Genomic DNA, 144179 nt, shown 5'->3' on the forward strand with positions numbered 1-144179 from the left:
CCCCTCCTCCTTCCCTAGCTCCATCTCTCATGTGTTCACAACTCTGTACTTGTCACTGCTGCATCTGTTCTGCATCTACCCTTCTCGGTGGGTTTTGCTGCTGCCCTCCCTGCCTTATCCATGCATGCTTGCATGGATGGGCAGGAGGGCTTCCGGAACAGTGATATACCACCAAACATAACTGTATTGCCTTTTAAGATTGATCATAAACATTATAACGTGACAACAGTGGTCCTGACTGAATTAGCTTTGGGTGAATCTTGAAGGGCACATGAAATAGGTTTTTTCAATAGTAACGTGGTGTAAGTAGTCACCCACCAATGCCCATGAAATGAAATAATTTCAAATTGTGCATTCTGAATAAATTGTGTATTAATCCCTATATGGTATGTGAATCTGTGTATAGCAGTCTCAGTACCTAGCTGATGGCAAACTTCCTATCCTACCTTGTAAACACTGCTAAACTACCTGTCACTGGCTGTACACACAATCAGCTTCTGTAAGGTCACATATCCAATGGCTGAAAAACTTGAAAAGCTAGAAAACTTGAAGTAGGTTGTTTGCCAATGGTTCCACTCATTTTGTCTCAACCTTTAAAGGGATAATCTAGGCATATTCATGTTTTACTGAGTAAGGTCATTGAACCAATAATAATAATAATAATAATAATAATAATAATAATAATAATAATAATTATTATTATTATTATTCAGTAATTCAATAATAATTTATGTCACAAGTAAATACAATTGAAATGAATCTGTTGTGATGTAAATTCATTATATATATATGCTCTGCACGCACTAATATTCAACATTAATATTAAATGGCATGACAATTTCTGGTCAGGTCAAAGTTATAAGAATAATTAAACCAAGAGGTTTATAAAAGGGCAGGATGTCTCTTCCCACAGATATTTACAGCTCCCAATTATTGTACATGGTAATAATGGCTCTCTCACAGACACCACTGGCTAATTCCCACCTTAAATGGGTGCTAATATCTGGGTTTGGTTATAGCAGATGTGCATTACCTGTTTGAGTTTTTTGATTTTAGGTCTGCTTTAATGAGACTTATGAATTAAAATTTTTTACAAACCTGAGCAGGAACTTTTAGCAGCCTTAAGAACATGTTTTCTCCACAGGGTTCTCATTCCTTTGTGAGTCCAATGCAATGTGTGCTTCATATGCTTTTTAATCCAGGCAGCCATTAGTGTTCAGGCAGATTTTTTAAGAACTAGTTCAGTTTCTAAGAATGGATGTAGAGTCACTGCCCCATATCCTTTTTATGTTACCAAAAACCCTGACACTCTTTTCCATGCCAAGCATAAAATGGGGTATTGCATTTTGTTATACAGCCTAGTGGTTGTATAACATTAGTGAAAACTTTGCTAACAATAAATCAAAATAGTTCTATGCACTACCCTTCACGTTACATCTATTACTGACATTCAGGCCTGTCTACAAGATTATACGTGACTCACAATGCCTCATGCCTAGTAACCTAAGCCTATAATAAAGTAAGCCTAAAACATCTGGCATATCTTGTAAACAACAAGTTTGTAACATGAAGATGGCATAAATGGCAAGCATCTGAGGTGAATAAGAAGAAATCTTCCCAATCTTCCCAAACTTCCCAAAAGTCACAGTGCATAGCCATTTATGATCAATCAAATAACCAGAGTTCCCTGAAGTAGATCATTGCCTGTACAACAAGTAACATGTGTATATGGAAATGCTACATTTTTTCATCTAACTTTGGACATACTGTTTTTTTTTTCTCAGTCATTTATATTTCAAGGTGGTTGCATTTCTTTGTCTGAAAATTGCTCTTTTAGGTACTGTGTAGGAAGACAGCATTCCACAGTTGAAAGGCTACTCTTGAATACCAGCGTTCCAATAAAATGACATTCTTTCTCTTTTTTTCTGACAAAAATCTTCAGAACCTTGCTTATCAGCACATTTTTGTGCAATTATCTGCAAATCCTGGCATGAACCAAATTTGAGAACTCACTGGAGATGGCACCACAGTTCTGTACCAGAACAGTACAATAGCATCTATAGCCGCGTTTCCACCGCAGGAACTATACCCCGGAACTAGGAACCTTTTGAGGAACTCAGTGCGTTTCCACCGCAGGAACTAGGGTCTAAATTTAGTTGTTTTACCCCTCAAAACGTTCCTGCTCGGGGGGTAGTACTTTCCGAAAGTACAGGAACCTTTTGGGTGGAGCTTGCAGCGCTGAACATTTCTGATTGGTCGAGTACTCGTAGCATTTGTGTTGTATTTATTTTCCGCCATTACCCGCCATGTTTGAAAATATGCAGCGGCAAACCAATTTATTTTCATAATAACAAATCAAACTTGTATGTTATGCGGCGCAGTAGCCTACTTTTGGTTATAGCCTGTCAACGTCTTGGAATTATAATGTGTGCTCTTCTGTTCTTTTCTTGCTTTAGTATTCATTTTATAAAATACTAAGCATTTGTGCTGGGACAGCATATTACGTAGGCTACCAAAACATTCAAACGGATTAATTCGGTTGCTGAATATTTTCTTCCGGATTTTCTTTGTTAGCCCGTTGTAATTGACTCAAAACGTTTGATACAGTTATGTGAGGTATGCGGTAGTTCTGCATAATTAACATTGGTGATACAGTACAAGCAAACTGGAAATCACCTTCCGCACTTTTTATCCGGGTAAAATAACAGGTTAATTCTAGTAATCTTCCCTTTAGCTTTTTCAGACTGCCGTAATTTTACTCAATTTTACTGCCATTTTCAATTCCACGAAAAGACCAGGAAGACTATGGACTCATTTATGGTGCATGGTTCGCATCTGGAGGGCACACTTCGCTGCTCGGCTAGCAGTAACTTCGAAGGAAAGCAAACGGTGGCTGTACCACTACTAATTTACATTTTCACGCAAGTCCGAGTTTTCGTTCTATTCTTGTCATTTTGCGATTAGCCTATATGGAACTGACGACGAGAAAGTAATAAAACAGCAAATTGTTTACAACGTGTGCATGTTTTCTGCTGTTAATGAATGTGTTTGAGAGGATATATGAAAATCAATAAATACAAAAGTAACCATATATAGTCATTGTTGGTAACCCGTTGTATATAAGTGGAATAAACCCCTCCGGGCTGTCCCGGTTATTAGAAAATAATGTAGGCTACTTCGGTGGTAGTATGGGGTTACAGAAGAAATCATATGACAGATGGACCGACGACAACGGGCTAATTTGCCTAATCTTCGCGGTACTTTAGACCCCGGTGGAAACGCAGACAACCATTGGCTGAAGGAACCTTTTAGTTCCTGGTAAAGTAGTTCCTGGGACTGAAAGTTCCGGGTAATTTTGGTGGAAACGCGGCTTATGTAACACCCTTACTGTGAACCTTCAGTTGCTCTGCTCTGAGCAGAATTAATCAAACAATTAGAGATCAGAGGAGAATGCTTTGCTGCCTGCTGATGCTTTTCTGTAAGCAAGCAACCATCAGAAACACTATTCTCTAAAATCTAAAATGCAAGGAGGAAAGAAATGTGGTGTTTTATTGCCAATGTTATTTTTTGATTAGTTTCTTTAAAGCATGCTCCTCATTATCTATCCAGGAGCTCTACTCACTCCATTTTCCGATTTATGATACCAACTGTAGGTGATATATGTAGATAAAATGCGTATGCATATTGTGGTGGACTTGAATGTATAAATGAATACATAATAAATCGGAATAAGGGATTTTTCAAAATACAGTACATACATTAATTATTGCACAATAATAATAATAATAATAATAATAATAATAATACTAACAACAACAACAACAACTATTATATATATAATAATAAAATAATTATTATTGTATATATTATTTATTATATAATATATTATTATTATTATTATTATTATTGCAACCATCTGGGCCTTTAGAAACTTTAGTTTTTTGTGATGAACATACAAAATATTGAACAATATGAAGTGGAAAACAATTCAAGTCCATATTCTTGATAACACTCATGTCAGTTGCTGCAGACACACTAGTAAGGCTTATCAGTATAACTGATGTCAATGTGGATGTCATCACATTTTAAACACCCAGCACCCAGTGATTTAAAAATCTCTAAAGCAACTCTAGTGATCTACAGAGAGGAATTTGGTGCACTGATCATTCAAATTGTGGCAAAAAGAAAAGAAAAACACTTAATGCATTTGTAATTTCTTTAGTACTTACATACAAGGGGGAAATACAAGGGGACTTTTTTTAGGAGAATACAGGAAAATTCAACAGTGTTCTGTACATGTATGTGTTCTAATTTCAGTGGCATGTGACCACCCGAACCATGCTTCCACAGGTCTCCACAGGATGTATTTCAGAGTATAACAGTATAACATCACATGATGTGTAAAGGGTAAAGTCTCTAATAGCAGCTTGCAAAATACACAGAATGCACATCATGGACATCTTCACCAGTCTAACAATACAAAAAGTAGTTTGCATATACATATATACATGAAAAAATAAAAGTAAAAAGATTAGGAACATAAATGTTTAAACAACTAATTAATAAAATTCATTTGATAGTACATGAAACCCTCTCTGAGAAAATAAAAAAGTGGTCGTACAAAGAATTGAAAAGCTGCTAATAGAAACTTTCCTAGAAGAATTGTTAAACTCTGTCAAATCTGTTAAGGTGGACCACTAAAGTACAATTGACAAAATACTCTTTCTGGGATCAAGGGACAAATGAGAATCATACATTCATCCTGAGACGCCATAATTTAAAATGTGTTTGATGCACTTTTGTGTGTAAAACAAAAGCCTTCTTGGCAACTATCAATACTCCAATCTGATCGCACTACTGTTCCTGTTGTTTTGTTACAGCTAGGGCTTGTATTTCCATGTATTTTGATAATCAACATCACTTACTTTGAGACGCTAAAGTGATTTCATTAGGACATAATAAAATTTTAATAACAAGAGTGTTATTCAATTAAATGACTGAAGATGCACACCAGGAATGTAGAAAATTTAATTTAGAAGAGGGCAAGGCATGAAGAAAATGGCAGGAGAAATAGGATCAAAATGGCAGTGATCAGTGTCACTGGTAAGCAATGGCACAGACTCCTAATTGATGTGATAGCTCAATCAAGCTATTAAAGTAATGGAAGAAATGCAATTTGATTAGAAACATTTTCTTCCAAAATTAGACAGAGAAAATGATTGGGCTCAACAGGTGGCAATGGGGCGTGTACTAAGATAAGACATAAACATGGAGAAAAGCAAGCGATAGTTATACCAAGATAAAACATAAACTTGGAGAAAAGTAAGCAATAGTTATACCAACATGTCAGAGGAATGTATTTCTATTTAATTAGCATTTTTACTTATTGACAAGATTGAGGCCTGGCCAAATTTAGATCCCCCTAACAAACACAGCTTTCCCAGCCCTGTGATCGACCCCCTGCTCCCCTCACACTTCTCTCTAAACCAAGGGTGTCCTTACCCAAAAAGGTTCAGTGTGGGTGCAGCGATTACTAATCATGAAGACCATGATTAGTTAATAATAATGGATTAAGACAAAAACCTTCTCCTGCACTGGCCCTTTTAAAATAAGATTAGACACCACTGCTCTAAACAATTGGAAAATATCCACAAATACACAGCTGTCTAGATTTTTTTTTTTTTCCTAAAACTTGTCTTATGCTTAGCTTCACTACTGGTTTAGCATTTTGGCACCAAATGTAATTGAAGACAAGTCAACACTGTTGTTGGTAAATTCCTACCGCTATTAACTTAACTTTTACCCTCGGAATTTAAGGGGGTTTTTAGAAAAATATGTGGGAATTGGGTAACTATAGTAGTTATTCCCAGTTTATAGAACTCTCCATTGCCATTTATGAAAAAACTGTGTAAATCAAGTTGTATCTTCCTCTCATTTGCAGCTAGAAAAAATCCCCATGACGTAAAAACTAATACTGGAGGTCACGTGTGTGATCAAACAATCTGAACTCAGATCAATCATTGTGTCTTACCCTTAATGCTATAGTGTCGTCTCTGTATGATAATATTAAGTAGTTAAGATAATGTCACCTTGTTATAGGTGTGTGAATCTGTGATGTGAATGCTTGGATGCTGTTCAAAAGACTAAAAGCAATCTTGGACTCATTTTCTCACAAGATGAGGATTCTTTCATATCAAGTCAGTCCTTGACATAACTAAATGAACCACTGGTCTGTGCTATACAAAGGTTTTGACCAGGCACATCAAAGTTACATGGATCTTTAGAATATAATATTTATGTGTGAAACAAATACAATGAATATAATAACAATGACAGGTGTATTAATGAATGCATGACAACACAAAGTGTGAATGGATTACATCAGTCAGGGACAATATATTCTGCTGGGGGTGCCTACTGCAGTTTGGGGGGGGGGAATTCCTTTCCTGTATCAGAAAATCTGAAATTATGTACTCTTGTAGTTCCTACAGTTCTAAGCAGAAAGTTATAGCAAAAGCGGACGCTGATCAGCAAATTTAAAATTGCAGAGATGGGCTAACTACCATCTCCTTGCCCACCTGTCTGCATGTTAGTGTGTGCATGGTTTGCATGTTTCTGCTGAAGAGGAAATCAGCGGGTCATAGTATGTACATGCACAAGTGGTTGTACAACAGGTCTGACATAGCATGCATGATAATGCATGATAATACATCCTTTACTATTGTCTATGTATGATTAGATAATTATTACAATACAAACATTTACAAATTTGGAAAATTGTTGCAAACAATGTTGGGAAAGATGTCCAAGTGACAATATTCAAGCTCCCATCATTCCATCAGTAGCCTTTCTAATCAGTGTCCTGGATAATAGACCCCTTCATATTTCCTAATAACCATAGTGTTCACATTAACTTTTCAAAGTCAAGTCTGTAAGACCATTTCAGATTTAAGATTCAGGCATAAAAGTCACATTAAGGGTGTGAATTAAACCATTTAAGGGGTCTTTGTTAATTTGTGACTGGTCAAGTATGAAACTGTGAGGGGGGGGGGGGGGGGTATTGAGTGTCAAAGCATGAGTTTGAGCCCAAAGAAGAATGAGAGAAGGAAAGAGGAAAAAGCCATTAAAAGTGTTTCACTATGTTGGCAAATTGAATCCATTAAGTGATTTCATGAGTGTCCTGGACAATGAATTTAAGTTAAAGTTGTCCTTGTTTGCAGAAACCAGCCTTGCCAACATTCAGGGTTTCTGACCTGTATATCGAAGGCATTGTTAGTGAAGGTACTTGGATTATTGATAAACTAGTGAACACGGAGCCAAGATGCTACCCCTTCCTCAAATAACAGTCCAACCCGTAGCAAGTTCATGCACACATTCCCAATGGGAAAGGTGCAGTGCTTCAGAAAATTCCATCTCCACACGAGCACTGTACATAAAGAAAGAAGTCTCTATGGTACTGTGAGAGTTTACTCCCCTTTCTTCGGAGGAGTGTTAGCCACAGAAAGCCATTTTGCCCAGTGATCAAATTACTCTGGTTCGGTCTTTGGCGTTCCATTTGTTTCCATTTTTTATTTTTTCAATTATGCTACAACTGTCCAATAAGTGAGTGAGTACACAGGAAACAGCACTGTGCAAATAAAAAAGAAACCCCCCGAAACAAAAAACTCAATCAAAAATAAAACCCCAGAAGAAGAATTGGCCTTGGTTGTTTGTGAAAAGATACCTCCACTAAAGTGAAAAAAGAGAAAGATAGAGAAGAAAAGTTCTGAGAAAGCTCAGCAGCAGACTGTCCCTCTAGGCCAGATCCACTAGGCTATTTCTTTTATCCTGCGCATGTAGTCATGCAGTTCCTCTGGGTCCTGAAAGCCCATATCCTGACAGACCCACTGAATGTCCTCCTCATCTGCAATAGGGATGGAATTGTAGGGCATGTCCTCATTGGGGAGGGTGGTAAAAGTGGTGAACTTGACCCGTTTGCGCTTGGAGGTAGGGGAGTTGGGTTCTTCACTGTGCTCCTTAGTGGAGCCCCCTGAGCTCCCATCCCCCCGCCCGTGCACCTGACTCTGAACGCTGGTCTGGGAGCTGCCGCTGCTGTGGTGGTCTCCGTGGCAGCAAGTCTGTACCCCTTCCAAGGGGTTGCTGGGACTCTCCACCTGCTGGGGAGAGAGGTCACCCTGGGTCCGCAGAGGCTGCCCGTTTCCTAGGAACACCCAGTGGTGGGAGTGGTCCATGTTTGCCTGTCCCTCTGGAGGGATGCGCTTGTGGCGGTACTTGAGGACAAAGACAATGCAGTTGATCAGGAAGACCAGGATGGCCAGGCAAAAGACCCCCAACAGGGCATACATGCCAATCTCCAGGTCTGTCATGCTGCGGGGCCGGCTTATATCCCCCTCGTCATCTCCTTCTGTGGGTGATTCTGGGTTGCCGATGGTCGGGAAATTGGTGTAGTCAATGGGGACACTGGCGGGCTGCTCATTGGCTGCTTCATAGCTTCCCCCATCATTGTTAGGATCAACGATTGGTTTCCTGGTGTTGGGTGACTCTTCGCCCTCGCCGTGGCCAGGTATGCCATGGCTCCCACGGCCTCCTGGATAGTCCTCACCTTCTTCCTCTGAGTCATCCTCTGGGCCAAAGTGAACCTTGACATACACAGGTGCTGAGGCGATGATGCTTTTGCGCTTTGTCTTCTGGCAGGCCTCACAGATAGTCATCTCCAGACGGATTATCTCTCCAGAGCCCTCACCCTCTGCCACGATGACTGGCCATTGCAGCTGAGGGTCCTGGGTAATGGTCACCACTTTGTCATCCAGAGTTGAAGCATTCAGGTTGTAGTCTTTTGGGTCAAACAGGTTCAGAGGGGCCGCAGTGTTATCACTATAGTAAACCCAGATGGAGAGGCTCGCCTCCTGTGGAAACATATGCATAATACCCATTACAGAAAGTAATTGGTTTCACAACCAACAGACTATCAAAAGGCTGTTCTTCATGTAAAAAAAAAAAAGCCTAAGATTTTTTTGATTACAATTTGTTTAATAAAGAAGCTCAGTAAACAATTATTATTAATCATGACTCCAACTAATGTATGGTCCCAACTGTCTGATAGTTAAATGATATTTGTGTTTTAACACGTAGTCTCACAAAGAATTTATTTGCAGCACTTTACTCATGCAAGATACAAGAGATTTGTGTTAGCCAATAATAGTTGACATTTATAGGTACATCCACATTAAAGCAACAGTTCTTCATCTCATAGATAATGTTTGGATAGAAATATTCTTTAAACAAACCAGTACTTTGAAGTAAGATTCCTTGACATTGAAATCTAAAGGAAAAAAAAGCTATAACTGAAAGGTTTTAGTTTTCATATGTAAATGGGGCTTCTTAGTTATGTTGAATAATGTCTTTAAACAACTGCTCAGTGGAACAAAAACAGCCCACACGGAATGTTCTTGAAATTAGTTGCTTTTCAGTTGGGTAATTTAACACCATTTACTGAATGTTTTAGCAAATGGAAGCTAATGACAAAAAAGAGTGGAACCCTGCAATACAAATGCATTCAGCATTTGGTCATTCAGCCTTTTTTATATTTAGATCACATTAGAAACATTATGGTAGCTCTATTTTTTTTAACACAATACTCTGATTCTCAGGTGGGGTGAGGTAGCTGTGGGGGTGATCAGGGACAGGATGGGAGTAATTATGGCAGCTTGACCTTGGTTCAAGTTCATCCCAAAGCCTAATGCCTCATCATTGACACAATTGTGATTCAGCTGGAAAAATGTCCTTCCTAATAAATTGTGTCATGTCTTTACATGGGAAAGCAATTTCATGGTCAAGATAATATTCAACAATATTACTCTAATAACAAGAGTATTAGAGTATTTTGTTGTGCTTTTCCCTGTTTTTGCCTTTTATTTTTTATCTTTGAGCTGCAGTCTATATGAAAGGTGCTATACAAATAAAGTTATTAAGAATGGAGTCCAGCAACCAAGTAACTACCTCTTTTTGGACTTGCATCACCACTTGCATGTATTCCTACTGAAAATGCACATACAACTTTTTTCTCAGACTACTTCAATCTCCAGAGTTTCACTACATTACAGAAGGGCAGATAATTTGGGAAGTTCCACCGCAGCTGTCCTTCTCTTATCAAGAGGTTAGATTGGCACCATGCCTGTGCCCTGCAACCCCTAATTCAGGGAGGAACAGAGCCCTGCAAGAGAGCGAGTTGCCCTCCCATGGGCACACAACAGACAGTATTGCACAGCTGCACCTTATTTGTCTGATTGTATGAGTCTGCACCATGGAGAAATGGCAATGAGTTTACACTTATGTATCTTGTCACTACAGAATGAACCCTGATTTGACACTGCCAATCTATGCTCCCTCTAAAAACACACTTTCAGCTCCCACCTGCCATGTGTCTGATGGCACAAGGACTTGCCATTCGGGTTTATTTTCTTTTTTTGACCAAATGCCTTTTAGTAATCTGATACAAAATTGTTTTCATGCAGTATTTATCCAACATTTTCTCCAATATTCCATGTGTGCTTAAATAAACAGGTCCTCTAATATTATTGGGATTTGCGCTACCCTTTTTAAGATAAATATGGCTTTTAATATGCATGATTGAGTAATGCGGTGAATAATGAGATTTACACTGATAAACCCAGTAAGACACATACATGAGGCATAGAATACAGACAGAAGAAAAACAAAGCAAATTAAGGAATAAAGCTGTCAACCATTATAGTAATATGACTGCAGCTGATACCATTCAAAATATGGTCTTACACAAACTTACACAGACTGTTTGTGTATCATAGTCTGAAAATGTTTGAGGCTTTGAATAGCAGACATTCAGTGCAGGTGAAACTGTATGCTTTAGTGTTTGACACTGAAGAAACAGATTATATAATACTAGCTTTTCAGAATTCACAGATGAAAAAAAACTATAAGCATTAAGTTCCTCAAATAAAGAGGTGAACAGCTGAATACATAAACACTATTAAAACCTGAAAATGTAGTAAGATAATACATCTTATTTCTATTTGTTTTGTTGCAGTCAAATTCTAGCTCAGAGACAAAGAAACTAAGAAACAGAAAACAGACAAGGATGAGATTTCATGAGTGATAGAAAATAATTGTTTGAAAAAGCTTCAGTACTCCTCTGAGAATATCAGCTGCAGCAGGAATCGCTCACTTTTATGACCCATACTGAGAAAGCTCTTAGAACAATACATTACGTTAATTAAATCTAAAGGTGGCCGAGCCGTAGAAGATGGGACAAATTCGGCATTAATGTGGGGGACAAGTGGAAATGGGCTTGTCTCCTGTTGAGTTTGGCTATTGCTAAAAGAAAGCAGCTCCACTTCCTTAACTGTGCACTAGCCTGAGCCGCTTTAGGCTGAAGCCCGGTCTCAATTCACCTCCTAATCACTCCGCCTACACACTAACACTTTTGTGCATTCACGAGAGTCGCCATCTTGTGAAAGGGTTATCCCAGAACTGAGTGAACCTAATTACAGCAAGGGATAGTGGCCGTTCGGCCCCTCAACACTCCATCAATTATGATTCTTTGAAGCAGACCAAAATTGTGTCCCACACACCTACTGCTTTTTATGCTCCCTTTCGCCTCGATGCCTACCCTCACTTTGGAATGGCCCTCACCTTAGTGACACTTAAAATTAAGCATAACTCGAAACAGAGGTGGAGAGCTTAGGAGGTGAATTGGGACCAGGAGAAAGCTTAGGCTGCAAGCACTCCCACTGAATACTCTGAGAAGATTATGAAGGAAAGTTCGGATTGTTTCTCCTCACTTGACAATACAGTTCACAGATAGAGACATAGCCCCATGCATTTTTCTCATTAAAATTGGACTCCATCTCTCGGGTGCAATGTTTCGTGGGAGTCTTTATTAAATTAAAATTTCACAGACCTAGAGCAAAAATCACTGCTTTTGGCACTCAAACACTCAAGAAAATGGGTTGCTTCAAACAGAGAGCTAAAACTACCTTATATGAGAAACAATGCACACATTATTAAAATTTCTCATTTGGAAGAATAAAAATTGTCCTTTATGTTCATAATTTGTGACTTTCCATCAGTTGTGTAAATGCTTGATGTATTTATACAATATAAAACAACAGCATAGCATATATATCATTACTACATATAAGCTTATTCTGTATCACAAAAACAACAAAATAAACCACATAATAAACAAATTGTGAAAACATCAGCAGACAAACCCTTTATGTTTGTCAACATGGCAAACCATAATCTGGATTACCAGATGACGTGGGTTTCTGTAATCTAATACCCTCCATGATTCTGGGGTTTGTTTCACGAAAGTTCCAGCGTGCAAGCAGAGATCTGTGAGATGTGATAGATTTCTCCTGCTCTTTTTGTAGCATTTCACACAGAAATTGCAATTGCAAGCCACAAACGCATGTTGCAATCAAATTAATTTTGGTGAAAATGTAAATCGACTATTGTCCTCTTCCGCCTGCCTCATTTTGGTTTTTTATCGCTCCTTTGCTCTACATGGGCTGGCCACAGGTGTCAGAAGGCAAGCTTCCAAGGGGTATCTGAAGGGTGGAAAAATTCAACTGGCAGTAAAATTAAATTATTACGTAAAAAGACTACGTTGTAATATAGAAATGCCATTTTAATGATATATTTTATTTAATTATTTATTTTATTTGAACTAGTACATCTCTCCAGTAGCCTACAATTTATAGTAACATTAGGCACTTTGCAATTTGTAATATTCACATTAAACCTACTCATTCTTACCTAAAAGCCAGACATCAGTAATGTCACCTGTGACAAAGCAGTGACGCAAATCACAGTTGCTCTAAATTTTGCTGTTGTGTGTGCTCCCAGGGTGTCTACCCACAGCATCTAACAGCCTACTCTATAACTGTCATCACATACAACTTGTATGTTTACAGAGCGGTCTGCCCTTTTCTACACACAAAAGTGTGTTTGTTCTGAGTCGCTGCCCTGAAGGGAATTTGCAAACTATCAATTGCACAGAGGACTCTTGGGAAACCAAATAGTGCATAGAAGTTTCACTTGGCGCCTGTGTTGGGACTCAGGAGAACGAATGAAATCAGTATTTACAATACACCATTGCTTTTACAGATGCATCTGGACTGAGGCATTGCTTATTCCATTACAATGTCCAACAACCAAGATAAATTTGTCGGTTGAAAGGAAGCTGTTGGTTGTGCAGAGCTGTCAACCCTTACAAAAGAGAAGTTCAAAAATATGCCTACAGTACACTTTTACTGAACCAAATCCCAGAGAGTGTAAGCTACTCAAAGTGCACTTTCTATTTTACTTTCCAGAAGTAAACAATTTTAAAATTAAAGTATACCACTTTAGCATGCAGATGTTAGAATAAATGGTATACGTATTCCAGGAAATACTTTTGGTATAGGCTACTGAAAATAGGCTGAATTATTTTTATAATGTACTTAAAATATATGAAAAAGTACACTTTTAAAATAAACTTTATGAACAGTACTTAAGTAGCCTATACTTTAAAAAAATAAACATTTATGTGCTACTTTTTGAAAAGGGGACAGCTGAAGTGAGACTGATGTAAGGCCATGCTCCTGTTAATGACTGACCTGTCAAGGTTTTTGTCAGGGTCACGTAAATGTAATATTTCATGCTTTCAAAATCTATATCATTTAATCATCTCATTAGCTCTGTAGTTATCTAAAGACTAGTGTTACCAGGGGACCTCTAGTAACTTGTAATAAGTGCGGAGGTCGTCTGTGATGTTAATCCCGTGCGAATCTGCCATGTCCGTAATTTGTAAAGTAAAAATTCCACCGCAAATTACCTACCATATTTTGCCAAACACAGAGGTCATGTGATAATATTAGCCCCGTGCGAATCGGCATCTCGGTGATTTGGGGTCGTATTTTACTGTTACACAGAGCAGTGCCTTGACATTTTCAATCATACACATGTTAAATTGGATTCAGATCATATGACTGATTTAGCCAGTCAAGAATTTTCCAGATTTTGGCTTTGCAAATCTGCTTTGTTGCTTCAGCATTGTGATTGGGATCATTGTCTTGCTGTAGGATGAACTTTTGTCCAATGAGTTTGGAGGCATTTGCTTGAACTTCAGCAGAGAAGATGCTTCTGTACACTTCAGAATTCATTCTGCTGTTCCTATCAGCAATTAAATCATTAATTAAGACAAGCGAGAATGTAACTGTGGCAGACATACATACCCAAACTCTAACACCCCCACCATCACATTTCACAGATTGGGGGGGTGCTTTTTGCAGTTCCTCTTGGTCTCCACACTTTGCCATCACTCTATCTAGCCCCTTTCCCATTGCATTCCATTCAGGAACCATCCATACCTAGAAATATCTGTTACCTCGCTAGGTCCGGGAATGCGTTCCGGTTTTTGTTTCCATAGAATTTCAAGAATCATGAAAATGAGAATTTGGGAGAAAGCGACAAAAATACTTATTTTACATAGTCATTCGATACATGGAGCATGGAGGGAGTGAAATTCGGCTCTGATGACAGCAGTGTTTTTGGAATGGCTATGCGGTAACATCAAATTGCAAACACTAATACCACAGATGTTACATTTTATTCCATGCAATTCTACAGCTGTGGTTTTAGTGACATATCTAATGCACAACTTAAACTAATGTGACAAATGAGTTAACATGTTCATTCTTTTATTAATCTACCAAAAACAGTATCCAACTCACAGAATGATTACAAACAATATGTTTTTTTTCTCTTTTTATCTCTCCACATTTACAACTGTAATTTAGTAAAATTGGGTAGGCCTATTGGTAACAAAACGTAACAAAAACACGGTTATGCTCATACTATAAAAACATGTTTTTATGTCACCATAGCCAGAGGTGGGTAACCCGGCTTCAAAGAGTAAAAAGACTGACCATGTATTTGCTCCACCACCATGCACTAAACCAGCTGATTCTAATTAGCATAACCCTTCACCATGGTAGGAGAACTAATTATTGTAATCAGCTGGTTTAGTGCATGTTGGTGGCGCAAATACATGGTCAGTCTTTTTACTCTTTGAAGCTGGGTTACCCACCTCTGACCATAGCATAATGTCTGAATAAATTATTTCTGCGATTCTTGACTCATAAAACAAATTCTCTTGAACATCCTTAAAGCAAAACATTAACACTATGATTTTTAAGCACAAGACCTGTCCACAAGACATTTTTCCACAACTTTGCAGGCTCTTTTAAATACTTTTTGCAAACTATAACCTGGCCATTCTGTTTTAACTAGTGGTTTGCATCCTGCTCTGTAGCCTCTATAGTTCTGTTTGTCATATCCCTCTCGTTTTCGTGTTTTTTGTTAGCCTCATGTATCTTGTCTTTTCCTTTCACAATCTTTGTTTTCCCTTGCAATGTAGGCGGGTCTTGTTGCCAGCTGATTTCCTTCACCTGCCTCGTCAGCATTCCGCATGCTTCTGCCCCTATTTACTCCAGCACATATTCTCGGTTTGCCCACCACTCTCCGCCAGATCGTTGCCTCAGTTCGGCTGTCCGGGGTGTCAATGCCTTCTCCCTTGCTACCCAGCTGGATCGCCAGTTATTAAAATAAACGCGTCTAATTTTTCCCAGAGAATCTGTGTCCAAGTCCTGCATTTGGGTCCACCTGCATTACGTCACGTAACACTGTTCTGTTCTGCAGGCTGTGACACATCATGCCTGCCTCCTAATGAGTGTCTCTGTTTTTTGGACAGGTGTTTTGGGGTTTTTCTTCATTATGGTGAGAATTCTTTGGTCATCAACTTTAGATGTCTTCCTTAGCCTCCCAGGCCCTTTGTGATTACTGAGCTCACCAGTGCTCGCTCTTCTTAATGACAAACGGTTGATTTCGGTAAGCTTGTGGTTCGGCCTAGGTCTTTTTCATGTCTGATCCTCATGTTGATAAATGCCAATAACAGATTCCAAAAGCAATCGGAATCAAAAGGGTGGTTGAGCATCAAGCATGTAAGACGTGTCTCCTCAGTGCTCTGAGTTTGTGATCATTTTAACTCATTAACAGTCTTTCCACAACTTTTTTGACGGTGCTCGATTATACGTCATGTTTGGACTCCTTCAGGATACTTTTTATACATTTTGACCAACAATGTCGTCCTCACGTGCAAGAACGGACTTGGCACTTCTGGAGCTACAGTCTAAAGAGGATTTGGCTGGCTGTCCCAGTAGGCTAACTGGCTAGTTCATTAGCATCTGTTTGGTAAGCTTCTTTACCTCCAAGTCTTATAATTTTAATTAAGTTAATTTGCGAATGCTCATACTGTGTTTGTTTACATATGCTTTTTTTCTGAATATCACAAAGTCTAGGAGGTACTATTCCTTTGGTGGTACTACGGAGTGTGTTAAGATGTTTTTGGTAACCTTTTGGGTTTTTCATGCGTCTCGTTTGGGGTGACGCTTCAGCTAGGGAGGGGGTGGAGGAGAGTTCTTTTTCTTGTTTTGAGTGCCTTTTGTGTTTGGTTTTGTATATTGTCTGGTCACCCATCTTCTTTAGTTGTATTCTTGCAATTGCTACTCATTCCACACTACACTATTTGTACATACATTTATTTACTTGTTTATTTAAAACATGGTCCAGTCTAGAATATCACAACAATCAGTTAGTGGACTTCGAATTTATTAGCTGTAACTGTAATGGCTTAAATCAACCTATTAAATGTAGTAAAGTACTTCACCATCTCCAATAATTAGGAGCCCATATTGTTTTTCTTCAGGAGACTCAATTAAAATCATCCAGTCATATTAAACTGCAGAGAAGATGGGTTAGCCAGGTATTTCATTTGACATTCCAGGGAAAATCTAGAATTTCAGCAATTCTGATTCACAAATCTATTCCCTTTGTATCTATGGAGGAATATTTCAGACAAAATTAAATACATCATGAAATGTGAGCATAAATAAATGTGGCACGAAATGTATGTATTTAATTTATTTCAATGACACTACATGTGCGACATGAAATAGGGTTTGAAATTAAAACCGTCACTTTCACCCATCAAAGTTGGGAGGGCGGCCTCTAGTGAGTACTGTTTTTTTTTTTTTTTTTTTTTTTTTTTTATTGGTGCATCGACTTGATTCGATTGTTCATGCCTAATTCAACATGGCTGCGCTGGAGGTGTGTTGTTGGAGCCATAGACATATATACGTATATATGTCTATGGTTGGAGCCCCCATATGGTGCTAATAACTGTGCTACCTGTGCTGTTGAATAAAAGAAGCAACACATTTGAATTTCTGACATGCAGCAAGGAAGGAAGGAACATAGGGCATGGGAACATCAGGCTGAGCTAGCATAAAGATGATGCCTGAAAAAGCTAGCTCGGCACACTGAAATTACCTTGGCCAGAGGTGTGTTCAAATTCAGCGAACACAGGCGAACGTTCGTAGCGAACACAAACATAAAACTAACTGAAAAAAGTTTGAAATAGTTTGCAAACGTCCGCCTTGTTCGCTGAATTTGACCGCACCTCAGGAGTAGTGGAGTGAATCGATGGTACATTTACTCTTGAATCAAATTAGTCGCGTCGCGGAGTAATTGTGGGCAACTTTTTCTGCTTGGCCTGATCGCCTGCTGGCACAACATAGTGTGCTACTGCACTTTGCTTGCCTTGGGAATCCTATCGCTCATCACTGGATTGCTGTAGACTGTAGCCACTAGAGGCAGGTCTCTCAGAAATACTCCACCTATCACTAAGCCTCCTGTGTTTTGTGTACTCGCTAGAGCCCACCCTCCCTCAACCCTGGTTTTGATTGAGATGTTTAATGAATCATTTAACTCTTAAACTACCCCCAACTCTTAATCAAGCTTCAATTTCATTGATTTAAAAAAAGAATAAGGACCCTTTATCTTGCTGGAGTTATCGTCCTATAAGTCTAGTACCTATGGATGTAAAGTTCTTATCTAAGCTATTAGCCATTTATCTGGAGACTGTTCTGCCCTCCCCCGATCTCCCCCTATCAAATGAGGTTTATCCGGAACAGACATTCTTTTTTTTAACCTCAGACGACTCTAACGTGGTGTATAATCCCTCCACCTCGTCTGCACCAGAGGCTCTGATCTCGTTAGATGCAGGGAAGGCCTTTGATCGTGTAGAGTGGAATTATCTTTTTTACACTTTGGAGAAATTTGGTTTTGGTCAGAGGTTTATTACCTGGGTTAAACTGCTTGTCCCCTATGGCTTCAGTCAGAACTGATAATACCCACTCAGAACACTTTCCCTTGTATCGCTCCACCCGGCAGGGCTGTCCTTTGAGTCCCCTCTTATTTGCTATTGCTATTGAACCACTCGCCACTGCGCTCTGGTCAAACCCCTGTATAACTGGAATAAAAAGAAATGGTTTTGAGCAGAAGGTCTCCCTTTATGTGGATGACTTGCTTTTATACATCTCTAATCTCTCCGTATCTGCTCTTGACATCCTTACTTCATTTGACCGCATTTCAGGATATAAACTTAATTTAGACAAAAGTGAGTTGTTTCCTTTAAATATTGCTTGTAATTATTTTTTGCAGGATTTCACATTAAAAATTGTCCCACATGGTTTTACATACCTTGGTATTCAGGTTAGAAATAAATTTTAAGACCTGTTTAAATTCAATGTTGCCCCCTTTGGTGGCTCAGATACAGGAAGACTTCCAGAGGTGGTCATTGTTGCTTCTATCCCTTGTAGCCCTGGTTAACTCTGTAAAAAATGAACATCCTCCCCAAACTGTCTTACCTTTTTCAATGCATAGCCTTTTTTCTCCCCAGTCTTTTTTTGTAAATTAGATAGTTTAGTCACTGAGTTTATTTCGGAATAAGAAAGTCCCTCGACTTCGTAGGGAGCTGTTGCAGAAGCTGAGGTCTCTTGTAGGTTTGGCCTTGCCTAATTTTAGGTTTTATTATTGGGCTGCCAACCTTGGAGTAATTCAGCTTTGGATCTGTCTGGAGAGATCACCTGCTCCTCGTTCATGGCTGCATATGGAGGCATTCTCCACTAAACCTGCCTCGCTGACAGCCCTTATTCACTCCCCCCTTAACTTTTCTTCCTCTCCTTATTCTAAAAATTCCTTGTCTACGTTGAGGATCTGGAAGCAATTTGGTCTACAGACCTTTTCTTTCTTAGCTCCAATATCAGCTAATCTGGTTTTTCATCCTCCTTTGATTGATAGAGCGTTTTCCCTATGGTCCAACTCTGGCAATTGAGACATTTGGCGACCTATATATTGACAATACCTTTGCATCTTTTAAACAGCTTTCTGAGAAGTTCCCTTTACCTAGACATCTTTTTTTTTTAGGTATCTACAGATCCACAGTTTTGTTCGTAATTTTAGCTCCCATTTTCCCAATCTCCCGGAGACCTCACCTATTGATTCTTTCTTAACCCCATTCCCTTTCTTAAAGGGTATGATCTCTCATCTATATGATCTTATCCACACATTGTGCCCAGCCTCTTTACATAACATAAAGACTCAATAGGAGGAGGATCTGGGGTAGGAGATTTCAGAGGAGTTGTGGGATGTCATTCTGCGTCGGGTTCACTCCTCATGTATTTGTGCTAGATATGGTCTGACCCAATGCAAAATCCTTCACCGTACACACACACTAAAGCCAGACTAAGATTTATAATTATGTCGACCCTATGTGTGATAGATGTTGCCAAGCCCCTGCTACCGACATCCATATGTTTTGGTCATGCCCTTCCTTACATGCCTATTGGCTAGAAATCTTTAACTCGATTTCAGATTGTATTGGGATTCAATTTGAGCCAACAGCAATCACAGCATTGTTTGGGGTTCCGCCTCCCACTTTGCTGCTTCCAAAATATAAGGTAGATTTTATAGCGTTTGTTACCTTATTAGCCAGATGGCTGATTTTACTGAGGTGGAAATCACCTGCACCCCCCTCTCACTGCTCATGGATCAAAGACATTTTTTACTTTGTTAAAGTGGAAATAATTAGGTGTACTATAAATGGTCCTCTTGCCAAATTTAATAGAACATGGAGACCTTTTTGCACATGCTGAGGGGTTGGTGTTTGCTGCTATTCCGGAGTAACAGCTTTAATTGAATGTGTCTAATCACTTTAGTGTACCTTTAGTGGGGTTGGAATGTTATTTATTTTTTCTTTTCTCTATCAGCTGAATTTTTTTATTTATCTTTGATTATTACTGGGTGACTAACGTGTACGTTTTGTGTCTTTTTTTAATTAGTTAGTTTTGTATTGTATGTTATACTTGATTCAATATTGGAACTTGAAAAGTAACTGTGTTGACATTTGTGTGTTGTTGAAAATCTAATAAACAAATTTTGAGAAAAAAAAAAGAATCAAGACTAGATACTGGAAGCTCTATTATACCTGCACTAACCAGAAACACCCAAGAAGCCATTTCCCCCAAACATTATGGTGTCCTGAAATGGGGGAATATGTATAACAAGTGCTATAAAATTTCTACAAGGTGAAACCAAAATGTATAAAAAATACCATTCAATAAAAGCTGAGAATCTGCACTTTAACTACATCTGAAATGTCTAATTACAAATATAAAATTGTAGAGTATAGAGCCAAATCAAGAAAAAAAATATGTCTTTGTCCTAGACATCATGGAGCTCACTGTATCACATGAACAACCTGCTAGACCCTCACCAGTCTGGCTTCCAATCCGGGCACTCAACAGTGACTGCCCTCCTGGCTGTGACGGAGGCACTCACCACTGCAAGAGCTTCACGCCTCTCCTCTGTCCTGATCCTCCATGACCTGTCTGCAGCATTTGACACGGTCAACCACAAAATACTCCTCTCCACCTTGGCTGAGATGGGCATTGCTGGGACCGCCCTGTCTTGGTTCGCTTCTTATCTTGCAGATTGGTCCTACCAGGTCACCTGGATGAGGTCTGCCTCTGCTTCTCATCCCCTTGTTACAGGAGTGCCACAGGGATCTGTACTGGGTCCTCTGCTGTTCTTCTTATACACCAAATCTCTTGGTTTAGTTATTTATTCACACGGCCTCTCCTATCATTGTTATGCAGACGACACGCAACTCTTCCCCCCCCCCCCCTCTGCCTCACAGGTTGATGATAAAATATCTTCCTGCCTGGCTGACATCTCTACCTGGATGGCCAGCCACCACCTGAAGCTCAACCTCAACAAAACTGAGCTGCTGTTCTTCTCATACAAGACCTCCCTACTACATGAGCTTTCAATCACGGTTGATGGCACCACAGTGACTGCCTCTCACTCTGCAAAGAGCCTGGGGGTGGTCCTGGATGACCAGCTGGACCTCAAGGAGCACATCAAGGCAACATCACGGTCCTGCAGATTCCTTCCGTATAACATCAGAAGGATTTGACCATACCTGACTACGCACTCCACCCAGCTACTTGTCCAGGCTATGGTGACCTCCTGCCTTGATTACTGCAACCATCTCCTTACAAGCCTGGCAGCTTGTGCCATACAGCCACTATAGATGATTCAAAATGCCGCTGCCCGACTCATCTACAACCTTCCCCCATGTCACTCCACTGGCTACCGGTCGCTGCCAGGGTCAGGTTCAAAGTCCTGACCCTCGCCTACACTGCAGCCAACAGGATGGCCCCTATCTATTTGCAGGACATGATTCCATTCTATAAGCCTGCTCAACCACTCCACTCTGCAGCAGCAGGGCACCTTGTACCCCCTCCTACCCGAGTAAAGGGATCGCAGAGCTTCTCCACCCTAACTTCCCAGTGGTGGAACAAACTCTCTGTCCCTCTTTGAACCTCTCCCTCACTACCCATCTTCCGCCGTGGTCTGAAGACACATCTCTTCAGACTATACCTGGACTAACTACCACCACTCTGTGTATCATTTCACTTTGAATCCCCCCCTTTCATGACACTCATGTTACATGTACCCCCATTCCAGCACTTTTTGCTAATTTGTATTTGTCCTAATATTGTAGCTTGTTCTTCTCCGTAGTTTGTCTTGGCATAAGTTAGGTCAGAATAGTGTTCACTGTGTGAACTAAACTGTGTTCTTCGCTAGAAATAGCTGTACAAAATAAGTATCGTGTCTTATTGAACCTGTGTTTTGTAGTTGTCCATGACCATGAAATACACTTTTGTACGTCGCTTTGGATAAAAGCGTCTGCTAAATAAATGTAATGTAATGCAATGTAATGTATCATGGCAATGCATTCTGTGCTATAATTTAGACTTAACTGGCAAGACTTTTACATTTCAGTCTGGCAGATTTCTCTTTCCTTTAATCAAATAACATAAAAGTCAAAGAGACAAAAAGCACATTTTGACCTGAGCTCAAAACCACTACTGTCTAAACTGTATTTGTAGATTTAAAAGCTCACACCCTTATGCAAGAGATTCTTCAGGTTGAGTTCTGTTAGTAGAACAAGGGGACATAAATGGAAATTAACAAAAGGTAGATTCCATACAGACATTAGGAGGAATTTTTCACACAGAGAGTAGTCAATGTGTGGAATAGCCTGCCAGGTCACGTAGTAGAGGCAGAAACTTTGGGGATTTTCAAGACTAGGCTTGATACAGTGTTAGATACTATCTAGTCTGTAGGTAATCAGAGCACTAATTTAGTTAGGAAAACGACAAGCATTGTTGGGCTGAATGGCCTGTTCTCGTCATTATATTATGTTATGTTATATCTGAAGCTTAACACTAGAAAGGCCACATTTTTTTACTAACTTAAACTACCAAGGCTTTCAATATTTTCATTTCTAATTTATATTAGTTTTGTTATATAGGTGAGGGAAAATGTGCCAAGGCATATTCCAGGCGCATTTGAGAAAAGCACTAAAATGTGAAAAATAAGCAAAACACAAAATTGAGAAATTAGTATAAAGTGCGATATTTTTAAAAAATTTCTTTAGTCATAATGAATTCTGCGTGCTTCTCCCAGTCCCTTCCCTTGCTCCCACTATTTGATTGAGGTTTTATATATGTACTGTCTCTCTCCTTTTACTCACCAGTTCCACAGGGAACACACAGCTTTAATTGTTTGTATGAGCAGGGTTTGCACACAAATCGATTGCATTTCACCCTGTTGTCTTTAGTCAACCCTTTCACTGTGTTTTCTTCCCAGGAATGATAGATGTGCGAGGTGATGCTGCGACCATGGCTGTTTTGGCGGCTGCTGCTTCTGTCTTTGACTTCATGTAATTTCCACGCAGCTCACATTCCAGGTCAATGCTTTAGTCATTCAACAGTATTTCCAGTACAGTAGATTTTGCCATCCTATAGTCTATTCAGATTTTGTCCAAAGTGCCGTTTCAGTGAAAAACTGAAAGTAATTTATAGTAATTTATATCAAAGCATCGCTCATTCAGTCGCTGAAAAGCATGCTGAAGGAGACGGCAACCCATTCACACCTGGGCATCAGCACCTGTTACCTATTGTCTGGCAGGACGTTTTTGTGTCTGTATACAAAATGTCTATTTCTTTAATGAGTCAGTTTTTTTTTTATTCTAACAACACAGTTATTTTTTAAGCCCAGCTATTTAGGAAAAGTCAAGGAAGGAGGAGGGTACTGCATTTGGAGTAAATTTCATTTTAAAGTCCAAACACCCAATAGTGTTGGCTCTGGCCTTTCTAAAAAAAGCACTTGTTAAAAGCCTACATGCATGCACCTTGATGTAATGCGTTGTTTCTAAAGTACAATGTACAATCTTAGTTATGCTGTCTTTCATATTCTGGTTTGAACCTGGTAATTTACAGCCAGGGCAAAAGTGCATCATCATGGTCACAGCTCCCAACATCCTTAAAATAGGAGGATTGGCTGTAAGCAGGAACAGAGTATGGGCCGAATAAAGTATGAACAACTATGAGTAAAAATGTATGCTCAGAAGGTTAGCATGTGAAATATGGACGTTTCCAAAGGCCTTTGGTCCTTGAAAGGAAAGATGCATGCACAGATCCACCTACAATTTTGGGTTAGTTAAGTACCTGTTTTGGAGTGGAGAGTGTCTGTAGGCCAGTTGCCTTGGCGACCATGGTGTGGCTGTTGCCGGGGCTGGGTTGTAGCATCAGAGATAGGCCTGAAACAGCGTGCACTCGAAGTTCCAGAATGGACACTTTATCATCGATGACGGAGAACATGGTATCACCAAGCACAGCCTCCACAGCCAGCGGGGACTCCACCTGTAACAGGGGGAGGGGGAGGGGGGGAGCTGCTGTTATTTTGGATGACAGCAGGCATTCACTGGGATTGAAATTGATACTTTTAAAGGAAACATCAATTTATAGACATGATGCCAAATTGGTAATAGCAATGGATTTTGTGGCTATATAGGTGTGTAATTAAAAATAAATGCGATAAATTGGAACCAACCCACTTTTCTACCAGGTTTTAAATGAAGAATAAGATTAAAAAACAGTGATACTCTTTCTGGTAACATGGCTAAAATCTTGCTCTTCCCTTCGGACATAGCTTAAGGTCGGGCAAAAAAATTTAATCTGATGGCTTTCAAAGCATTAGAAACCTATATGAACGTAGCTGGTTTCTACATTAAGTCAAATGAAACATTAAAATGAAAACCTGGGCCATTTTTTCCCTTTTACGGGCCCAAAATAAACTATAAATGTTCTGAACGTGTGCTTTATTAGGTGGGTGACAGAACCTGTTAGATTCCATTACATGGCCAAGGGATGCTGAAGGTTGTGGAAAGCTACCACTTGTAGCTCATTTTTCACTTTTTGGTTACCTCTGATTACCTTTAAACATAACATGAGACACAAAGCAGAAGCCTCAACATGCTCCAAGTCTCTGCCTACCAACCCCTTTGCAAACACAAGCATGCCGTCCGCAACAGTCAAACATACTTCTCAAACAAGGTGCTTTCATGACGAGTTTCATAATACTCCAACACTGCACATGGTATTGTGTGTAAAGCACAGTAAAGAAACAACTGATAACCCAGCCAAGGATACCGGTTTTAATCTTTTTATTATTCTCAGGTAAGAAATGTTTCACAAGCACTGATAAATGTTCATGTTCTATTAGTACTGTAATCCAGCTAAATGTTGAAATTTCAAAAATATGTCTTTTCATATTTTATTAATAGTTCAACTAGCATCCTGGCAGTAACAGGGGTGGGCAGGCATTATGAGCATAATATTGGACTGTTTGTTTGTTTGCCTGTGGAATGAAACCTAACCACATAATTTAGGAATTCACAAAATCCCACCTGGACAAATATTTTCAGTCCCAAAAACAAGAAATGTCCAGGAAAAAGATTTTAAGCTTTTGTTTCATATGTAATTATTTGGAGTCATCATTAACTTCACTTTTATGGTACTTGGGAATACAGGTACATAGGCCTGAATATATACAGCATGTATGTGATGCTTATATTTTGTATTCGTTTCAGCCTGGTTAATTTAAAGCTTGCTAACTAGTGACAGGTTAACCACCCAGGTTCATACTTTTTTATGAATAAAATGGAGTACCAAAAACCTCCCATTCCCTATTTTTTCATAAATTGCGCCCTGTACATCAGCAATACAAACATTTTTAAAAGCACTTTTCCGGAGTGCTGCAATAATTGTCCTTTTTTGCCACCCTGTTTTGAAAGACCCGGAAGAGCAGTTGGGTAGCTCACACAGAACAAATGACCTGGTGCAGTGTTTCAGATTTTGAGAGGCACAGGAAGAGTCCATTCAGATGGTCTTTTCATCTACAATAATTGCCCCCTTTCCCACCACAGGAACCTTTTCCAGAACTCAGGAACTTTTTGGAAACTAAAACCCTTTATCTACTGGAGGAACCAGAGCTGACTTTGGTTTCTGGGGCATGCTTCCATGCATGCATGCTTGCCCCTGCTTGTATAGTATGAAGGTAGGTATGAGGTAGTATGAAGTAGTACGGTCCACAAACTATTGGGATGGACCTGAACATTAATAATTGGTCAAATGTAATATTTGTGAAAATTGCCTAGCAGACCACAAGCACCGTTTTTAAATACAGGCAACAGAAAAACATTTAGCAGCTGCTAGAGAACAAGTGAATTTTGAAATGGAAAAAGAAAATCTAAAAATTTGTGAACCAACGACAAGGTGCAAGCTTTGATCGGTATATGTTGTGACGATGACGTTCATAAGAAATTTGAGTCGGCAACTTGTAATGAAAAGGGGTACTCAAAGATTTCTGTGTTTAGCTGAACTGGGCATAGACCACTCAGCTAAACAGTGCTGGGAAAAATAATAAAAAATAAGCAGGATTACAAAAAATAAAGACCCCAATTACCAGAGTGGTTGAAATAGATGGACCAGTAAATGTTTCTATGCAATGGATGCATTGGCCACTCTCACAAACAAAAACACGCTCCAGGAACCATTTTATTCTCCATTGTAGATAGTTCCTGCCCACTTTTAGTTCCTACAACCCGGTAGAGTTTATGTTATTGTGGAGGCAGGAGCTTGTGCGCACTGGTGCACGTCAACTTCCACAAGAAGCATAAAAAGGCCTTTAGACAGAGAAAGCATTTCAATTGTTCTCTGTAATAGAATGCTTGGTATTGCAGATCTTATACAAGTTACAGTCTACATTTTTAAAACAGTCCGTTGAAAAATAAAGTCCATTGGGGGTGCTAGGGATTTGGGGGGATTGGAGAGGTGTTTTATACAGTGACAGTAAAGAAACTTTTCAGCATACAAACAATTGGTATCAAAATTGCTTCTATGAATACAAAACAAGTTCAATTCCAGGACATCAGAAAACTTATTTGATTAGTTGTTTAGTTAGAGTGACAAGGATTGAAATTATCTGTATAATTTATACATTATTGATTGAATTATTGATACTGATTGATGTTGGTGTTTGCATCACAGTGTTCGTATCTTATGTACAGTATTAATGTGATGGTATAAAGAGTGCTCTTTTTGAAGCTAATGCTTTGAGCTCAGCCAAGAACTAATGTTTCCTCATGAAATATTTTTTTCTCATTAAGCTCCTCTGTATATCAAGGAATATTAGTAAGCACAATTATGTTGCCTAAATTGGTACCAGTCAGGCTTTTACTTCAGTATTCTGATAATTCACAGAAGCCAACCTTTTAAAACGTTTGAGATCTAAAACCTTCACACCATATTTCTTACATCTTGTAAATGTGGCATACAATTTCAGGATTACAGCGAAGCGCATGAACGCAAAATGCTCTTTTCCCTCATGTCGATACCTTACTTTTTTACCTTACAGTCCACAATATGCTGTGCAGTAGTGACTGTGTATGCTATCTGAAACAAAAGTATTGTTGCCTCTTGTTGCATGGTGTTGCATCATTTTATCTTATTCGGATTTACTAATGTACTGGAAAGGACAGTTCCAGGTCACTACACATCAATCTATATACATCTTTTCTCCATCTGAATGTATTTAATCCCAGACTTAAACATAAGAGTAGGCAAAGGAGAATTACACAAAAGAGTGATCTGTCCCACTGAAGACAACACTGCAATCATTTACACACAGAGGGATCTAAATGATCTTGAGGCATTTGTTTTGCTGAGATCCGGCTACATCTGATTTTCTGGCTTTCTCATCAATTGCATAACAAATGTATAAAAACAACAGCTTTTAATGGCAGTGGCTAATGAGGCTGTATCACAGACACTAGAATACAATATTAAGAATGTGAAAAACAACCAACAGAGAGAGAGAGAGAGTTTAATGAAAAAAAAAAAAAAAAAAAAAAATTTATTCATTGAAGCTCCCCCTTCAAAACTTTCCAAATGATACTTTCTTCTTGCCTAATTGATTCACAAGGGGAAGCTAAACTTACCATAGTGCTGATATCCAGGGGACTGGGGAACATTCTAGATTTCAGAAAAAAGTAAAAAAATATTCCAGGCCCAGGGGAAAGAAGCACAAAGCATGCACAAAGTCACATGGGGAAAAAAGTATATATTTTTTCTGTTCGCTTCACTGAAACAACAGTCATTAACATTGCTATTTTAAGGAAGGGGGTTAACTGTAGAGTCTGCTATGCACGCACCTGAATATCATTGCTGTCTCTAATAAGAGCAGTGCAGAGCAGTGGGGAGAAAAAAATATTCATATAGAAAACTTACTGAATCAGAAAGCTGCAAAACAAAAAGCTTCACCCACTCCATAGCCTTTCTTTTTTTACAGATTTAATGTCAACCAAACCTAGCAATTGACATCGCTCTATTCTACAGCAAGGAACTGAGGAAAAAAGGGAGGGAAGGTAGAGACAAAAAGTGTTTTCCCCCAAGGCCATTTATTATTTATTACCTTGGTTTGTTCAAACATGTCAATTTTAACATTTCTATTGTGCTAGTGTGTGTGCATAAAAGATTCTAACCCACAATTTATACTCTTTGATCAGAGATGTTAACTGGTCACCATTTATGAAAGGTTCCAGAACATTGTGGGCCAATTAACGTCTCTGACAGTGGGGTATCTGTATTCCCTGTAAAACAATAAAAAAACTGCTTCCACTTGTGAATCATCTGAATCACAAGACTTCCCATTTTAAGAGAAGACATGTGTTCAGGCTTATATTTTCCAAGAACATGCATCAGTAGGCAGCTGCAAATGTTCTTATCATTCTGATAAAGTCAACTTCTTTGAAAAATATAGGCCAATTCCCATGGCTTACATTTTTCATATTGGTTATTTGTGTGGCTGGAGCAACCCATGCAACTCTGAACAGCAGAACAGAAGTATACCAATGGATAAATCATACTCTGATTCTCATATTTGTATTTTATTTTGTGCATTGTATTTCTTGGTGATAGCACCTGTGTGGTGTTAGGCTGTCTGTACCACCCACCTTCAATGTGGTGGTTCCAACCTCTAAGCCCACCAGGACTGTGCGGTCAACCAGCTCTGCCACTCTGGGGTCAGACACCTTCAGGGAATCCTGCACCAGGTCTGTGACGTCCACCTGCCAATCCGGCCCCAGCATGGTTATGACCTGGTCAGTGCCTTCGGTCGAGGTGGTGTGAAACTGGGTCAGCACCTTGACCACGGCATGCTGGTACTGGAGGGTGCAGCCCCGGCTCACCTTCCGGTCATCTTCTTCCTCATCGTCGCTGTCCCTTGTGATCCTGCGGAAGGGTTGGTTAAAGAAATTTTAACCAAGACAAGAAATTTTATTTTTATTCAGAATGATATTGCAGTTGCCATACAGGAGGATGTAACCCATGCCTTTGGCGATGAGAACCAACTACAGCTGTAGTACTGCATATAGAGGGCTTTCAACTTTCAGCTAAATATCATTGAAATTATATTTGAGTGAGTTGAGTTGAACTCTATCAGTCTCAGAAGTACTCTGTAAGCCCTGATAACTCTTTGTTTTCACCTTTTGGTTACCACGATGACCTTTAAAGATCACATGGGGTAAAAACCATACAATGTTTACAAGGGAAGCATTTGAATTGTTTCCTGAAATAGCATGATGCGTTTCTGTAAGTTACCCTTTGGATGTTATGACTGGACATTAAACTGGAAAAAAGTGTTATATTTATTTAATTTATTGCATTTTCTCCCACAAAATGGTCATGTTATTTGTACATGCCCTGGGTAGCTACTTTCCCCTTCAGTCATTTACAAAGACTTTTAAAACAACATTAACTCGCCATTTGCACACATTGTATTAAATGTGCATTACTGCAGCTTTTCTTGCAGTTTGTTATGCCAAATTGCAAGTGCAGACTTATCTCATTACTGCAACACCTTTCAAATTCATTATGTTAAGACTAGAATGTGCAATTTCCAAAGTGTGAGCAACCAGCTGATGATTTCTCAACTGTAGACTATCTCTTAACTCTGCCATATCAGCTACTGCAATAAAACACAGCTCAACTGATACAAGCAGAATGCTGTTGAGTGTTGAGGCAGGGGTTAAACTATGCCTCCCTGCGGAGGCCAGCAATGCATCAATCATGAATAGCCCCAGCTACAGCCTGCACTGGCACAGTCTGTGTTTGATCTGGGTTGGTACCATGGACTACAGAAAGACACTCCAGTGTTGAGTATCCCATGATACTCAACATCAAGTAAGACTGTAACATCTGGGTACAGATCACTTTTTATGTAGTTATGAACTGTATGAATTGACGCTTTTCCACCGCATGGTACCGGCTCAACTCGCCTCTACTCGCTTTTTTGATTTGCCATTGGGCAAAAGTTGTGGATAGTACCCGATACCCACTCGGTACTTTTTTTGGTATCACCTCCATTGAGGTTCCAAGCAAGCTGAGGCGATACCAAAAGGTGACGTGAAAACACTGCAGACCACTGATTGGTCAGAGAGTATCGTCACTAAGTTAGCTTACCCTCTTGTGTCGTTTTTTTCGGCAGTCTTTTGTCTTGCTGCCTTCAGCCTCTTCTGAAACAAAATTTGTCGCCTTGCTGTGACAAACAGCAACATACCGAGAATCAAGAACACCATCCCTTTGATATCCTCCATTTTTCCTGTGTGTGTTGCGTTGAAGATGACGTCATGGCTGTTTCATGCGGCATCGCTATGATGACCAGCTACATTGATGGGGTACTATCTGCAGTGGAAAACAAAGTACCTGGTACCAAAGCAAGTAGAGTAGAGTCGAGCCGAGCCGGTACCTTGCGGTGGAAAAGCGGCTAATGTAACTTTCGTTTGTAACTGTGATTTGATAAGTAATTATAGTGAACTCAGAGCTCTTAATAGAGGCTACGCACAAGTGCTGTCCCCTCTTTCTATCTTAGCCTCTTTCCTGCAAGCTATGTTTGCCCTGCTTAACATTTCCGCCACACACGTAGCTGATTTGACTAACTAAGTAGTGTCTCCGTGGTGCCTGAACCCAGGTTAGAATTGCTTGCTTGGCTTCTAGATGCTCCAGTATAGAAGCCCGGCACCATTTTCCTTCAACTCAGACGAACACTCCACACAAGTTGCTTGTTGATATCCCCATTCCAATCTTCACCACCTTTGTTCCTTCTCCCCACGTGAGTGTACACCCGAGTGTACTCAGGCGCACCCTCACATTCTTTCCTCATTCAACTCAGATCCCTCATTTGAAGATTTTGCTTTTCCTATTAGGTGTAGAAAATAGTTTTAGATATGTTATTATAATGATGTTTAACTGATTCTGATAACTGCTTAATAAATGTTGTTTATTTGCACCTAGTTGTCTGCTTCATGTTCCTTGAATGTTGATTATATTCACTATGTTTTATTTCAAGTACCACTGCCTTCAGGAATTTGATTGATATTATTAGTATTATTTGATAATATTAGTATTATTTGATTAAATTGGCTATATTTCATAATCTAATTAAGTTAACCATTAATATTTGAAACTACTTTAAATTCCAAAATATATGGTAATCATTTTATGAGACTAATTATTACTAAAATTCTACCTACAGCACTTACAAAAACATCAGCAATGTATTATATGAGTTACCATAAGTTCATTCAGTGGTCTGACAACCTGACCTAAAAGGCTAAAACCTCATTCTCCTTTCCTTCCCCAGGATAATTATTCTATTATTAGCATGATCCTCAGATAATTTGGGATGCATAAACCAAAGCAGTCTGTCAGAGGCTGACAAGGCATACCCCATCCATTGATTTTTAAAGCTTTTAAATAATCTTAAAGAGACAGTCTTTCTCCTTGCAGAAACAGTTTCAAATATTTCATGTAGAGGTTGTAGTGAGAGGAATGTACCTCAAAATGTTTTTCCTTCAGAAGGTCAGAAATATGTTTTTCTTTTTCAGGATGCAAAATTCTTAATTAAAATTCTTCAAATTCATTAAAACATGTTGAGGGCAATGCCACCTAGTTTTGGTTACTTACTGACACAATGAAGCCAGTGAGGTTGACCATTATGTTCCAGAGAGCATGATGTGCAGTTAGCCTGTTTGCTGCGGTGCTTCCTGACAATGTTTAAGGCTTGTAATGTGAGTAGAGTGTTTTCACAGGTAGCCTCTGCTCTCAGCGCAAATGGAATGGAAGGAGATTTGCAAAATCAATTATGTAAGCAATATTCATTTTCCCACAACAAGTGGAAAAACTGCATATCTAAGTGTTCAATTTACTGTGATATTTCATAATGATGTTTGTAAAATTACCATTTTTCTGGACTGAGATTTGAGTGACAGATTACTGAAAGACCTGAATACCCTCATTAATTTATTAGGGGTCCAAGCAGCGAAGCTGGTGGAACCCTATTGTATCTGTTCGGATTATTAGGGGTCCAAGCAGCGAAGCTGGTGGAACCCTATTGTATCTGTTAGGATTATTATTATTATTATTATTATTATTATTATTATTATTATTATTATTATTTTTCTCCGCTAAAAGTGTCTGAGGCTCAGCAACCATAAGTCCTAGAGCAACCAAATTTGGCAGGTGGGTTCCTATGGCCCCCCACTACTCAGGCACTAAAAATCACCTATGTCAGCCAGATGGTGGCGCTATAACAAAGGGTCATGCATAAAAGGCCATAACTCCCACACCATAAGTTAGATCAACACAAAACTTCATTGACCTATGCACCTGAACATGCTCTACAACTTTGCCATTCTACTCTACAGCTATGTCCGCCATATTGTTTGCCTACCATTTTGACTTTTTCGTTGGGGCGTGGAAGCTTTCTCCACTAAAATGTCTGAGGCTCAGCAACCATAATGTCATGGTTCTGTGTTTTGTCTCTGTCTTTCCTTGTTGGGCCGCCAGATGGCGGCATTTCTGTTTTGTGTCCTGCTTGTACCCTGTGTAATTGTATTATTGTTTTCAATTGTTCAATTATTGCTTTTTGGTTGTCTCGTTTTCCCTTCCCTCTCTGTGGCCTGATTGTTCATGGTGCCCTCCTGTGTCTCGTCAGAGTCTGTTCTATTTAAGTTTCCTTCTTCCTTGACTCAGGTGCTGGATCCTTGGTTGTTTGTTAGTGTGTGCCTCTGATCATGTTCCTGCCCATGTTCTGTTTTCCACGTGCTTTTGGACTTTTGGATTTTCTTGTTTCCTGTGTTTTTGAAGTTTTCCTTTGTTTTTGAGAGTTGCCCTGCGAGGCTTTTTGTTCCCTGCTTTTGTTCCTGTTTTCTAAGTAAAGTCCTTGTTTCCTATTCCGTTTGGAGTTTTGAGTTTTTCCCCTCACTCTGCGTTTGGGTCCGAACCCCCCACGCACCTGACACATAAGTTGTTCCTATGGCCCCCCACTACTCAGGCACTACAAATCACCTATGTTGGCCAGATGGTGGCGCTATAACAAAGGGTCATGTTTAAAAGGTCATAACTCCCACACCGTAAGCCAGATCAACACAAAACATAATCGACCGATGCATCTGAATATGCTCTACAACTTTGCCATTGGGAGCACCTATGTCCGCCATATTGTTTGCCCACCATTTGGACTTTTTTATTAGTAGGGGTGCGGAAGAGCTGGAGCTCCAAATCTAAGTGTTACGACATCTAGTAAACTTCTTTACGGCAAGCGACATCCATGGCGACGCAAGTAATCCGACACCGTAGGGTCTAGTTTTTATCAGTGAGGGGACGGTCTGAACGTCGGGGAAGCAATGGAAGACAGTGCCAGCCAGAGTGCATGCTAGGCTACCAAAAGTTTGTTAGTAAAAGCTTTTTGAGAGGATGAGTAATTACTTTTCTTGAGCATGGATCCATTTGAAGACAGTATCGGGTGAGTTCGTTTAGTCTTTGAATCTGTCATTATGCTGAGAAATAGCTAAACCATTTTTATTGGTTTTGAGTTTCTGTGCAAACGCGCGAAAACACGCTCGTACAATAAAACAATGACGGTAATACATATATAGTCCGCTTCGTTCCGTTGCTACCATAACATAACACACTATCTTGTGTCTACAGCTGCAGTTTCTCACTGCAATTACTAATATTGAATATAAACAAAAGACGCAATTTATGCTGTACTCTGCCAATGTCTAAATAAATAATACGGTACGGTAAAGCTTTGAGAGGATGAATCATTACTTTTCTTTGGCATGGATCCATTTGAAGACAATATCGGGTGAGTTTGTTTAGTCTTTAAATCCGTCATTATGCTGAGAGAAATCGTATTCTCAATTTAATCTCTAAATTGACTGTAAGCTTAGGGTTGTAACTAGGTAGCTGTTTCGTGGGTGACTTAGTTAATGCACTCGTCTTAACTATTGCTTGTATTTTTGCATAGACTGCATTGTTGCTGTTCTTGTTTGTGTTAGTGTTAATCAGTTTAACCTACAGGGTCCAAGTTGAACTATGCGGTTGTTCCCTGCACTTGGAACGGTACTTCTCTCTAGGGTTTTCGACACACTTGTTCCTGGTTATGGTTATACACTTTGTTGTACGTCGCTCTGGATAAGAGCGTCTGCCAAATGCCTGTAATGTAATGTAATATTCCGTAGCAACAAGATAAATCCGACGTTAGCCCTAAAATATGCCAATACAGCAGTGAAAACACTGCTCACTGAATAACGACATAAACAAGACAAAGTTTTTTTAAATTATGCCATGTCATTCTACATTCAATATCTGGGACTAAACATTGAATAAATATACAATCTTACCACTGGTTTTACGCGTAGAGATGTCCTTTTGCGAATGAGTGGTCATATATTCTCTTGGACAATCCGTTTGTGAAATATAGGCTACGCGCATTTGTGACGCCTGGGCTATCTTCAAAAATAGCTGTGCGTAATACCACACCTGTTGCTTACGGCGTTGTCGCCCTTTTTAGTACAATTTGGCTTGATTGACAATTCATTTATTCAGTAGGTGAGAGTATAAGCTTTCTAACGATGTATAACATGTCTGATTTTGCTTTTGGAATAACGTTTCATAGGTCAGCGTAACCAAAATTTTTCTTATCTTCCAATGTCTAAATAAATAAAACGGTAGGCTACTTTGCGCGCAGCACGCAGATCGCGAGTTGATATCACGTCTTTATTTTCGTTTTTTCTCAATGTCGTATTTATTATTTGAAATGTGTATTTATGTGTTATTATTCTATATGTCTCTGTGGCGCGCTGAAATGTGCATTCTCTGCTAAGCTGAGCAATGGATTGGAATATGTGTCTGACGTAGTGTTGCACGGTATACCAAAAAAAAAAAGAAAAAAAAAAAAAGAAACGGTTCGGTATTAGAATATTCCGACGTTCGGTAGTTTTGAGTCAAATGTAAAAGCCAGGGAAAATTGTCTCCCGCATTACTGACTGAGAGGATGAAAAGTGTAATTTGTCAGAATCTTCGCTAGAAGGCAGTAGCAACTAAGGTTGCCAAGTGAGGTGACTTGCGCTTGTGCACTCAGCTCCTTCATACAGCGCAAGCTTTGACTCAGTTCACTTCAGTAGCAATAGGTGTTCCAATTTGGAAATATTTTATTATAGATAGATGCTGTATTGTTATTAAAATATGCTATTTTTAAATCTATTTAAAGGTGAAAGACCTGTTTTACAGATTATTTAGTTTACAACTGTTTAATTTTTGAAATATATTTAACATATTTTTCTATTGTTCAGTGTTGTAACACTATAGGCCTATGCATATTAATATGTTGAAGAGGCTTCAACTTAAAGGTTGTTAATGAACCAGGGCTGCGTTTCCGAGTTTCAATGTACCTTAACGTTTTACGAAGGTTCTTAAGGTATACCTTTCAAAGGGAAACCGATTTTTTACGAGTGTTTCTTGGACTATACCTTAAGACAACTGTAAAGGGACACCTCAAAGGTACATCGTAAGTTGGAGCTGGCCTTCACTGTGGTGCTGAAAAGTTTATCAATCGATGCCAAGCGAATCGATTGTCTCACTTGTAAAGGCTTGTGAATGACGTTTTAATATAACAAGTGTTGTCATAATCATTTTACATCAATCTAATATTGCAGAAGAGGGAGCTATGCCTACTAGAGATCATCTGCTAATCTCTTTAAGAGTCCGTTAAGACGAGACCTTGTGATAGTTTCAATAAATACGTACATATAGGCTACAAAGGATAAAATAAAAAGCATCAATCGGGACATATAAGCCATAGTCTGGGACTTCGTGGAAGCCCAGGGAAAAGGATATAGGCTACATATGGCTGAATTATTTTGTTCTTATTGAAACAAAGGTCTAACGTTAATTTGTTTTTGTCACACAATATATAGGCAACTGTAGCAGCATATCACTGCACTGCACTGATTCCCGCGAACTTTTCTCTGCAATGCAAAAATGATCATAGATGAAAGGCAAAAGCGCGTCTGTGGAAATTGATCATGATGAATTCTATACCGGGTGCCTTATGAATAGGTCTACCTGTTAAAGTGATTTGTTCATCCACCTTAATTTGCTGTTGGATAATCTTAAATTTAACCAAGAATATCATTATTGGGTTGTTTACCAAAAATCGTAAAACAACATGGTAAGAAAAATGTTCTGTAATGTTGATATTTACCCAGTGCTATTTTGTTTTATATAGGAGGTGTGAGCTAAAGGAAGGGGATGTAGATCATTTGGCTATGTTTGTCCATTATGAGCCACTGTACCTGTATGTTTGTTTATGGCTTGGCCAATCAACGTGTTCTAGTTAGGTCATGCAAGTAGACTCACTCAACGTTGGTTTTGCACACACAGGTTTTATATTCTTAATAAACCGGCGGTTTGTTCCAAGTCAGTGTGATCATTGCCTCACACACAAACAAACTAATTTCTACAGGGTATGCAGTCAGAAAAGCCATATCCTAAGCTAGCGCCACTACGTATAAATAAAAAAAACTTTTTTTTTCTTTTCACAAATTGGATTAGTATCATGGATAGGCCCTATACTTAATTACCATCATGATGGGGATAGACAGGTAAAACGACAACATTCTCACGACGTGCTATGCACAGACACGTTGATTGGATAATTACTTTTCGTAAAGTTTTTTTTTAAAGTTTTTCGTAAAATATTAAACTCATTTCCGCATGCCGATGTGCTACTAGATGCACACTGTAGTACAACTGTCGATTTGAAAAGCAAAATGTTGGCATAATAAGGCAAAACTGTGACAGGATTACCGGAGCGCAGCGCTAAGGGACAGCTTACGAGTGCCTCAGACCACCCTTTTAAAGGTATACCTTAATTAAGGTATACCTTAGCTAAGGAGATGCTGGGAAACAGCTCGAGACCTAAAGGAAGACCTTAAGCCCTTAACCTTACGACGCACGTAGCGCTAAGGAGACTCTGGGAAACGCAGCCCAGGTTGTTAATAAACCATGAATTCGAAAATGAGGTCAACCCTTGTGGACATTACGTTTCTGATCTATTAAGGTAATTTCAGTATCGTTAAGGACCGAGTATCGAATTAGCATCATTTAAGTTTCAAGTATCATTTCAGTATTGAGTATCATAATACTAAACCTGGTATCAGTATCAAAGTCAAAATTTTGGTATCGTGACAACACTAGTGTGACGCCTTTTTTAGTTGCGGCGCAGAAACACTGCAGCTGTGCATACACGCCGGACCATCTAAGTGTTACGACATAGTAAAGGCCTTTACGGGAAGCGGCCAGGACATATCCATGGCAACGTAACTAAGTCATCCGACAGAGTCTCTTAGCACAAAATTGGCCATAAGTCATCAATATTTTATACGATCATCATGATATTCATTAGATATGTTGGGTGAAGGCATATGATCATGAGGACAAAGCCATTTTAAAATCACTCCATAGGGGGCGCGATGGTGCCAATGCTTGGACCCCTCCCAACGCCACTTGCGGCTTTAATCTATCTTGGATTTGTAGAAATCTGTAGCATGTCATGTACTTAGATATTTGAAGAAATTACAGTTTAGGCCTAATGTATCACTGTCAAAATGACATTACATTTCATTTTGAAATGGCTGTGATGGAATTAGTTAAATTAATAAGCGTGGACTTTTTTCATTTATGAGTCTGGCATGTTATTATAAGAAGAAATGTATAAGTGTGCATTTACTTTAAAATTAGTAAATGAATGCAAGCCAAGCAACTGCTAAACTCGAACAAGCAATGAATGAAAACAAGCAATTTAAGGAAAAAAGGCAAAAAAGGAAAAAAAAACATTATGCACATACATGCCACGGTGGGGTATGCATACAGACATTTGGACAGGCAAGTATGCGGCAGTCAAGCAAAATTAAATCAATTCCAATTCTGCAGAGCTGCATATAAACATCTTATCTTCATTCAAGGGATGTCATTCAGAACCTGAAGTCTTCTTACCCTCCACTCTCAGCACCAGTAAGTGGAAAAGTTGCAGAGAGGTATTACGAGGAATTCAGCTGTTTTGCTTCTCACCTGCGATCTGGCAGGATGGGGACCCTCCACCCCTTGATGAAACTGAGCCTGCTGTCGGAGAGCTCGACCTGCAGAGGTAGCTTGGGCACCCACACAGTCAGCTCCAGGGGCGCGCTCAGATGCTCGTAGCTGAAGATCACTCTGGCGTTCATGGAGCCTCGTGTCTCCTTTCCATTCACAAACACATAGTCACAGTTCATGGACACCTATAGCAAATGGGAGGGAGGGTGGGGGGAGAAACACAATTTCTGTTGTTAACAGCACCGAGCAAACAGTACATCCAAATAGAAAAGCTGGTTGAGTAGCAGTTCCTCTTAAACCCATTATTTTGCACGATTTTGTGCTCTGTTTTTTCCAAACGTATACATATGCACACACATACTTTCATACATACAGTTGAAGTCGAAAGTTTACATACACCTTAGCCAAATCCATTTAAACATTTAAAGTTTTTCACAATTCCTGACATTTAATCCGAGTAAACATTCCCTGTTTTAGGCTTTATTTTAAGAATGTGAAATGTCAGAATAATAGTAGAGAGAATGGTTTATTTCATTTTTATTTCTTTCATCACATTCCCAGTGGGTCAGAAGTTTACATGCACTCTGTTAGTATTTGATAGCATTGCCTTTAAATTGTTTAACTTGGGTCGAATGTTTCGGGTAGCCTTCCACAAGCTTTTCACAATAAGTTTCTGGAATTTTGGCCCATTCCTCCTGACAGAACTGGTGTAACTGAGTTAGGTTTGTAGGCCTCCTTGCTCACACGCTTTTGCAGTTCTGCCCACAAATTTTGGATTGAATTGAGGTCAGGAGTTTGTGATGGCCACTCTAATACCTTGACTTTGTTGTCCTTAAGTCATTTTGCCACAAATTTGGAAGTATGCTGTGGGTCATTGTCCATTTGGAAGAGCCATTTCCAAGTTTTAACTTCCTGGCTGATGTCTTGAGATGTTGCTTCAATATACCCACATAATTTTCCTTCCGCATGATGCCATCTATTTTATGAAGTGCACCAGTCCCTCCTGCAGCAAAGCACCCCCACAACATGATGCTGCCACCCCCGTGCTTCACGGTTGAGATGGTGTTCTTCGGCTTAGAAGCCTCACCCTTTTTTCTCCAAACATAATGATGGTCATTATGGCCAAACAGTTCAATTTTTATTTCATCAGACCAGAGGACATTTCTCCAAAAAGTAAGATCTTTGTCCCCATGTGCAGTTGCAAACTGTAGTCTGGCTTTCTTATGGCGGTTTTGGAGTAGTGGCTTCTTCCTTGCTGAGCAGCCTTTCAAGTCATGTCCATATAGGACTCGTTTTACTGTGGATATAGATACTTTTGTACCTGCTCCCTCCAGCATCTTCACAAGGTCCTTTGCTGTTGTTCTGGGATTGATTTGCACTTTTCACACCAAAGCAAGTTCATCTCTAGGAGACAGAACGCGTCTCGTCCTAGGTGGTACAACAGCTGCATGGTCCCATGGTGTTTATACTTGCGTACTATTGTTTGTACAGAGGAACGTGGTACCTTTAGGCATTTGGAAATTGCTCCCGAGGATGAACCAGACTTGTGGAGGTCCACAATTTTCTTTCTGAGGTTGATTTATTTTGATTTTCTCATGATGTCAAGCAAACAGGCACTGAGTTTGAAGGTAGGCCTTAAAATACATCCACAGGTACACCTCCAATTGACTCAAATAATGTCAATTAGCCTATCAGAAGTTTCTAAAGCAATGACATCATTTTCTGGAATTTTCCAAGCTGTTTAAAGGCACAGTCAACTTAGTGTATATAAACTTCTGACCCACTGGAATTGTGATATAGTGAATTAAAAGTGAAATAATCTGTCTGTAAACAATTGTTGGAAAAATTACTTGTGGTATGCACAAAGTAGATGTCCTAACTGACTTGCCAACACTATAGTTTGCAAACATGACATCTGTGGAGTGATTAAAAATGAGTTTTAATGACTTAAACCTTAATGACCTTAAGTGACCTTAATGACCTTAAAACAAGTGTATGTAAACTTCCGACTTCAACTGTACATGCTTGCATACATACATACATACATACATACATGCGTACACACTAGGCATGGTCACGAGTACTCCAGGACTCAAGTCCTCAAAATGCTAGGCCTGATATAGCGCTATAGAGTACTCTGAAAAAAATTATTTGAAAATAAATTCACGTGATTTAATGTTTTTATGGGCAATGATGTTAGAAATCCATGTTCTGCAAGCTGTAGCTATTTCAGCAGCAATTGTGACTTGAGTGGTTGAGTTTTAAACATTGTTGGCCTCATGAAGGATACAAACCTGAATAACACTGATGCTTTTTCACTGCAGTCAATGATTCTAAGCAATCTTGAGTCAAAATGAAAATTATGTCAAAATGTGAGTTTTAAAGTCAAGTCAAAATTGTTTATCACATTAAAACTGCACATAAGAATGTTTTAGTCAATATGTTCATTTTAAGTTTAATTAATATTTTAATGACTATATATATATATATATATATATATATATGGAAATTTTCAGTTGCGCTGTCTATTGCTATGTTTTTCCATTATTCTTGCCTACTATAATAGCCTATACAACAAATACATCCCTTAACACGATGCGATATATATCATGTATAATATATGCCTAATAATGCCTTAAAAAGTAATAGTGTTTTAAAGAACATTAATTTATTAAATTAATAATCTCATGTGTGAAACAACTGAAATAACAAGCGCAACTACAGCCGCGTGTAATGAAAAAAAATCAATGAGCAGTTGTCACGACAGGAACAAATACGGGTAAAATACATTGATAGATTGGTGCAGATTTCATCACTTTGATCCATCACAGAAAGAAAGCATATTTTTTTGCCTTCAACAGAACCTGAAACACATTATGTTGAAATTGCATAAGGCCCACTAAAATAATAAAACAGGGTTGGGCTACCATGTTTGGTACAACATGGTACACATTGCGAGGTTTGAGTCTTTGATGACGCATATAGTTACTGACACATCACTGTAACGGGAGGAGAGCTGGGCAACAACTGACAGGGGCTGTCAAACATTTTGTTACAATAACATCCCTAATACGAACATACATAAATTGGGATGGCAGGTATGCCATCCCGCCAAGTTACGCCTTGGCGGGGGCATGCCCCCATACCTATACAGCACCGAGAGTTTGGCACTTTTCAGGGTTCCCCACAGAAATAACCACAACAGCCACAGACACTCAGCCCTTAAAAACATTAAATTCTGTACATTCTGACCCCATTTCAACAGACAGAATTCGTAAACAACTTCACATGTCCACACAATAAAGCCCCAAACTAAGGGGATTTTGCGTTTTCTCCTTCTTCTTCTTCTCTTTCTTCTTCTTCTTCTTCTCATTCTTATTTTTCCTGCCGCCTATCCCACTAACAACATGTCTCCCCATTGGACATTTCACTAACACCAGCCAAATCTGCCCTACACGACCCAATCAAAAACGCGCATACACACGCAAAATACCCATACATTTTTATTCTGAAACATTTCCCGTTCAAACAGCTAGTCCGCCTGTGGCCTAGTGGGTAAGGTTACAGTCTTGGGAACATGGGATCGTAGGTTCAAGCCCAGCTTAGAACACGTTTCTTTAACCTGCTTCAACCCTCACTAATAATTGTCTAGTAGCCTACTTATCAATTATTGCTTTTGCACCATATTTACCCGCCGTTCACCGTTCAGTTATTAACCGGCTACAATATTGCTAAGCCACATGGATTCAACGGGAGCTCTTCTGTGCTTACTGGCCTGTGTTCTTTAAAACCACCGGCAGGTTTGCTAATGATATTTCACGCATTGCATAGCTATGGCATTAGCTAACGAAGTCACGGCAAATGTATTCCTTTCATTAAAAAGTTACACCAGTTCACCACTGTGCCATTTCTATTAACTATATTTCTTCACTTGGCTACCGTAATAAACTTTCATATCAGCAAACGCCACGTTTCTATTTCTACATTCATGTTACCTCGCTCTGTTCTCTATCTAGCCACATACGCTACGAACAATTACTACTTATGTACATTCTGCAACTCCGCAATTTGAACAGCTAATCCATCCGTGGCCTAGTGGGTAAGGTTACAGGCTTGGGAACACTGGGTCGCATGTTCAAGCCCAGCTTGAAACACGTTTCTTTAACCTGCTTCGATCCTCACTAATAATTGTCTACTACTTCTTAATTATTGCTTTTGCACCATTTCTACCCGCCGTTGACCGTTCAGTTATTAACCGGCTACAATATTGCTAAGATATATGCATTATGACTTATCGTCTGTACGTTCAGTTATTGACCGGCTACAATATTGCTAAGCCATATGGATTCAACGGAAGCTCTTCTGTGCTTACTGGCTTGTGTTCTTCTTTAAAACCACCGGCAGGTTCGCTAATGATATTTCACGCATTGCATAGCTATGGCATTAGCTAACGAAGTCACACACTGGTAAACCTCACTCACTCACGGCCACCCATATGCATTTCATGACGCAAATGTATTCCTTTTATTTAAAAGTTACACCAGTTCACCACTGTGCCATTTCTACTAACTATATTTCTTCACTTGGCTACCGTACAAAACCTTAATATCAGCAAACGCCACGTTTCTACATTCCTGTTACCTCGCCCTGTTCTCTATCTACCCACATACGCTACAAACAATTAGTACTTATGTACATTCCGCAACTCCGCAGGTTGAACAGCTAATCCGTCTGTGGCCTAGTGGGTAAGGTTACAGGCTTGGGAACACTGGGTCGCATGTTAAAGCCCAGCTTGGAACCCGTTTCTTTAACTTGCTTCGACCCTCACTAATAATTTTCTACTACTTCTTAATTATTGCTTTCGCACCATATCTACCCGCCGTTCACCGTTCAGTTATTAACCGGCTACAATATTGCTAAGATATATGCATTATGACTTACCGTCTGTACGTTCAGTTATTGACCGGCTACAATATTGCTAAGCCATATGGATTCAACGGAAGCTCTTCTGTGCTTACTGGCTTGTGTTCTTCTTTAAAACTACCGGCAGGTTCGCTAATGATATTTCACGCATTGCATAGCTATGGCATTAGCTAACGAAGTCACAGACTGGTAAACCTCACTCACTCACGGCCACCCATATGCATTTCATGACGCAAATGTATTCCTTTTATTTAAAAGTTACACCGGTTCACCACTGTGCCATTTCTACTAACTATATTTCTTCACTTGGCTACCGTACAAAACCTTAATATCAGCAAACGCCACGTTTCTACATTCATGTTACCTCGCCCTGTTCTCTATCTAGCCACATAGGCTACACACAATTACTACGTATGTACGTTCTGCAACTCCGCATTAAAACATTACATTTAAAATCATGATTCACTCATAAGTATAACTACTAGCACTGAACATGAGAAAAACACATTCGTGCAATAGATTACATTACAGGTAAATAATGTGTGCAGTGTTATTTGACCCTCCACTTCAACAACCAATGTTCAATACCGACTGTTATGTAAACCATTTGATAAGGAATATAAGCTCGCTCATGGTCACTCCATTTACTTCGCACTATACTCCGTGATCATGTCAACCTTCACCTACATGCCCATTCTGCTAAAAACATATTGTTTCAACTACGGAATTTCGTAATTTCATTTTAATTTCTCTCACACTGTTGTTATTCTCTCATATGCAAAGCTTGCTCGGACATATGCGTCTGCTCCTATTCTCCACTATCATGTTTTCCGGTTCTAGTTTAGCAAAACGGCGAAGAGGATTCCTACCTGCAGATTAGCCTATCAAAATGCCTTATAAACCTTACAAACACTAAAAGTGCATCTCCACGAAATAACAGACAATGGAGCAGGACAGAAGGATAAACCTTACAAACACTAATAGTGCATCTCCACGAAATAACAGACAACGGAGCAGGACAGAAGGCTACACAAGTTGCGACCTAGGGAGTTATAATTCTACGGGCGTGTTGATTATTTTGTCAGTCAAGGCTCGTTGGATGGACGTCAAATCCGTGAGTACATACCATATTCCATCTGCGTTTCTGATGCGTTTACGCTTACGCCATTGCATCCTTTCTCACAGCCACTGTTTTACATATATAGCAAACCGAAACTGCTGAACGGTACACGCTCATCAGACTGTACAGATTCACACAACGATAGCCATAATCCACAACCGTTTCTTGCAGGGTCGCATTTCTCACTCTCATAATAAAACGCTTTGCAAAAAGAACTGATATCTCATAAAAACACGTTTTCAACGTACAAAAATGCCAAGTTACTAAAAAGTATTGATATCAAAATGACGCCAAGTTACGATACTACAAACAATATAGGCTATCTTGCCTCACCGAAATGACATAAGATGTATCTCAAAGCAATGCTACCCAATATTTCCTCAGTTCTTTCAAGTCACTTGGCCCTGTGTTTTCTAATCTTACCATTTCACAATGTCATCCAAACTTTCTGTCAGATCAAAGAGACAAATATTTCGAATTGCCTCATGGAACACATTGAACATTGTACATTGAAATTAATGTATAAATTAATTAATGTACAGAACTGCTGCTGAGCAACGACAGGAAGCACATTTCTCCAGAAAACATGTTTATACTTGCTTCTGAACTGAATTTGAGTACATGTGCAAGTTATTGTATATTTGCTACGTACAATAAATACTGCATGTAAAACACATATTGTACATACATACATAGAGAACTTCTTTATCCGCATGGGGACATTTCCCTGGCAGCATCTTACATTCACATTCACGAACACACTTGTACCAAGAAACATACTATCATTCACGCAACAGAAAGCCTGGGCAGCGAAATACATAGGCCTACATACCAATACAAATTGGACATACACACACCTATTCAATCAATCTTGACTGTGAGAGAGCCATCCACACATATATTTGGCCTGTTCATGTAGTGCATGCTTATACACAGGGCCAAGTGACTTGAAAGAACTGAGGAAATATTGGGTAGCATTGCTTTGAGATACATCTTATGTCATTTCGGTGAGGCAAGATAGCCTATATTGTTTGTAGTATCGTAACTTGGCGTCATTTTGATATCAATACTTTTTAGTAACTTGGCATTTTTGTACGTTGAAAACGTGTTTTTTATGAGATACATACATACATACACACACACACACATACAGATTCTGTCAGATTTGAGAAAACCCTCACAAAGCTAGCGAACGAGAAGCGTCAAATATATATCATCAGCTGGACCTAGGGCTGTATATATCCTAGGTCCATATCTTCCTTGATACCATACAATTATGTCCACACTTTGCATACTGAATTGGAGTAAACAGTGCAACAAGATGTACACAAACACGACTATAAAAGACTATATATTTCTAAGGGAGGAAAATACACAGAAAGGGGGTGAGGTTTTCACCCAGCAGGAACAGTACAGTGCATGTGGTAAGGGTCAGGGAAAAAAATGGTATAGGGTGGGGAGTGGGCACTGCTGGAAAAAAACTTGACTCAAAGGTATTTTCTACAATAGCTTCATTTATGTACAGTTTGAGAAACCCAGACCATAGAAGCACCCTTGATTGCATCTCAGCTGCGGGGGAACCCCCACTGTCGGGCAAGCTCCTCTTTGTTCCTTTAACAAGTAACCACATGCAGGTGCTCTTGATAGTTTCCTATTTGCAGGTGAGAGAGGGCTGGGACTCTCAAAGGTGCTTCTGCTGAAGAGAGATTAATGTTATCCATGGTGCTGGAAGACGAAGTGAAAATACACAGAGGAATGACTCCATCCTGTACAGTCATGAAAAAGTAATTATTTTACAGTAATGCCATGCACAAATATGACACTGGTGGCTGCATATACAGAATACAGTATCCTGTCGCTTTTCAGGACATTGTGAAATTTGCAATGTGTGGCCTTCAGCTGTACTAAACAGAATAGCACTTCAAACACCAACACAATTACATTATGGAGACTTGGTATGGTAATCATTCAACATGTAATTTGTGTAAGATCTTTCTTCCCCCTCCCCTCATGCACTGTATGGACAATTTACTGTAATATTTCAGGTGTTCATCATTTTAAAAAAAAAACAAAAAAACAAAAAACAACAACAACAACAGAACAATCACACAACAAACTAGCCAAGTTGCTTACTCCATACACAACCACCATTTTATTTTTCACTTAATTTTAAAATGATTTTTTTTTTTTTTTTTGATGAGTATCATCAAGGCATAACTTCTACTAACCCCAAAGACCTTTTAGTGTGTGCTCTGATCAAGTACTGCTTTTCTACATTATAAATGTCTATCTAAGTAAACAACATAAAGGTCAAAATACTCAAAAGATACTCAATACTCAAAAGAACTATGTAATTATAATATGCACATTCCAAACTGGTTAAAGCACTGTCCTGCAGCGGTATGTTATGGTGATTTATTTTTATGGCAGCATACATAAGGTCTATTGATACCATATCAAACCCAATCGCAATGCAGCTTTACACTGTTCATGCACTGTCCCAGTGCATGGAATTCCTTGATGGGAAAAACAAAAAAAGCACAAATTGAACAGCGTATGAGATCAGTGCCATTGTCAAAATGTACTGTGAGCAACAGCACCGAGAGTCTAAAAATTAACAAGAAAACACTGTTTAAATACAGTGACATTTGTTGAACCAAATGGGAATCTGATATCTCTGACAGCAAGTCAAACATTCCATGAATTACTAATACTCTAGCAAGCACAATGTTGACAGTTGACGGGGCTCCATTTCTAGTGCTAACAAATACTGAAGTCAGCATTGCACATTCAGACTGTTCAAGCCAAGTGGAATTAAATTTGCATGGGTGAAAATCAGAATTTGTGACAAAGCTTATATTATATGATGAAAACATATGCTAGGAGCTCTTAGATGAGGATTTGATTAATGGGAGAGAATGCTTAATCTAGCAGAGAAACAAAAATTTTTCAAAAGTCACCTGGTGAGGAAAATCTCATAAATCCCCAGCCCTTTAATGGTGAATTATGCACTGCGATAGATAGTAAGGTTCGTGGAGGATAATATTGGTGATTTATCAGGGGGTCTAAGGCAGCTGACACAGTAATCAGAGAAGCTAATCTCCTGCAAATGGAGGTCAGGATCTGGAGCCAGACCACTGAAGGGAATTCATCACGAAGTGGGATATCTATGTAATAAAATACTCGGTCCTCCTAGACGCTCCGCGCCGTTATCGATACTTTCAGGAGAAATTGATCAGCGATGTTTCTCAGTTTTAATGCATCCCAAAACGATCTGCCTCGAAAATTTGCCCATACCCTTTTGTGCAGGCACTCAAGGCAAGAGCGCATTTCCAACCGGCGACCTGTAACCATCTATTCCAGGTGAAACCATCGATCACTCAAATGCGATTTATTATTATTGCATTATTTATGCACTTACGTTTCAGGGTGCTTACACCACTTACTGCCCACATACCATCCATTTGCAGTTGAATATTTACCAAAAACAACATTAAATACAGACACATCTACTGGAGCAAACCAGAGAGTCCTGTTTACCCAATAAAGTACATTTACTTACCTCATAAGAAAAATAAGTATAATTTCCAAACAAGGTTTAAAAAGATATATCAATTTCCAGACAAATTATGATGTCAATTCTCTGGCCATTTTTCTGATAGGTCTGAATGATTAACAGCTTACAGATAATAAAATGCGGGTGGCTAATTGTGAGTCGAAAGCTGTAAACAACTATGGGTGTCAATGCTTCGAAGGGGGCAATGGAAGAGCTCTGAAAGGCAGAAAGAGATCTGCCACAATGTCTTTAGCCTGCAGATTGCCTGGGTGGGGTCAGAGGAAAAGGACAGGAAGACATTATGAGCATCTAAACACATTTCACACCTGCAAGTGCGGTCCACAGATAAAGGCAACCAAGTCCAACAAACACACAAAAAAATGTTTACACTATTTTCAGCTTCTGCCAATTAGCGCTGCGCTGGAATGTTTTCAGTTGTTGTCAACACGTGCGCAATCAGATGGAAGGCCAGCTGGTTTATTCAGATTTTTGATCACTTTAGTGACTTCATCACTTAAGTACTGCTTGCCTTGCAAACAGCTGTAACATCTGTGCAAAGATCTATTCAAGCAGAAACATTAAAAATTTCTGCACATGTGCTAAATCAGCAATAACCTTATATGCCTTGTTTAAAAAATAATGAAGATCAGAATACAGAGCATTTGTGCAATTCTTTTTCAAAAAGTAAAACACAAAAGAGTGCAGCAAGAGATCTACTCAGGAACCAGGTTCTCAGGTCCCCTTCCATTCATTTGAAGGCAGATTGTAAATAACAGGTACATTAGTTGTTTTCAGGTACATTTTCCCAGGTAAATGTGAGATTAAAAGGACAGTAAAAGGAGTGTACTGCACTGATCTCTAAAGTGGAACTTCCTACTCTGGAAAGCATTCTCACGTGGCTGGTATGATTAACATTGTCTTGGGTGGAAGGATCAGCTTGAGAGTCATGCTTCCTGCACACTAGCAAAGTCCCAAGGGGCCCTTCACTGTGCCGTCCCGTACTGTCACCGCTCCCCAGCACCTGTCCCCATCCCCTCTGCCCCATTCCCCATGTCTGACTGGGACCCAGATGTGTTGTTTAATGACCGTGATTTCATACTAACACTGACAAACACACCGACCCTCTGGAGTCAGATGGGACTGGGTCATCTGGCAGCTGAAAAACATGCGCCAATCCTATTTGCTGCAAATCAAAAATATATAATTCTGATAATACATGGGGAAAAGAAATAACATGATGAACTGCCAGACATTTTCCAAGCTGGTAATAAATAAAATACGTAGCGTGCACCTATTTTATTCCGAGTTTAATCCTCTTAGTACTGATTAAGATCACTTCAAAGAACTTAATATCAAAAATAACATGAATGTCACTGTCACACACCAGGTGATATCTCTGGGAGGGACAGAATAGCTGAACAGAGAAAGATGCAGTAATTCCGTTTTCACTAACGTCTTATTGTTGGAGCGAGAGAGAGAGAGAGAAAGAGAGAGAGAGCTTCTTCATTTAGCAAACAAACAAATGAACAAATGAAAATCTTTTCCTTTCACCCTCATGGAATCTGGGTTAAATATAACAAACTAAAACCATAACATAAACCAAAACAGCACAACAGCTCTTCAGCCAGGTTTCTTGCACGTCATTTGTTTCTCTCGGACTTGCTCTCTGTCAGCGTGTGGATTCCTGGCCTCAGCCCCCACCATGGCTAATCACCTGGGCTGATTAGCCAACCCAACCCAAGTGTGTGTGCCACTCAACCTGCAGGTATGGCTCGAGACTGCTCCAAATCTTCCTGTTGGACTGAGCCCCGCCGCAGTCATTTAAATTCATCCTCATTGTGCTTTCATAAATCACATTAATACATATGGCGAAGCACTGATGAGTAGGAGTCTTGAATTATCAGAAACATATTTGTTTCTAAATATCTGTATATATAGTCTCTACATGAAATGCATAATGTTGACTTCCAAAGACTGAGCAAGCAAGTAGCATGTCTTTCTGCTATGTTAATATAACTGTGTATGAATGCAGCATGGACAGTGGGCCATATATTGAAACCAGCATCTTTGTCTTTCTCATGCACATCTCTTTGGTATTCTGGAGTGCTTTATTGAAGTGTCAGAGCTGTGCACATTTCTGCTGGAAGGGCTCATCTTGCATTAGCTTCTAAAGTTCAATAGCTGATGCAGTCAAGCAAAACCCTCTCAATAACAGTAAGGGCCTCTGTTATTGAGAGGGAGAGATAGTTATAATCCTAAACCAGACTGCAGCAGGATTAAAGATGAATGCTACACTTTTACTCAGTTATTTATACACATGTATGCATGCACGCACACACACGTGCACGACTGCATGCAGATACATACACAAACACACGCAAACACACACACACACACACACACACGCACACACACATGGCTATATATCTGTGCATCAAGCAAATTATTTTCTTTTCCAGTTATTTCTCCATAGCATGCTTGCCATGCTATTTTGCATTGAAATTGTACCAAAATGACCTTGCCAAAGCGACAAAGTTCAATTTCCACATCAGCACGTGAAAAATTGTTCCTTGATATCTGTTTCACTCCAAGGCACAATAGAGGAACTATTCTGTCAGCTGTTGTCAAGCCACTATCAAACTCTCCTTAAAAGAGATCAGCAGAAAAGTGACAGCGGTCCGTAGAATCACATTTCTGCACAGGAAATGGATGAAGATTTATCCTGGTGCAGTGCAGGTTTGTTAGCCAACCTGTATTTGCAAGTTGATCATGGACTTATTTTCAAAGTCTTAGCACATTTTCCAAGGGACTCCAGGTATTTATGATATTTTCAATATTTTCCTATTTAAGGCATAATGAAAACAGTATGGCGAACAAGTGCAAGTGTTTTGAGGAAATACCAATGTGCATTTTAAGCCCAATTTAAATGCAATTCCTGGAGCAATACCTGTGTTCTGAGGGTCTAAATAATATTAATTCTGAATACTAGGGCACTTTGATTTTCAAGCTTACATTTAATCAGCATTGTTGGTGCGCACAGATGTAAGTAAATTGTAATATCAGATGATGGACTTCTGTCTGATCGCAAAATGACATACAGCTCTGGAAAGCTGTGCCTCCTCACCTACTGTACCAGTTAAGCTATAAAAGCACATCCTAAAAGGTTATTATAGTGTTTTGCAGGGAATTTATTTTAACATATACAGGAGCATGGACATTCATTGATTTTTATAGTTGAAAGGATATGAAGTAAAGAGCAGGGAAGACACATACTGCGGTTTAGAATATAACAGCTTGATACAACCACAACATATGTTGAAAAGGCTCTTGCATAATCCAATACTGTACCTTGACAATGTCTTCGTTGGAGGACTTGCACTCAACAAAGGAGGAGACATCAGTGACAACCCCGCTTATCTCTATGGAGACAACCTTCACTGGGATGGCAACTGTTCGGCCAGTCAGAACAGCCGTGTTGATGATTTCAGTATCCTGAAGGTCATATGAAAACAAAATGTATAAAGATGGCTTCATACAATGTATTGGGTTCTTCCCTGAATGTTTTCATCATATATATCACTCATTGGTATAATACAAAAGCATGTTATTATGTTCTACATGTTGATTTCATTGATTTTAATATTTACTTATTTTTCTTATGGGGAAGAATAATTTATATTTGACATAATAAAGTTTTGATTTCCAATGGCTCTTGTGCAAAGGTTAACTGAAGCCTCAATCAAAACTAGCCGTTTTTTTCATCACAAAAAAAAAACATAACATCTGGTCCCAATCTAAACAACTGAAAATCTATCAAACCTTGAGCTGAGTACTGATTGAAAATACAAAACAAGAAACAAACATGATCAAGTATGTCATATTAGAGTATTATGAATATGCATTCCTATGAGAAATTATTTTTGACTAATGTTCCTCTTATGTTGGTAATTTTGGTAAATTGCCATTTGTCACCCATACAGTAAATAACTTCCTAAGCTTTAATGAAACTCTAATGGCTGTTTAAACTGAAAGTGACTTTAGTTATATCACTAATGAGCAGTGTTGATTGCTTAGATCTGCAAATCTGCTCTTTTCTACAAGCAATTTAGCAATATAGTAGTTTTACATTTAGCACTTAGTAGTTGACGGAGGGCTTAACAACATTTTTGACAGAAAACAATTAAATGCCGAAGATACCTAAAAATCTGATAGATTGTCTGTAAATAACAACCTGAACCACAGTACTGTAATGAGAAGAACAAGGGCCAAGGCCAAGAGGCAGATTTACACGCTTAATTATGACTCCACAAAGACGGATTAATCCAATTAGGGGACCCATAGAATGCTCATTTGGAGAGCTGTGTTATATCAATTTAACATTTTTGGTTGCAACTAAAACCCAAGGATATCGAGTAATTTTTAATTGTGGATTTTAATTTTTAATTGTGGTCTTGGTGTCTCCATCTCCACAGTAACATACTTTATCTAGACTTAGGGAGAGACCGGGGGTGAAAATGTGGCCAAAGCTGTGTGAGGGTTGTAGGATGATTGCACTTCTGGAAAGCGTTTTCCATGGTGAGTTTGAATGCCACCATTGCCAGCTCATTGAGCATCAAGGATCTCAGTCTTGCCAGCTCGCTGGACTTCACAGTTCACAATTGGTAAAGTTCCAGGAATTAAGTAGTATGTCCTTTAAAGAACTGGTGTGTATGCCACAACTGGGAATGAGGGAGACTCCAAAGCAGGCAGGGGAAGAGAGTTGACATTAGGGAGCAAGCACGGAAAACGGAATGCATGCAGAAGTTGTGGTGTCCAACCAATTCCAGTCCTTGCAGGACCTGGATTGGACCTGGGTCTTGATCCTGAGAGTGGGAGGACTGATGAGTCACAGGGCATGCAGATGGCCACATCCTCAAGGAAGAGGGTGTCTGTGATAGTGGGTGCTCATTTATTAGAGGGGTTGACAGCATAGTCTGCTCGCACAACAAGGAGTCTCGTACAGTGTGTGGCCTGCCGAGTGGCCAGGTAGGAGACCTCCTGGAGTAGGCGGACAAGCTCCTGGCCAGAGCAGGAAGGGATCCAGTAGCCATGGTTCATATAGGGGCTAATGACAAAGGTAAGGGTAGGTCTGAGGTTCTGCAGGACAACTTTGTGGAGTTAGCAGAAAAGATTATGAACAAAATACTCAATGGTACTGTTTTCTACCAGTACCACACGCAAGCAGAGGGAAGCAAAACTTTATTTGGTGATTTAACAAACCTGGTAAAATCGTTACAGGCTTATGGGGCACTGGGACTCTTTTTGGGACAGGAATGACCTGTACAAGCATGACAGGCTACCCCTGAACTGGATGGGTACTACTGCTCAATTGACCTCTACACCAATATCCCCACATGGAAATTGTGTTTAGCAGTGTTCTGCTGGCTGACTGGGATGTAATGTTGTGTGAATGTGTGCTGGGGACCTTTAGCGAGGCAACACAATGTTTTATTTATTATCCATCACTGTGCTGGGTAGCAACGCCGCACTCAGCCTTTCCCTGACTCCCTGCTCGTTAATAAGCTGCCTCCGAGACATGCTGATGCAGGGTGCTAATTGTGCCCAGACTGTTGCTGCCGGGGGACCTGGCCAGGCCTGACAGACAGGAGTGATGGCCCATGCTGATTTAACTGTGTTCCCCGGCAACTGGCTCCACACACAGTAAATTCCCTTTGAGTTGTCTGGCCTCAACCACTCTTCAAGGGAAAGCTGGCAGCGAATCTGCTTATCACAGCTTTTAAACCCTGGGATTCCCTTTTTTCCTTTCCTTACGCCTTGCTAAGGCTAAACCAGAGGAGAACACATTCTGCATCTTTGGCATGTCAGGTTTTTTGTAGTCTTTCTTTTTATCATAAAGCAGAACATTCAGTGCACTGTGCTGCCTGCTAGTCTCTTACAAATTTAGAGATGCAGAAATAATTGTTTGAGCCTTTTAAATTGTAACAAGCTGCCAGGTCGTAGATGTTAGCCATGGTCAAGTGCTGAGCATTTCATATGTGCTGGGTTATTGCTCGTGATGCAGCATTGTACTCTATATAAATATATTGGTGCTTTTGCATCCACATCTGCAGATTCAGAAATATTGGGAGTTTATCTTCAGTTTGTCCAGGAACATTTTCCCCCACATATTATGCTACTTTGCTCTTGCTTTAACTATAACAATTGCAGTTAGTTTAGCTCCAGTCTGCCTGGCTTCCCTGGCAGACCATTGAAACACACTATGCATATAGAAGAACCAAATTGTCTTTTCTTATTAATCTCCAGGTTATCTCTACCTGGCTGCTACTGGACTGACCAATACCATTTCTTAATATGTGGGTCTACTTTGCATGCAGGGCTAGGAGCTAATCTACGTTTGACAAAAAATAACTGCTCAGCTTATAAAGGCCATACTATGGAGTTTAAGCCTCCCCATTTTGGATATTCTCATTACTAGCAACCTTCTTCAAACTGCCAGACTGCCAAAGTTTATCTCCACAGAGATGATTGGGTATTGAACTAAAGTCTGCTGACCTGCTGATGCTCAATCGCTATGCCCCCAATGTTTGATTTATGCAGCTAATTCTCACAAACTGTGTTTAAATGCCATTTTTAGGAGATAAGAAAAGTGGCCCAGTTAAAAAAAAAATGAATAGATTCTATTGAGGTGAGCCAAACTGAGAGACCTGGAGGTACCTCTGTTAGGATGGCCAATAAATTAATCCAGAGAACAAAAGTGTAAATTTTCAAACCCTGATCGGAGTTTGTTAATCTAGACATGAAGAATTTTTCTTCCTCAGAGGAGTGTGACATTCCCAGTCAGGCTGTTGAAACGTACTCAAGAAAAACTGGCAGCTTGGCACACAGAATAAGTTATGTGATAAAGATAAAGTTGTGACCAGGTCCATATTGTATTGCCCAAGGACTTCAACAAAAAGGAGCCCACTTTCACAGAATCCTTCCATGGTAATAACAAGCTGTTCAAATGTTTGCATATTGCATTAAAAAGAATGGGTTCTCCTGTTAATTCAGTGGCATGTGTGTGGGGGGCATTTCCTTACTGAAGAAGTTAGTAGATCATACGATGAAGCACCTGGGTGATTACCCACACTGCAAACTTTAAGACTGAAGAGTAGGTCCATACCATCCCTATTTGATACGTCAAATAGTAAAATCATGATGACATGACTACCTAGGTGTGAATATCTAAATGCAGCACCTGCAAGCACTTATGCCATAATTACAACAACCAGCATAAATTGGCTTAAGGAGTGAAACACATTCAGAATGCTGGGAAGCAATATCTTCTCTGTGATAGTAAAGCCTATATTGAAGTAAACCAAATATTGCTATGGTCTCCATGTGCCGATCTTCAGAAACATATTCCTTTTAAAGAATAGATCAATCAAATGAAAAGACTATTAAATCTGCGATTTTTTGCATTTTCTAAGACTGCTGGATGAATATGTTGTGCATTAACATTTATACTCTATGTACTCAGGGTTTTTCCTGCATCGAAATGTCTTAGGCAGGCTGCATAATTGTTTTTTCAATCTGCGAAAGCCACCTACAAGAGAAATTGCGCAAAAACCACACTTAAAACAATTATAAATGGTTGGTGCATTTATTGGTATAATTTTTGTCATTAATGATACTGCATTTCAAGTTTTTTTGTTTTGTTTCAAGTTTACATGCAACCTTAGACATGCTAAATGAACCTCAGTAGAGTCAGCGTAATGGCATGAAAGAATGAGACAGTAGACGGAGAGCACACTGCTGATGCCACTCAGTTGTCCGCTACAGACGAGATTTTCAGCAGAAACCGTCAACCTTTGGAAACTTTGGCGATTTTGTGTCTTTATAGGACAATTGTCAGTTTATTTATGAGGCATCTTCCGACTTATAACATGTATGTATGATCATTATGCAATGTAATTGGACATTCATGTTTTCAATTCAGTAAAATAACTGAGATGTGCGATAATGGTTTATGCAAATATGTGACCTCTTTACAATGGAATGAATGGAAAATTGTTAAAGATTTGGCAATTCTATGCAAATACCCAAATTATGCAATTAAGTGGATTCTACTGTATTATCATTAACCTACATGGATTTTGCCTATATTTGCAGATTTAGTGGAGAAATAAAATTCTAAAAAACCTTTTATGTTGTTACAAGGTACAAGTAACAGAAATGCCCAAGGGAATAATTTATCGGGGGATAGAGGGATTACAACCTCCCAATATTACTAAACAGGCCAAATAACCCCCCAGCAATATTGTTTATTTTAGGTCTCGTGGACTTTTCCCATTTTTTGTGATTTTCTTCCATATTTCGGGGTTTCCATGATTTTTTTTTTTTTTTTCAGTTTTAATGGTAACGGTCAACCTTCACGCAGCCTATGGTGGTACTACACATAACAATATCATATTGCCCAATGCTTTAAGAAACAAAGTGCAACAATGTATACAGATTTTGTAATGTGCTGGGATCAAGATTTCTGTCCTTGTAAGTTGTTGCTATCAGCCCCCTTTCAGTTGAAGTCCCCTGTCAACAGTGTCGATACCTAGTGATCCTTCCTCCTTTATGGTAAAATCAGTAACGCTCATAAAAGACTCAAACCATGCAATGTACAATATATTGTACCAAAACAAACTTTTTTTGCTACGCATTTTATTTTTTATAGTCTACTGTACATCTTAATCCATTGTGGTGGTCTCTTGAAGACTTTACAGAACTTTAAATTCTAAATGTATGTAACTACAGGGAAACAACGCATTGAGTTGACGGTGGCAGTAAACTGAATCAGTTAGTTGAGCACCTGGTCAGAACACTGTAGCTGTCCATGACTAAAGTAAAAGGACCAGAATAATGATCCATAGTGATCTAAGTGGATGTTGGTTTTTGTCATAGCCAATCTCTTAATCAATTAAGGTTGTTGAAAATGTGTTCTTCCATAATTATGTGGTAAACTTATTTTACACAATGGAGCTTTAGTTTATTGCCATTTGCTGTCAGTAAACTCCATTCATTTTACACAAATGGTTTCACATTTCCACACCCAGAGCAAATGGAGCCAACTGATCTCATCTGTCAGTTAGTAATTGTATAAATAAAAATTTGAACCTCCTTCAATTGGAATTATTTGTCATATAGTGCATACTTCACATTAAAAAAAAATTAGTTTGATTGATTTAAATTCCTGGGATGTGAATATGGGATATTTATTTTTAAGGGCATACATAGCTATTTCTGGCATAATGTGGCTTTACGAGGGTAATCGTCCTTCAATAGATGGAAAAAAAAAAAAAAACTAAGAACAATTACTGTCTAATTAAGAACAATTAGCAACAAAAACTAGAGAAACACTGTGATACTAATTTATTTCTTGGAGTGCTCATTTTAAACAGAAGGGCTCTAAGCAAGTGGCTGCTGACAGGCAATAACCAGACAAGGTCGCTTAACATGCACACTTAGTACTGTAAATTCCTTTATCCAGGAAACCTTATATGTTTTACTTTTACATTATTCATTGCTGTCATCACAATATGTATTTATGAAGCAGACAATTGTAAGAGATACGGGAGCTACAAAGATCATGTTTTGCATATTATTCATGTATACTGTATTCTCAAAAGTGTAATTCAGGTTAATTACCTTTCTCAAGGGTGCTTCATCAAGGATATGAACCTGCAACCTTCTGGCAACAGTCCAGATATTATACCTCTCGTGACATAAAATGACTCATCACACGAGCGCAAGGTTACCTACCATAGAAAGAGGGATGATGGCTTGTATGTCCTGCTGGACCACAGTAAGCTCTGTCACAACTTTTTCAGAGTCCGGAGGGGGGTTTTGACCATGGTAGTCAATGTTCCAATTGATTCTCCGGGTAACAGACTGGCTGGTGAAGTTCTCCATCTCAAAGTCTAACTGCATGATCTCTATGTTAGTTGTGACATCCCTAGAAAACAAAATAAAATGAACATAAACAGTGACAGGCATGGGAGGGTGATAAATTACATTAATATTTTACAAAACCTGGAAAAATTCCTGCAGCTACATTATGATACAGGCAATTAATTAGGGTCAGCCTGGCATTATACCGGCAAATCCATCAGTACAAACAGCTGTCATGCATTAGGCATTATGTATTGGCAAAATTAGCACATAATATAATTAAAGAACTAATTATGCCCATCTGTTGTAGCAGAATCGATTACAAAGCAATATATTATATCTTTTGTCAACTTCTGTTCTCAATTTTTGTTATCCCTTTAGGAAATATCCATAAGCAGTCTAATCATTATAAGTAGGGAAACCAATGGGTGCCCAAGTGATTCACAAAAATCTAATTTGGAAATGATCCATACATCCAACATGACAAGTGTCCGATCCCCAGATTCAGTAAAACATACCACTGAATGTTGTTGGCAGCATACACTGGCAGTATCCAATCAAAGTATCTTATTTTTGTGGCTCATTTTCTATGAGGGGGAACTCATTTAAAAGAAAAAATTCTGTTATCAGTGTTGATGAAATATGGATATAATCTCAGAGCCAATAAAAATACATACATGATGGAAAAGATGTAATGGCAAATTAAGGTGTCAGGGTTCCCTTCAATATTTAAACTCATTCTTTTTAGCCCTTGCTGCAATTTAAACACGTCTATGGGTTTCATGCAGCATAAAAATAGTGCCCAAATCAGTTCTGTGAAAAAAATGCATATTGTGCAATTTTACAGAGGATTCTGGTATGACTGTAAAAGCCTGTAAAACAGAAGTGTAAACACAGCATAATCGTGTTCATTTTTCAGCCAATAGCATGATAAACATCCAATTATTAGCAATGCTAAAATAAAAACATACCCTGTATTGATTATAATGATAAAATATCTGTGCTTATCACCTTTCATAATCTTAAAGATCTGGGCTAGTGCATCAAATGAGGTGTATGTGAGCAGAACAGGGTATATTTCAGTTTTACCTTAGAGCACCTTAGGTCCACCAGAATAGATTTTCCCCCACCCAAAAAGATTTTTGGTGTATTATTTCTATAAGCAATGGCTATTATTCCCACCCCCGTCAACAGTTTCTAGTAGTGTTGCGAAGTTTAATCAATTGAAATGAATCAGTACATTTGAGTCATGACATCAAAATGAAAAATGAACTGAATCTTTGAGTTTTTGAGTTGTTCTAATTATTTTCGCATACTTGATAATTAATAAAACACTCACTTGCCAACTATAGTATTCCCTTTTTAGTCCTCCCTCTCTAGCTCTAGCTGGAACTATACACTTACAGCTCCTGGTGAAACATAAGTGCTCACAACAATGCAGCATAACAGTTCGGAGAGGCTGTATTTCTTTTTTCCACACCTTATTACTACTAGATCAAGCTTCCTTTTTTAAAAGAAAGTGTGCTCTTTAACCAGCAAGGTTAACTGCTCCAGTCAGTGCTATGACATCTTTCCCACACACAGCCAACTCACCCTTAGTTTAATAACTATCTAAATAGAAGCTACTTCTAAGCACAGTTTACAACTGTAACACATTTTTAGCAGCTGTAACAACACTGATTCTGCAATATCAGTCTTAATCTTTCAGAGTCGCCTAGGACTCCGGGTAAGTGGGTGGCGCAAACTGGTCGCTACAGTATGAAACTTGAATGAAAGGCTATCGGTGGTGATGACTGATGAGGACCCGGCTGTGCATAGTTTAAACAGCTGGTCTTCATAAATGCCAATTTGTGGTAACTTCACTGTAGTTATTTCACTATCTAGTTATCCTATTCTTCAAAAGTATGAAAACAATTGTTTGCGCTATCCCCATGGTAAAAAGCTCAAATACAAAAACGGTGGTCAGTTACTGGTAACAGCCAATGTTCAGACACTGTTTTTTAAATCTCTGTAGTCATCTGACAGCCCAATTGAAGCACAAATTCAAGAGAAATTAGCATTTAGAAGATATGAGGAGAGAGTCAAAGTGGGCTGAACTACAAGAGCACTTCTCTGCACTGAATTCTCTTTAAGATGAACTGAGCAAGAGGGGATGGGCTGTAGTTCGAAAGAAAATGCCAGTGCGAGGCAGGGGCCACCACTTATTTACATTGCAACATATCCCCTCCACTGCCAAGTCATTAAGCTCAGGTCTCAGGTCCGACTGCACATATAGCTATCCAGACAAGGCATGTTGGGGAAGAAAGTGTCCATGTATGAAGGAAGACTTGCAAGGCTCTAAAGCTTACCTTTTCTGAAAGATTAATGAAAAAACACATAAAACATTTTTTAACAATCTGATTTACAGATAATCTACATGTGGAAAAGACAAATGGTCTTGTATAGTGTCTTAAGAGTTTAAGCATTTTGCTGATTGACAGTTCCTATAAATATAAGTGTATTCAAACTAAAAATTATACGTGGATTATGAAAACAGTGGCAAAAAGACATCTGAAATGTGGAACCTCTTTATCGCAGCGGGATGAAAGCCCAATGAATCCATATACAAAACAAAAATCTCATATCACCAAGGATTTCTTCAGAACAATAAGGAAGACATTTTTTTATGAATATTCAGACTAGGGATTGAAATAGTTTATCGTCATGTCCATACATTTATAGACATAACAGTAAGTGCAAGCTTCAGAGCAGCATGATAGAATTAAATAGAATTGTTCTGTAAGGCCAGTTCAATAGCGTATGTTGAAAACTCTAGTATTGATCAAGTCGACACCAAAAATGGTACTTTATTCATAAATAAATTATTTTTCTGCATTGTTCCTACCTCTAATGGCTGTAATTATTTCAATCTGGCTTTGCTATTTTTATTTAACATTTCATCAAACCGTTAAATCTGAGCACACCATATCCATTTTTATGTGTACAATTCTTGATGGTGTGGGACATGTGAACAAATCTTAATAAATAAAAATAAAATTTCTTGGTACTGCATCTGATATGGAATTGAAATTTAGAAAGCAATTTGCAATAACATAATACCACTTCCTTTGGGAGAGGAGATACTAATACTGTTCCAGACAGATTTGTTTTTAAAAAGAAGCCCCACTTGGCACATCATTTCAAACACATCCCAACTTTGAAAGAAAGAAAAAAGCAAGCTATATCAGTGAAATGTGCATTTACAAAGGTTTTCCATTAATGTTACTGCACTTAGTGGGATGAAGTAGGCCTGAAATAGCTTCAGGATTCAGTTATCTTTATTGCTTTTTAACAGCTTCAAGCCTGAAGATACTAAATCAAATGAAAACAGGAAATAGCAGGCTATTAATCCTGGAAGTAAAGAAACTTTACCTGACTTAAAAATGTAAGGAGGCCTCATTAGGAAAAAGAGTACTTGGCAGGGGAAACAACAGGCATGACTACTGAAAGAGCCCACAAGCTTAAAATGCACCATGGTTTAAAGACTGGGAAATAAAATGCCTAAGGAGAGTTTCTGGTTGGATGTACTAAACATTTATTGATCTATCATGCAAAACAAATTGACTTTGCCTACTTATTATGAGGTCCAAGTCCAACAAAACCATTTGTCAGAATTTTATTTTTGAAGTATGCAAATGATTGACTTCTTGTCTTAAAAACAATGAAAAGAAAGAACTTTCAAAAATAACTTTCAAACAAATGTCAAGCTCCAACAGGATATTTGTGATCCATGGTCAGGTCTTGTCTGCCACTTGTGTTTCAGAGAACTGCTTAAGCTGCCTTTCTAGATAATTTGATATATTGCAGCACTACATACAGTTGAGGCCAAATGTTTACATACACCTAGGCTAAAGACATTCAACCTCAGTTTTTCAGAACTCTTCACATTTCATGTTACCATACATTTCTTTTGGCAAGTCGGTTAGGGCATCTACTTTGTTCACATCAGAGGTAATTTTAAAACAATTGATTAGAGACAGATTTATTTCAGCTTTAATTAACTATATCATAATTCCAGTGGGTCAAAAGTTTACATATGCTTTGTTAGTATTTGGTGGCATTGCCTTTTAATTGCTTAACTTGAATCAAATGCTTGGGGTAGCTTTCCACAAGCTTCTCACAATACTTTGCCGGAATTTTTCCCATTCCTCCTGACAAAATTGGTGTAAGTCAGGTTTGTGGGCCTTCTTGCTCGGACACGCTTTTTCAGTTCAGTATACACATTTTCTGTGGTTTTCAGGTCAGGGCTTTGTGATGGCCACTCCAATACTTTCACTTTGTTGTTTTTAAGCCTTTTTGTTACAACTTTGGAGGTATGCTTAGGATCACTGTCCTGCTGAAAGACCCAGTTGCGACCAAGTTTTAACTTTCTAGCTGATGTCTTGAGGTGTTGCTTCAGTATTTCTAGATAATCCTCCTTCCCCATGATGCCATCTATTTTCTGAAGTGTACCAGTCCCTTTTCCAGCAAAACACCCCCACAACATGATGCAGCCACCCCCATGCTTCACAGTTGGGATGGTGTTCTTCAGATTAAAAGCCTCACCCTTTTTTATCCATACATACAGTACCTCATGTCTGGATGGTTTATCAATCTGCCTCACAGATGTTTTAAATGGAGCTGTTGTTTTTATGGAATGGAATAAGTCTCTTCTTTTTTCTTATTGGTTCTGTACTTTATATCCTCTCTATGTCTCCCACACTGGACCCATTATTTATTGCGGTGACAGTCTTTTGTCTCCATGGCAATACCCTCCAATCTTAAGATTTTTTATTTTGATACTCTGCGTGTCTGTTTTATCCTCATACCGCACATTCTGGTTTCCATAACTATGCATTTCTTACTACTGGTGTTTCTCATAGAATTGAAGACTGCTCTATAAGCACAAAATTCCAAAGAGACATAATCAACCACACAATTTCCTGTAACATTACACATGAACCTATGAAACTCTGACAGATATACAGTTTGTTCCATCTGGGAATGGACAGCATTCCCATGAAGAAATCAACACAAATGATTTGAAATGTTGTAAACAACATTGAGCATTGCATATAATTTCACTAAAATAAATATATATTGACCTTCAAATGAGCAACTAGGTATTTACTGCAGAAATTCAGGCAATTGCTTTAGGAAGACTTTATGACAGGTTTGTGATAACTGTCTCTGGTGTTTCATTGGAGATCAGTTGTTCCGATCTTGGACTTACCCCAATTGCACGTTTTTGCTCTTGGTGACGTCTATAGTGGCGATAGAGTGCTTGGCCCCAGATTGCACCACACACTCCAGTTTCCATTGGGAGCTCTTGGATCTGGGGTTGAGAAGATTCACCCCTTTCTTTGCCTTCACCCTGGGAGAGAGACAGAGTGACACATAACCCTCACTAACAGAAATCCGCCATCCATCTGTTTAGCATACAACCCCACCCAAGAAGACCAGCATTGACTGCCTTGCATTTTTCATACAATCCATTTATGCATTTGGACTTACAGTGCAGCAAGTGAGGCACCTTGTTGAGTTTCCATGGGAATTTAACAACCCTGCAATCCTACAACCTTCTGGTTACACGTCAGGAGGCCCACAATCTTATCCGAAAAGGGCTGGGGTGGGTACAGGTTTTTGTATTAACCCAGCACTAACACACCTAATTATAATTATTAAGGTCTAGATTGAAGACCCTGATTAGTTAATTAGTTGAATCAAACCAAAATCTCAACCCACACTGGCTCTTTTCGGACAAGATTTGGCATTTGGATCTAGATCCATAATCACCACAAAACCAATGCTGTCTCCAATATGTACATAAATAAACCAGAAACCCTCCATGTTTGGGTTATACTACAGGAACAGGATTGTGGCTCTTCATCTCACTAGTGACATTTCATTCATAATCAACTGCATCCACCCAACAGATAAAAAAATGGTTGCTCTGTATTCAGGGGTATAGCTAAGAATTCTGGACCCCCTGAATTGTCTCAAACTTTCAGCCCACTAGCAACGGCCCTGTCTGTATTCCTTAATATCGTAACCTGTTGAAACAACTGAAAAATAATAGTAATGGTATCTATTGTGATCCATTTCATTAACTGTGAATAATTTCCCTAGAACAAGTTGGTGGGATGGCATATTTCCCTAGTGTGCACTCTGTGATTTGAACAAGTCTGAACTGTTTCCACAAAGCCGATTAATAGTCAAAAATAATAAACTGGAATGGTAAAGCTGTGTGCTATAATAAGCATAGGTAGGGTCAAACGCTGTCTGCTAGTAGTTTTGTAGTCTTTGCACCCTCCATCTACACCAAAGAGGTGAAAAGAAAGGACACTCTTTCCATTGATTTATACTTCAAAATGCACTAACATTGTGTAGCAATTTCAAAGATATCTTCAGCAAATGTTTAGCAGCGAAGGCCCAAAAACAGTGAGGAAACTCTGAGGTCCCATAACAAACAGAACAACACACACAAATGTTATTTGCACAAGGGCTATTTGTACAGCTTTAAAGTACAACTGTCCATATTCCCTCTGAAGCTTACAGACGATTAAATGCCAGTTCATCCTGAAAGTGCAAAAGCAGTGTTTTCCTTTCAGTGCCAATGGGCACAGATCCAGTGAAATAACATCTAATAGTAAATTAATTAATTAATTAATAATACAATGATGTGACTTTATTATATGGTTGGCCTATAAAGACTTTTTTTGTTTTTTGTTTGATCATTAACATATTTGATTTTATTTTGAAGTCATGCCATTTATATGAACATGAATTACAAGAATATCAAACACATACAGTATCTTATTGAAAACAAACAGGTTTTTTACAAATTATATGAAGCTACTCACAAAATATTAACATAAATTACTGTAGGAACTCAAACTCTGGAATAACTGAAATATGCTTGAAATAAAAGGATTTGAATTTAACATTTTTTATTTAAACAGCCGTACATAAAAGGGTCAGTTCTTTGACCATTCAAGTTATTTGAATAAATTCCATTCAATGGTGCAAAAACAGTTGAATGGACTGATGGGTTGACTTACAATCTTGGTTCACCACCCCAGTATAAAATTGGAGAATTATTTCCAATGACAGTATTTCACAAAAATAATGATAGACAATTGGCATTTTCATATTTTGGTGTTAAAGCCAAATCACAAAATCATTATTTGCCTAGGGCTATAAACATAGTAGCCTTATGCATAATTATGTATATAATAGCCATTTGTTACCAATAAGATGTGCATTTGATATCTTTGTATTTGCATTTATATAACATGTGAATAATGATATCAAATGTGTAAAACATATGTCCTCAAAGGCCAAGCATACTATTGATTCTTCGCTGTTTCTAAAGTTCATCAAAGGTAGGTGGATGTCAATTTGGTTGATTTATGTTCCTTTATTCAGCATCAATGAGAGAAATCTATGCAATCATATTTATTCTTTTGATAGATGTTGTGTTTATCACTTCAACTGAATGACTCTGATGCTACATGATGCACCAAAGTGGCAGGCAGCTGCTATATTTCCTTAAAGGAGAGAAACAGGCGGCCTCTGTAATGGGATGCTGTAAAATTAGATTCAGAAGCTGAGGAACTATCGGAAGGTGCATCACAAATACAGCTGCCAGTGTTCAAGTCTGACTCCAAATTGGTATCCTGTGAACGGAAATTAAAACTGAAGTGCTTTCTACAACACAGAAACTCCGCTTTTAAACTTGGGTGTGGTGTTTACTGTCAAACAAATCTGAATGTAAGGAAGTTAGACAAGAGTGTTGAGGAGTATTGACAACACTGATATGAAATTATTTATGCTAATAACCTGACAGCTAGTCAGCAGCTGAACGGTGAGAAAAGGGATGATCAAAACCCCACTGAGTTGAGTGTGTTTCTGGTAAATTAACTTCCAGCAGCTCCTGAAACACACACTCCTTATGCCTCTGACTCACTGCATTTACCTGATAAAACCTCAGCTCTGCTTTGATGCCGGTGCTGTGACGAATGGCTGCGGCCAAGGCTTCCCTTAAGACGAGACTAAGATCCAGCCTTATCTTGCATCCCACACTCTTATATCAAATATGACATTGATGGATGGGGGGCAATTTTTAATGTTAAAAATTGGAGAGTGGGAGACTAGATGCATCTCTCCTGGCAGTCATCATTATTTCCCCTCGGAGAAGACTGTGTCCTTGTTGTGACGTGTGTGCCTGGCTGGTCTGTTTCCTTTGATAAATACAAAAAGTCCAGCAAATGGCTGGATGGGTCTTGCATGGATTAAATCTCTTCCTGTCTCAGATTACTGGTATCGCCTCTGGTGATTTGGCGCATATGACTCTTATGGGTGAAAATGAAATCAGTCGAATATATTAATCTTTGTGTGTGTGTGTGTGTGTGTGTGTGTGGGTGTCAGATCCAACCTTCACATCAAACAGTGTTTTCCTTATGACAGCAGGAAAATATCTTTCTGACATGGTTCTATCCAAGTTCCTACATAATTCAACCTCTTCACATCTATTGCTGAGATACACTTTACATATAAAATGTGTTGAATGAGTGGCCATGTCTTCTTTCAAAAATGTGCTGGGTCCTGACACTTGCGTTAGTATGTGGTCTGGCTTTGCCTGCTTCCAGTTTTGGGTGGCTTTTCATGTTCCAAAACATAATGTTTTATTCAGAAACTGCAGATCAACCTACTGGTCTGGACCATGTTGGGTACAAGACTGCTGAATTTGAACGAGGAAATACTATTGTAAGGAAATGCACATTGATGGATAGATATAGCCTTCATGTTTGTACCCTCAGCAGACCCAAATGCGCAAATGCAGGCAGAAAAGTAAACAAATAGGAAGGAAAATGTCAGCACTAATGTCTCAAAGGCATTAACCGCACTCCCTTTTGCATCATTGCAAAAGCAGTCCCACTCCAAGTGCTAAATTTGGCCAGAAAAGCCTTTTTCCAACTATCTGCAGACAGAAACTCCATTAGTTTCTCTGGAGCACTCTGGGCACTTTATAGACAACTTCTATACCACAGTTCTGCAGTCACAACATATTATTTCTAGGCCAATATATTATTTAACTATCAACATATACTTCCACCATGCCCATGTGGACTTGTAAAGCATGTATGCTTCATTTCAATAGTGTTTTGTGCAGCGTACAATGCACGACTTGATCACACCAATTATTGTGCCCATTGGATTTGCTTGGTGGTGCTATGATATATGACGTGTTTATGCAAACTTGGAGAACTGCATCTTATCCTTAGCATCTTTCAACAATGACCTATCATTTATGAAGAATACCTGCCATTCATTCTTAGAACACCATGTATGACCTGAAAGTCAAAGACAAACCTATTAGGACACTTCCATGTCAGGCAAAATGATTCATATGGTGCCAAATAGCCTTAAATTCATATTGTACGTGGCAAGCGGAGGTTGGAGGACCAAGTTGTTTATATGTAGTCTATATGTATATAAATGATTTACGTGCCAGACATGGCCCCCACCCCCACTTTTTAATGAACACTGCCATTTGTAACTGGTGGGAAAGCAATCATTATTCAGAGAAAGTGAGAGAGACATCAACAGATATGACTGTGTCTTGCTCCTCAGCCGCTCCATAATTTAGGCACTCAGGCACCCAGCGATAATTGGCAGGTGAACAGCAATGGAGACAGATATTCACACCACACAGATAAGCCTCTAACCAAACCCAAAATGCTCATTGTACCCTGGTGAGCTCAAATAAGAGATGGTCCTTCAAAACAAGCAAAACGAAGAGTCAGCCTGTGCAGAACAGGGTCCTCTCTTCATGTTTATATTTTTTCATTGAAACAAAGAGCAATTTGGACAGTTGGGCCCAAGTCCCAAGTCCAGCAATGACAAATTATACATATCCATAGCATACATATTCACAAAATGGATTTAAAAAATTTCCACATATTTTATACTTGCAATATGAGTGCACATCACAGTCAATCAGTGTACAGGCTTCATAGGTTCCACTAATGATGCAGAGGCCATTCATTTGTGCACAAAATATGCACAACATTAACAGAGCCTACATGCTTATACACTGAGGAGTTGACTTCGGAGACCTAATTCAAGGGACTAAATTATTTTGTTGTGCATTGGCACGATTGATTTAACAAAACACGAAAATACACTTAAATCTGACTCAGTTCAACCAAGTAAAAAAGACACACTGATGTGAAACCCCATGACTGCTAAAAGCTCCCCCTTGTGGAGAATCTTCAGCCTGCTAAATATGAATTAGTGAGTGAGTGAGTGAGTGAGTTACAAGTCAGGTCCATGAGATGCTTTGCATCTAAAAAATGTCATTCAATTTGAAACAAAAAATGAGAAATAAGTAAATTCCTTCTTTAAAATGCTCATAAATTTCAGTTGTTCTTTAGAACAATTAAGTTTACACCCAGAATCCCATATAATTATACATTTGTTCCTTTACTAGCCTTGTGGATTCTATAAGGACCTCCCATTGCAGATGGATACTTAAAATGCTTGGAATTAATGAATAATAATGAGTAAAATAACACTAACAAAAATGACAATATCAAGAAAAACAATGTGAAATAGTTACTGCAATATTTTATTTATAAGCTAATATCGATGACCACTGCCCCCACCACTAGCATCGATGACCACCGCCTGTGACCAGATTGCAAATTAACTTCACACAAAATATCACCCGCCCTTTGCAGACCCCTTCAAACCTTACTTCCTCTGGCACAAAAGTGGCAATAATTTAAAGAACGCTTTTGACTTGTGTAGGCGTATGTGAGGTAACCAGGCCCAGTTAAAGTCTAAGGTTTGGTTTGAGATGAAGAGCCACTCTTGCTTTGCTGCTCAGTGGCACTGGGGTTCTCTAGCCTTGGCTGCACTTATGTAGATGCCCACTGCACGGGCACAACACACTGCACGCTCAGAATCTGTCCTCCTGGAACACAATTATTCTAAGCAGTTTTCCCATCAGCTGAAGCTATAAGCAAAAGACCCTCGGGTGAGCCAAAACCTTTCTGCAGAGGCAATCGGGAAAAAAGCTGCTCTCCAATTTATTTGATAAGGAGAGTGGAACTCAGCCCTGCCAACAGAAGCAGGGAACAAGAAAATTACCCTCTCTAAAAATGAGTCTCTGACATTTCATAGAGCACATCAGTATGCATAGATATAATACTGTTTTCCCCCCACTTGCAATCTTGGCCTCGGTGCTCTGTTACTCTGCAAAAACAGATAGCCAGGTGTCCTCCAGCTAGAATGACTGAGTTTATGCATGAATGCCAAGGTGTCCTATCTGGGCGCTCATCTTGTCTTAAGAGATAAATCGGCCGTAAGGCTTGACTGAACCTGGAGTACTGTTGAGGACGACACATATCAAAACAGATAACAGATGCGATACTGTGAGTACATACAGCGACAGATTGTGGAATATCACCTTCCTCTTAATTCAGGACCTAATGTCGCCAGTGTAAGACTTGCTAGCAGAATGGATAACAATACATAAAAAGACATGTTAGTGTTTGAAGAGATAATGGAATAGTTTTAAATATTTAAAGTGTGATTTGCATGTTTTGATACAGTACAAATGTAACAGTGATAACTCTGATATTCAAAGGATTCCATTAGCACAAGGTAATTCAGAAGGTTCTTGTACATATGCGCACACTTGCGTCCTTATTCTTCTGTTCTGCCCAGCCCCCTTCACCAGACAACAGAAGCACATACTTTATGTTCATTTGAGTGAAAGATAAATGTCACACAACAATAAAGATACCCATGGTGTGAAACGGAGAGGGTGAGGAGAAAGAGAAAAACAAAACCGTGGTGTCACAGAGGTGGGCAGAAAAAAAGAGAGGCCTAATGAAGGACCAAATTAATGGCAAACAAAATGGACCACCGATTTTATTCTGAGCCCCCCACGTCGTTTACTATTCATTACGATTTCCTGGTGGTTAATTAAACAGCAACATGAAGATAACAATTAGCCGGAGCAGTAGACTGCAGTGTGCTTCCAGATCGTGACCCTAATGGTTGGAGCAGTCAGGCCATGTGCTGTTGTGCAAAAGACTTCTCAAAAGATTCAGCTTTATGCTTGGCTCCATCACTTTCATCAGAAGATATTATATTCAGCTATTACATTCATATATAAGTTCCTAACCCCCACCCTCCACTATAATCGACAATCCTATACTCTGCTCCCTCATTTTGTGGATATAACATAAATCACTTTCAGTGCACATCTGTTCAGATACATTTTTTTTTCCCGTTTATCCTGCCATTAGCTGGCTGTCTGGCTAATTGTGGCTATTTTATTATTGAAGAGTAGATGACAAATAAAAGGTGACTTAAACAGCATCCTACGGGTGTTGCTGTGTTTAGCTCGTAGTAGCTTATAGCAAGTGATAATCATTGGTTGTCTTGACCAGTACTAAAAGGCTAATGTGGTCTTACACCTCAGTAAATTAATATGGAAATATCAATTAACTTACATACTGTATGGACTATATACTCACTGAAAATACTTAACTGGCTGCACACTCCTACATGCTATTATATTCGATTGCTATATATTCACCAGATTCTGTTTCTGTAGTTTCTGTAATGTCATTTTGCACCCACCAGGTGGCCTTTTACATGCGAGTAAGACAATACGTTTGTTGTTTTGTTGATGCTGTCAATCTAATTTATTCTTCATAGGAGATTTTATGCTTATGCATCATAGTACATACAGTGCAATATGAAAAGCGAAGAAGCATGTAGGAGTATAAATAACAAAATATGCATCTATACAATTTTATACTTTCTAAAATAAATTAGCATACTATTTGAGACTTCTGACCAATATTAGCATCCATACCAAAACTAAAACGTAAATTAAATGGTCTGGTCCAAACTCAAATAATGATACAAATGCTAATGCTCAAAAGAAAGAATGACTTCTTTAAGATTGCATCGGGCAGGAAAAATATGCCAGAAAATTACAATTTTAATTGACAAAATTTAAAAACAAATTATGTGACAGTAATTCTTCAAGGTCACTAATGTATGTGCATAACTGTCAGAACTCTTGTGAAGATTGTGAGGTGGTTATGTAAAAATTATAGATTGCTTGATTTTCTAGTTTGATTGTTTGATGACCCTAATGCATTTAGTACTGCTTTTCCTATAGTTTGCATCTTACAGTACATTTCCACGAATCTGACTATATTTTATCGACCAAGGGCCTTTTTCTTGACCATTCAAGCCCACACTGAAAGTATTTATGTGCCGTTATTTTAAAGGCAGGTCAAACATACAGTGCATTATTACTACTGTACGTTGTACGTATGTTAAAACCACAGTGTATTTATTGTTTCTTGGCATTTAGATGATTTTGTGAAAATGAAAGGAGGGGAATATTGGTCACTATTCCTCATATTGTGTGGAAACGTAAGCAGAATTATTGAAATCTTGTTAGCAGAATAATGCGAATGCTGTATTTCAGCACTAGTTTACTTTTATGTACACTGAACACATTCAATTTCCTTTTAATGAAAATGATTAAACTGGTGGAAAAAATGTATAAATGCATGAGAGAAGTAGGCCAGAAGCAGTATATTGACCCTGGATCACTGAGAAACTGGAAAAACCATTAATACATGTCATCAGAGAAGCTTGAAACTATTACTCTCACTGACCCTTGCCTTAACCCCATGTGCCAATGCACTGCTGTTTAATCTACACCGACCTGCCCTCTCTGCCATGTTGATAGTCCACTACCCCTGGTCCCTATTAAATCACAATTTACATTTCACTCTCTGTCTCAGCCTCTCTCATTTTCAAGCTTTAAGTAATAATTTGCATTTCAATTATCGCTATAAGCTGGCTTTGGGGTAAAGGAAATGGGTAAGAGTTTTAGAATTGAATGGAGATCTACGATATTCTGTGATGGGGGGTGGGGGGGAGGGGGACACACAGACAAGATGAAGCAAACAGCGATGTCAAGCTGCTAGATTGCAAACAACAACTAATTTCTCCCATGAAATATACCCTTTTTTATTACCCTAATATTTGGAATAATTCAACCGTTCGATCTGGAAGAACTTGAGGACTACATCGATTAATATTACAACCGACTCTGCACCATGAGCAACACCAAAAAAGCCAGAGAGAAGGACAATTCCGCCTCCACACCAACGTCCAAGAGATGCCGGCCATCCGACTCCATTCATAGCTCTCCGGGCAATTCATGCTGTACCAAGGTCAGTGACATTTAACTTTCAATTGACAATAAACTCTCTGGACTAGATGCAAGGATTGCGCTTATCGAAGTGCTTCATAAGGAAGTCCAGCAGCTATGCGACAGCCTGGAATTCAGCCAAGAACAAATAACTACACTGGCTAAAGAAAATAAATCCCTCCAACACTCCGTTACCTCCCTCACAACCCAGTTTGCCTCTGTTACTAAAGAAAACAAGGACATGAAAGAAACCATACTCAATCTACAATCACGCAGTATGAGAGACAACCTTATTTTTTCCGGTATCCCAGAGCAAACGCATAACGACAATCCAGAACAATTAATACAGGAATTTATGATTACTCACCTCAAAATATCCCCGGACACAGGAAGCGGCATTACATTCCACTGAGTACACCGCATAGGAGCAAAAAACCCCGCAAACAAACGCCCGCGACCCATAGTAGCAAAATTCGAACATTTCAAACAAAAACAACTGGTACAACGTCACGGCAGACAACTGAAAGGCACGGACTATGGACTTAACGACCAATTCCCCCGAAAAATCATGGACAGACGCAAAATACTACTCCCAATCAGAAAACAGAATATGCAAGAAGGAAAAAAAGCAGTCATTTCAGTCGACAAGTTGTACATTGATGGCAAACTATTCCGTGACAAAAAAACAACCCCCTGGCTATTCTAATCTGCTGCCCCCAGCATAATCACTCTCTCTTTCCACCCGTTGACCCCCTAATTCCTCTCTGTTCACTCAACAAGGCTGATCTGTATTTATAAAAATGCACCTTGGTTTCACCAGGCACCTTTGCACTTGAAAAAAAGGGGGAAAAAAACAGTTAATGTGTAATTTCTATAGTTTATGTCCTTGTATTTTATGTTTACATTTTTTTGTTTTTTGTTTACTCTCTGTTTTCTTTGTCTCTCTTCTCTTCTCCATAAAATCATCCAAAACACACCCATGTACTATATCTCTGGGAGGGCCCATATCTACCCTTTCTCTCACGCGCATGTACACGCACGCACGCACGCACACATTCCACTCATGCTCCACACTAATGGAAGAACACTTGCCCACCCATCCACCCACAAACATACCCAGACAAACGTGCATATGCCCATACACACACATAAATATGCACAAAACACAAAAACCATTCAAACAACAGATTCCCACATCCTGCCACCGTGAATTCACTTACATTTGTAACTTGGAACATCCATGGAATTGGTTCACAGGCAAAAAGACTTAAGGTACTCAACCACATAAACAAACTACAAGCAGATATATGCCTTTTTTTACAAGAAACTCATCTGAATCTGACTGTCATAAATTAAGAACACCACAATTTAATCAAATCTTCTCTGCCCATTTCAACTCCAGGCAATGAGGGGTAGCCATTTTAATGCACAAAAACATTTAATTTATTCACAACACCATCACAGATCCTGAAGGACGATTTATCATAATAAATATCACAATACACAACAGCCCAACTACTATTGCATGTATCTACGGCCCAAATAAAGATGACTTTTTTCATACCTTTTTTACATCTCTCTCCAATCTGTCTGACTCCCCAATAATAATCGGAGGAGATTTCAACACAGTCTTGAACCCATCTTTAGACAGATCTAACAATTCAAACAGTACATGTAACTGCCAATCCATAGAAACAATTAAAGAGTTGATGAGTGATTTTGGTCTTGGCGATGGCTGGCGATTAAAACACCCGACTGATAGAGAATATTCATTCTTTTCACCGGTCCATCACTCCTACTCTCGCATTGACTTCTTTTTAACCAGTAACTCAATTATTTCCAAAATATCAGATATAGCCTACTAATACACCCCATTGCCATTAGTGATCATGCACCCGTCTCACTCACCTGGAATATCAATCATTCTTGCAAACCATCCAACAGATGGCGACTTAATACATCCTTACTTGATGACCCCGACTTTAAATTATATTAAAAGAGAGTGGGCTTTCTTCCTTGAAATAAATGATTCACCGGAAATAGCACCATCACTACTTTGGGAAACAGGGAAAGCGGTATTAAGAGGAAAAATCATATCATATTCCACTCACAAGAAAAAAAAGACAACGAACAGGAAACGTACTTAGAACGAAAGATTAAAGAACTAGAGAACATCAACGCAAATAACCCCACAGCACAAACCCAGAATGACCTACGGAAATACAATTTACAGTTTAATGAACACACAAATAGAAGAACTCAATTCCTCCTACAAAGACTCAGACACGAACATTTTGAATACAGTAATAAATCTGGAAAATACCTGGCCAATTAAATCAAGCGAAACAAAGAAAAAACAACTATCTCAACGATTGTGAACTCAGCAGGGAAGACTATGCAGACACCTGAGGAAATAAATAAGACTTTCCAAGATTTTTACACCAACTTATACTTATCAACACATAAACCAAGCCAAGAAGACATTGACACTTTCCTAACGAATACTGATTTACCACAACTTACTGAAGACCAAGCAAATACACTTAAGAAACCGTTTACAATAACAGAATTCCACAATACACTCAAACTCATGCCTAAAAATAGATCATCAGGACCTGATGGTTTCCCTGCTGAGTTCTATAAACACTTTTGGAATATTCTAGCTCCCGTTTTCAACAGGCTAACTGCAGAAATTAAACAAAAATCCAAAATTCCCATAGACATGAACACTGCTACAATTTCTCTTTTACTAAAACCCGATAAAGACCCCACCTCCCCATCAAGCTTTCCCTCATTAACACAGACACAAAAATCATTAGCAAAGCTCTGGCATCACGAATCGACACAGTTACTTCATTTATCATCCACTCAGACCAAACTGGCTTTATTAAAGGAAGACACTCATCTAACAACTTACGTAGACTATTTAACCTAATCCATTACACATCTCACACAAACTGACCAACAGCCTTAGTCTCACTGGACGCAGAAAAAGCATTTGATAAAGTAAATTGGGAATTTTTATTTTCTACACTAAAAGAATTTGGTTTTGGTGAATCATTTATCCACTGGGTGAGGATTTTGTACACATCACCAATGGCCACGATCACCACCAATGGACTAATATCACAACGCTTTACTTTGCACAGGGGCACTAGGCAAGAATGCCCACTCTCCCCATCTTTATTTGCCATATTCATTGAACCACTTGCAGCAGCTATCCGTCAAAAAGTAAACATCACAGGAATCCAAACAAAAAGTATACACCATAAGATCAGTCTCTATGCAGATGACCTTCTACTGTACCTACAAAATCCTTCCTCTTCATTACCTGATACCATCTGCCTCATAAACACTTTCTCTAAAATTTAAGACTACACTATTCAACTGGTCTAAATCCACCATTCTCCCACTCAGCCCTAATAGCTGGGATGTGGCCGTCCAAACACCACCTCTTCCGATGCGCACTGGTAATATCACATATTTAGGAGTCAACATTTCCCCTAGGCTGTCAGAGTTAGTTAAACTCAACTTCAACCCACTTTTCAAAACAGTAGAGGACAACCTTCAGCGCTGGATGAATCTACCAATATCCCTCATAGGCAGAATTGCCACAATCAAAATGACCATACTACCCATGATAAACTACCTATTCTCAATGATCCCCATCAAGCCCCCACCCTCCTGGTTCAAATCCCTAGACTCCATCATCACAAAATTCTACTGGAAAAACAAAAGACCTAGAATCAAACTAGCCACTTTACTAAAATCCAAAACTAAGGGAAGTCTGGAAGCACCAAATTTTCTCCATTACTTCATTTCCCACCAACTCCAATACATTCATAAATGGACCAATCCAAATCAATCCGACAACTCCTGGACAGACATAGAACAAACATTATGTAATGAAATCCATATATCAGACTTACCATTCATAAGTCGCTCCATTGCACACCATCCTTGTTTCAAAAGCCCTACCATAGCTACAACTCTGACAGCCTGGTGGAAATTTCACCAAATAACTAACACCACATTCTCACCCACCAAACACACTCCCATCTGGAACAATCCTGATTTCTTAGTTAACAGAAAACCACTAAACTTCCCTTTCTGGATTAGTAAAGGTATCACGCACCTCAAACATATCTTCCATAATAACACTCTGGTCTCATTCTCTCATTTGGTCCAGAAGTACGGCATTGGGCAGAATCACTTTTTAGAATTTCTCCAGATTAAATCTTATATTCAGACCAAAATCAACATTAACTCATCTAACTTAGATCTTCCCCCATTAACATCAGACCTGATCAACATCACTACTAATAAAAAACTACTATCCAAAATCTACAAGACAATTTCCACATCTGATTTAACAATATCCATCCCTTCAAATAAATGGGAACAAGACCTACAGATCATCCCCAGTGCCGACTTCTGGACTCAAATCTGCAAAACATAACATCTTCTCTATATCCACCAACACAAACATACAACTCATACAATACAAGATTATTCATAGAGTACATTACACAGGGAAAAGGATGTTTAAAATGGGCTTTATAGATTCTGAAATTTGTCCACACTGCACACAAAACACCACAGACGGCTATATGCATGCCACATGGGACTGCACACCAATCAAACAATTCTGGCGGGACATCACTGACAACCTGTCTCTTCTTTTAGGCTGCCACATCCCACTATCCCCTCCCCTCTTCTTACTAGGAGACACATCCAACATCAACCTAAACAACACATCCTGTAGAATACTCCCCATAGCCCTAATCATCGCCAGGAAAACTATCCTCATGAACTGGAAATCAAGGAAAAAAATCAATATTGCACTTTGGAAAAATCTACTAATCGAATACATATCAATGGAAAAATTATCTGCCTCCATTAAAAAACAAACCGCTGACTGTGACATAATCTGGAATCCATTCATTAATACCCTGTATTCTTAATTCCCGCACTGACTTCACTCATCACCCCTTTTTGCCTATCCACCATCCACAATAAACATGCTCACCGTCATTCACATACACATATCCGCCATTACACCTACACCACAATCCCTACCAAATTTAGAATCTGACATACACTTGTACACACACAGGCATCACACACCTACACCCAACAAACATACACACATTCAGACCCCTCCCAGCATTCTCTAATCTATCACTTCTTCTTTTTTTTTTTGTTGTTGTTTTGTTGTCCTCATGCACTCTCCCTATAACCTGCTTTTATCACTTCTTGTAACAATATCATTATTACTTATTATTTGTACCGTTGTTGCTGTTATTGTTACTTTTGTTGCTATTATTATTATTACTTTCATTAAAAAAAAAAAATCTGCAATTATCAGCAAATGTGAGATTCAGGTAGGCAGATGCATCAGGTAATTACCTTTGTCTCATAGCATCATACTGATTTAATTTGTAAAAGATGGACAATTCTAAAAGGGAGAGCGCCAAAAATAAATGAAGTGAATTTCCAAGGCAGTGTGGGAGATTTTAATTGTAACTGACCCCGCAGATGACAACGATCTCTGGCCATCAACTGTAAAATATCAACCACCTACAAGAGATAATAAAATGGACACAGAATTGGGAAACTCAACAGAATCATTCAAAGCTTGCAGATTCTCACAGATAGACTCCTGACAGGAACAGTTCATGCTATGTTTCAAAAATGCCAACCCATCTACAACACATTGCGGCTCGGTTAAATTAAGCCAACATAACACACGCACACACACACACACACACATATACACACACAGGCTAATAAAAAAATACGTACACATTCAGACCAGTGAACAGGAAGACTGCACTAAACCAACATCGTGACAATGCAAAATCAGTTTCGTCAAGGGCTCAGACCAGATTATAGCACATGGGAACTGATGAGGCTACATTTGCTTTTCACACACTCGTGGTGTGCAGTTTTTATAGCAAGTCTGTTCAGATGAAACAAAGCATTCCTTTGTGCAGTAATGCTTTGCAAAGGGGGTTTAAATCTGTGTCCTTTGAGTTTCAGCCAGGACTTTACAGAATAAGACAAGCCCTTGGACCCACTGGGAAAGTAATTTGCTGCCTGGCTGTTTGTATTTTCTTTTTCTGAATTGGCATGGCATGGTACAGCTTCACACATTAACACCACAAATACTGAATTATGACTGCTGCATAGATGAAACCATGGCCACTACAACTGCTGCTGCGGTTGCTTCCATCAGTAATACCAAGAATTTTATCTCACACTCTCAGTGAAATGCAGTTCAGGTCTAAACCAACAAAGAATATTTTTGCATTACTTGGACATATCTTGCAGATGTGACAGAAAAAGCCAAAAGAAAAAAATACATGCCACTTGGCTGCATAATTTGTTTTCATTATTACACATGAATACAAAATTATTATTTTTAATCGAGAAGAAATATAATAAATGTGCGTAACAATCAGTTGCCATGGTAATAAATGATGCCTTCTGCTTGGAAAAATATTCAATAATGTGTACCAATTTGTAAAGAAATGACTTTTTTAACTTATTTTTTAATGTGTCTTGAAAGAGGACTAGGGCAGCTATTTATTCTCTATCTATAAACTACAGAGTGATTGAATGAGATCCATAAAAAAATAAACCACAACTGAGACAGTGCTAAACTACTGCTGTGATTTAAAAAAAAAAATCTTTCAAGACTTCCAGAGGAAAAAATTCACTGGTGTCCCAGGTGCATATGCACCCATGAAAAATGTGCATTCACCCTGTAAGCAGACAGATGGGAAATGGGTTTAGCAATTCTGTAGATATTTGCATTCTAGAGCCTGAATTAAAAGGAAGCTTCCTTCATATTTACACAGACCAATGACAAGATAACATTCACTCCCACTTTCCATGTCCTCTGCTACATCTGAATGAGGTAAGACCAAACATATGTCTGTCTCTGATTAATAGGTCCCTCTGTAAAAACTGTAAAAAAAAAAAAAAAATGTGTCTAATAATTTACAAACAAGGCTTTTGGGCCAAAGATATATAATGCAGCAACCATATGTTTATAAACAGGTACATCACCAGCTGAGCAAATAGTTGCTGTAATTTGCTCCCAGATGCATGTACCACTATTTTGCGTGTACATCTTGTCTGACAAAAAACTAATTTACAAAAGTACAGTTTCCAAAACAATCGGTATAAAACCTGTGTCTAAGAATGCAGTGATAATGATTAAAATTAAATTCCACTTGTGAAAGTAGCTCCTATAGATGTGAATCAGGAGCTGCTTCACACCAAGTAATTTTAAGAATCCCCATCTGTGGTTGAAATTTTGTTTGATATCCCAGTGTGTCAGAAACAGAAATAGAATTTACTGGTGGTTCCTCCACTCTTTGTGGTAGTGAATAACCAAGCACATACCAATTCATGCTTACTATTAATACACTGCATATGCTGTCAGTTTCATCAACAGAATTACAAAAATTGTATGTTGAGTGACACCAGCAGTAGTAAGCAATCAAATGAGCTCTAGCACTTGTACACCACATACTCACATTACAATATATCACCCTTACACATCCCACTGATTTTCAACTCTCTCCCCATTTCTTACCCTAGCCCTCCTCCTCAACTCTGCTGAATACCAAGTCATCTGGGACTCATACAGTCAATAATGAGGGAGACAGAGGTCTGAAGAGTCTGCCAGAACATGTCTGTCTGTTCCGGCTCACTGCCTCCTTTACAGAGGGCCTGCCCATTCTGATGACACACACCAGACCACTACACAGAGAAAGGGGCTTGTTCAGTAACAGGGTAAGGGGAACCAAGCAGAGGAGGAGATGAGCTTGTGCTAGCTCTGTTTATGAGGTGTCAGGAAGTTAAGAGTCTGGCTGAGAAGCTAGAAGAGTCCCTGAAGTGCCAATGTTCAGCGGTAGTTTTAAGCTCTACAGTATCTTCACACTAATGTGGGCAAACCACATACAACCAGCAATGCAACTCAGTGTTTTTTTATTATTTTTTTAAATAATGTTACCAGTACAATGGTAGCAAATCCTGACCCCTCTCTTTGTCCCTGGGACTGTTCAATCACAGTCTGTCTCCTTGTCGGTTTGACCTGAAAACCACATATTCTGGTTTCTTGAGCTGCTGCAATTACAGTAAGCTCAAGAAACCAGAAGTAAGGACTGAGAAAAATCCAATTAATGTATCCTTCTCCAACATACATTAAAGCCTTCCTTATTTCTCAGAGCTCAGTTCCTAGACTACTGTAGTGGAAGTTAATTGAAAGAGAGCTGACTGGCAAGCCCCAGAAGAGAGGAAATCACTTGACTGCACCTAAAGTTGCTGTTGCCACTGCAGAATACTTTTATCAAGGCACAAAAACATCTGGAAAATGGAGAACAAAAAGTGAGGCGTTTATTTCACCCAGGTCTTACTTCTGCCTGTTGAAATGTAATCATTCCAATAACACAATAAAGGGCTGCCTGACTGTAATTACAAACAACTTAAGGAACAACGGAGGCCAAGGCAAAAAGAAATAGCCATAACAAATCTGTCCCACTTATTTGGGAAGCATAAATATTCAGGGTCACTCCAGTTTTATTCTCATTTTAATCACCTTCCCATGATTTCCTAAACTCCACCAACTCCAAAACAAAAAAGCAAATGAACCTGTCGTTTCTCTAGCATGCATAACATTCATGCAGGCTTAACAAATGCAAATAAATGAATTAAAAAATGTGAAACAAAGCAGGCCAGAAATCGCAACAACCACTTGTCTTCAGGGAGGAGCTAACTGAAAGGAATACCAATGCATCTTCAGACTTGTAGACTGGTCCCTGACATAAAAACAATGGTGGTGTTTGGTTCTACCAAGCGTCGAGGGTGCATATAAATTAATTGGCTCTGCTGCTGCATTGCTGTAGGCTGGATGTCCAGCTGCATAGTAAAGTGCAATCTATAGGAAAAGGCTAATTTAACATGCTTAGTAAACTCATAGTAATTATTTTGTATTACACAAAAATCATTGCTTCAAATTTGTTTAAATAGCCACTTGATAGGACTGACTCCAGTTCAGCTTACCTTTTTTCATCCTAAATTTCAGAACATTAAACAGTGACTATTATATAACAATCATTGCACATCAATTGATGGGAATCAGGAACTGAACCTTCACTCCCTCAAACCGGCATGACTGACATGACTAGTGCAGGTTAATTCAGAGCTGCTGTTAAACAACAAGATACACAGGGAGATTCAGGACCACTGTCTAATGGCCCAAATGAAATGAGCTCACTTTTTTTGACCTGGGACACATTTTGAAGCAATACGTGTGGCAAAGCACAATTTAAATGGCATCATAAATGTCATAAAATAAAGCACTGAAACACTATTTTATCTGTAACTATTTTATGAATAGGAGCACCTGTCCATGTCTCAGCCACAACCATATGGTACTTTTCCTTAAATCATGATTCTCTCAATTCTCTATGCAGATTTTTAATGCAGTTTCTTAATGAGTGTTCGTATTTGTAGATTCACTAACAAAAAGTGCCACAACAGTCTTCTATTTAACCAGCATAGTTATAAATGACCATGTTTTATTAATATTTTATCACCATATAGATCCACCTCTTGCAGAGAAGAATGGCCGTAAACTGCACCTCTGACACAAACATCTCTATACCATATTGTGGTGGCAGTCGGTATCATCGCATAACATAACATAACAGAAAATAACATAATTATGAGAATAGGCCATTCAGCCCAACAATGCTCACCATTTTCCTAGCTAGTGCCCTGATTACCTACAGACTAGATAGTATCTAACAGTGTATCAAGCCTAGTCTCGAAAATCCACAGAGTTTCTGCCTCTACTACATGACCTGGCAGGCTATTCCACACATTGACTATTCTCTGTGTGAAAAAAATCTTCCTAATGTCTGTATGGAATCCACCTTTTGTTAATTTCCATTTATGTCCCCTTGTTCTAGTCACAGAATTCAACCTGAAGAATCCCTTGTAGTTCTCTTTGTTGAACCCCTTTATGAATGTAAAAGCCTCAATCAAATCACCTGTGAGTCTCCTTTTACTAAGCTTGAAGAGGTTAAGCATCTTAAGTCTGTCATCATAGCTTTTTTCTTTCATTCCAGGAATCAATTTTGTTGCTCTTCTTTGAACTTTTTCCAGAGCCTCTATACCTTTCTTGTAGTACAGTCCCCAGAACTGCACACAATACTCCAAGTGTGGTCTAGCAAATGTATTCTAAAAGAAAAGTATATCTTCCTTGGATTTATACTCAATAATTTTGGCTATATATCCTAGAATCTTGTTGGATTTTTTTTACTGCTACAGCACAGTGCCTAGAACGTGAAAGGCCTTGATCAACCATTACTCCTAAGCCTTTTTCAAACTGAGCACATTCCAATTTTGTTCCTCTCATAAAGTAATCCTGCCTAATGCTTTCATTTCCCACATGCAGAACTTTACATTTGGCAATATGAGATTTCATTTGCCAGGTTTCCGCGTACTTCTGGATTTTATTTAAATCTTCTTGGATTATTTTAGTAGCTTCCAAACTGTATCATCTGCAAATTTCACTAATGTACTTTCTATGTCCCTGTCGAGGTCATTAATATAAATTAGGAAGAGCAGTGGTCCCAGCACCGATCCTTGTGGGACTCCACTTCTAACAGCTCTGCTCAGATAATATCCCTCCTACTATTACTCTTTGTGTTCTACCCTGTAGTCAGTTACGAATCCACTATGAAATACGTCCTATAATTCCTACTGTCTTCATTTTACTAACAAGTCTCTTATGTGGTACCTTATCAAATGCCTTTTGGAAGTCCAAGTAGATGAACCTTGTACCATGAACCTTGGTGGCCCGGTGACGCATATAAAAGCCCTGTAGCTGTAGAGACCTGAATAGGTATCCAATTTCCACCTTGTGTTTCCAGAAACAAGTCCCTTGAAAAGGAAGTACACACATTTCTGCACAGTGAAGCTCACTGCGGTGTCAGCAATCTCACCTGCTTAGGAGTGACTGTCGAAATGAGGCAACAAGCTGTTGACGACAACAATGTAGTGAAAACATGTACCACTGGAGGGAATTATGAGGGAGAATCATGTAACAGACAGGGCTGGAGCAAAGGGATGGATTCAATCAACCATGCACCTCTACCAGATGCCCCTTTCACATAATGAGGTGAAAAGTGCAATTTGTGCGTTTATGACTGTTAACTGGCACACAAAAATACTGTCCACAGCCATCTGGTTTGGGTCTGCGAAAATCCACCTCTCTTCCCTTGTTTATTGCATTGTCTTTACCATCATGCTTCACAATTGCAGGGAACCTCCTGAAACTCCAAAACTTCATTTCTCACTGGCACCTTGAAGTCCTGGCATACGCGGCTTGGCTGGTTACACCAAACCAGCTTCCTTTGCTGACGTGACGCTTACAGTAGCTTTTTTGCACACACACACACACACACACACACACACACACACACGCACACACACACACTGGTGTAGGGCAAATGGGCTTGCAAAGTTAAACAATAAAAGGGCTTGGTTCTGTTGGCTCACTTATTGAATTGTCTTAGAAAATAGTTTTTAAATTAAGCCTTGACGCACCAATTTACAGAAAAGGAAAATTTTACAATGAAAAAATATGAGCTTTGCGTAGTGTATTCCCTCATGATTTCTTCTGTGTTACAGTTAATAAAACCGGCTGCGGTGAGTTCAACAATCCCAAACAGCTGTCAAGTGTACATTTCCGAAGTCATATCATATTATATTAGGAGAATTTAAAGTCGAACATTTACCCTGGACAGCATTTTATTTTTGTTTACCCATTTACATTTTCCTAATGGTTACTGATATTTGCAGAAACTTTTGCAATCTCTTTTAGATTTTAAAACATGACAATAGTGAACTTCAATGTAGGCAGACTACACTATAAGTACAAAGTAAGAGAATTTATTGGGGGAAAAAAATGATAATCTGTACTTCTGATCCTGCTCCTCGCGTGGACAGATATGCACATGGGTTTACCTTGTTGCAAGCAGTAGTCCAGCAGGAATTGTGATTACTTATTTTATGACATGACAATTTGTTATTCTCTTAACCCCTTAGCGCACATGCCAAATCTTGCCGATCCTTGCCCTATTTAATGTTTATAACTCCAGAGGTGAACACCACAGAGACTTGAAAAATGGCTTAAATGAAGCAAGACATTTGTACAATTTACAATACTAACGCAGATTAGTTTATATTCATAATTTTGGAAGAAATAAAGTGCCACAAATGCAATTGTCTAGGCAAAAAATCAAATGAATTTGCACTTTTTTAGTTTGCAATGGAATACTGAGAGATTGCATATATACAGCAGGTTAAAGTATACATGTCCTGGATCAAAAACTTCTTGACCACAACTTCATAATCTACCAAAAATGTCTAAATTAGGCATTGCTGTAAATAACAACATATTCACGTATTTCACTACAAATCAACTGTTTTAACTCAAGAAACTCACTGTTGCATCATTTTCAAGTGGGAATTACAAGCTTTCTGTCAGTACCATGGTCTAAAATAGCTAGGGGTCCAGAAACATATCTAAAATCAATGGTAAGGTTGTGTATTTATTTAATATTTAGTCCCAGATGTTGACTGTAGAATGACATGGTATCATTTTTTAAAACTTGTTTATTTCGTTATTCAGTGAGCAGCGTTTTCACTGCTGTATTGGCATATCTTAGGGCTATTGTCGGATTTATCTTGCTGCTATGACAAAATACGATTTTTGAGTGGTGAAAGAATATTTTTATGAATGCCCAGATAGACAATATTGTCCACTTTGTCATGGGTGGGGGGTGTAGTTGCAGATGAGACTGCAGGGAGGGGGTGCTTGTTAAATGAACGACCAGTGACAATGGTGGTGCTGCGAAACTCCGTATTTGGCATAGCTGTCGCGTATCGTCTATGATGAAACTAAAACAAAGCGTTTCTGTTTTTAATGCATACTTTGGCTGCAGTAGCACTGAATGTCTGAGTTCAATAATCTCCAGTTGGCCAACTCCTCAGTTTATCATAGTGGTGATTAATATGCAACAATATACCTACAGGTTATATTGAGACAGTAGTAAACCATGGATCACAAGACTCCAGAATGAGAAGTAAAAGGTCCGTTTGGAAAGCCCAGGTGTAACTACTTAATACTCGTGGTATTAATTACCCAATATATCTATTCAAAGATAAGTGCGTAGATAATAAAATAAAATAAAATGTTGACCTGTGTGCTAATTTTCTGTTTTAATTGATCACAGTAAAATGCCGTATACAGTAATGCATTGTGGGAGGTAAAAGCAAATCTCTTTTGACAGTAACATGCTGGAAATCTTATACTATCTTGGGATTTGCTCTGTTTCAAATTTTTCCAAAGTTTCCTATTATATCATAAGTTGTAAAATGTTAATAAAAATAAGAACTGGAGAACATAATCCAGTAGGCTATGCTTTAATAATAATTTTATTATAGTTGTTTTATATGAGATAATGGCTGGGCTTGGCTGCTTGGCTAGTGCTTGAATGACTCCTGTGTAATCTTAGACATTGATGTGGCTGAGTCTGTGTGTTAGATTGTGCAGGTACTTTGGACTTAATATACTGTATAGCTTGAGTGGAAGGCTGTTGCTGTGTTTTTCCCTCAGCAAGAAATGCTGCAAAATGTTATGTTAATTTTGCATGAATACTTGAGGTACAATATGTAAGGTGCATTTCTGAGTGTTTTTGGACTTTCATAATTCCACTGGTGGTAGAGCCATGAAAATGCCACATGTTATAAATGGTAGCTTAAAGGCAGACATGGAAGGCCGCCAACGACGGCTGGAAGACCAGGCTATGGACAATAGTAGGTGAAGGGGTCAAAAGGGCAGGACAAGACTGGACACTGACAGAAATAATCCACTCTGTAATTCATCAACACTGCCACAGCACGAGAAATGTGCATGAATCTGAAACTGAATGTGAAAGAAAAAAAATGCATCTTATTACTGTCACTACTGTCTTAACTACTGCTTGTATTTTTGCATAGACTGCGTTGTTGCTGTTCTTGTTTGTGTTAGTGTTAATCAGTTTAACCTACAGGGTCTAAGTTAAACTATGCGGTTGTTCCCTGCACTTGGAATGGTCCTTCTCTCTAGGGTGTTCGACACACTTGTTCCTGGTTATGGTTATACACTTTGTTGTACGTCATTCTGGATAAGAGCGTCTGCCAAATGCCTGTAATGTAATGTAATGTAGATTATGGGAGACTATACAATGCAGTTTCTCTATTCCTGGAGGAGTAGGAGTTGTCTCTTTGTCATGTTACAGGTCTATTCCTGTCCAGACCTTATTTAGGCAAACAAAAGGAACCGTAGAGTGTGCAAGGGCTTGCTCAGGATTCTATATAAGCGAAGTTCAAAGCAAAATTTTGGGAGAATCTGCTTAACAGTTCTCCTGGTACCATAGTAATTGTCATACAGAATCGTTTGGTTATGTACTTGTTGGTATACATACAGGTTCATGTTAATTTGCATTAGCCAGCATTGTTGTCTTGTGTTCAGCTATCAGCATTGAATTTGTCCATATTTCCTCTCACAGAATTAACCGGTGATTATTTCTATTAAGAAACGATCATATTTTTACCTTAACTACATCTTTCTTTCTGTTTTTCAGAATCACAAATATTTAGAGCCCAGCTTAAAACAACCTACTATAGCTGGTGCACACAGTCTTAGGTGCGATGTCCCAGGCACTGGCATATGTGTTCTTGGGTCTTGGCCCCAGCTCCTCACCTAGTGCTGGATGCAAGCCTCAAGACTGAGTTTCTGAGAAACAGATTCCATGTCTTAAGGAAACCCTAAGTACTGAGTTGAGCAGCAAGTTTGAAAATTGAGTTTCTAGTAACAGATTCCAAGACTTAAGGAACCTCTGAGTACCAAGTCAAACAAGTTTCTAGTAACAGATTCAAGTTGGCCAGTTAATGTATTGTATAATGTATATAAAGATGAATTGAGAACAGAACACAGATGAAAAGCCTTTTTTCAATAATTTTCATCATGTTGAACCAGTGCAGAGAATTATTGAGGAAAGGAATGCTATGCACAATACATTCCCATAAAACAAACACTACATTCACTTACATTGAATCAGCAAGGGATCAATACAAGGATACACATTCTTAAAGACAAACAATAGATGTGTTTTGTGATGTTTGGGATGGGAAAGTTATTGCAGAAAACCTGTTTTCAAAACAATCCCTTATCATTAGGCTTGATACTTTATCAGGATTCATTTCAAGCTGTAAATCCTTTGGGCTCAGGGAAGAAAAAACATAAGATTTTTGTACCGTAAAAATTTCAGCCTAATGACAGATCAGGCATAGATCAAATGCAGCTAGTGCTACTTTGCAGAGAATGAGATTTCTTTGGTCAAAAGTTCATTGGTCAGGGGTTCTGGCATCACTGGTTAAAAACTTTGAATTATCTGGAGGAGAATGGGCAGGTGTGCTGAGGAACCTATAGGCAATTGCTGGTGAAAACCTTAGTCACACAGCATTGGTGGATTTGTTTAAAATTTTAGTAGGAGCACCCACTTTTGCACGTTCTGTGAAATATACAGGTTGACCTTTGTTTCAGCACCCTATACAATGAAGTTGCCAAGGACAGTTAGCCTATATCTTACAAGGGCCGTGTTCAGAATTTACGTGCAAGTGGTTTAGATGTTGCTGTGGGTATCTAATTAAATTCCTTGTTCAATGACCTTGCATTCTTTCATGTTTGTCTTTCGGGGATTGCCACCATACCTGGGGCATGATTTGTTTGAAGGTATTATGTCCAATGACCTAGCATTGTACATCAACCACTTAGGGCCATATTTACTAAGGATTTACTAATTGATGCTAAAGAGAGAAATAGCCTTTGTCCATATTTACTAAGGTGTCACCCTGGAGGTTTGTGCTGGTGAAATGAGTGAAAAGTGGCATCCCTAAAATTTCCGTGTTTGTTAATACATATGTATTTTTTGAGTGTTCGCATGTTAGTCCACAAAAATATAGGAGGGGAAAATGGAAATGTATACATAGGACCTGCTAAAGCTGATTTATCATAGCTGGTGGCCATTGCTGCCAAGGTAACTTCATCTGTTATTTATCTGAGAAAAGCAAGTGTTAACATCTTTCTTGGAGAATGTGGAGAATAACCTGCAGGCTCCCACATCATGCCATAATTTTAAGCCAACAACAAAATCAGTCCATGCCATCCCAGCAGTAACAAAACTCCATTCCTGACTTCTGGGTCATTTTAACACACAGGCACAACATTAGCTGAAATTTCACAGACCATGTGTCTTAAATGCACTGTCGCTGGTGCTGAAAGCCATGCTGCATCGAATGTCCCATTAGATCATATTTCCGAACAATCCAGAGGCCCTTTTGAAAACCAAACAGGGATTTTATATCACTGCTGATTTCCCAAGTGTGCTAGGTACAAATGACTACACACATGTTCAGCTGATAACCCCATCAGCAAATGAGCATGTGTTCAGAAACAGAAAGCACACACATTCTATCAATGTCCAGTGACTACTGTGTGTGACTACTGGAACATCATCACAAATTCCCAAAGTGCACACATGACTCCTTCATTATTAGGAACAGTTGCCTGTTAGACGAGGTAGGTGACTCTGAAGATGGCTATTTGGTACGGAATTAAACAACTGAAATATTAACACTGTTGTGGTGTGGGGATGGCTGGTTTAAGCAGCCACACCTGCCCTGGGTCAAGCTAATTAGAGCTGGCCAATTGGATAATTGGTGAAGAATTAGATAATTGGCCAGGCTAATTGGACCCAGGAACAGGAGTGGCTGCACCTGTGCGTAGTGAGGTAATCACTGCGCACAGGTTAAATCTGCCATCCCCACCCACACCAGGGGGCTTCCGTCATGACAGGGTTAACATCTGCTCATTTGGCTATACCATCTTGCCAAACCCTCGTGGAATAAATGTGGACTGTTTTAACATCATCTCCCTGTGTCTCTGTGCTGGAGGGCCCCAAAGAAAGCCACTTCAGTGGCCTGTGGCAGGCATGTTTGCCACAGTGGCGCCCAACGTGGGGCTCCTCCGGCACAGCAAAGAGGCACAGGAGGGCCAGCCAGGAAGCACACTGGAGGAGGGGCGGCTGAGGTGTTCCCGACAGGGCTTCGGGTGGATCCTCCGGGCCAAAAATGGGGAGCTGAAGATGACCAGGGAGGGGAAGGAGGCAATCCTCAGCTGGGATGCTGAGGAGCTGCACCTGGCCGAGAAGGCAGGTCAGCGACGGGCGGTGCACGAGAGGTGGTCGCGCCGTGAGCTGGACTTGGCCGGGAAGGCGGGTCAGCCACGGGCGGCGCACGAGCGGTGGCCGCGCCGTTTTGCTTCCTTTCTCGTCCGTTTTGGTTGTTTTTAGTTCTTTGTTTTGGCCTGGTAGGTTTGCCCGGAGCCCATGAAGGGATAAGCCTGCAGCCGCCTGCCAGCAGAGCCGACTGGCGGCCACCACAGCCACGAGGGTTCCTGGTCCCCAGCACCACACGGCCAGTCCACCAGCCCACCGGCCCAGCCACCCCGCCACGGCCCCTGGAACAGCCCGGGCCGGTGATGCCCCCACCAGCCAGCGGAGCGGCCCAGGACTTCCCGTGCTCCGGGAGGGAGGAGGAAGAAGGGCTGCCTTGTCGTCAAAAGGAGGGGCACAGCATGTACTGGACTGTTCCGGGGCCACCCACCCTGACTCTTTTTTTTTTTAGCGTGTTTAGAGTTTTTATTTTTATTTGTCTGTTGCTTTGTTGGGAGTGCGGGGGTGGGGGGGGGGTAGGCTTCGGCCAGTGATTCTCCCTGGCCTCAGTTTGGCGTGGGGGTATGTGGTGTGGGGATGGCTGGTTTAAGCAGCCACACCTGCCCTGGGTCAAGCTAATTAGACCTGGCCAATTGGATAATTGGTGAAGAATTAGATAATTGGCCAAGGCTAATTGGACCAGAACAGGATGGCTGCACTGTGCGATGAGTATCCACTGGCAAGGTAAATCTGCCATCCACACCACACCAGGGGGCTTCCGTCAAAGACATGGGTTAAACATCTGCTCATTGGCTATACCATCATTGCCAACACCTACGTGGAATAAATGTGGACTGTTTAACATCATCTCCTGGTCTTGTGCTGGAGGGCCAGAAGACTTCGGTGGCCTGTGGCAGGCGTGTTTGCCACAACTGTGTTCTGAAGTTTTTGCTAATGAGATGTGTTCGCATTAAAAGGTGACAGTGCCTGTCCATTGCATTTATGGATCCTGACATCTGTTCAAAAACCGACTTCACCAGAGTTAGAGTGGTACAACAACGTTGCTTTCCAACCATTCACAAGACGGTTAAATCTCAAATACCGGCAGTGCATTTAAATGCACTTAAACTCACTGAGGCTGTGCTCTTTTACATAACCAGTCTTAGTAAATACCCTGCTAAATTGAAAACACAGGATTTTGCGTACCTGGCCATAATTTCAGCCTGCTTAGTAAATATGGCACTTAGCGACTACAGACAAGCTGCTCACTCATATGGAATTGGACACAAGTATAAATCACTTCAAATATATCAGTGATGATGCTAGCCAGAACCCTAGTGAGGTCAATCCTGGAAGCAAAAAACTGAGTGGACATGCAGTACAAAATTTGACTTTGTTGAGATTAATTCTACTCTTCGTGGGTGACGAAACTGAACACTCATGTGATGACAAGCTGTGGCAACTCATCGTACGACTCAGAAATTGTAGAGATCATTTGTGCATCTGCTATTTCCACTGGTGGTCATTAATGAATATATATATATATATATATATATATATATATATTGTCGCCAGGTTGCATTTCCAGATGAACCACTTCTACTATAATATCATTATATTATCCTAAGCTAATTATCCACTTGATCCACTTCTTTGTGCTAGTGGACACTGATATTAGTGCACAAGAAAGCTTAAGAACTTTAAGAACTTATGTTCACCATTAGCTGAAAGACACCAACTCCATCAAGCTTCCATGAATGTTGGTAAGTTCTTCCCACAATGTATTGTAGCAGAGAGGGGCACACACTTCTTTGTGGATGACTATAATTTTACGATCATGGAAGCCAAAGCCCATCTTAATTTTGAGGCAGGAAACACAGTTGTTGCCCACAAAGTCACTGTAAAGGGCGCAACATATAGACAGGTTTCTCAGCAACATCACAGTTGAGGTGCACATGGCACTCTGTGCACTCATGGAACTCACTTAACCGTTAGACTATGGAAGAGCTTGTGGTGCTGGTGCCTTTTCTGTTCTGGCCAAAATTAAAAGTAGCCTACTTGGTTAACGATAGGCTTTGAGAATTAAGGTATCCATCCATCATTTATCTACACCCACTTATCCTGGGCAGGGATGTGGGGGGTGCTGGAGCCTATCCCAGTATACCTTGGGGCGAGAGGCAGGAATACACCCTGGACAGGCCGCCAATCTATCGCAAGGCACACGCACCATTCACTCACCATTCACTCAAACGCTCATACCTACCTGCATGTCTTTGGACTGTGGGAGGAAACCGGAGTACCTGGAGGCAACCCACGCGGACATGGGGAGAACATGCAAACTCCACACAGTAAGGCCCAGGCCAGATTTGAACCCAGGACCTTCTTGCTGTAAATTCTGAATGCCCACTGCACCACCGTGCTGCCCATATTAAGTCTTCAACACCTCATTTTCCACAGACAATGTACTGAAACAATCATTGTCAGCTACTCCACCTTTGTTTGTGTGGTAGCCCAGGCAGGCTACTTGTGTAGACTCCTAGCCTATCTGGCCAAATATTACCATTAACAAAAGTTACACTCTCAATTAATTTCAAACAGATTGCAATATTTTATATAGTTTTGCAAAGATGAAAGTGAAATAAAAGAACCAGAAACACAAGTAGATGCATTTAGTACATTGATGATCAAGTCTGCTGCAATGTGATAGCCTACCAAGGTGACACACTTGGTAGGCTATTTGTGTGTGCATCCTTTGCATTATTGTTGGAAGATGTGAGGAGGGTCTGATATTTGGGAAGATCAAGTCAGTACTCATTCAAGCTGATTCCGTTGTACATTTCATTATTGAGTCTGAGTCTACTTTAATCCAAATGAAGAACAGAATAGAGAATTTAAACAAAAACAACTCCAAGGCCAGACACAGATTAACGAAATAATTAGAACCTGGACAACCAAAAAAGAGGGCCCCATGATCGCTATGGCTGAATCCAGTGGCAACCAGCTTCCCATATGGTTAGACAGAAGAGAGTCAAGATAATATGAGACAAGCTATGTTTTGCATCTACCAGTGAGAGGGGGTAATGGGAGCACAGTGCGGGGAAGTCTCAAAACAACTTCAGGACAACTACATCCTTCAATGGAGGATGATCAATAGCACACTGGCTCTTTCCATCTCAGAAATCAAAAGCAACTGCCCATATCTATTTGTGGAGAAAACCTTTATGCACAGTTGATGTGATGCAGTATGCGCTCAGGGTAACATCCTTTTTGTCAGTCCAGTCATTTTAATACGAATACCAATGTTTCAACAGTAATCGGAACACGCCGCTAATAATTGTTGTTCACATTTCAGGACAATCGGCTGCTGTTTTGCCCCTTATTTGGTTCCTTGCAAACATTTCTTTTTTTAATTTATTCTGCTTCTTTTGAGTATTTGTTTTACTTGTCCCTTTAACCTTGGTTATTTTGCAACTGGATTTTCATTGCTTTCATTGTTGCTTGTGTGTTTTGTTTTTGCTTTTTGGATTATTTATTTTTTTCTTCTTCTGTTTTGTTGAATGCATGTTTTTGTTTTTTTGCTGTGTAAAATTTATGTAAGTCGCTCTTGATAAGAGCGTCTGTAAAATGCATGTAATGTAATGTTTGGTACTGGGACTGCAAAAACAAACCCACTGGTGGTGCAATTGTCTTCTGTGTGATTACTAGGTGTAGCTGACTATAGGGCTGAAGCTCAGTGTCTTCTTTTCCTTTCTCACTTGTATGCAGAGGATTTTCTTAATGCACCTCATTTGTGATTGGCGAGTGGACAATTGCAGCGTCACGCATGCATAGGGAGCCGGTGTCCTCTACTCATACTACCCTGAGTAGTCTCCCCGCAGTTGCTCCATTCTGCTCTCTCCATTGAGAATTGCAATGTCCCCCTGAATGATTCTGAGTGATAGTTTGTCGGCCTATTCTATTTTAGGCCAACTATTTTATTTTTTATTTTTTTGCATTTTATATTGACATTGACTGAAATTGCAAGTGTAATAAATATTTATGCTCTTTTAATAACTGTTTTTGAGAGATCCTTTTGATCTTCCTCTTTAATGTTGTATGTTTATAAAATCAGTGAACCTTTTTTTAAAATTTGAAGCCACGTCTCTGTCTCCTTCCTCAGTTCAGCTTTATTGTACCTGTGTGATGTACACTGTAAAAAATGATTCTGTGGTCATGTAGATTTTACAAAAATGTATTGTGTAAAACATATTCAACTGAACTGTGTACTTCATTTTGTTGCAATGATGTGTGTTGATATAAACTAAATATTGTCAGAATAAAATCATTTTATTCTTATTGATTAAAACTAATGCATTCTGTTTGTGTAATTCCAAATAGAGAGAATATTGAGTGAATCCACTGTAATGTAACTGAGTAGTTTTCAATTTACAAGCACTTCCTGTGTGCGCGTTTTTGGATGTATTTCAGTCCACGCATTTGCGTTGCAGGTCATTTGCAGACATGCTGGCACGGTGACTGCATCTATCTTGATGGTTCTTCCCCGTTTCACCTCCTCACAAATACTGGTTAACTAAGGTAATTTCTACCTGGGAAATGTACCGTAAATTAGTCATGTTACATGATATGAGACCAACAAACATTTTATTACTTAATGTCTTGTCATTTTCATTTGAACTTGTAAAAACTAATTACAGTTTTGTGTTGCAGGATACTGAGGGTTTGGAGGAACTTGAACAGCTCACAATGGCAATTGTGATCTTGAAGGAGGGAGCTTCTGCAAGCGACAGTCTAATTGTAGCCTAATTGTACCTTCTTCATTCAAACTATTTTGAGCCAAAACAATATTGCCACCCTTGTAATGTCTTTGGCCTTTGTTTACATTTTCTCCATTTTTCATTAAAGCACTCAAGATTCTCAACATTTGCAAGTAACATGTATGACTATTTTTGTAATTTTATGTGATTACAGTATACAGGTGGAGGCCATTTTGTAGAATTATGGTCATTTTTTGCTGTAAACTGTATTTTCTCCTTATGTTTTGGGATAAGACAACACGGGGTGCTTTTTTGTATAATAATGTAGCGTCAGAGCGACGTTGCATGTACTTCCTGGTTTGGTTTCCCAGCATGCCTTGCAATTGCTCTAAAAGAGACTGTTTATTGTTGTTTTCATTATTAAACTGTTGTTATTTTTGTGTTTCATTATGTGTAGGTGTCGTTTAGTGTTCTTTTTATATTATGCTTCCATGAAATCCGTTCTTTTATTGTTATACGCGCGAGTGAGACGCGCGTTGTGTTTCATGGCTTCTGTGACGTTCCCCACTGTAAACTAAGTCTCTCTCTTATAGTGCCTTGTTGATAAGCACCAATAAATGGTTTTAAAGCTAGTTTGGTTCTGTCGTATGTCTGCCATGCCGCCCGCCATAATAAAAATAAAGTGAAGAGTTGTTCATCATTAATTCTTGAGTTTATGTTGTTCTTAAGTTAGAAATATTTAGATTTAATTAACTGTATTGAATGAATTCAAATGAATGCACTGATTTAATATAGATGATTATTACTCAATTATGTTTCATGTGTATAATTAAATGATTTTTTATTAGTACTATTTATAAACTTGGTAGTTTCTCTTTCATTTCAACTCAATATTTTTGTTTAAGTTTTAATTAATTCATTTGTGTTTTCTATTTACTCATATTGAATGGGTAACTTTAAAAGGTCTCATTTAATTGATATTAACTCAATACCAAACATAGTTATATTTAATGAATAATATTACTTGTAATCTGTTGCCATAATTTTATTGGTGTATCATTTTTTACAGTGTAAACTCTTATATGCAACTAGGCATTTAGAACTATTTCCTAGAGTGTAATTCCCAAGGTGACTTAGTTAAGCTACAGGTTGTGCCTAGTGTTTTTGTCTCAGTGGTCACACAAGTTTTTTAAAATATGGGTAACAATACTGTCATGGCAGCTCACATCAGGGAACTCATCCACACAGGAACCCCAAGATTTATGGAACTAGGTTTGTACATATAACTACTTGGATTTGCAAACAGTTGGAATTTCACACAACTAAGACCACTGCGGGAATTTAACAAGGAAATTTTGCTGCTAAATAGCATTTCAGGATGAAATTGCTTGATTAAATTCCATTGTATGTTAAGAAATGATCATACACCATATTGTCAGAGTACTTGAACGGTGCTAGTACAGTACTCCAATCTGCACAGCTGAGCAGGTAGTATATAGCTTGCATAAGAATATTTACAAGGGTACATTTCGAAAGGACTGGATAATACAGTAATTGATGCATATATTGTATTAATCATAATGTTTTTCTCCCTCAACCATACACACCACACAAATCACACAGACACACACACATGCACACACACACACACAAATATATACAGGCAACATGTTGACATCACCACCACAGTGGATGGTGGCCACTGAAGGGGAGGTGGTCTATGAGGCAAATGAGGGAATCTTCCTCTCTGGCCTTGCTGCTGTATTTTCATGCTACCATGTATTCCATTTTCAGGACCAACAAAAGGCAGACAGCATCCTTGAGTATTCAGAGGCCAAGATTGGTGTTAAGTAGTACACACACAAACACAATGCGTATGACAGGATAATGACAGTAGAATCCATATACTAAGTCCTCTTTATTCTCAAATAGAACAAAAAAGCATTTGATTCTTACTGCTGTAATCTGTATTGTTAACGAATAAACCTAAATCAGTTTAGCTAGCTACGAAACATTGTGCATAATATTAACTGGTTTGATCTAGAAGTAAAAGATGATGGAAATTTAACAAAATGGTGGATACCATGTCACTATACCTAAAACCTTCAACTTGTTTTCTTGCTTGACTGCAGTTTATACAAATCAAGCATAAATTGTAGATCAAAGACAAGATCTTACCCAGAACTTAAAGTCTTTTCTGGATTTGTCTTTTCTGGATTTGTCTTCCATATGTTTGGTTGGAATAAATCCAGAAAGAGGGACAAAAAGGAAGGTGGTTAATAAGAGGTCGGGCAAAGAAGTCAAGAGAAAGACGTCAACATTGTTACAACATTTGACGGATTTTGAGTGGCACTGTGTCTAACTTCCTTACTGTGTATAGATTTACAAAGGTTGTTTGCAAGTTTTTTTTTGTATTTTTAATGCATTGTGGAAATAGGGTGATTAGTTTTTTTGAGAGGTCTTTTGGAAAATGTCACTGTACATCAACCTGAGCATAAAATATATATTATCAGAAAATTGAGCATCAATATGTATTAAGAATGTATGCCGCAATAAAGTATTCAAACTCACCTTTTTGTGTCTAGTTATTATCTCCGCCAGGCAGAGCCTGGAGGGTATTATGTGTTAGCTTAAAATTATTTAGAAACTAGAAGAGTGCACTCAGTAGAGTGCAGATCTCTGCCAGGCGAAGCACTTGTTGATCTCTAGCGGCCAGTTAGAGATTAGCTGCGGGCATTTACACAAACACACGCACACACGCAACCAAACTGAGCTGCCAGTTGTCTACAGCAATTTCTTATTTCTATACTCATGCTGATAAAAAACACTAACTAGCTGGCAACTGCGCTGTGAGCATTTTACCATCATTTCTAAATGCAATTTGGATGCTGTTAAACAAGTGGCAAGCTGGTAACAACAGCAACTACATTACATTACAGGCATTTGGCAGACGCTCTTATCCAGAGTGACGTACAACAAAGTGTATAACCATAACCAGGAACAAGCGTGTCGAAAACCCTAGAGAGAAGTACCACTCCAAGTGCAGGGAACAACCGCATAGTTTAACTTGGTCCCTGTAGGTTAAACTGATTAACACTAACACAAACAAGAACAGCAACAACGCAGTCTATGCAAAAATACAAGCAGTAGTTCAGACACAAGTGCATTAACAAAGTCAACTACGAAACAGCTACCTAGTTACAACCCTAGGTAGGGAGGGATGGGGAGAGGTGCAGTTGTCGCTTGAAGTGGGTCAGGGTCTCAGCTGTTCTGACCTCCACGGGGAGGAGACAGGAGACGTGATCGGGAAGCGCAAGTGCGAAGGGGGAGGTGCCAGGCGTCCTGGAGGTAGCGGAATGGAGGGGTCTGGCTGGCATGTAGGGTTTGAAGATCTTGTGGAGGTATGCTGGGGCTGATCCCTTGACTGCCTGGTATGCTAGGACCAATGTTTTAATTTGATGCGAGCCAACTAGCTGGTCAGTATTTTACCATTATTTCTAAATTCAGCACGGATGCTGTTAAACAACAGCAACTAGCTGGCAAGTGCGCTTCCAGTATTTTACTGTCTTCTCGAAGAGCAGTACTGATGCTGTTGAACAACAGTAACTAGCTAGAAAATGTGCTGCTAGCATTTTACTGTTATTACCATTTACAGTAGCATTGCTACTGACTACTGTCAACCAGCTGCCAGCATTTTACTGAATTTTTCACCTTGACCAGGGGTGCTGTAAACTTACAGTAAGTAACCGGCAACTGTACTGCCTGCAATTTACCATAAATTAAAGGTGAATCTTTTTACAGTGTAAACAATCAATGTATTTCTACCACAAGAAGAGCTGGGTTTCTTTGGCTGCATATACACTGCCACAGAAATCCATTTACAATAGCTGTGATTATCATACTGTGGTTCCATAAGAAAATTGTGTATTGAACGTATTTCTTATTGAACGGTAGCTGGCTGGAATTCTGGTCGGGTGGAATTCCAACCCATAAGCAGAAGTGACATAAGTCGGGTGATCATACCAAAGGAAAAAAGCCATGTGACAACAGTATGAATGTTGTTGGAGATTGGCCGTTGACTAATGAAACATGCTTATTCCTTTTTATGCTCAATGAAAATCACCATTGGTGTTGAAGGTATGTCAAGAAGTTTGTCCAATCTAAAGTAACACATTAGATTGCATAGCAAATACCTGCATTGTGGGCCCAGATACACTAGCACCGGTGCTATAGCATTGGCAGACTGGCTTGTAAAAAATCTTGCTTAAGCCATGGCTGCCCAACCATGTTACAGGAGATATACCGTCCTGTAGGTTTTCACTCCAAGCCTAAGAAGGCAGACCTCATTCAACAACTAGAGAAGTCATGGAGCTACTAATTGGTAGAATCAGGTGTGCCAAATTAGAGTTGAAATGAAAACCTACAGGATGGTAGATCTGCAGGAACATGGTTGGGCAGCCCTGCCTTAAGCGGATCCTAGGCCATGTTTCAGTGTTTTTGCAATGGCCTTTCTCTGGCACTGGCCCTTTATAGGACATCATAAGCTTTTAATGAGTATTGCAGTTTTTCCCAGGTTTCAGAGTGCACTGACAATGAAGAGGATTTGCATTCTTAACTGCTTTTCACGAACACTTCAATTTTGTATGTCTAGTTTGTTGTTATGGAAATGCTGAGCAATGCTGAGAGTCATGTCAAAACACTTAGCATTCAGACACCAAAATAAGGGTCTGGTCCAATCAATTGACTCGGTAGACGGTGAATTAAACCATGCTGGAAGCTTATAGCTGAAGTAAACTCCTGAAAAGGATTACTGAAGTTGTAATAATGAAGGTTCTTATATAGAATTAAGCCCAGCAGAAGGCTGACTCCTTTCCTCCCACCCCTATTTCATTTCTTTTCCACAGTTTCCCCTCCCTGTTATTTATGTGGTTCACAGTTGAAGGCTGAAAATGGTGGAAACTGGGAAACAGCAGGAACTCTGTTGTTGCTGTCAGAGTAAAGAAAGTGTGTATTCTGGTAACCCATTCTCTGTCTCTTGGAATTTGACAAATCAAAAAAAGAAAAAAAAACTTGAATGGAATTTAAAAAAAAGACAATGACCAAAATTACATTGTGTACCTTGTGTTATCTACTTTCTGTCCATGAATTTTGACGTCAGGAACACCAAAGTCATCATTATTTTATGGCATTTTGTTTAGAAGCACATACTCTGTCCCTCCTCTTTCAAATATGGCCACTGTAATGCTTGGGGGAGTTTCCCTAAACAGCATCTTTGTGTGGCTGTAAACACAAGTACCAATTTCCAGTGTCTGGCTAGTCGCTTCTAAAGCTCCTTTGCTTTTGTATTGTGATGCCAATTCCTGGCTTATGAGGTTCAGTCCATTGGTCCACCAACACAATGAGAACCGTTCACACATCCCAAACAATGTGATAACCATTGTGTAATTGTAGCATTCTAATTTTGCGCGAATATGCAAATTCACCCATAGAAAAGCTGAAAAGCATGAAAAACTAACTTTTTGTTAGATGTGGCAAGAATTTATGAAATAACCTTTCTAATGGCTACCTACTCTATATCTCAAATCTTCCCAACTTTTTATGAAATAAAAAAGGATGAGCTTTGTGTCATTACATATGGTTATTATTAAGAGGGCCAATCTGACTGCTTAACTTGACTTGAGTTTAACAATAAATGAATGAAGACTTATTTTACACATGAACACTCTTGAATGAAAACCCAGTAAATCTGTAAAGGGAAGAGGTGGTTGGGAATAAACAAGTTAAAACAAAAGCTTATGTTTTGCCCATCCCTCCTATTGCATTTTTGCAGTTTAACTGCACAGAATTATGAGACTAAATTGGGATCCTTTGTGGATAAATTTTACTCATAAAGGTATGAAAGACAGTTGAAAATCAACGTGAGAGAGACATAGAACTTCATAGAACTTCCTGGAAATGTATAAAAATCTGTCTTTCCCATATAAAATGCAATCCAGATACATACAGCCATACAATGTTGACCTTTGGTAAAACATGCAAAACTGATAAAATGTTAAAAATAGATGTGTATTTTATTTTAATTGACATAAAAAGGCTCCTAATTGCTAACACCGAAGGAGGGCGTGTGTGTGTTTTTTTTACACAATCCAGAAAAGGATTTTTAAAAATGTTGAATATTCATACAGGAGATTTCCATTTATTAGTCTTTCCACTAAATCAGGACATTACCAGCGTAGGTAGACTATTTTATTCCTTCAATTTGAAGTTTGATGTAACTGTGACAATCCTCCTTGGTAACAGCTGTCCTGATTAAATGTATGGTTTATTTATTATTCTGAAAATGCTTTCAGTTCCATAAAAAGTAAGAAGGAAAGTGGGAGACTGATGCATAAGAAAAAGAAAATGAAAATAAAGTTACTCTGAAGAAATTATTAATTGATATAGGCTGTTTCTTGAAATGATAACTTAATGTACCAGTGAACTATAACTAAATAGTGTCATATAATACATCATGTATATATAAAGGCCACTGTTAGAACAGTGAAGCAGGGCTATAGATTGGGTCAGGGAAATGGTAGAGTAAATGACAGTCACCCACAGTGTGAGCTCCCTCAATTTTATGCTGTGGAACTCACTATCTCAATTTTCTGCTGAGGAACTCACTATCTTGCTTTGGTTAATCTCATGTCAGTCCAGGTTCTGGTGTCTCCTAAACGCTTGTTTGGCCATGTCTTTGACAGGGAAAGTTACCCAGCTGCACATAGTTTGAGCTAAGGCAAATGTGGTGATTTAGGGTGCTGCCCTACTGCACTCAAAAGCTGTTGGCTATAACAAAGCAACAACAATCTCTTACAACATTGAGAGTGTTACTTGTAAACAGCTGACCAACTGGAATCTAAATTTGCATGAAAAAAACTGGTCAATCAATGAGATTAGCATTCTTTGCATGTAAACTAGTGCCAGACTTCACTATGTGGTCCATTCATTCTTTTGCATACGTTTTGATTGGGTAGCTCCTTTCATTAAAGGCCTCCGCACTTTGGCTCACTGTACCAGGCCAAATGTGACAGTGTTGTGATGAAGTGATGAAGCTGTTCACACAGAGTCCTACCATTATTACTGACCTGTTTTTCCCTTCAAAATGTCACTCTGCTGTTTTCCTCATATTTTTCCTCACCTGCAATGCTCTCACCTGATTCAGGTTGTAATTTATAAATTTATATATACCCATCAGAACCCCCACACAACCCTTCATATTAGTCTTATGCTATACAACTAAAAGGAAACAGTCTGATTTAGAATGTAACCAATTTTGGCCAAAAAAAAAGTTGCTGTATGGATTCTTTTGGACAGATGCGAATACGTGCCATAATCAAATCTAAAGGCGGTCCAACGAAATATTAGAGCGTGCAACCTTTTTTTTGGCCAGGCAGTGTATCTTTAATTGAGTGAAATAAAAATGCATTTTAAGCAGTAGTTATTAAACATAAAGACAATTAAATTTGAAAGTATGATAACTGCACCACTAATGAGTAAGTGTGTTTGTTTGTCTGTGTGTATATGTATGAATATGTGTGTAAATACTGTATGTATAAACACAGTTGAGCTTTGGTTGCAGTCAAACAAAGACTACGTCTCAGCCACTTCAAACAAGATGCAACACTTCAGGCATTTTTGGGATTTGAGGCTGACTTTTTGGCTGTGTTTGCATAAAATTCTAATTTATAAAGTGTGACAACTGGACTTGATTCACCACTTTGAATCAGCGCCATCGCTATATTACAATGAATTCAAGCAGATAGATTTTGATAGTAGTTGCACTGATCCTATTTAAGAAAGTTGTTTTCATAATTTAAAACATGTTAAATTAAGTTAATGAAAGATCTAAGATATAAGATAACCACTGTTGAACAAAAGTGCTGTACAATAACACTCATAAATACAATTTGTGAACACACACTAGACAAAAAACATGTAGGTCCATTTGAATTTACCACCAAGAAGCATTTCCAAATGAGCGCAAAACTAGACAAGACTTCTACTTTCTGAAATGGGACTACAGATTTATAAGCAGATGTTTATTGTTTTAAATGTGCTTTATACCCTAAATAAAAATTTAATGACTTAAAATTAAAATGTTACAACTAAAATTCTTCCATAAACACACAGAAGTAAGCATATATACATACACAGACCTGCATATATAAAATAACCATTTTCTGTTGTGACATGTTCCTGTCCAGTTAAATTAGTTATTGAGGTCTAATTAATGCATATTGAATTGCTAAATTGAAGTCTGAGTTTCCATTACGAGGAAGGAGAGACCATTTATGAGGAAGGTTAGATTCTGTTTCACATTATGGCTGAAAATCCAGCTAATATCAACCCCTCCCCTGTCATTTCCCTCAATAGATATGGGCGGTGGGTGGAGGTGGCGTGGTGAGAGCTCGTTTTTCCAGAAATGAAAGCTTATTTTTGGCAAATAAGTCTACATAAGTCTACATATGCTCTAAAATGATAAAAAATAATAATTGGTCAAATCAAACGAAATTTAATTTGAATAGATGCCAGTTCACATGTCCTTTCACAGAGGCTTGAATACAACTTTCCAATCTCAGTCTTAGGCCTCAAGTGCAAGCTAGTTCTCAATGCACCTTTAAATTTCAGTTTGGACTCCCATCTTTATAAAAAGGCATTGAAATTGCTTACACTGATTGTTGAAAACCTACCAATGCAAGTCTATCTGTATGGCAAAAAATACAGCTTGCTTTTGTCAATGAACTAATGCACAGAAAACTGAACTCTGCATGCAGTTTTAGCCTGCATGCCACCAGTTCCTGCATGACTGTGGGGAACATTGACCTGGTACAGCTTATTTCCACACAGTAAATCTCAGTACAAATCACCTAAAATCAAAAAGGACTGGACTCTATATGTCCTACACATCTCAGCATTTAACATTTCCAGCAGTGATGTACTATTCCCACACTTGATAAGCAGTAAGAAACGGAGAAAGTGTAAAATTATACATTACTAAGAAAATAAAGTAATATTTCAGCTCGACTACGTTGAAAGAGTCTTGGTCAAACCACAAACAGGCAAGGAGACTTACTTAAGGGTGAACTGCTCAACGGTGGAGTTGGGCACCAGGAACAGATAGATGTTGAGGGTCTCGCCGGGCTTCAGAGGTTTCTCCGGCAATCTGAGGAATATGTTCTTGTCCAGCTGCTTGTCTACAACCATCTGCTCCTGGCTTGGCTGGTACAGGCTGATACTTCCGATCCGGAGCAGTGGGTGTTGCATGGGCATTTCACCTCTGGACCCACCCACCCCCCTGTGGTTGGAGACATCTCCGCACTCCCCGCTGTTGTTCGGGTCATGGACAGTGTAATAGAGCTCCACCTGAAGGGTCTCCCCACTCAGCTCTATCCCCTCCACTGCTTTCCTTCGCCCCAGGGGTGCCACATTGATGTTGAACCATGTCCCAGGGAGCTCCAGCTGGGCCAAGCACTGGGCCAGATTCCCCCGCAGCCTGCAGGATGTCTTGATCTCGCGGATGTCCCTAAATGCATGGAGCCTGACACAGGGGAGCATGTCCAGCACCTTGAAGTCATCCCAGTCCCGGCCAGCAATGTAGAACAGCACTTGGACAACAGGGTTGCTGGAGAATACCCTGGACTGCACTATGAAGGCTCTTACCTTCCAGTTGACCGTCAGGCGGCTGGGGATCTCCAGTGGGCTAGATGGTTGGAGCAGGTCTTTAGAGAGCATCTGGTCCTGTGCAAAAGGGCCAAAGGTGATGTTGACTGCTGGGAGCTCCTTGGTTTGGAACACCACAAAGCTCTCGGAACGTTGGAGTGGGTGCCCACTTTGGCCACCCTGCAATGGTGACTCCCGCAAGAAGAAGGCCAGCTGTGCATTGGAGAGCTTGAAGTTGGCTGGAAGGTAAACTTCAGGAGGGATGGGTGTGGTGGTGGCTACAGAAGCACCAAGGAGTGTGTCTGAGTTTGTGGGAAACACTTTACCTGCAACTAAAGACAAACACAAAGAAAGGTTACAAACTTGCACAGCTACTCATGGTGCCAGGATCTTAAGAAATAGTACATTCTGGCATACACAAGATCAGAATAATGCAAGTTCACAGTACCCCTGTGCAGGTGACAGCAGCTGGGGATGTGTATCACACTTGCCAACATAGGAGACAGGTGTCAAAGTACTTGTTACTGTTTCTCAGATTACACCCTGGGCACACAAAGAACGCTGTACAAAGCACCTATCACTACCCAGCATGTTCTCAAGACAACCCTGTTTAAAACAGATTCTTAATTATTTAATTGCTCTTCAAAATGTTTGTGATATAATATGATATCTGGTCAATACTAACAACCAAAAAGGTATCTAACTGGCCAGAACAAGTATAGGAAAGCCTTCAATATTTGAAAATGACAAAGATAGTAATCAACAAATCAAAGAAAGAAAATAACCTTAATTTCTGATTATGAAGTGATGGTAAATAAATCTCACACACACACACACACACATGCACAGACATAAATCTGTACAAAAGACAATCTCTCCTTCCCTTATAAAAAGACAAAGAAGTGAATTAACAATAAAATAAAATACAACATACTTGTTAATATAACAAGGCATAGTACATAGTAGTACAAAGTCTCTCCTTTGCAGTCATGAACCCGAGTACAAAAATGTCCCATATTCCTCACTCTTCTGCATTTAAATCAGTGCTGTTCTGTATTCCTCTCAGAAACTAAGTTCATCCACCAAGATCAAACAAGGGCCAGATTAGGTCCTTTTCCGCCACGCGTGAAGCCTTCCGTCATGTTTAAAGACCCAAAGGCATTTGCCTCTGTGGCGGAGTCCATTTCCAGCAGAATCTCTTACAAAGGCCCCCTCTGAGTTAAGAAGTTCCTTAACAACCATACAGCATCACAGCAGGAGCCCCAAAATGCACAGCTGTTCTAATGCACATCCTTAGAGCCAAGTCCAGCATGCGCTTCTGTTTCCAGTTCCCTGCCTTGTTGTGCTGCAGTCCCAGTTTGGATTCACTTTGCCTAGCAGTCCCCTCTCTTCTTCTCTAAACAAAGCCCAGAGTCCGCCCCGTCTCGCCACACCTTGCTCCTGCCTGTAATCACCACCCTGGCTCCCATTCACCACTTTGAGCTACAGGCCTCCCGGGACATTAACACCACAAAAAAAGACACTCCTACATGTGATTCATCTTACTCCCACTGGACATGCTGAGGCAGGCTCTGTGTCTGTGAGAGTGGTGTGTGCGTGTGTGTGTGTGTGTGTGTGTGTGTACGCGCGCGCGCGAGTTTGTGTGCATGTACAGGGGTGGGGGTTGCATGGCTGGAGGGTCCTAAGAAAAGATAAAGAGGGGAAGGAGGGAGGGAGGGAGAGAAAGAGAGGAAATTAGGCTAAAATCATTGATGCTCCCTTCTCCTCTTTCTCCCAGGCCTTTGAGACGTGGATGTGAATAACAGTGGAGGAGGGGTGGGGGACCTCTCCAGTTTCAACAACTGCTGGAGAGGCGGGCCTTTTTATAAATATGTGATCCTCCTCAAATGCAAAACACACAAGAGCGCATTCACACGCGCTCACACACACACACACACACACACACACACACACACACACACACACACACACACACACAGAGTTAAATGCAAAAGTGTTCGAACAATTATAACTTTTTTGTTGTTTTGGCTCTGTACTCTTGTACACTGAATAAAACAATGAACATGATGTTAACGTTCAGACTATCAGCTTTAATTTGAGGGTGTTTACATCCACATTGGGTGATCCATGTAGAAATTACAGCCCTTTGTATACATAGTCCCCCATTTTAGGGGAGCAGAATTGACTGCTGTTTCATTGTTAGTTCTTGCACAATAAAAATATGTATATAGAAAGCTCCATAATGTTTGGGACAAAGATATTTTTTCTTGATTTGGTTCAATTTTAGATTTGTAATAAAACAATTCACATGTGGTTAAAGTGCAAATACTCAGCTTTTATTATTGGTTATTTTACACCACGTAAAAATAATAGAACTTTTTTGCTGGCCACCCAAAATCATTCTTCTGCAGAACTAAATAATGTATAACATTTACAAAGCAAATTTATCATACTTACACTCAAACTCTGAGCTAGCAACATGTTTTCACTCCAAGCTACATAGGGCCATACAATCAAATTGTAGGTGAGTCTTGGCTGTTGATGCAGCCATTTTGTTTTTCTGGATAATTAAATTTGTAAGTACTGATTAAACTCTTCATGCACTGTAATTACAAATAACTTTGCCTCTCTGCATGAAGGTTATTTTCCCTACAGTCTGTACTTCAAACCTTTTTCTGCTATAAAGTGTGGTATGCACATTTCTTAAATATCCACATCCTAGGAAAGCGCAGGGGTGGCAATCTAGGTTCCATTTTAAGGTCTAAAAGACGACATTTTGTCTGGCATGTACTAATTCTTTCACTTTAACACTAGAACCAAGCTGGCGGATAATTTGAATACATTTAAGGTTAATGAGGCCTTCTTGCAAAGTCATTCCAGTCAGGTTTGAACAATTCCGTGATGTGTCGTCCGACATGAACCTTCTGAGGAAAATGTGATATGTGATAATCTCTTTGAGAAGGAACACGATACGTCTATTGCCCCTGCGAGCCATTCCATTATGTGGATGCATTAGCAGCCCAAGTGCTTTTTTTCCCCTTTTCCTTGACATACTGCATGTAATGTACGCTTCCAATTGTTCAGATAGATCACACTGCAATCCAGCCCCCCAGGCATCCTTTTGGGATTAAGAATCTGATTTGTGGACTGTCTTTACCGGGGGCAGCCCTTCTCACTTTGCATTGAATCAAAGAGTGACCGCAGATGGGATTTCAACATGAAACCATAGCCCTGTTTCAGCTTCCTGCAAGACCTCTGGGCCAAATTAAGTGGGCCTTTTTGCTGTTGCACTCACAGATGGTTACATGCCACACATCTGCTGGGAGTCAAGACAGTAGTCCAGCTACCCCAAAGGGACCTTCCCATCAAATTTCAGATGACCTAATGGGAAAATACAAACACTTCACGCCCCCCCTCCAGAAACAACACTCCACATTGATGTAGCACACCACGTTGAGGAAACTAAAGAATTCAAAGAATTTGAAGACTGTTGATCTTAAATTATCAAAGAACTCTAAAATTCAATAGGGTCAATGAATGCTAGTTTGGGTGAGGTGTAATTGACATTATACCATGCAGTGTAATACCAAACTACTGCAGTGACCATTTGATTAGCCTCAATTGTCCAACAATTATAATAGTTGATTATACTGCTACCAGCCACACAGGACCCCCTGCAATTTGCAAAGGGTGGGCACTTACACCTCATCTTAAGCCGCGTTTCCACCGCAGGAACTTTACCCCGGAACTAGGAACCTTTTGAGGAACTCAGTGCGTTTCCACCGCAAGAACTAGGGTCTAGGGTCAAAAGTACCGGAACCTTTGGGGTGGGGCGCAAGCGCTGAAAATTTCTGATTAGTCGACTACTTGCAGTGTTTTATTTCAACCGCCATGTTTAAAAATCTGCAGCGGCAAACCGATTTATTTTCATAATAACTTCAAATCAAACTTGTATGTTATGCGGCGTAGTAGCCTAGTTTTGGTTATAGCCTGCCAACGTCTTGGAATTATAACGTGTGCTCTTCTGTTCTTTTCTTGCTGTAGTATTCGTTTTATAAAATGCTAAGCATTCGTGCTGGGACAGCATATTACGTACCAAAACATTCAAACAGATTAATTCGGTTGCTGAATATTTTCTTCCGGATTTTCTTTGTTAGCCCGTTGTAATTGACTCAAAACGTTTGATACAGTTATGTGAGGTATGCGGCAGTTCATTGGTGATACAGTAAAAGCAAATTGGTTATCACCTTCTGCACTTTTTGTCAGGGTAAAATAACAGGTTAATTCTAGTAATCGTCCCTTTAGCCTTTTCAGACTGCCGTAATTTTACTCTGCCATTCCTCAATTCCACAAAAAGACCAGGAAGACTATGGACTAATTTATGGTGCATGGTTCGCATCTGGAGGGCACACTTCGCTGCTCGGCTAGCAGTAACTTCGAAGGAAAGCAAACGGTGGCTGTACCACTGCTAATTTAAATTTTTACGCAAGTCCGAGTTTTCGTTCTATTCTTGTCATTTTGCGATTAGCCTATATGGAATTGACGATGAGAAAGTAATCAAACAGCAAAATGTTTACAACGTGTGCATGTTTTCTGCTGTTGTTGCCAGTTATATTGGAAATGTGAATGCATTCTGTCGCCTCGGATGTCAAGACATGAAAGTGAATGTTCACATAAAAACATAATGAATGTGTTTGAGAGGATATATAAAACAGTTACAATCTGACTATTGGCCTGTTATATCCTATTTGTTGTATAACAACGGTCCAAGTTCAACTACCAATGACAGTTTTGCTTGACAACGGTAAAATATGCCCAAATGGCTGCAGAAGAATATTTCAATTCCAGGTGATTAAATCGATAAAAATCAATAAATACAAAAGTAACCATATATAGTCATTGTTGGTAACCCGTTGTATATAAGTGGAATGGACTGCATTTATATATAATAAACCCCTCCGGGCTGTCCTGGTTATTAGAAAATAATGTAGGCTACTTCGGTGGTAGTATGGGGTTACAGAAGAAATCATACGACAGATGGACCGATGACAACGTCTCTTTTTCATATGTCAGTGGGCTAATTTGCCTAATCTTTGCGGGACTTTAGACCGTGGTGGAAACGCAGACAACAATGGGCTGAAGGAACCTTTTAGTTCCTTGAAAAGTAGTTCCTGGGACTAAAAGTTCCGGGTACTTTTGGTGGAAACGCGGCTTTACCTGACCCTCAACACGGGCACCCCGCAAGGATGCATGCTCAGCCCGCTCCTATACTCCATCTACACCAGTGACTGCACAGCCAAGCACAGCTCCAACGCTATCATTAAGTTTGCAGATGACACAATGGTGTTGGGCCTGATTACCAACGACGACACCGCGGCCTATGCAGACAAGGTGATGGCGCTCTCAAGGTGGTGCCAAAGGAACAACCTTCAGCTCAACATTGAGAAAACAAAAGATCTGATCCTGGACTTCAGGAAAAGGGGTGTGCACGTGCCCATTACCATCAATGGTGCCGCTGTTGAACGGGTCAGCAGCTTCTGATTCCTCGGAGTCCACATCTCAGAGGATCTGAAGTGGTCTCGGCACGTGAACACGCTGGTGAAGAAATCCCAGCAGCGCCTTTTCCACCTCAGATGGCTGAGGAAGTTCGGCCTGCCCCCACCAATCCTCAGGAACTTCTACAGGTGCACCACGGAAAGTGTCCTGACCAGCTGCATCACTGCCTGGTACAGCAACTGCACAGAACGTGACCGGCAGAGGCTGCAGAGGGTGGTGCGGACAGCCCAGCAGGCCACACGTGGTGCACTGCCTAACCTGAGGGGCCTGTACACAGCGAGGTGCACGACGAAGGCCAACAAGATCATCGCCGACCCCAGTCACCCGAGCCATGGCCTGTTCATCAAGAAGATGTCCAAGAGAAAGCCTGGCTATGTCAGCATAGCAGTAAAGACCAACCACCTCAAGGACAGCTTCTACCCCCAAGCCATTCATATGCTGAGCTGAGACACCTAACCACTGCCCAGCTCCACCAACAACTGAACTGCCCCTTCCCACCCCTTCCCCTCCTACCTCCTCACACCCCACTGTATCACTGTGTCACTTTAGCACTGTCACGTGATCCCTTTATACTGCCAATCCAAGTGTGATGTGCAATACTTTAGTTACTTTTATCTTTACTTATTATTATTACATTTTACTATTTATTACTAGCATTATCACTTAATTGTAAATACCTGCTAAAATCTTATTGTTTTTATTTTATTGTGTTTACTGTTGTGAATTGAGAGAGATGCATATGGACACAATGAATCTCACTGCAATGTACGCCATGTGTATTTGATCAATAAAACTTGAAACTTGAAACTAATGATTTGTTTTATATGTATGGATATAAGAAAAATAACTGAATATATTTTTGCACTCTTGCCATAACTTCCTGACATAGCCTATGCTTGCTGAGTGAACGGGACTAAATGTGTTCATGGCTATCAATAACTGTTACATGAGTATTGTACATTATCGTACCTGTGTTTTGTAATTGTTCCAGTGATCTTTGGTATGCACATATTGTATGCCGCTTTGGATAAAAGCATCTGCCAAATAAATGTAATGTAATGAGTCATATTAGATTTCAGTCTGCACTATTTTCTTTGAATTTCTTAGTCATGAAATACATTTTCTATATTTTTCTCATTTTAGTTTTTATATTATTATAATTAAAGAAAGCCATTGTTTTGGGAGGATGGTAAATGTGGGCAAAAACAATGCGGATTAATGAGGAGAGCTTGCACCCGCTGTTTCTAGGACACCCTTTGATCCTGCTATGCTAACTACTTTGGCAATTGTTATAATTCAGGTGCAACTGAAAAGCCTAGATTTTCATTAGCATAACAAATAATGGATGCAAATGGTGTGTTTTGCATGAAAAATGGCCATTTTCTTACTGGGACATTGAGACTACTACTACTGCTGGTCAGTATCTGAGTGTGACAGCGTGGATCTGATATCTGGAACGGTAAATCTCAAATATACCATGAACTATCATTAGTGTCTGCAGGATAGCAATGGTTGTATAAACACATCCAGGGGCAGGGCAATATTCAATGCCTTACAGCCATGACAGTCCATAGCCACGTTTCCACTGCAGGAACTTTCCCCAGGAACTAGGAACCTTTTGAGGAACTCAGTGCGTTTCCACCGCAGGGACCAGGGTCTAAATTAAGTTCCTGCTCAGGGGGTAGTACCTTCCAAAAGTACTGGAACTTTTGGGGTGGGGCGCAAGTGCTGAATATTTCTGATTGGTCAACTACTCGCAGTATTTTATTTCAAAAGTCTGCAGCCGCAAACCGATTTATTTTCATAATAATAACTTGAATTCAAACTTGTATGTTATGCGGCACAGTAGCCTACTTTTGGTTATAGCCAGCCAACGTCTTGGAACAGATAAGAAATCAAAAGATTGAGGATTATAACGTGTGCTCTTCTGTTCTTTTCTTGCTTTAGTATTCGTTTTATAGAATGTTAAGCATTCGTGCTGGGACAGCATATTACGTACCAAAACATTCAAACGGTTTAATTCAGTTGCTGAATATTTTCTTCTGGATTTTCTTTGTTAGCCCGTTATAATTGACTCAAAACGTTTGATACAGTTATGTGAGGTATGCGGTAATTCTGCGCAATTTACATTGGTGATACAGTAAAAGCAAACTGGAAATTACCCTCTGCACTTTTTGTCAGGATGAAATAACAGGTTAATTCTAGTAATCGTCCCTTTGGCTTTTTCAGACTGCCATAATTTTACTCTGTGATTCTTCAATTCCACAAAAAGACCAAGAAGACTATGGACTAATTTATGGTGCATGGATTGCATCTGGAGGGCACACCTCGCTGCTCCGTTAGCAGTAACTTTGAAGGAAAGCAAACGGTGGCTATACCACTGCAATATTTATTTAAATTTTCATGCAAGTCCGAGTTTTAATTCTATTTATTCTTGTCATTTTGCGATTAGCCTATATGGAATTGACTATGAGAGTCGAAGTAATCAATTCAACAGCAAATTGTTTACGACGTGTGCATGTTTTCTGCTGTTGTTACCAGTTATTTGTGGAATGTGAATGCATTCTGTCGCCTCGGATGTCAAGACATGAAAGTGAAGGTTCGCATTAAAACATAATGAATGTGTTTGAGAGGATATATAAAACAGTTACAATCTGACTTTTTGCCTGTTATATCCTATTTGTTGCATAACAATGGTCCAAGTCGAACTACCAACGAGAGTTTTGCTTGACAACGGTAAAATATGCCCAAACTGCCGCGGAAGAATATTTCAATTTCAGGAGATTAAGTCGATAAAAATCAATAAATCACTAAAGTAACCATATATAGTCATTGTTGGTAACTCCTTGTATAAGTGGAATAAACCCCTCCGGGCTGTCCCGGTTATTAGAAAATAATGTAGGCTACTTCGGTGGTAGTATGGGGTTACAGAAGAAATCATATGACAGTAGACCGATGGCGACGTCGCTTTTTCATATGTCAGTGGGCTAATTTGCCTAATCTTCGCGGGACTTTAGACCGCGGTGGAAACGCAGACAGCAATGGGCTGCAGGAACCTTTTAGTTCCTTGAAAAGTAGTTCCTGGGACTAAAAGTTCCGGGTACTTCGGGTGGAAACGCGGCTCATCATGATAGCTCTCAAGATCTCAAAATCTTTGTTCTTTAAAAGAAGTGCTGAATAAAAAATGACATTTTGAACAAATGAACATATTTTACATTATTTTAGATCTTAATTTTTACCCCCATAAATTCAATTATGAATCATCAAATGAGAGTTGATTATAAAGCTTAAGATATCTATACTCATGTGCTGTGATAGCCATACATCTAGCAACAGAGCTGTGACTTTCTCAGGAAAAAGATGATGGACGGTGCCTGCCCACGGCAGATGGGATCCCCCTCTGAGTCCGGTTCTGCCCAAGGTTTCTTCCTGCTATCAGTCAGGGAGTTTTTCCTTGCCACTGTTGCCCTAGGCTTACTCTTTGGGGGCCGGTTCTCTGTAAAGCTGCTTTGTGACAAAGCTCCTTTGTTAAAAGCGCTATACAAATAAAAAAATTGAATTGAATTGAATTGGAATTGTGCTAATGACACAGCAAAGACATTCATCTTTTCGTTCATGCCTTTACAAGGCTGCCTTGTAATAAGATACGTGGCTTTCTTTGCCCCATAAATTCACAACCATGTAGACACTACAGGTTACGATCGTTGCAATGCAGCATTAAAATATGCAGACAAATGAAGGGTTGAGCAAACAAGACTGGCTGAACGACTTTTCAAGGGCTGAACCAGAACAATAACAACAACAAAAAACCTCAGTACTACAATTCTAGGGCAGCCTTTAAAGTGAAGTGCTGCAGTCTCTTCGGGATAGTGCATGGCCCTACTCCTTAAGAGTTGGTACTGCTCTTATTGATCCTCAGAGCCACAGTTCCTTTTTCACAGTGCATTGAATATTGATTTGATAGCATAAGGGTCTAAAATAGGGCAACTGCTCTCAAGTCTTTCAATCCATAAAAATGCAATAGCACTCAAATCTAAATTTAAAACTCATTGAATAATGCAGGGTTTTATTTTTTAAAGGTAAATGGACAATTATTTTCTTTGCTTTTGTTCAATAGGGTCAGACCCAAATTTATGCACGTGAATTTTATTGTGATTGTTCTATCAGTATTGCAGTTTAGGCCAAGGATTGGAAACTGACATGAGCGGAGGCAGCTAAACTTAGGCTAAAACATAATGCCCTTACACACAAAATGTGTACTCATTTCCATCCTTTTTCAGTCTGTACTCAAATACAAACACCCACTCTTCAATAAGACCTTAAGCTTTTGATGTGAAAAGGATATATTGGTGTGAACATGGCATGGCAACGTCTCTGATTTCCTTGAAAACAAGAGCCTGTAAACACCATAGTAGACACTAGCCAGAGGCACTAGGTTGTTCTGCTGTGTCATTGTGCTGTTCTAAGGTTCAAAGATGAAGAGCTCTATGAAAACTAAAAAAGAACCAAGCTCCTCTGGGCATGTGTGAATGTTTTGTTCCACATGGAGGCTCTCAAATTGCCCTTCCTCAGCTTTCCCTACTCATCCTCTGCACCCCCCTGACCCCTGGGGCTTGAACCTCTTTCATACCCAAAAGACTTCCAGACCTAGTTTTCATGCGACCTACAAGTGATGCTATTCAAAACAAGGTGGCCTTTCCGACAAGGATGAGCAAAAATAGAACTTGAAATATGAATATTCACGGGTTACACTTCCTACAGAGTGGTAGAGGCATTCTATATATTGATTGATTTATTTATTTTCTGGTTCACTGAACACAACCTATATAAATATTGTAGCTGTTTTCTAGTCAAATAATTGCAAATACTTGAGGACACATTGGCAATACAAAGAGCCTGGATAAAACTATAATGGGGGACAACATTACAAACCTGACATTTATGGAAGTTTCCTAATGGAACATATCAATATGTTGTATTTTAGAAGGCAAAACTGTTTAAAGAGCAGGTTTGTTGCACGACATCCCACATCATCACCAACCAAAGACTTCTAGTTAACTCAAGGTCTGCAGCATGTCTCCACTAGCTGTGTATGAAGTTTTGACTTTATGACAACAAATATAAAAAACAGTTAAAAATAGTCTGCCTGTTATCAAAATTGTACAAGGTAAGTAAAAGCCAAGGTAAAAAGATGGGTCTTTGGTTGTGTTTTAAAACTGTTCACAGAGCTTGCTGGTCTGATTTCTAATGGTAGAGTGTTCCACAGTCTTGGAGCATAAAAATAAAACGCTGCTTCTTCAATTCTTTAGTTATTGGGATGGCAGGTATGCCATCCCGCCAAGTTACGCCTTGGCGGGGGCATGCCCCATACCTATACAGCACCGAGAGTTTGGCACTTTTCAGGGTTCCCCACAGAAATAACCACAACAGCCACAGACACTCAGCCCTTAAAAACATTAAATTCTGTACATTCTCACCCCATTTCAACAGACAGATTTCATAAACAACTTCACGTGTCCACACAATAAAGCCCTAAACTAAGGGGATTTTGCGTTTTCTTCTTCTTCTTCTTCTTCTCATTCTTATTTTTCCAGCCGCCTATCCCCCTAACAACATGTCTCCCCATTGGACATTTTACCGACACCAGCCAAATCTTCACCTACACGACCCAATCAAAAACTCGCATACACACACAAAATAACCATACCTTTTTACTCTGAAACATTTACAATTTAAACAGCTAGTACCCCTTTGGCCTAGTGGGCAAGGTTACAGTCAGTCTAGGTTCAAGCCCAGCTAAGAACGTGTTTCTTCAACCTGCTTTTACCATCACTAATAATTGTCTACTACTTCTCAATTATTGCTTTTGCACCATATCTACCCGCCGTTCACCGAACGTATACACTGCATTATGACGTACCGTCTGCACGTTCAATTATTAACCGGCTACTATGTTGCAAAGCCATATAGATTCAACGGAAGCTCTTCTGTGCTTACTTGCTGAGTAACTACAGGAAGCATCTTTCTCCAGAAAACATGTTTATACTTGCTTCTGAACTGAATTTGAGTACATGTACAAGTTATTGTATATTTGCTACGTACAATAAATACTGCATGTAAAATACATATTGTACATACATACATAGAGAACTTGTCACCATGGGGACATTTCCCTCGCAGCATGTTACATTCACATTTACGAACACACACTTATACCAAGAAACATACTATCATTCACGCAACAGAAAGGCTGGGCAGCGAAATACAAATTGGACATATACGCTCAATCTTGACTGTGAGAGAGCCATCCAGACATATGTTTGGCCTGTCCATGTAGTGCATGCTTATACACACAGGGCCAAGTGACTTGAAAGAATTGAGGAAATATTGGGTAGCATTGCTTTGAAATACATCTTATGTAATTTTGGTGAGGCAAGATAGCCTATATTGTTTGTAGTACCGTAAGTTGGCGTCATTTTGATATCAATACTTTTGAGTAACTTGGCATTTTTGTACGTTGAAAACGTGTTTTTTATGAGATACTTTTTTACTTTGGGTATACTGAGCAAGCAGGCCTTAGTAGTTGACTTGGCCTACATTGAAGTGACTTCTTGAATAAACCTAAATTAGGTCAACTATGGACCAAGCCACAGATTGGCTAATGCTACTTTTTTTGTGCTGAAACCCTAAATAAAATGAATATTATTTAATAAGTTAACAGTTCATTTTAGCTACACATGTTTTTCAAGTTGTTTTTAGGAAAGAATGTTCTAGATGAATTCTCATGAATTTATGTTTCAATTTATAGATATAGCTTCCAAATTTAACATGATGCTTCTTATCCAAATAGCTGTCAATTTACAAAAGTATAGTCATTTCTATTTCATGGGGTATTTTATGAGGAAAAATATATATTTTTTTTTAGCATGTACTTATGGTTTTTTAATAGTTCATTAATAAAACAAAATTTAGAAAAACCCTAAAAAAATTATCAGCTATTGAATTATTCATCACATTGAAAAAATGAACTCTGACTTAACCCACTGAGAAAAAAAAGTGTTTTAACACAAAAAAAAAATTATTATTCAAGATAATTTGCATATGTTCCTAACAATTGGGAGAATTTGTTTTTCTATTCACCTGTGGTACTTCCCCTTAAATCACAAATGAAACCAAAAATAGTTCCTTTGCATTTCTTTTCCAAAGGTGCACTCAGAATCAAACTCCACAAATTACACCGTTTGTTTATTTAAATGCACACAAAAGGTGCATTGCATTACTAAATAATTTAGCAACCAATTAATTTAATCTCACAGATGCACCATGTTGGGAAATAACTCCTAGAAGTTTAAGCACACAATTGAGCCGCGTTTCCACCAAAAGTACCCGGAACTACTTTTCAAGGAACTAAAAGGTTCCTTCAGCCCATGGTTGTCTGCATTTCCACCGCGGTCTAAAGTGCCGCGAAGATTAGGCAAATTAGCCCACTGACGTATGAAAAAGCGACGTTGTCGTCGGTCCATCTGTCCTATGTTTTCTTCTGTAACCCCATACTACCACCGAAGTAGCCTACATTATTTTCTAATAACCGGGACAGCCCGGAGGGGTTTATTCCACTTACATACAACGGGTTACCAACAATGACTATATATGGTTACTTTTGTATTTATTGATTTTTATCGATTTAATCACCTGGAATTTAAATATTCTTCTGCAGCCGTTTGGGCATATTTTACCGTTGTCAAGCAAAACTGTTGTTGGTAGTTGAACTTGGACCATTGTTATGCAACAAATAGGATATAACAGGCCAATAGTCAGATTGTAACTGTTTTATATATCCTCTCAAACACATTCATTATGTTTTTATGCGAACATTCACTTTCATGTCTTAACAGCCGAGGCGACAGAATGCATTCACATTTCCAATATAACTGGCAACAACCGCAGAAAACATGCACACGTTGTAAACAATTTGCTGTTTGATTACTTTCTCATCGTCAATTCCATATAGGCTAATCGCAAAATGACAAGAATAGAACGAAAACTCGGACTTGCGTGAAAATTTAAATTAGCAGTGGTACAGCCACCGTTTGCTTTCCTTCGAAGTTACTGCTAGCCGAGCAGCGAAGTGTGCCCTCCAGATGCAAACCATGCACCATAAATTAGTCCATAGTCTTCCTGGTCTTTTTGTGGAATTGAAGAATGGCAGAGTAAAATTACGGCAGTCTGAAAAAGCTAAAGGGACGATTACTAGAATTACCTTTTATTTTACCCTGACAAAACGTGCGGAAGGTGATTTCCAGTTTGCTTTTACTGTATCACCAATGTGAATTACACAGAACTACCGCATACCTCACATAACTGTATCAAACGTTTTGAGTCAATTACAATAGGCTAACAAAGAAAATCCGGAAGAAAATATTCAGCAACCGAATTAATCCGTTTGAATGTGTTGGTACGTAATATGCTGTCCCAGCATGAATGCTTAGCATTTTATAAAACGAATACTAAAGCAAGAAAAGAACAGAAGAGCACATGTTATAATTCCAAGACGTTGGCAGGCTATAACCAAAACTAGGCTACATGCCGGTTAGAAATAAAACACTGCAAGTAGTCGGCCAATCAGAAATTTTCAGCGCTTGTGCCCCACCCCAAAGGTTCCGGTACTTTTGGAAAGTACTACCCCCGAGCAGGAACTTTTTTGGGGGTAAAATAAAGCCCCCGGAACTAAAAAAGAATTGGTGAGGACGGGCACTGATTTGTCAATGAGGCCTGGCTCGCAGTTGGCTTTTCAAATGATCCAAAGGCGTTGGATGGGGTTGAAGTCAGGGCTCTGTGCAGGCCAGTGAAGTTCTTCTACACCGTTCTCAACAAAACCATTTTTATATGGACGTGCAATGATACAATGCAATGGTACAATGTGCAATTATACGGAGGCATTGTCAGGCTGAAACAGGGAAAGGCCTTCCCCAAGCAGAATCATCTGGAATGTGATTGTATGCTTTAGCACTACAATTTGACTTCTCTGGAACCAAGGGACCTAGCCCAAACCATGAAAAACTGTTCAGATACTTTTAGTCATATAGTGTATAAGTTCTTTGGAACAGTTGTGCCCAGAAATCAATTTGATATGAAAAGGTGCATTTCTTTGAAAATGTCCTGTGTTTCATGTCCTAAGTCAGTACTATCCTCTGGGAAATTTGATCTGCGAGGCACCATATGAAATAAATAAATAAATAAATAAATAACATACAATGTCCTAAAAAACTATGGGTGCCCTTGAAAAATTTTTTAACAAGTAAAAAAATTCTTTCTCAAAAAGACAGGCGTCAAAATTATTGCCACCCCTATTTTCAGTTCTTTGTGCAGCCTCCCTTCTCAAGGATAAACCTACTAAGTTGTCATCTAGTGTTTTATGAGATTCTTGTACATACTGGGGGGTGGGGTACATTACCTTTCCTTCATAAATAATCTTTCAAGATTATTTCTATCTTCCAGACTGTGCCTGTGGACTGTCCTCTTCAATTCAAACCAAAACAGTTTTTTGATTGAAGTTTGGATACTTAAATGGCATTCATTTTGTTGTCAGGAAAGAATTTATTTGATTTTGAGGTGTGTTTGGGATTATTCTCTTGCACAAAGATTTAAAAGTTAAATCAAAAGTATTAGGACAGTAAGACAATTTTTCTTTTGGCTTTGTACTTCAGCACATAGGATTTGAAATGAAACAATGCATTTTAGGGTATTTACATTCTTATTGGGTGATAAGTGTAGGAACTAGCCCTTTTATACATAGTATTACCCATTTTAGGGACAAATGAAGATACATTTAGTACTTGGTTGCAAATCCTTTGTATTTGGTGGCTACCTCAAGGCTGTGGCCCATTAACATCATCAGACACTGGGTATCTTTCCTGGTAATGCTCTGCCAGGCCTGTATTGCAGCTACCTTTAGTTTCTGTCTGCTTCTAGATGGTTTTGCCTTCAGACTTATCTTCAGCAAGTGAAACACATGTTCAGTTGGATTCAGGGTGGGTGGCTGACTTGGCCAATCAAAAACATTCTACTTTGGGCCCTACAAAACACCTTTGTTGCTTAAGCAGGATGTTTGGGGTCACTGTCCTGCTGTAAGAGCTGTCCAATGAGTTTTGAGAATTTTTGTTGAATCTGAGCAGATAAGTTGCTTCTGTACACTTCAGAATTTATCCTGCTACATTCACTACATCAATGAAGACAAATGAGCCAGTTCCAACAGCAGCCATACATGTATGCCCAAGCCATAACACTACCTCCACCGTGATTCACAGATGAGGGGGTTGCTTTGGATCATGAGCAGTTCCTTTCTTTCTTCACACTTTCCTCCTTCCATCCCTTCGGTACAGGGTAATACTCGTCTCATCTCTCCATAACACTTTATTCCAGAACTTAGTCTTTTTTTGTGCTAGTAGACTCTAACCTGGCCGTTCTGTTCTTCAGGCTTACTAGAGGTTTGCATCTAGTGGGAAACCCTCTTAGGTTATACTAGTATCTTCTCAATACAACAGGCATGGTATGATTTATATATTATGGAAAAAATGAATGAAAAAATATTGACTATATCCTAAATGAGAGAAATTTAGAAAAATATGAAAGTTTTTGTTACCCTTCACAGCTACTAAATTACGTATGGCCTCAAAATAGCCGTATCCTGGTAAAATGTTGATTCTATTTGACTGAGATTTCATCAGTTTGTTGAGCTTGTGCTAAGCTACTGCGGTGCGCAGTTGTAGCTGGTTTTCTGCAGTAAAACATACAATATTCAAATGTTTGTAGAGCTTAAACAATTTCTGCCATTATTTCCTGTGATCACAGATCATAATAAAGGAGGCTTTAAAGCTTCTCACATTACAATCCTGGGCAAAGAAATGGGTCAAGCCCAAAATGGCTAAATATTAAGCTTTTAATGGTCTTAACAACAAATCATTGGTCAGAAAATTAGCAAGAATTAAACAAATGCACTCCTGAGACCTCCTGTGCCACCATTTGCTCGTTTACTTTTAGCCGCAGCGAACTGTTTGAGGAAAAGCTAGAAACAGGGAAATTCACTTATACAGTAGACAAATTAACATAATGTCAAATAAAAGAGTCATGTTATGTATTTGGTTGCATATCATTTGCATACCATGACTTCCTGATGTCTGTGACCTATCAACATCATCAGAGTCTGGATATCTTATTTTCAGGTTGCCCTACAAGCGATACAAAAACTCTTTGCATTTGAATGGATCTCTGTGGGAATTGGAGGGTGGGACTAGATTCAGCTCTAAATTATGCTGATACAGTATGGAACACATTTGTTGGCTAAATGGCTTTAAGTCATCAAGGGTCCAAGGTATCAAATCAAAGCCTCAAACCACCATGCTGCTGCCAGATATGTAGCAGATACTACAAGCATTGTTTCTCCTGAATATTTTTTTCCATTGAGTTCAACAGGAAAATTAATCAGGAGAAACAATGCTTGTAGTACCTACTGCATATGTGGCAGCAGCACAGCAGAAAAACTAATTTTGCATACAGTACAATAACACAAAATTCATTCATGGAAATTGTGATGAAGTTGATAAAGCCTTTAAGGGTGGGGATTTAATAATGGACACTGTAGTTATAGAAATTATATAACTCCACGGAGATAATACCACCAACATATTTTCGGGTTTTCATTGAAACTGAGACAAACTGAATAGAATTAGGTTCCAGCAATCCACCAAAGCTGCACATGCTCTGTGGAATTGATAAGAGGAGAGTGACAGTGCATAGGCTATGTAAAAGCACACTCCAAGGAAAAGGGAGAGAGAAATGTGCTGAATGACCAGATAAATTACTTAAAATAAAAAATATTGCACTTCGTATTTCTCTGACCATTTTTCCATTTTGTATTTTGTCATGCACATTTTAGCAATTTTCTCAGTGTTCCCATAATATGCCTTGATACATTTTCTGTTAGTCTATATAACAAAACCGCTATAATTCAGAAATACAAACATATGTTCATTTTAAGAAAATAGTTTTGCAATATACGGTTTCGTAATCTTTCTTAAATTAGGTAGCTGCTGGTGCAGAAATTGATGATGTAATGCTGGATACATCTGACACCACTATCCATTAGCATAGCGGTAGTACATCGTAAAAAACACAGCCTTTCTAGAGTCAAAACATTACAGACGCAGGTCGTTGGCTAATGATACACTTAACCCTGGCTCATGGAGCTGTAAAATATCTGACCTGCCCCCCAAGGAGATTTTTTCTCCAAGCAAGGAATTTTGTGTCTCCCCATCACTCTAGACTGCTCCCAGCTCATGTGCAGGAGCTTGTCTTTACAAAATACACCTTGAAGACGTATTCCACCCAGGGAAGCTTTTCAACTCATGTCACTTTTTTCTCTGTAGACCAGTGGCAATGGTTTTTGCACCACTGAACTCTCAAATGTGCATTTGTCTTTGTAATGAAGAGTTTATGCACAGAAACCCTACTATAATATCCCTCTGTATGTAGTTGTCGACGGACTGTCTCCTGATCATGTCCTACTTTTCCTTACATATCGCACCAATGCATGAGCATCATAGATATTGTGCACTTTTGAGCACACTTTTTGCCCCTATTTACTGATGTATTTCCCATATATCTAAATGCAGATGTCACTTTAGTCACTCAGTGGGTTTACATGATGTTTGAAAAAGTCAATTTATTGTATTAATCCAGTTAAAACTGGACTTTTAAAAATCATGTAAACAGTCAGTGGGTTTACGTGATGTTTGAAAAAGTCGATTTATAGTATTAGTCCGGCTAAAACTGGACTTTTAAAAAACATCGTAGTCTGACTGAAATCGTACGAAGTCAAATTTTTCAAAGCCGGACTAACATACCTAGATAATGCGGTTAGGGGGTCGATTTACTACAGCATGTATACGCTTCAATTGGACTTCAATTGGCCTAGGCATTCTGTGCATGTTTCGTAATTTACATAGCAACTTTACACTCACGGTGGCCAAGCGGAATCGATAACGTTTCAGAAAATATATAACTTCAAAAGATTTAATTCAATCTTCTACTGGGACTTTTGCCGTTTATTGAGGGTGTGACTGAAAATTTTGGTGCTGCTGACTATAATTGAATGTTTTGCACATTTACAGTTCAATTGAGCAAGTAGCCTGCCATTCAAAGTACATTTTTATGGTTTAGTGCTGTCAGACTGTACTTCACATTAACCTTGTACGGCGTTCAATAAAGGCTAACAGCACAGTACCACTTAATTATTGTCACTTCTATCACCACTGTAATGAACTAAAAAAAGGCAAGAAACGACCTTTTCTGTGAGAAATGCATTGTCGAGCTCACGCACATACACTGCTGGTGACATTCTATAAAGCTCCGTTTCGCCCCCCCCTATTATCCTGGCGAAAAAAACACATTTCTGGACAGACCAGGAGACCAACTTAATGCTATCGCAACTAAAGGAGTTAAATATCCTAAAATACATGGATGGAAGAAAAACGCGGAATGACAAACTATTCAAAAAAGTTTTGACAAAATTGGAGGAAGCAGGATTTATAAGAAGCCTTAGTCAGACACACCTCGGTCAATAATTTGATTCTTTCTGAGTCATGTATATTGGGACAATGACAATAATCCAATTAAATCTCATCTTTGGCCAAATCGAGCTATTAATATAGATCGATTTCAATTGTGCATGTAAACGCACTGATTGTTTCCATTGAAACACAGCCTGTTGAGCAGTCTTCGTGTCATCCCAGCCCCAATAGTGAATCATCTTCCTCTTTTAAAGTGACTTCAGTCTTTTCCTCTTGCCATCTTCATCCAAAATCAAGTTCAACTGCAGTGTTGTGCAAGTTCACACTTCACAAGAGCAAGCTCAAAGTTCAGTTCACACAGATTAAAATGAACTAGTTCACGTTCATAGTTCACAATTTTGAATTTTGAACTAAGTTCACAGTCCCAAAAAATGAACTAGGTCAAGTTCATTTCTTCCATTTTTTAAAATTCTGTTCTATTCTTTTTCAGTAGAACCTCCTCCTACCCATCCACCCCAAGCCCCCAATCATTGCCACTGCCCACTTCCCAAACTAAATGAATTACTGTACACTACTATAGAATCAAGATTACTTTTAAAAGGCAAGAAAAAACAATGTGAGTATATGTTTTACCACTTAAACAATATGTCATATTATGCAGAAAGTGAAAAAAGAGAAGCAGTAAAGGTATACTGTAGATGCAATGGACATTTTATTTAGCCTGCATGAACCAAATTATGCAGTAGTTAAAAAACATAAAATAGATTCATATGCTTCTAAGCGAGCTGGTGCAGGCTTCACCACTGGCTTCATTACAGTCGCTAGCTGAAAGATGTGCTATGATCAATCTTATAGTGGGACATTTGCCATTTATTGAAGGTGCAACAGAAATTTTCGGTGCGGTTGACCGTAATCGAATGCTTTTTTTTAATCATTCGACTGACCACGTACCGTTAAACCAAATTTTATGGGTTAGTGTTATTGGCTTAAGTTAGCTATATCATATAGGCCTAGACCTCATACGGGGATCAGTAAAGGCTAACAACATACTAGCACTTACTTCTTGTTAGTTTTATCACCACTTCTGTGAAGTGAAAGGTGGACAAACTACGTTTTCTATGAGAAATGTTAAATGTCAATGCTGCTTTCATTACATTACATTACAGGCATTTGGCAGATGCTCTTATCCAGAGCGACGTACAACAAAGTGTATAACCATAACCAGGAACAAGTATGACGAAAACCCTAGAGAGAAGTACCGGTCCAAGTGCAGGGAACAACCGCATAGTTCAACTTGGACCCTGAAGGTTAAACTGGTTAACACTAACACAACGAGAATGGCAACAACGCAGTCTATGGAAAAAATACAAGCAGTAGTTAAGACAGTTAATGCACCTAAGTCACCTACGAAACAGCTGCCTAGTTACAACCCTAAGCTTACAGTCATTTACAGGGGGGTAGGGAGGGATGGGGAGAGGTGCAGCCTGAAGAGGTGAGTCTTCAGTCGTCGTTTGAAATGGGTCAGTGTCTCAGCTGTTCTGACCTCCACGGGGAGGTCATTCCACCATCGTGGGGCCAGAACAGACAGGAGACGTGTTCTGGAAGTGCAGGTGCGAAGAGGGGGAGGTGCCAGGCGTCCTGAGGTAGCAGAACGGAGGGATCTGGCTGGCATGTAGGGTTTGAATATCTTGTGGAGGTATGCTGGGGCTGATCCCATGACTGCCTGGTATGCTAGGACCAATGTTTTAAATTTGATGCGAGCTATAACAGGCAGCCAGTGGAGGGTAGTGAGCAGGGGAGTGACGTGGGAGTGTCTGGGGAGGTTGAAGACCAGACGAGCCGCAGCATTCTGAATGAGTTGCAGGGGTCTGGTGGCAGATGCCGGTAGTCCAGCCAGAAGAGAGTTGCAGTAGTCCAGGCGGGATAGAACCATTGCTTGGACCAGGAGCTGGGTTGAGTAGGTGGTGAGAAAGGGGCGGATTCTCCGGATGTTATACAGGAAAAATCTGCATGCCCGGCTTACTGCTGCGATGTTCTTGGAGAGGGACAGCCTGTTGTCCATCACCACTTCGCTTTCGACACCTGACGAGGATTTACGGCAACCGGCATGCCAGCATGGCTAGTGAAACTGGCTCTAATTTTAGCAACGCAGCTACAAGTACTGCTGAAGCCAGTTCATATGAATATTTGAAAAACCTTTATGAACAAATGTATATATGTCTATGGTAAGCAGTGCGTGAGTGTCGTTAACTCTCGTGAGAGCGTAGTTAACTCTCGCGAGAGTTAACGACGCTCACGTTCATTAGTTGCAAAAGGATACGTTCAGTTCACCGTTCACCAGAAATATGAGCACGTTCAATGAACGCCACTCTTTTAGTGCATTCATGCACAACACTGGTCACCTGGGCCTGCTCAGCATTTGTATACATGCCATGGTGCATGCTAGGATGTTAATTGCTTAATTGTATCATGCAGCATTTGTACTCCACTCATTTATTCAGGTTTTTTCAATTTGCTCGTTTACTTTTGCTGCAGTAAACTGTTTGGGGAAAAGCTAGAATCAGGGAAATTCACTTATATAGTCTTCTTGTCCGCAAAGGTAAAATCATGATAATGATTAAAATGTTTGATGTAAAATTCAAACTAACACATGTCTGGGTGTTCCAAAAATATCTTTGGGATGTTTTTTTTTCCTCAAAAGATTAGTCATTATTTGGTTATCTGTGACACCTGATGCAGCCCATCAAGGGCCTGACAACAAGCTCATAAATGAAACCAGGATTGATAGAGCAGAGAGAGATCTACAGTATGCCGTGTAGTGAGTCCCACGGTAAAGGAGCGAGAAAATCTGCTCCAAAAAAGCAAAATATCATGCAGGGGTTGCTGTCAGAAACCGCATAGCTGGTCTTCGTCAGGCCAACTGTAGCTATTCCGAAATTTACAAGACCCTAAAGGCAGAGGAAATCCCCATTTTTCTATCAGCTATTAAGATAATAGGTCAAAAAAAAAAGATAATAGGTCAATGCTTTGAAACAACAGGTAAGAAAGGAAGGCCCAAAGCCTCATCATGTAGGGATGACCACCTGCTGAGATTTACAGTACTCATTACATTACATTACAGGCATTTGGCAGACGCTCTTATCCAGAGCGACGTACAACAAAGTGTATAACCATAACCAGGAACAAGTATGACGAAACCCCTAGAGAGAAGTACCGGTCCAAGTACAGGGAACAACCGCATAGTTCAACTTGGACCCTGATGGTTAAACTGATTAACACTAAGGACTACTCAAAGACAGGAAAAAAGCCTACAAAAACTGTCAGCAGAATTCAAGACCTCAGAAAACAAACAAAGACTCTTTCGAGAAGAACAATAACCAGAAGGTTATCTAATGCAGGTTTTGTGTCTAGAAGATGTGTTAAAAAGCCATTGCTGTCTCAGAAAAACATCAAAGACAGAATTCAGGTTCAGCAGAGTTGTGTGGAGTGATGAATCACAATTTGAATTGCATGGTGATGCTCCAGAGAGGTGTCTTTGAAGATCTGGTGAGAAATACAATAGTGGATGAATCTCTACCACAGTTAAGCATGGAGGAAGAGGTGTCATGGTGTGGGGAGCCTTTTCAGCTGCTGGTACTGGCGTGCTGCTTCACTGTGAAAAGTAAATTAATGCTTTGGAATACAAGAAAATATTGCAGAAATTCCCACAATTGAAAAGTTGTTTTCTAAAGAGGAACGATCAGATGTTATTTTTCAACAAGACAAGACAATGCTCCTGCCCACACTGCAAAGACCAACAAAAATTGGCTTGAGAACGAGTCCATCAGGCTCATGTTTTGGCCTGGTCAGAGTCCAGATTTGAAGCCCCATAGATAATATTTGGTCTCACATTGAACACAAACAGGGAAACATTTTTCAACTACTCATCAACTGTTTGAAGCCATCAACATTGAATGGAACAACATTGACTCTTCTTTCTGTAAAAGGCTGTCCACAAGTTTACCCACAAGGCTTAAACATTTAATAAAATCAAAGGGAAAAGCTATCCCATACTAAGTTACTTTATCTATTTGTTTAATTCTTGCTAATTTTCTGACCATTGATTTGTTATTAAGACCATTAAAAGCTTAATATTTTGCCATTTTGGGCTAGGCCCATTGTTTTGTCCAGGAGTGTATATATGGCCAGAAGTATGTGGACACCTGACATCTCATCCAAAATTATGAGCATTAATATGGAGTTGGTCCACCCTTTGCTGCTATAACAACCTTCACTCTTCTGGGAAGCCTTTGTTTTATTAAGCTTCCATTCAACTAGAAGAGCATTAGTGAGGTTGGGCACTTCGACACTGTTCTCAACAAAGTAATTTATATATGGACCTCACTGTGTGCCCGGGGTTGTCATGTTGAAACAGGGAAGGGCCTTCCTAAAACTGTTGGGTAAGAACAGTCTAGAATGTGATTGTATGCTGGAGCATGAAAATTTTCTTGCAATGGAACCAAACCATGCCAAACAGTCCCAGACCAAGTGGTGTCCAGATACTTTTGGTCATATAGTGTGTGTGTGTTTGTGTGTGGGTATATATATTTCATTTTTTGTTCTGTCAGACAACCCACTGCTATGTCATATTTATGAAGGACTGTTAACACACAAAACACATTCAGAGTGAAATATATTTTTTCATTAAATAAATTAAAGAAAATTGTTTTGTGTTTACTCAGGTTTCCTTTGTCTAATATTACATTTTGTATAACGATCTGAAACCATTCAGTGTGACAAATATGCGATAATAGAAGAAATCATGAGGCAAATCCCTTTTCACATCACTATATATGTTATAAGCAAAAGATAAAGAGATGTATGCAATACCCTTTATAGGATGCACAGTGTACAGTTGCACATGTGAAAACAGATAAATATTAGTGTTCTGCAGAAAACAAAAACATTTAATGATGCAAAGGAAGCCACATTTATTGTGATTGTACAGCACATCCAAAACACAGTCTTTCTATGATAGACAACCAAATTCAACAGCTTAAATTTGTAACCACAAAAATGCATATAGTGCAGACTATACCCTTCAGACAGACTTAGCACATGCCTTTCCCATTTGTTGTCAAATTAGCTAACCTTGACTTTCCTCTCAGACTTTTCTTTCTTTATTTAAAATATGAACTTGAATTAGACTTCAACAAGGCCACCATAACAGTGGACTATGTTATATGTGGCCTTCGTCTCAGTATTGTAATCACACCACATTTGCACAACACACACATGGACACTCACACATGTGCACACACACACTGCACACATGTGCACACAGTTACACATACACACACACACACAGACAAAATAAAATTCCACAAAGCAGGACTGATTTCACTTTGAGGCTGCTAAATGAGTATGGCAAAAAAAGCAATAAAAGACAGGGAGGTCTAATGACTCAACTGACTGTAAGGATGTCTGCTATGTTTGATGAGTAATTTATTAATGTATTCCAGTCAGCACGCGACAACAATCATTATATTCAAATTATGACACTTAAATAAATAAAAAGCAGTGTAATACGAAGACTTGAATTGAAAAATCACCGATGCAAAGTGAGGTGCCCTGCACACAATGAGGAATTATGAGGGTATTACTTTGGTACTATTGGGTGGGAGAAAAAGATATCTTTATTTTCATACTCTTTAGATCACAAGTGTAGCCTTTTGTTCTCATGTTCCCATGGTGACAGGCTCAAATAACTCATAACTTGACAAATCACCATAACAACCAGCTCAAAAGAAGTACAAGCGATGTTCTTGCCAGTGAGCAAGTGGGTCTTGAGATAAATACTCCTGTCCTTCTGGCATCCTTTCCCACTATGCTTCCAAGACCTCTAATTCATATTAAAGGTCTCGGAAGTGGAGTGATTCTTTTGGGTCCATAAGCTGCGAACCATAGAGAACAAGCCTCCCACCATACAGATTTTTCCCAAGTTATCTTCTGACAGATTATAGCCTTGAAACGGCCATTTGTGATATTTAAAATGATGTAATGCAAGTATGTCTAGCCTGGTAAGGGATGGGAGAAACATGAGGCTGCTGTGGATATCAACACTAATTCATTCTCATTTTTTCTTACTTACATTTTTTATGAAGGAGTGCAAACCGAGAACTGAATTCTCATTTGCAGTGTTGATTGTTATGGCTTAGCTATTCAGATATGCATGGGATTATTTTGGTGGTTGGTGTATTGTAGAGAGCCAATCAGTTTTGACCAGGCCACTGGGGTTAACACTACTGTACACTGCCCTTTCAGAAAGTGCAGTGGGATCTTTAAAGATGAAAGTCATTAAGTGAGACAGGACTCTGGTTTAATGTCTCATCTGAAGGACAAGACTTTTTCCCAACCTCCCTATGGGAAATTTACAGCCAAAACTCATTAATATAGCAAATAGCAAAGAGATCACCATCAGTGTTTTCAGCAGAAAGCTTAAGTCAAATTCCCCCCATTCTTCAGTAATAAAATGTAATGCTTTAATAGAAGCACATCATACAGTACCACATGCCAGTAAAGTACACATCAGTCAGTTTTCCAAGTTTAAATGTTAATACCCAAACTAGACCAAATTCAGCAACAGAAAGGGTCACTGAGATGGCAATAAAATAAACAGGACTTCAAAAGACATGCCACAGGTAGAATTATATAAGCTGCTATCCAGATTTAAAAATCAGAATTTACTGTGTATGTCTACAGAACTAAATTTAGTTCTTACCAAAAAAAGTGACCATGAATTAGGTTGGCATCTCAAATTAGGTTAGGGTGACCAGACGTCCCTATTTTCCGGGGACAGCCCCTGTTTTTGGTGGCCTGTCCCCGGCTGGAGCTGTCCCTGGAAATGTCCCCATTTTTAACTGTGCGTTAAAAACAGACCGCAAAATGAAATACTATTTTACATGACAAGAAAGATCAGGCAGCAGATCCTACCAGTTGACGTCTCAATCGTGTTGTGCTTGTTTTGGCCAACAGAGGGGGCTGCTCGCTATAGCAGCTTCATATCACTCTTCTTCTACTAACTACTTGCTCGTGCTAGTTTTAGAGAAAACTGCTGAGGAAAACTCGGCGGGAAGCTAGCATGTATTGAACCATTTTGTTTGACCAATTTCTTTATTGTGTGTTCCATAGTTTACCATAGCTTCACTCACCATGGTACTGTAAACTATGATTTTCTGACACGGTTTACAAAGTTACTTAGTTAGCACCCAATTTTATCAGTCGGCCTGCACCATAGTTTATTACAGTACAACAGTTACCATGGTCAAAATACATGAAACCGGAATTGTCCCCCTTTTTTATTTCATAGATAATAACATTGGATATTTTAATGATATATTGACCGCCAAACTGGAAATGTCCCTGGTTTTCATTTCAGAAATCTGGTCACCTTATATTAGGTTTATTGTACGACAAAACACCATTAATTTTATTCTGCCATTTTTACACTTTCTTTCCCATCAGTTATTAAATGAATGCGTTCTATGTTCTAATGATACATATTTAAATGTAATTGAACTGGAAAATAACCATCGCAATAACAGGAAAATAGTCATTGCTTCTAAATGGAACACAGAGCCTACATAAATATTTAAACTGAAGTGGAATGGAATGACGATCAGTATAGAAACAGGTGTCACTGTCATACGTATGTATTCCATGACTGATGTGATTCAGCAAATTTTTTCTTGTGTTGTAGGACTCAAAGTGTTGTTATTGTTTAATTGTTTAATATATTTGTCATATTGCTTAATATATTTCACTTGTAAACAGCAAGGTGCTCCTTGAGAGAGGATTTTAGGCTTATATTTTTAATATAATATTGAACAAGATGAACACCCTGACTTGTACTCAATCACAGCTCATTGGCAAGCCATAGCAGAAAAATGTCCAAGCTCATTGATAATGAAATGAACCTCAATCTCATTTAATCAGTGAGCCACACTTACTTTCTTATGCCAGAATGGGAAGCCCAAATATTTCACAACTTTTTGTAAGCAGTGGGCAGACTGAGATCTGCAAAAGTGGCAGGAAACCAAAAAATAGGATATTATTTAGTACTCAGACAACATTCGTGGAGGCAGGTTCTGCAGAGGGAAAGGGCAGTCATGAAGTGTTTATATAAATAAATTTACTATCTGTCATCATCTGCAAAGAAAGGAATATCAACCTGTATAAGTCAATTCAGGGGCTCAAAGGTGCATGGCACTCACTATGTGACAGATCTCTGCATGGTGTATGTGCATGTCCATGTGTGCATGTGTGAGTACATGGCATCCGTCTTACATCATGTCTTTCTAATGCAGTGACAGTTGTGGGATGGGAGAGGTCACCATGATGGAAATAAATGGTAGGACCTGAAAAATTAAAAACATTTCACAAGCCTCTGTTCAAACCCAGACCTCCTCCCCTTCAGCCATTGCTGTCTTTCAGCCAATGGTAATATATAATAATATGGATCTGCTGTTCTCTTGGAGGAAAAATTAAGTTTGCATATGTTGCATTTTTATTTATTTTTTGTTTCGCATGAAAAGGTAAATGTCTTGAATGTCCTAATTTCCCCATTAGCCATAACACAAACAATGTTTCTTTAATGGAGTGCACAGCACAAGTTATTTAGACAATATGGAACTCTTAAAATGCACCTCCTTTACTTGTTGTATTTTTAATTTAATTGATAATCAATGTCAAAATACAATCATTTATCCTCTTAGCGCACACCTCCTAGTGGTCGGCACGTCAGCATGCCTAGATTGTTCAACTCAGACATTCATTGCTCCTGCAACCAAAGTATGAGTTAAAAACAGAAACGCTTTGTTTTAGTTTCATTAGTAGACCATACACGACAACTATGCTGAATACAGTTTCGCAGCGCCACCATTGTCGCTCTGGTCATTTAACAAGCACCTCCTCCCTGCAGTCTCATCTGCACCTACACTCCCCGCCCATGACATAATGGACAATATTGTTTATCTGGGCATTCATAAAAATATTTTTTCACCACTCAAAAATCGTATTCCATCATAGCAACAAGATAAACCCAACAATAGCCCTAAGATATGCCAATACAGCAGTGAAAATGCTGCTCACTGAACGAAATGAAGTTTTCAAAGATTATACCATGTCATTCCTCAGTCAATGTCTGGGACTAAATATTGAATAAATATACAACATTACCATTGGTTTTATGCGTAGAGATGTCCCTTTGAGAATGAGTGGTCAAATACTGTCTTGGACAATCCGTGAAATATACGCGCATTTGTGACGACTGGGTACCTAACAAAATATCTGTGCGTAATACCACACGTGTTGTTTGTGGCATTGTCGCCCTTTTTATTACTGGCTTGATTGACAATTAATTTATTCAGTAGGTGACAGTATAATCTTTCTAACAATGTATAACATGTCTAATTTCGCTTTGGGAAACACATTTTATAGCTCAACGTAACCGAAGGTTTTCTCATCATCGCATTCACTTATGCATGCCCTCCGTACTAAATATCTAGCTAGCTATGTCACGTCCTAACCTCTGTAACATTATTTGTTGTCCTCCGTGTGTCCATACATCTGTATGGGTGGTTGTAGCTGTGTGTCCTTAGCTCCTACTCCTGCGTGCAGGATAGCATCCCTACGCGCTAACTAGGTTAAGTAAAGTAGGTGATCCGTACGCGCTAACTAGGTTAGCTAAAGTAGGCAAAACGTGTTAGGGTTAGGTAAAGTAACGTTAGGCGATAAAGCTGTGCTTAAAAATGTCGTGCCGTGCCACCTGCTCATGCGTCCCACAAAATGTCCCTGAAAGGTTGTCCGTGAGTGAGTGACCACAATTTGCCATGCATAGCCCATGGCGCCAGTTCCTGTGCGCCGTGGGAAAAAGATGACAGGACATTGAATTTTAATACATACTTTCAGAATCACTGAAGGTGTGGTAATATTGAATTGCGTGAAATCCTAGTATCTGTTTTACTTGGCTAGAATCATGTATATATATGTAATGAATGTTTATTTAAACTATGATTAGGACTGAAACGATAACTGCCATATTTCAATACCGCAGTGATGGGAGGCTTACCGTGGGTTTGGGCACCTTCCCATCACTATTGCAATTTTTATAAAATTGCCCTCAGAATAGTCCATCTTAGACAAAATAAATTGTCACCTCATTTTATATCTTCAAGTTTTACTTATAGGTTACTGTAAGGTGAATAATAATAAAAATAAAAATAATAATAAATTAGGGATGTACACTTATAATGCATTATATAAAATGGTTCCACCCCAGCAACTTGTATGAAGGCTATAGAAATGCAGCTTTTGAATACCTGTTGCAAAAACAATAGTAGAGCCGACAATTTCAAAAGCAAAAATTTAAAAAGCTTACATAAGGCAAAAGCACCACATTACGGGCCTGTGCTTAATTTCAGAGAATTAGAAGAGAGTCTAGGCTATGTCTTATAAGATGTTGGCTTTGCTGCATATTGAAGGAGATTCAGGTCTATTCTAAAATACAATAAAATCATGTGAAATACTAAATCAGAATGTTTTATTTAAGCAGATAACAACCAAGATACTGGCTGACCTGCCTCCAGTAAAGAATCATATTTCTTACCGTTTATTGTTCACACATTTAAAAGGCAAGCACCTAATAACAACAACAACAATATTATTATTATTATTATTATTATTATTATTATTATTATTATTATTGTTATTAATAATAATAATAATAATTATTATTATTATTATTATTATTATTAAGTGAAACTCCCTGCGATATCATCCCTAACCGCAATGAAATCTCTCTCTGCTGCTGCAGTATAGGAAATTCAATATTTCAGCCCTAAATATGGTTACAAAAATACTAGCTCTTATTTCACAAATTAGTGCTTGCCCAAAATGAATAGCTAAAAGGGCACAAAACTGACAACTAATCAAGTAGTTTTCTTGAATGCATTAATAGAAAGGCAGAGATATAATAAATGTCATTTAGTATGAAACATTAAGCAGAAAAGATGAATTTGGGAAAAGGTTAAAGAGAACTTACCAGGAAAAGTTTAAAACTTGCAGGAGAAGAGATGTGAGCATGAAAGGATCGAAGATAGGTGATGATGTGTGCCATGTACACTAAACTCTGACACACATTTTGAAATATTTCGTTAACCCCTTAGCGCACATGCCAAATCTGGCCAATCCATGCCCATTTAGGTGGTACCCTATTTAAAGCTTTATAACTCCAGATGTGAAAACCACAGAGATTTGAAAAATTGCTTAAATGAAGCAAGACATTTGTACCATTTACAATACTAACTTAGATTAATTTATATTCATACTTTTGGAAGAAATAAAGTGCCACAAATGTAATTGTCTAGGCAAAAAATCTAAAATTTATTTTTAGTTTGCAATGAAATACTGAGAGATTGCATATATACAGCAGGTTAAAATATACATGCCCTGGATGAAAAACTTCTTGACCAATAAGTTCATAAAATCTAAGGTTAAACAAAAGTGCAAAACAATTGCATTTGTGGCACTTTATTTCTTCCAGAATTATGAATATAAACTTATCTGCATTAGTATTGTAAATTGTACAAATGTCTTGCTTCAGTTAAGCCATTTTTCAAGTCTCTGTGGTGTTCACATCTGGAGTTATAAAGCTTTAAATAGGGTACCCCCTAAAGGGGATACCGGAGGGCAGAAAACAGCCATTAGACCTTGTAAATTACTTATGTTTTATCTGGCTGATTAGGTGGAATTAGCCGAATAAACACGGTGCTCACGGATATCAGTCCTCTTCACCTTTCAACTTACTTGTAATATGCGGGTTTTGTTTGAACAAAAAGCCCAAAATAATATCAAATATACACTTGAAAGCAATACAATCTTGTAACAAACTTTTTCAAACACTCGTCACTCTTTCCATCACAAACAGGAGCATTAGTTTATCACAATTTATTGCTAGCTAACCGTCAGTATATTTATGTGCATTTGGCGTGGAGATTCTGAGCATTACATTCTGTGAAGGCCTTTTGGCATTTTGCCTTCCACATGGAGTAATTAGCATTTGGGAGAGAAACAGTAGGCTGCTGCCCAACAGTGGAAAAAGTTTAAACAGGTTTAAGTCATGCTATTGAAAACAAATGGTGGGGGCAAGCTAGTAAAATGCTAGCGTAGCTTACACCGCTGAACGGCAGTAAAACATCATCCCGAATGCACTTGTCTGATTGGTTGGAAGAACATACCTACTAAAGCATTAGCACTCTGTCTGTGTTGCTCTGTGTTCTGCTTGCTCTCCCTGCAGGAGGCTGGTGGGTGGAGCTCTGCAACACTTGCGTTGCTGTGTTTTCTTTGTTCTCCCTGCAGGAGTTGGAAGGCCCGTCCTTCTAATTGATGTACACCTGGGCTGTGTGGCCAGGTGTATAGAGGGTATGGGTATTACCCAAAAATCCAACATACCTGACACAAAATAACAACCGCAAATCCACGTTTTGGTGTCTGGATTTGAGTTGTTTCTGCGAATTGCAGCGATGCATTTGCTTCTCTTTTCTTTAGCTTTCGGCAGTCTGTAAAAACATTGACAGTGAGCTTCGATTTCTTGTTGAATGTCCATGGACCACTGGTTCTTTGGTAAGTTGTAAGGATCGCTGTCGAGTCCAACTGCCTTTAATTTTAGCAGATAATCGTTTGATTTACTCCCGGTTTTGCAGTTTCCTCTACTAAAAGCAGCTATGTCGCAGCATGTTTTGCCACTCAGTCCCAACTGAGGGGGCGTATTCCGGTGGGAAAGTGACGTCAATGCATATCCTCTATAAGAGGCAGTGTTGGTGGCCATTTTAGCTCTCTGACCTGGCTTCTTCACTCTCTCCCTGCTGGAGGCCTTTCTTTTGTTCACACTTCAACACCCTACACTTCATTTCCACTCATCCACACATGCTGTACACAACTAATCTTCTAATCTCACACATCCCACAATGTAATTTGGTTTTTGTTTAATTATTTACTTTAAATAAATAATTTAATTGATGATTTTGGTGTGTGGTCTCCCTCATTTGTTACAATACATATTTGTGAAACCCCATTTGCATTTCTGTGGCTTTTGTAACAAAAAGACCTGCATACCATATTTATAGTTGCAATAAATCAATTTCTACATCATTTTAAAAAGTTAGCTGTCCTTGAAAATTAAGTATGGTTAGAATGTCATCTAAAGAGAAAACAAGAGGGTTGGTGTCCAGGGAAGTCAAGGAAAGAGCTTCAGATTTGAAGATTAGGGTCAGTAGATGGTGTTGAAAAGTTAGTTTGGTGTTTAATGTTAAATGTGTTCTGTGAATTTACTTGCTGTGTTGACATAGCTTCATATTCTGGATGTTGAGATCAATGGAAAAGAAACAGCTACCTGGTCACAGGCATTTATTATAAGCACAAGCCACATTCATCTGCATGGTTGCCTATTTAGTGGGCTTGCTTCCGGAAAGCCCACTCTTGGTATCTTTCATATTTCTTATCTGCACTTTCCGCCCAATTTTTCTAGCTCTAACTAGTCCTACTGTTTTTGCACTACGTTCAAACTTTTTACACCAAAATGACTGGCTAGTTCCAGACATTGTTGCTTGTATTCAGATTTTTGAAATATTCAAAACTTTTTGAAAAATTCAACTTTTTTTGTGGTCACTCCATAGAGGGACATTTCATGGGACGTTTCGTGGAACACTGTAGGACGCATGTGCAGGTGGTCACGGTCTATGAGTAGGAGGCACTTCCAACGGCATGAGACTTTTAAGAACAACTTTACGCCTACGCTAACATGTTCACGTTTTGCCTACTTTAGTTACGGTGCATGTCCACTGCAGCGTCAAAATCAGCGTGATTTGATGCCTCCCATTCATTTCCTATGGGACAAGCATCAATCTGCCCTGCAATGCATTCTGGTAGCGGCGTGCTGAAGCGACGCGTAGCAGCGTGATGAAAAAATTGAGCAGAGCTCAACTTTATGCAAATGAATCCATCGAGCGTGTTCCATTGACCTAATCAGGTGAAGGCTGCGCTGCTGTTTCTTCAGCCAGCTAGCCAAAATCTTGTTTGGTAAAAAAAGATTCCGCACATTTTGAGGATGGAGGAAAAACGAATTTCTGTAGCTGCATTCCCGGTGTTATACGAGGTAGAGAGAGCTATTACTAGCTTCTTGTTGCAGTCCATGGCGGGTTTGAGATATATTGTGATGTTATGTGGATTTAAAATTGGCGGCGAATTACCCAGTTTGATATACGATAGATAGCTAGAGCTTGTTAACTTGGCACTAACTCCGCTAGCCCTAACCCAAAAACTTAATTAAAACAAATTAACTCAGTTATACTTATAGAGTAATGTTAATTTTATTCTGGTTATTCCACTCCCTTGCAAGCTTATTAGACAAAGTATATTGTGATGCTCCTATATTTATACACGTTGCATGAACGGGAACACATTTTCAGCAGGACTTCATAACACCCACCAGCGCCCACCACTTTTTTTTTTTTTGACACGCCCCCAAGCAGCCAAGCGATGCGCTTTTTGATGCAATGTTTGACACTGCAGTGGACATTCACCGTTAACCTATTTAGCGCGTACGGATGCTATTCTGCACGCATGAGTAGGAGCTAATGACACACAGCTACAACCACCGATACAGACGTATGGACACACGGACGCTACAACGACCAATACAGATGTATGGACACACGGAGGAAAACAAATAACATTACAGAGGTGAGGACATGCCACAGCTAGCTAGCTATATAGTTAGCCAAGTTTTACTCATGACACTTTTAGGATATGACTGATCCCTGGAACATAATCGCTGCTTGCTGATCCCCGGCTATATAGCGGTACACCGTGGGTCTGTACGGTTTCGTGCTTCTTCTGAGCTATGTAAAAATGGTTTATAAAACGTACGGTTTATTTTAAGTTCTAAATGGTAGCCTATAGCGCCTGGTTGATAAGGGCACAAGGTTGGTAAATCTTCTAAATATATATATGTATATATATATATTTAACACATGTGTTACCTGCTATGTTAATTGCCATAGTCTATTATCTGCTATATGCTAATTGTATCAGTATTTTTTGCACCTCATTAACAAGCTGTTTTCAGGCATTTTGTATTGTTTATTTTGGTTTTAAACTATTGAGATATGTACAGAACGCGTTAAGAAGTTAGCGCTGTTGTTTGTGGTTAAGTTCATTTTGGGTTATTAGCCACCTACATTGGTGGTTGTCCGCTGCATTAAAGACATGCCATTTGTTATATTCTGTCGAGGCCCTTGTTACAGGACCGAGCAACGCTAAGACTGTGCCTTTCAGAATATACGCACGAATATAATAATAAATATTATAAATTAGAAGAATAGTTGAGACTATTGTGATGTATGGCTGCACGTTATATGAATACACATCCATGGAAGTACATTCTAATTCGGTAAATGTTTGAAGCTGTACATTTAATATGCACTTTTGTTGGCTTAAACTGAGTAGCAAAATAAAGGGGTACTTAAAAGAGACTCTGGGATTAGTACAGCCATGTGCATAAAGGTTGTTTTCTGTCATTTAAAGTAAATATATTCATATATTTTTGTATTTATTTTCCGTTTTTTGCTTTTATGGTGTGTTTATGATTAACAACATTAAAGGACTTCATAAACCATCAGTAGAGAGTCTGACCATCATTCAGCCGGGAACGCTACACCCTCATTGAAATGCATTAAGGCTTGAGGACATGGCCATTTGGAATTTTAAGCAAGCCCACACAAGGGTGTTTCTTAACACCCTTACCTAGGTTTTAAGAAACAAACAAAAGCAGCTTTCCTCTTCTATTTGGACGTTACCACAGCTCACTTCACAGTACATTACGAAGTTACTAGTGTATCAATCTTAGTCTTTTTTTCAATATCAGACGTTTACAATCAGGGTTTAATTTCCATCTGTGCTGTACTGTGTTACTTAATTGCATTGGCTAATGAAATTAATAATACAATATTCAGTCGTCTTCAGTTTGTGTTTCTCAAATAAATATCAGTGAATATGCTTAGCTAGCATACCAGTTTGCCAGTAAGGTAGGTAGGCTACCTATGGTTAGCTCACACACTAGCAATATGAACCATAGGGGAGAAACATCGACTATACTGATGGTCAATAATCACAGATGCACACAGGTGTTTTTTGACTCCACTAATTTTCTTATAATGTCCCGTCCAGTAGAACTGTTAATCTCTCAAGTTTTCTCCAAAGGTTTTCACCACAGTCAGTTAATGAGTCAATATAGACCAACATTTGTGGTTTTAGGCTATGCTCACTCACTGGGTAATGCTAGCTAACACTAACCTTTCGCAAGTCATTTTAAAAGAGTATAAATGACGCCAACAGCAATGGTAAATCTACAAAGCATTTTAGTAATTGATCTGCAGGCGTTGTGCTCAATTAAAAATACAATTTTATTCAAATTATTCAATATAATCACGAAGAGCCAGTGCTCTTCAATGAGTTTAAACAAGAAAAAATTATTATATTTGCGTTGCTAAATATTGCACATTACAGCCCAAATTAGCCTATTCAAAACTAGATAAACGTACTCTTCGTTTCCTGCACTGATACGCAAATATTTAAGTCAAAGTGAAAATTTTTCATTTGAATTAGCGCAGGTTAGACAGCCTTTTGATTTATAATGCAAGCATGGCATGAAGAAAAAGCAGTGTGTTTATCAGCCAATGGATTATTTAGATTGTGAGCAGACTTGTTAATCAAGGAAAATTATTGTAGATGGATCAAGACCAATAATCAGTTTAAAGGGAAGTTTTCTGCCTCTTTGGTTTTCATCACAGCATCTGTCACTGCTGTGCCTTCACAGTTAAACTTGTCAGGTAAATAATGTGTGTAACAGAACACAATGCCATGCCACACCATACAGCTACCCTATCGATCACTTCACTGGCTGCCGGTCGCCGCCAGGATCCGGTTCAAAGCCCTGACCCTTGCCTACACTGCTGCAAACAGGACAGCCCCCATCTACTTGCAGGTGACTCAATTCTATGTGCCTGCTCGACCACTCCGCTCTGCGGCAGCAGGGCGCCTTGTAACCCCTCCCACCCGCCCAAAGGGATCACAGAGCTTCTCCACCCTAGCTCCCCAGTGGTGGAACGAACTCCCCGTCCCTCTCCGAACCTTCCCCTCACTACCCATCTTCCGCCGTGGCCTGAAGACTCATCTCTTCAGACTATACCTAGACTAACCACCACCACGCTGTATATTTCACTCTTTTATAAAAAAAATAAAATAAATAAATTTAAAAAAAAACCCTTTTCCTGTCACTTGTTACATGTTGCCCCATCCCAACACCTCTTGGTAATTTGTATTTGTCCTAATACTGTAGCTTATTCTTCTGCCTAGTTGGCTTTGCAGATGTTAGGCCAGAATAGTGTTCACTGTTCTCGGCTAGAAATAGCTGTACAAAATAAGTATTGTACCTTACTGAACCCGTGTTTAGCAGTTGTCTACGACCATGAAATGCACTTTTTTGTACGTCGCTTTGGATAAAAGCGTCTGCCAAATGAATGTAATGTAATGTAACACTGTTATTTCTAGATTGTGGATGTTTTTAAAGTCTTACATCCAAAGTGCATATGAGTGCATCTAAATGAGAAGTAGTTCCTTGTATATTTCTTCCACAGCAAAAAATGTATGAATTTTAGGAGACAGCTACATCCGGAATGGGGAGGAGAGAGCACAGAAGACCATGGGGACTAGCCTAGGTGCACCTTTTCCTCTTTATTCACCAGTCCCTGAGAGGAAGTGCAGCCCTGGATGGTCCTGCTCATTCTCTGTGGCGGGAACGGCCTCAGCAAGATCAAGAGCCTGGATCCCCTCACAGGAATGAAGCGGGAACTACAAGTCCTCACTGTCAATTACCAGGGACCAAGATCTTCCTGTCAGGGACCATCCAGCGATGTTGGTGGGAGCTGCTAATCCAGAAAAGATTAAAAAAGCAAGGAAGTGGGTGAACAATATCATGGCTACATTTATTCATTTAGGTGTCTACCCATTCGCAGATACAATTTGAAAATGCTGATCTATTTAATGATGGAGTTCATTTCACCCCTAGGGAAATGGTATTAATAAAAATTACATCATATGTTCCCTTAAAGACTGAATCCAGGACATAAGAAGTTGCTTTCCTGAGCTTTCCCTGCTCAATTCTGACAGTTTATCCATTCCTGGATTTATATTTTGATGGAATAGGAGTTTTTAATGAAATAGATCAGGTTTTCAAGTTTTATGTGATGATTTTTAAGCATTTTTAATCAATGATTTCAGTCATTTGTACAGATGACTTTTTTTTTTTTGATTGAAGTGTTAACTAGGTAAATTTGTTCATTTTATAAATGTTAAAACTAAATTATCCGATGCAAACCATTCAAAATTATGAATCACGAAAGAAAACTATGAAAAAGTTGCAATACAGACTGAATTGTCATTTTTCTATGACCTAGCTCACACCTATCTGACTTAAACCAAGGGATACGATTTGAAAGCAACTCCTATTAATTTCTAGAGGTAAATAATTCCCTCATAATTATATAATAGCGCTCATAAAGATAATCATACAAGTGCCTTAAAGCAGTGGTTCTCAGGTTAAGTCTTGGGGGCCTCCGGTGTATGCTGGTTTTTGTTCCAAACACAATTGAAATCCCAGAATTTAACAAACTGTTAATTTTTCTTCATTAGGCACTTTTCATGTTTACAGGGATTATTTACATTCTTAAACCACATTATGTCAGAAATAGCATACAATTTCCATATTCATATTGTGCTATATTGCAAACAATTACATAACAAAGGTTTTAAATTATTAAATTGTTGTTAACTGATTAAATTAAAGACTAAGGTGAATCAATGGGCTCCTAATTAGTGAATGTGTGGGCACCTGACCACTAAAACTAACCATCTGTAAAAATAATGAAGAGTTCAGACAGCAAATGATAACGCACCAAATCTCCACTGTGTTAATAGAAAATTAAACACGTTCAACAACCTAGTTGGGAACCTATCGATTAACCTCCATCTTTCATTTGATTAAAAGAATTGTTAAATAGGTAAAGACTTATTTCGTACACTTGCTCGATGCTCCAAAATATAATAGTAGCCTAGTTATTTAGCTATAAGCATGGTTAATGTTTCAACCTCATCAGTCTTCGCTATTATAAATAGTTTAAATAATATTATATTTATTATTATATTTTTGGAGCTTCAGGCAAGAGTGTGAGTCTTTCCTTTACTTATTTGATATGTTTCTGTGACCAAGCACCTTGTGGGAATTTGTTGGTGTGCATTAGTTTTTACTATACTGCGATAAAATTACTTGTCTTATGTAATTGTTTGTGATATAGCTCAATATAGCACAATATGAACATGGGAATTATATACTTTATAGCAAGCTTAGCTGTTTCTAGCATAATATGGTTGAAGAGGGTAAACAATCCTTCTAAAACTTGAAAGGCACATAATTAAGAAAAACAAATAGTTTTTTTAAATTCTCGGATTGCAATTGTGGTTGGAAAGAAAACCAACATACACAGGGAGGCCCAGGACCGAGGTTGAGAACCAGTGCCTTAAAGGATCTTATGTGGGTTATTGGCTATGTTCATGTTGATAGGTTCCCTGTTTTAGTTACAGGTTTCATGTAACTATGTAGTATTATATATATATTAGACTGTATGTAGTGTATTGTGTTTCCTTTTCCTACCATGCTGTGTCTGTAGTTTGCATGCCTGTATGTCTAGCACCTCTGTAGTGTGTCTCCGTATAATACCTCTAGTGTCTGTGGCAAGGATGTCACATTCCTATGCTAAATGGCTACGAGGGTCCACAGGAAGGGACAAGACCATTTGTCTCCGGTCCGCCACTTAACTCAACCTTTTGATGTGTATGACTGAAAACTGTATATCTAGACACCACACAGTGTGATGGGCAGAGATTCTCTCAGCGCAGCGCCCGAGTGTGCTGGGTCTGTCTCTCCCTTGCGCATTGAATTAAACCACAAATCCTCTGAGGAAACTTTGTCAGCGTGTTCTTCATCGTCCTGCATTTGACTCCACGAATAAGGGCAAAATATCCTAACAATGTTATCCAACTAATTTAAGCATAAACTTGCAGTTTACATAATGCTGATCCAGTAGGATGTTTTGCAACTGAGCACTGTCTCTTTATCACATCTGCTGACTCCTTGTCAGCACAGTACTGTCTGTTTTCCTTTGAGGGTCTGATAATGGGCACTTCTGTAAACCATTCTATAATATCGACTAGGTGGTATGAATGTAATATCATGTGTAGCTTGGTTTTAATTGCATCTGACTCAAATTATGAATGTAATTTAAACTGCTAATGAATACTGACATGACAAAGCTGATTGAAGAAAAAGTTCAGTGCTAGACTCAATATCTTCTGAATGAACAAGCAAAATCTGAAAATGGTTACATGTAAGGCAACTTTCGCCTACTCTCACACGCTGACAATGTTCCACTTAGGAATGGCCTTTCTGATCTTGTTAAGAAGTTAACACCCACTTTTCGCGGACATACACAATTACCTTTGCCGCAAAGGCCACCAGCCATGATAAATCAGCTGTAGCAGGTCATTTGCATAAATTTTAACATTGTCTCCTCCCATATTTTTGCGGTCTACTCTGAAAATACCCTAAAATATACAGTATATGCCTTGACCAAACACGCAAATTTTAGGGATGCCACATTTTTTTGGTTTTACCAGAGCAATCCTCTGGTATGGCACCTTAGTAAGTAAAGAAAAATGCCATTTGTCTCATTAGTGTCAATAAAAGCCCCGCAAATCCTTATTAAATATGGCCCTAGGCCTAATTTCATTCTTTCAAGCTCCTTCTTCTTCTTATCTTCCTTCTCTTCAACTAATGAACCTTTATTCACAACTTGACTCCAGTTTCTTTTTCCTTTCTCTCATCCTACAGTAAAGTATTCCAGGTTGCACCTCAGATGTGCTTACATCATATCGTTCCTGCTTATGAAATTGCCCTTGGCGGGAAGAATAAAGTAATTT

The 144179-nt window shown here is 39.2% G+C and overlaps 1 protein-coding gene across 3 annotated transcripts; it reads right to left on the minus strand.

Annotated features, from left to right (window-relative positions):
- Window positions 1-4202: 4202 nt before the first annotated feature.
- On the minus strand, window positions 4203-106158 carry tmem132e (transmembrane protein 132E). Of its 3 annotated transcripts, XR_010332511.1 has the most exons (10): window positions 104861-106158; window positions 103340-104258; window positions 63105-63245; window positions 57725-57917; window positions 51281-51424; window positions 38313-38518; window positions 28850-29126; window positions 24003-24197; window positions 5535-8906; window positions 4203-5477 (listed from the first exon to the last, which is right to left on the minus strand). XR_010332511.1 is itself a non-coding variant. In XM_064352012.1 (9 exons), the coding sequence occupies exons 1-9, from the start codon at window positions 104940-104942 to the stop codon at window positions 7809-7811; spliced, it is 3255 nt and encodes a 1084-aa protein (XP_064208082.1). In that variant the 5' UTR covers window positions 104943-106158; the 3' UTR covers window positions 4203-7808. The 3 variants fall into 3 exon arrangements, 2 of the variants coding, with proteins under 2 accessions (XP_064208082.1, XP_064208083.1); XM_064352012.1 differs by having other exon boundaries at window positions 4203-8906; XM_064352013.1 differs by lacking the exons at window positions 103340-104258; window positions 104861-106158 and adding an exon at window positions 72499-72954 and having other exon boundaries at window positions 4203-8906.
- Window positions 106159-144179: the final 38021 nt, after the last annotated feature.

This window comes from Anguilla rostrata, chromosome 9 (assembly GCF_018555375.3).
Source record: "Anguilla rostrata isolate EN2019 chromosome 9, ASM1855537v3, whole genome shotgun sequence".
NCBI lineage: Eukaryota > Metazoa > Chordata > Actinopteri > Anguilliformes > Anguillidae > Anguilla > Anguilla rostrata.

Bases quoted from the DNA above. Each gene is read 5' to 3' on its own strand.
- tmem132e (XM_064352012.1), bottom strand. From the start codon at position 104,942: ATGGGACATTTTTGTACTCGGGTTCATGACTGCAAAGGAGAGACTTTG. The intron at 63,246-103,339 runs GTAAGTCTCCTT...TCTCTCTCCCAG, and splicing joins GTTGAGCAGTTCACCCTTAA to GGTGAAGGCAAAGAAAGGGG. The intron at 38,519-51,280 runs GTACAGTATTGG...CATTTGCTATAG, and splicing joins CCAACGAAGACATTGTCAAG to GTGTCCATGAACTGTGACTA.